This window comes from Brachionichthys hirsutus, chromosome 8 (assembly GCF_040956055.1).
Source record: "Brachionichthys hirsutus isolate HB-005 chromosome 8, CSIRO-AGI_Bhir_v1, whole genome shotgun sequence".
Lineage (NCBI taxonomy): Eukaryota > Metazoa > Chordata > Actinopteri > Lophiiformes > Brachionichthyidae > Brachionichthys > Brachionichthys hirsutus.
Window position 1 is genome coordinate 14,264,669 of NC_090904.1, and position 143,181 is coordinate 14,407,849.

The following is a 143,181-nucleotide window of genomic DNA, read 5'->3' on the forward strand; positions in this document are numbered from 1 at the left end:
TGTATTAAGCAATGATATGGCTTGACCGTGATGACCCCAGGATGTCAACCATCTCATTCTGATTGCAGCCAACTTCCCTTCCAACAAATGCCCCTGGCTCCAGGCCAGAGGCCCTCTATAGAATCAGGGTGTCTGACAGGCAATGCAGGGGACAGAGGGTGCTGCAGGGAGGGCGAGGTAAGGAGGAGAATATCTGCAACACTAATAGATCGTTATCTCTCCCCTCTTGCCATTGGCCTGGAAGAACACCAGGAGCAGCGTGTCTACCGAGATAAATAAAAGAAAGCCTCCAGATCGATCCTCCCCACCCCTCTGGTTTTCAAGGGGCCTTGCTGTGACCTTTCTACAAGATAAGGTGGTCACGAAGGTGACACACCTCCTCAGCTCATCTCTCAGAGGCAAACGGAGGGTGGATGGCGGCGAATCAGGACGGGGAGCGTTGTGTGGTGCGCAGCAACTGAGCAAACCGATCTGCATTTCATGGTGAAGGCACCCCAGGGCTGAATGGCGCTCCAAAGATTAGACCATCTACTGTGTGTCTGCAGATGTGGAAACACCCCCACACATCCTGACGACTCCCTGTTTGACCCATCGAACAAACATTACCGGACAATATAGACAAATAGGCAGAGGAACAGCTTTTACCTCAAGGATACGTTTTCCATCATGCGGCTACCAGACTGCAGTGAGGATCTCAGAGCATACATCATGACTGTTACACACACACACACATAATAAAGACGTGTGTGTGTGTCCTCCAGCACTATCCTCTTACCACAAAATGCACCTCCGGGGTTCCCCGGGAAGACTGACAAAGTCGCAACAGCGGTTTGATGAGATGACGACTGTCACTTTGACCTTTTCTAAAATGCATCGGGGGGGTCAAAAGACAGCACGCTCCACGCCAGCTCGATGCAGAGGTAAGCGATGCCAGATCCCAGGCGTCACTGTCTAATTTGTGTCAATTGACATCATGGGACCAATCTGAAGAGCGCCGATGCTGGGATCACCTCGCTGTTATTCCTCGGCTGAGAAAGGTTATGGAATCTATGGGAATTCAGATTCACTGCCTGTCATCGGCATCCCTCAAAACAAGTCGCTCCCTCCAATGGAGGAGTCAACGTTTGTTCTCAGAAGGAAGACGGTTTGCTGCTTAGTCCATTTTGCTAAATGTGCATCGTTACCTTCTAGAATTTCTTTTGACAGCTGTTCTCTGGATGGTTTTGAGTTTCAAGATGAACACAGGAAGATCCTTTGCTGCTCGAACAAAGAGTCATCAAAAAACACTTTGTTGAGTCTTTCCCATTCTGTCACTACGGAAAACATCAGCTTGATATACATACGTTCCACTACGTTAATGTGCCGTTGCATTTCAAGACAGTAACCTGACTTCAAGAAGCCGTTTGAACCCAAACATTGCGCTGTTTTACATTTGGGACCAAATGTATTTATATGAAAAGCATTAATGTCTTTTTTTTCCTTTTATCCAGTAAAGTGTTGTCAACCTTGATTTAATAGAGACAAAATGTCTTCTGCTGACAGCTTTGACACAAGTGAATAAAGACATAAGCAAGAGTCCTGATCAGGTGTTATCTTGGGTAAAGGCGCTGTATGATGTCAGGTTCATATAGAATGACCCCGATGTGAGAAGACACCTTTAATTCCCTCTGTGCCCCTGAGAAGGGCGAGCACCCCCCCCCCCCCCCCCGCATCTTATCTCTGCATCGTCTCTCTCTTCTCCCCGAGCAACGAGCCTTGATAACAGATTACCAGCTGGCCCTTCATCCAGTCAGCCAATGGCTGATCGCTGCTAACCGATTGAGGGAGAAAACAAGTTTGAGAGTGACTTGATCACAAAGTGATGACACAAGAGACACATTTCTTATTTTCATGCATAATGTACTGTGAATAATGTATGGTGTGTTCTTGTTTCCCCAGCGACGTCAAGTTGCCGGTGACTAGAGCTGAACACTTTAGTGTAATTGAAGAAGGCAATGTGCAGAAATCAAGACGGATCGGTGCTGTAAACGGGGGGGGGGCACCTCCCTGGAGCCTCAGTCTATTAACACTGTCACTCTGCTCATCAGCCCAGCACCTGCCTGCTCCCCCTCCTGGCTGCCTTTAATCATGCTGCCTAATAAATGCCATTATATTGCACAACTACTGTAATTCGCGCAGCAGCGCACCTGCCGTTTAAAGGCTGAATGCGACATGGAAAAACAACCACTGTAAAGCCACATGGAAAACTTGACGTTCCCTGACTCTGGACCTCTGGGATTCCTGGGGTAAAACGATGAGCCTCAGTCACGGGGGGGTATTTGGCTACCTCTACCTGTCTGAGAGAGAGGGACAGCAAGCCCATGTGGATATTTTAGACTGATTACATGCAATAAAGATGAATTGCTCCTCCTCTGACTTTATGACTTGGCGTCGGTGTGTTGTCAGAAGCAATATAACAGAGATGGTAAACAGAGACAGGTGCATTTGTTTACTGCTAATGGGAGCTAGTAAAGCAACAATGCTAATGTCCTCTTCAGCAGCAGACTCTTGGCATCTGCTTGGTGGGAAGTCATTATTGTCAATACACATTAGTAATCAAACAAAGCAGCCACGGCAGCTGATATATATTTTCCAAGAATTGCAAAGTTGAGTTGCATTTGCTAAAGTGTCATTAGTCTGCAAATGGCCGCATGATGTGAAGGGTTATAGAGTGAACTTTCATTAAGCTGGAATATTCACCTAGTTATGGAAATTATTTAGATGACAAAACAAAGCCAAATGGCATTACTCAAACTATTTCTTGTAAACATCCAGCAATAACTGACTGACTTCGTGGCTAATGGCGACCTGCCATACTCACCGTATTTGCGTATAGATTTACTGTGCAAGGAGAGTTGTTGTTAAATGTTTCAACGAAAACCTCCAGAGACCGTGGTTTGTTTGAGACGTGCCCGAGCACTCAAAATGAGCACGTTCTTGGAAGAGCACTGTGTTACCGGAGCTTAAAATGTACTTTGGTGGATACATTACACGAAAATCACGACTAACACAATAACCATCAAATTCAACGCTGACAGGGGACAGCAAATTGAAACGCTGACCATTATTCTGTCACATCAGTTCAATTCTTTTTTGGGGGGGACACAATTTGTATAAAATCTGACATTCTGAACTTTAATGTATACCATAGCGCAATTTGCAGAAATGCCAATCAACATTCAAGATTAATATACCGTGACAGCAAAAGTCACTTTGAATAGCCTACATTTGCATTTTACATCAAACAAAGACTGGCATTCCTCGTCTTTTGTCTCATATGTCTCATATACAAAAGATCTGTGTCAACGCGCTCCCAAGAAGACGTTTAACTTTACGGCAACCTCAGTAATGGCAAAAGTTTACAGTTATTTGTGTGCTGTCAGGAGGAATGAGTCGTCAGTAGCCGAGGTCGACAAGCCAACGGCCTGAACATGGGCCTGTGCTGCTTTGATGGATGTAGCGAAGAATACAGTGAAGTGATTGCAGAGAGAATACCCTCACCCCACCCCATTACAGCCCACAATTCTACTCTCCGCTACCCGGTGACGGTGAGTGCTTTAGAAGAAAACAAAGGCCCAACGTGATGTCGGAAGCGAGAAAGAAATCAGGAGACAAGAACAAAACAAGTGAAGGAGCAGCAAAAGAATGAAGCGAGATGATCTGCGCGTGAAGAGGGTTGGTCATGCGTCAACCCTCAAATGCTCCACAGGAGGGGGGGGGGGGGGGGGGGGGATTGTTGAGGGTCGGGGGACGAGTGGTGGTGGAGGAAAGAAATCAATATTTCTACGACTTGGCCACTCAAGCCGCTGCCAATGACAGCAAACATCATGAAAAGATATGAGAGCAGGGAAGGGGGAAGAAATGAAAAAGATAAGAGAACAGTAAAGTAAATGACATCTGAAGCTATTTCCTCCAGGGCCCTGCCAAGTGCCGAGCCTCCAGACTCACTGGAGTTATGGGCAGAGTTAAATTTCTATTAGCTCGGAGAGGAAATTTAAGTTCACTGTCTCTTGGGGAAGACTTGAGTAGAGACGCAAAGTACCCCCCCGTTGTCATGTGACAGATGACAACGGCGCAACCTTAAAACAAGTCACGAGGTTCACCACTAAATAGTCACTGTCAGAGAGAATGGTTTAAAGTAGGCGGAGATTTAAGAGCGCGGCGTCTTAATCTAAGGTGACACGTTTCTAGAGTGTGAGCGCAAGCTATTTGTGCGTAGGTCAATAAGAGATATCAGCTGGCCAGCGGAACGGTCAACCAGAAGACATAATGAGCTGTAGGTCTAAGACGCTTTGAAGCTAAATGTTTAAACAATCAGTCAAAGTTGCTCAATGGTTGCAATCAACGATTTGTCCTCTCTTTTGTCTTGATTATTTCTGATTCGCTCTGTAACTGTAATGCGATGGATTGACTGCTAGCATTGATGTTTTGCTCGTGCTCCCTTGCTGACAAAACAAATAAAGAGGAATAACATTGATGGTAAATGTAATTCCCGGTAAGATAGCGATAGCGATCGCGAATAGAATAATAGCAGTGATTATTCTGTGAATTTATAGAACTCGTGGTTTCACAGCTTAAAATGAGACATTATTTTTCAAAGCAACCCATCATGATTGACGTCCAGCAGCTGTTATCGTGAGGATTCTCTACAAACACCACAATATAGAGGTCAGGACTGATTCTGCATCCCTCCTTGGAGCATTGATCAAAGTGTCTTCTTTCCAAATCTGTGCAAAGCAATGAATTATAAAAAACAACAATCTGTCATAGACTTTAAAAATTCACAATCAACACCGCTACATCACTTTTCGTATAGTAAGCGAGTGAACAACCGCCAGGGAAAACTGATGATGGCATCCATCTCCTCCCCTGCTGTGCTGCGCAGAAAAAAGACAAACATCTTGACGAAAAGAAGCAGAAGGAGAGCTTTGCAGCCTGGTGATAATAACCAGGTGCAACTATTTTTTTTAAAGAATAAAAACACAATTTACTGTACTATTCACATAAATCATATTTAGGTTTATTCACCTGGGTATGCAGGAGTCTATGTATGTATGTACAGTAAAATAATGCGTGTTGAAAAATGTGCAAACATGTTTTATGCATGCAGAGATTTGTTACCGTACTGCATGCATTTATGTAGCTTTAGTCTCTGCTACTCCAGCTTTTGATTTATTTTACCTTTTAATATTTTGCATATTTAATTTCTACAATAAGACCGCTGCCGATGTGTTACCATTAGTGTGACAGCACTGCGTTCCCAGGAGCCCCAGTAAACAGAGGCTCAGTGGTTTTGTGTACCTCAGTGCTCAGTGCATGCCTACATCCTTGGTGTAGCAGCAAAGATGTTATTGCACAATTATTTTATTTCACTGATATTCATTAACCCTTAACACCATGTTTCAAAAGTCAGTATAGCATTTAGCATCCTGGAGAACACAGTTCTCTACAGTTCACTATGTTAATGTTATCAGTGATGTCAGCAGTGCACAGTTTATATATAAGGCTACACAACCTTGTGCGAGATCAATAAGTCAAAAGAGAAAATCTCATTTTTGATCACACACTTTAAATCCTACAGCTCCATGGCCACCTCCCCGGCATTGGGCCTCCCAATTCCCTGCTAAATAAAGCTAATGTCTCCTCACAAACGGTGTGCTACCAGTGCACACAGTCCTGTTGTTTTCCCTCTGCATTCTTTATAATGGAGGAGGATTCTGACTTTGATGGAGCAGGTGATTTTAGGCTGTGCCGCTCTGAGATGGAATATCTTCCTAAGGCCTACGGATAGCACGTTTTATGAGCTGCTCATTCCTGGAGCTGCATCAACCTGTCCAATGCTAGCGCTGCATCGGGGTCTTTAACTCCCCTCCTCTATTAGAATTCCCTCGATCTTAAAGACCTACTTGTGTGTTGTTTTTTTTCTCTCTCTCTGTTATTTTCATAGGAAGAAAAATACATTTATTAAACTGGGCACACAAGATGAATTGGAACGCATTGCTTGTAATTGTTTTCCATTTTGCGCTGAAAGAGGTGGCCACAGCAAATTAACTATATGGAGCAAATTAGTCACTTAACATCACAGAGACATGAAGTGCATACACACACTTGGTAGGACACACATGTTGATGTGACACACAGTACACGGGCACCAGCCCAACCCAAACCAACAAACAGGGGCTCAGTAGTTGGTTCTGGCATTTAGCATCACCTCCATCCCTTCTGTAACCGCTCAACCACCCGCTAACCATCATCAGAGTTCTACTCGCTGACCCCTGATCTCTCTGATCAGTAATGCATCATCCTTAGATCAACACAGCCATGATGAGATAAGGTGGTCGTGCGTGCGTGCGTGTGTGTGTGTGTGGAGAGGATAATTTGCTATATCACCAAAAGCTAAATTATTGCCAATCAGATTTTATTCACAGCTTAACTGCTAGACAAAATGCAGCTCGTGCTGCTTGCCATGGGTCAGGGCGCAGCATAATTTCATTTTAATAAGTCATTTTCCAGGGAGGGATGACACTACAATTATGCAAGTACACATGGTTGAGAGCGCACACACACACACACACATGAATACATGGTCTCACACTCACATGGTTTACCATCCTTTTGTGCAAACAATGCCGTGGCACCATGAAGTGAAAAAGAGTGAAGTGATCCTGAGAGTGACTTCAGCGTGTAAGAAGGGCAACACGTATGGAATGGATTGAAACGGTTACACAATCATGCCTCTGGTTTTATCTTATATCTTGACATATTTACACTTTGTTCCCCCTTTTTTTAATGATATTTAAACATAAATTGTTACTCGTAACTCAGTTTTCTACATTTTACATACAGCTTCTTATTATTGTAAGAATTTGTATATTTAACTAGAACTGAAATTTTTATGTAAAAAGACTTTTAAATGTTAATTTTCTCTAATCGTCCTCATTAGCAATACTGAAAAGCAAATGAGCAGCACACCGTGAAACCGCAGGTACTGTGAATACATAAATACATAATTATGTTGGCACAAAAACTCGTCATGATTGTCTTGGGGCAGTATATTTTTTTTAGCTATCGCTCTGCACCCATCTGCTCCATTAGAGTTCTCCACAAGGTGTGAGCTGAGGCAATCTGATTGGATTAATACATATCTGGGCAAATAAACAACCTGTGCCTCCTGGGGCATTCTGTGCAGCATTTTTAAAGAACTTCTTGAGAATCAAAGGCGCTAATATCAACAGCTGCCATGTGGAATAACATCAGGCACTTGTGAAAATGCAAGTCCAATATATATTAACATCAAGAAGTAACCGTGTCAGCGATGGGATGTACAGTCAACTCGAAATCCCACCGCTGCAAATAAAAAAACCCACTTCTAAATAGACCATAAAGTCTTGATAAAAATGTGCACTGGATTCAAAGGCTGTTGCCCCGGCTGCCTGTCATGTTCATAACTGTGTCTTTGAAGTCGGCTGTCAGCGGTCGATGCTGAACCATCTTCAGCGGTGCATCAGTGCTCTCCCCTCCTGTTCTTTTAAGTTCCCCTCCAGCGGCCAGTTTGTGAGGTGATGTTCATTCTGAATTTGCAGTTGCTGCTCTGGAGATAGGGCTGGTCAATCCTCCTCCGAGCAAGACACGTTTGCATAAAGTCTAGCCATCCTCAAAGAGATTGGATGTATGGAGGCTCGTTCGGTGCGGTGCAAAACACAGGGTTTCACAGAAATTTAATAAACTCTGTTTCTGGTTTCCATATTGAGAAAAAAATAAAATAAACGTTATTACTTTGCACGCACTGGGGAAAACTGAATTGTAATTCTCTCAATATAGACAGTCGATGTCAAATTTAAACTTTTGAACACTTCACTCCCAGTGAGTATTCCAAACTTTATGAGGAACTAAATGGGAGAAGTGGTTGACATCACAGCCGAACATTTTGCCCAGCACAAATACCACGAAGCCAAGGAGATCAAGTCCGTGACGACGTAGCGATAGCAGCGTAACTAAAGATAGCCTGCTAGAAGACAGTAATAGCCCTCAACTGATAGAGAGCCCGAGGATGAGAGGATCGGCCCAGAGCAGGAGAAACGTGACAAAATGGCTGACATTATCTTTTAATTAGATTCACAATGTTTACAGGCTTGTTTGCACTCTCGTTTACACATTACCTGTTATTGCTTTTCTTTATCTCACATAGAAGGAGATGAAGATGATGAAGGTGGCGGTACTGACGTAGAGACACAGGAGAGGCTAAACTCGTGCTGCATTTTCTCAAATGAAACATTAAAAAAAAGAAAGAATTTAAATAACATGCATCTGCTTTACATACAAACTAAGTAACTGAGTGATAACTTCTGCACAGATCGAGTCATTTTTAACAATCTAAATGTTCCGAAGGAGGAAATGCCAGAGACGGCAGAAGGCAGACCAATTGATCTTGCTGCGGCGCAGCGTATGTAGGAGGAAATGTATCGCAAATTCCCTCCTCCGGTTTGTTGAAATATTCTATAATGTAATGTAGGCACATATACATCATTTTAATGGTTGATGCAAATGTCCTCATTAAAGACGGAAGCACGAGTCCCTCTTACACAGAGTTTATCCATAATGAGCTTGTTCCCCTCACTGGCCCTGAAGCATTTACCATAATACGGTCTGAGGCCAACAAGCTCAGTTAGCCTCTGTCTCGGTGCCCTGTATACTATTATAAATGCTGCTGAGCTGTGCAGTTGTAGCTTCAGAGATAGCCTACGATGTGGCAATTAAAGGTGTGTATTTTATAAGATGCGTAAAGGGACAGTGGATTCATTATAAGGGGGAGAAAACCATTGTCGCCTTCACTGTTTTTTGCCTCATATTTTGAAGCTAAATAAAAGTCACAGCCATTACCACCACGGCACCTGTGTCGTAGCACTTAGAAAGCTAGCTAGCAAGAGAAAGTGAGGACTCGATAAAAAAAAGAGGGCAAAAAGCATTTTGTTTTAAACGCAATTACACACAAAAATAACAGACTTTTTCTGTCCCGTATGAATCTAATATGGATAATCTGCTGCGTATTGTTAGTGACGCTAGGCTCCAGTGAATTATTTTGTCGGCTGAGTGTTGCTGTTTCCTCATTGGCTGTTTTATTCTTACATTCAGGCGTGTAACCTGTTCCTGTGACGTGGTCTGTTGGAACAACCTAATTATGTCTGGTTGAGTCATATCAATCTTTGTATTCAGGTCCCCGCAGCAAAGATAGCACATTCATCACATTATTTTACATTACATTATTCATCCTGTTAGTTCTTTAAAATCTTAGCTCAGGCGAGTATTGCAAGATAATAGATCCCCATGTATCATAAAATAAAATGTGGCTTGTCACTTATTTTCACAATTCTAATACTTGGGATGTCTCGGTCAAATATACGTGTGTTTTGAATGTATCTACATGTACTATGGAAAATTTGCCTTCCCATTGTTGGAGATGCAGTTTTGCTTTTGTTGACAAAGACTGAATAGGTTTTGCAATTTTTTTGTCAAATGTGTGAATTTTTTTAATTCAGTAAATAATGCATTCATATTCATATGACCTAGTCTGTTAATGGCTTTTATTGCAGGCCAGTAAATTGGTAAGAATGCCTCCAAGGAATGTAAAAGTTGTGATGCCGTTTTTGTGCTTCAGTTGCAGAATTGTACTCACATGTTGGATCACTCTAGCACACAGAAAACACGAACAGAGGTTTTTCATTGTTTAAAAAAAAGAAAATAAAACATGATTCCTAATATAGGCAATTACTGCAGGTTCTTTATACATCTTTGAATCGTGTCCAGGCCACGTCCACATGTAGCCGGGTATATCTAAAAATGAAGATATTTGTCTACGGTTTGGCCTAACATCTACACGAAACTGCAAATTTCTGTCACTGAAAACGATGGTCTTTGATAACTCCATTCAGAAACTTCAGAAACTTCCAGGCGCTTTTTGCTTATTTGTTCACATTTTATTCCAAAGCTACGTTTAGGAGCAATTCTCCTCCTACGCATGCAAATCTAGAAGAGTTTTGACCTCCCAAAGTGTCGGCCAAGTTGGTCAACGGGGGCTTTGTTTATCGACAAAATCATTTAGCAATGGGGTCTTTTGAACATAACACCGTCATTAAGTGAGGACCAGCTGTATGCCTTTCCACAAGCCACAACGTGATTGGGGTGAATGCAACTCGACTAAAATACATTAGCCCGCACAATGACAACGTCTCCTTTGCAGTCCCAAAATCCCTTCGGTCTAATCACTCACTTTGTGGCATGAACTTGAGTCAGCCATTGGCCGATCTCAACGCTGTGCTTAAAACGCGCATCATACCTCCGTTCCTTTGCTAACGCTACACTTCTTTATATTAATTTAGTCTGTCTACACTGCTAAAGTACCGTGGCCACACTCATGATTCTTCATACCTGTCGAAGTATGAAGATGCATGCGATATTTGAAATAATGAGTTGTGGGTTAATGAAAATGACTCAGGGGACCCTGAGTGTGCAGGATGGAGGTTTGGTTTTTGATTGCATTTTATCACCACCTTAATAACTGTCAGATATGCTGAGACACAAGAATGTTCTTCTCTGCTCTTCAGTGACCCTTTCGATTTAGAGAATGTGAAGTCTTATTTTTCACTGCAAATGTCTTAGCGTCGGGAATGTTTGTTTTCCTCCCTACTTTGCCTGATAAACTGTATGCAAATTGAATTACATGTGATCACCATCCTTTCAGCCAAGCACACCAGCACCCTTGTGGAGGTCGGTTGGCAGGGATTTTTGCATGATTTATTTATTTTTATTTTTGACTTGTTTTGATCTGTCTGGGATTTTAAAGTCATTTTAAATAATGCATTTTTCTACATGTGGCAGAGGGATAAAATAGCTCCTAATGTGAGCTCCAACCAAATGCGAGGCTCTCCCCACCAGGGTCCAGGTAAGCCTCTTCTGAGCACGCCACAGTCACTGTGGAGGTAACTTTCATGCTCTGCTGGGCAAACATTTTCCAGGTCACATATTTCAATTACACTGAGAGACAGGTCTCATAGGCAACCAACCCCCAACAGCAAAGACCCAAACACACACACACACACACACACACACAGTTCCACACATGCACTCGCATAAACAGATTCACCTCCTCACCCTGCCCCTATCTCCATGCCATTCCCAGACACAACCACCCATATATTGTGCGGTTGTGCCCCCCCCCCCCCCCCCCCCCGAGCCTGCATCTCAAATACTCAAAACACACAAATGCAGCTCAGATCCTTTGAGAAAGGGCAACGTATGTTAATAAGGGAAGGCTGAAAAATCCTGCAAGGCAGGGTCTTTGTCCACAAAATGTCAGCGTACATTTAGTTATCCGCTTAATCCCAATCAATAAATTGCTAACCAAATTATTCTAAAGGCAAATTGACCATTAGCAACCAGACGCTGGGCCCGGTTTTCTCTGTTCAACTTGTGAAGGTTCCTCAAGTTCAGCACGAGGTGCCTATCGCCTTATCGGAAGACTTTGAAGTTTCTCCCTGTCTGCCGCCTCAGGCGAGCGGTGAGATATAAGGAGAGTCTGCCTCATTTGCCTAATGCTGCTTGTGTAGCTAATAGTCCAGAAAACACTGCTCTGTGGGGCCGCACACAAGCACTTTAAATGATTCATCTTTGGCTGTCGCCAAATGAGAGCAGCTTGCCACGCTCCGCCACTCTGTCACTCATGATCCAGCCAATCAGAAGATGTCAGGGTGGCAGGCAGAATTTAAATCGTGGGGAGCAGTCGTATCTGTTGAGGACCACAGTGCGCTGAGTATATATGCTCAGCTATTCCGCTGTGCTATTTTCAATGATAACACTGCTGGTAATCATTTCTTACTCTCATCATACCCTAGGAAAAGATGAATTGATCATACTGAAAGCTGTTGCTTTTTTTGAGATGCAAAAGCTTGATTTGGCCTGGCTTAGTTGTTCATGACATAAATCTTATTTATTGTCACTATAATTGTATTTGCGGCATGCATGAGACGAAGCATACGCCAGTTCCAAATTGAGAGAAAGATCGTGCTGCCATTTTTTGAAGGAAAATAAGCAACGTAAAATTGACCAAAATAAAAAATGAGACGTGTGGTTTGAGGCCAGCCACAGATCTGATGAGAATGTTTTACTGCGGGGCCGGGTCAGTGTGTCTACGTCTGGAGCAAACACTACCATAAAATACCTGTGTTGGAAGTGGCGTTTGGCTTAACAGCTTGTCCACCCACACAAAGGGTATTTTAAAGTTAATTATTTAAGTACATTGACCTGATTCGTTCAATTAATGAACCTTGTAAACAGCACAAAGTAACAATGGAAGCAGAGCTGAGCCTGACTGATCCGGCAGGAGTAAAATGTTGGGTAATAAACACAAACAACTATCAAAATAGAGGCAAACATTCCACTGGACCACAGGAACGTCACGCTGAAAACACTATGGGAACAGCAACACGACTTGCACTGACGATTTAAAAAAAAACAATGCAATGTTTCCAATATCATTTAAACTTTCCATCATTACTTCTTAAGCAAGGCAATTTCTCTTTAATATCAAGGAGAGTTCGATCTCATTCAATCACATTCACCTCATTCACAAACTTGACAAGTGAAGTTACTGAAGCAGCGGAAAATCACGAGATAACTTATCTCGTGATTTTCAAAGAAAGAACAGATCTGTAACCATCATTTTATCCTACTGAGACCCAATAAAGCACGATGACCAAGGAACAGCAAGGCAGTCCAAGGTCATATTTAACTCTGATCAATGATGCCTTTGTGCAATAAACTATTGTTATGCAGAAAATCACATACGTGATAAGTGATTGCTTTTTCAAGGATCTTAGAGAGGAAGGAAAGGTACGAGGAAGGGCAAACCCGCCCAGTTGGGGTGGAGTCTAACAAAGTTGATGAAGGTCAGCGGCAGAAAAGTAATCCTCCAGCTGTTTCCAAGGTTTTTAAAATAAATTTCTACCAGTGGAGGGCAAGAGCAGAATTTTGTCTCAAATAAGAAGAGTTTTATTATTTAAAAAGTTCATAAAGTCTTTCCTACTGCGGATTATGGGAACGCAAGGCTCCATAAAGCCATGAGTCTCTGTCAGCTGCATGGGACACAGTGCCTATTTTCATCTGTAAGCGTTGAATAAATGGATCCTCTGGCATTGCGGGGTGTTTTCGTACATGTTTTAGGGTTATCTCTCTGGTCGGGTAATATTATTTCCTTGTAATTTCTCATGGTGTTTTGATTAATATGTGGACTTGAGTTAATATCCTTTGATCAATGAGATGATAATCAGTTTGGGAGGGACCAAAATTAGTATAGTGTGATTTTTCTTTTGTCCCCCCCCCCCCCCAGTGGGGCATAGACGATTTAGAAATTACTTAATGAAGAAATATATAAGAAAATAAATATAAATAGCAACGAAAAGAGAGAAATAAGAGACAGGTGAACTCAGTGTAACAGGGCAAGAAGTCTGAGGGCTCAGATAAAAATTCAGAATAAAACAGGAGTGTAATAAACCTGAGCTTTAATAGAATCGGTGGTCCAGTTTTCCAGGTTGAATGTGAAGGAGTAAAAGTAAGACTTTCAAAAGTGTCTTGAAATAAAGCAGCTTAGAGTGTTGTGCGGCCTGTGTATTGTAAGCTTGCATGCATGAATATGTCTAATTGGCATCGCTTGATGCTCATCATAGAAATATATCTAACAAAATCCTATTGTGACAGAGATCTGGGGGGGGGGGCTGATAACACACGTGTTTGTACACCTCAAAAATGACGATTGCTGATCAATGATGTTATGTGAGACTTTGCAAGTCAGAGTCACGGTGCTCCTGGGGCCAGAGACCGTGGCATATGAAAAGCACACACACACACACACACACGCACAAAGTTAAGAAAGATAATTACAAACACCGTGGATAACAATCCATGCAAAACGTCTTTGCCCTCCTTCCTTCACTGCACTCTTGTGGCTAATCTTGTTCAGCGGCGCGATGATTATGATAAGTCTTGCTGTAAAATAGAAATGCAAATTCACAAGCATCTTCCTTGACAAACCTCTTGGCAAGAATGCGTCATAATGTTCTTTGATTGAAAGCGAGGAAGCGTTTAAAAGAAAATACATTAAATCACAGACAGACCATTTCCACTTCTGTCATCTGTCAGGCTTTGTCATACTGTCATCCATCTGTCTTTGTGCAGTATTATGCATGTGGACCCATAAACACCAGTGGCACCCTTGGGCACAACTGTCATACCTACTGAGCCTCCACTGAACACAACTGCTGCATCTTTTCCTAGCAGGAGCAAAACACGTTTTATTAGGCATTAGGTGCTGCTTTTTCTTTTCCAGCTGCATCCTGCTTGAACGTGTGTTGACAATCAGCTGCTCCTGGAAGGCAGGTTTGTCACATGACAGGTGTCACTGCACAGACAGCGTGGAGCATCAGCACCACACAAGAGTGTTAATTAGACACACCGACAATAGCATCAGGAGTGCTGCAGCTGACGAATGAAACTCCCACAGCGATTAGCACACCGCCAAAGCATTTTGGCCATGACAAGGTTTCTGTCCCGCTAAGTGACTGTCATGGGAAATGTTTGTGAGAGATTCTCTGACAGGGCAGGCTAAAACATACGATCATGAAATTCAAGCTGAACCGGAGGACAAGCGCTTGTGTCAATCAGAAAGGAATGGTTGTTTAAAGAGAAAGAGAATTGTTAACATAAAAAGCAAAAGCTTTGACAGTGAAAAATGATACGCCCGAGCAAGGCGATAATGTATAATAAATGCAGGCAAAGTTCCTGCAATAGACTTATTCCATCTTCATCACAAGGGAGGCAGAATACACCAGGGAGCAATCTGCAGAACTGCATGCCTATGTATTTTACAAAGAAGTAGGGAAGGCACAGCCTCTCTTGGATGGAAAACAGGACAAACTACAGTCTGTTCTAATAAAATAAACCCGAACCCAAACTCAATTTTTTTAGGAAACTATATCAAGTAGTTTATGTTTATATAATTCAAAAAAAGAAGACATCTCAGAAACCTTAATTAATCTTGTTGATTAATATAAACCTCTTCCTTATCGAAACCTCTTCCAAACCTCTTCCAAAATGTGTTGCGTCCATTGTTGCAGCGATCAAAAGAAATCTGGCCATTTTTATCCTGATCTGCGCTGTTCCCACAAAACACAGGATCAGTGTTCCAGGTGCAGCCGGCCTCAGACACAAATGGGCCCTGCACTTTAAAATGCCGGACTCCGTTTGGCGGTAAATGTGGTCTATTTGTCGCTGGCAGAAGGTTTGGAGAGTCAACAGCATGCTCCATGATGGCTTAATCACAGAACGCCATGTGTCATGCCACAGTACTCTGTGATGGGATGTGATCCATGGCTGCCTTGCTCTTTTTTTTTTGGTACACATTCTTTAACAATGCCTCCCGATTAGAAGCCAAAGCAGCCATTGAAAGAGCTCTAATCCATCAGTTAGCTCACCAGCAGGTCCAAATCCTTTAATGTTGCTGCCAAATATATGAAATATGTTGTCATACACGTGCTCATGTTGTATGCTTCTATCCAAGACGACAGGGGCCGTTTTGTTTTTGTTCTCCACTCCTGCTTCATATCAGAATAAAAGGTGCTGAAGACCGGTTTGCCATCTCTACCCAATATACGTTGCTTTTTCACATTTATCTTAGCCTTAAAACTGAATCAATCAAGTAACAGCCCACCCTGAATTTCTCACTCTGAACTTATCCTATAGTTTTATCGGATTGCACAACTCTGCCATGAGTTCCGACAGTTAGATGATCAATAGGAGAGATACAGATGAAGAACAAATGAGTCTGTCCTTACCTAAAATAACCTTAGATATTATTCGTTTATGTTCCATCTCTTTAAAACAACAGAGGTCCACACTGCTCTGGGGTCATACAAGCAGGCGCAAGGAGGATAGATTTGTCCTGACTCAAATCTGACTCATATAGCCAAACTCAGTGCAGACTAAGTTCAATACTGAAGGGTCAGTGCAAGTCTAGCTCTGCCTTTCACTCACGCCTAACTCGAGCTGAGAGTTCTACAGCATTATATATTTTTTGCAAAGCAATTTTAAAGACATTTCATTCCGAGAAAGTTATGGAAGGCTCCATGTTTGAATAGTGCATACTTTGCTCTCAGCATTGAAGTAAAATGCACATTCCACCTTGACTTCTAGGCTCAAACATAGCAATGCTGTGAACATACTTCTCCAGCTCCATGTGGAGAATCAGAGAGCTGATCATAGAGACCTGCTGGACCTGGAACTCAAACCACTAATCCTAAACCATGATATTTCATTGTCTTCTTACTCATTTTGTCTTATTTCTAATGTAACAGGAATTTATAGTAAATCAGCTTGTGAATAAAGTTTGTTTCATTTTGGATTTTCTCGTTGATTGATATAAATGGTCTAAAGCACCGGAAAGATGTTACTCTCAGCTGCTAAGACAGGCTCTTATCTGGATGGAGCACAAGGCTTCACAAATCCCAATGAATCAAATTAAGGATGCATTCCAAAGTTAATTTTTGCCCCGTGTGTCTTGCTTTGAAACCCCATTTGAAAGGAATCGCATTCTGAGCGGTGCTTCAGGAATGGTTTATCGCAGGACCACACAGAGAGACAAACAACCAATCACACTCACATTCCTGCCTTAAGTTGGAGTCACTAATTCGCCTTTATTAGTTATGCCTTTGGTGGTCATTTGATCCATTTAAAACAAAACATTAAAGTACATTCATCTCTTGTACTCTAAAAAAAACTAAAGTAGTATTACAGTATATGAATTATGGCTAAAGTGAAGAATATATAGAACAACCCAAACTGATAAGCTCTTCTTCCCTTTCTTGCAAATAACTTAAAGACACGGCTGCATGATGCCCTCTGGAAATGCACCAGGTGTCGCGTCGTACTCCCTGAAACTACAGATGAACTTTCCTCAGGTCGCTTACCGTCCTGAACGACCTCCGTACGGGGGTCTGCCTGCACTGACAGAAATACTCTTGTGAGAGGTCAAGTGGAAAGAGACAGGATACTAGGAGCAAGCGCAAATAAGAAGCAATGCTTCAGAAACCAACCCGGAATAATGCAGCCTCTGACTGCTATTGTTTGAAAGAGAAGTCAGAGAAAAATAAGACCAAAGCTAATTTTAATAGGTGGACTTGGTTTCACTAATTGGAATAGAAATGAAACATAAACTGTCAATAGTCTAAATTCTCCAGCGTCTCTAGATGCACATCTGATGGGTCATCTAGAAATGGTAGCTCTTTACAAACATATTCCCCAAAGATGATGTGCCCACCAAACATAGATGTTATTGCTTTGAAGCTGAAAGTCAGCAGCTCAACCTTAGAGTCATTGTTCAATACGAAATCCAGCATTGGAGTTATGCAAAAATAATAATGAGAAAAGCATGTCACTGAGCCGCAGACTGCAGCAGATGCTGCCATACTCATCCAAGAATGGGAAAGTACTGCACCGTCTACTGTTACGTGTATTGGAACAGCACAGGTCACATAAATAGAAGGAGCTTGAACAATTGCCTGCAAGTCAGAAGAATCATTTGAATTCAGAAGAGATAAATATGCCTCCAAAGTACTGAAAGAGTGGGTTGTGTTAACCCAAAGTCAAAAATGAAAAGAAGAAAGGGTAGCAGCGCTCATCATGAATTCCCATTCTGTCTATTTATTCAGCACACAGCCTCCATCAGAGCATCAAAGGTTTGTAAATGAGCAAATGCCAAAATTCACAAACGTATTCGCAGATAATGTTTGTGCTTGTGTGTTACGTGCTGTCCACAAACACAAATTGTGTGTGCAAAACTGGCATCTAAATAAATTCCTTATACTTTTTAGAAATATTATCAGATGTCTGCTTGTCATCCATCCATCCAATTTCTTGTAGATGAGAGGACCTCAGTCGTCCCGCGGACAGCCGCTTATCCGCTAGCAGGCCGCGCATGTTGCTGGATTAGCATGAACTTTCTGAAATTGAGTATGTTGTATTGATTGGACCTTTTTCCCAGCAGCCACTTTGACAGGATCGAGTGGGTTAAATGCAGGCGTTACAAGTGTCTGATCCATTCAGGTCTAACTGAGAACGGGTGGCTGCGATTGTGCCTGTTTCCTCACTGCAAAATTAATGAATTTATTTCACTAATTAAACTTGTGTTTACCTGTCAGTATAGTTGCTGCGAGAAAGGTCTGTACCCTCCTGTACAACAGCTTTGCTAACTTTAATTAATTTAATTTGAATATGTTTGCTGATAAGTGGGTTCAATGGGGTTCAATTTAAAATGTGGGATCTCTTTACCCAGAATGTCTGGTGCTGCAGAACAAAGGTGGACCAGCAATAGTCAGTAAGTCATGTAAGAATATCAGTAGAAAGCCAGGTCACTTGGGAGAGAACTTAAATGGCGTCATTCACCAGAGAACCGAATGGTAATGGTAAAGATGAGTCCTGTGAAAGCGGCAAATAAATCTAATTAGATGAGCTCCTGCAGGCTGAGGATTAGCCAGCTGCTGTTATGCAATCCATACTTGTCAGAAACAACCATCTGACTCCTGTTGCCAGGGATATTGAGATGTGCATTAGCAGATTATCATCATGAAGGATAGCAAGCTGTTCCTCCCAGCCTCCCCTTCAGTCACTTGTGCATTGAAAACTTCTGGGCCTACTTGACAAATCACTTCTAAAAATGTGTTGAGAACTCTCAAAAATAAAGTTCCGAAGGAGGGTTTACTTCACCGCCTCATCGGTGAAGGCTATGCTCTTTAGATTCTGTGTGCAATAGTGTGTTTGATAGACTCCATAAGAAGGCAACAGCTAACTTAACCTAATTCAAGGACAGCACTTAATACAACATACAGATTTACACTTTACGGTTTATTCGATTAAAGCTACAGTAATTCATATTTTATTTGTTTTCTATATAAATATTGTTATAAATGACCTTCCCCAGCCTCTTTTGGAGGCTTAATTTTGATTATTTGATCTTTCTGGCCAGCAGAGAGCAGGACACTCGTACTCTAACATTCTATCTAATAAATATATTCATTCATCATATTCACACAAAGCAAACCACCGGCCAGTGGACGCAGAAGAGCATTGAGCATTCAGCTGTCATTTGATGGGCAGCTACAACAAAGCGAGAAGTGAACTTGCTGCTTCTTAGTAGACAAGCATTCACTTTGGTTAGCATACTAGCTAATGAGTAGTAATGTGTTGACAGAAGGTATATTTACTTTTATAAGCTGCATCATCGCAGGCGGCATGGTGGCCCAGTGGTTAGCGCTTGTTGCCTCGCAGCAAGAAGGTCAAGCTTTCAAATCCAACTGTGAAAAGTTTGCATGTTCTCCCCGTGGGTTCGCTCCGGGTTCTCTGGCATGTTCCCCCATTTCTGAAATAAGCTAAAAGTTTTAAACATATCTCCCAAAACAAGGTCATTTTAAAAATACAGGTCTGGCATCTATCCTAAGCTGATATTCCTAACACGGTTTACCTTCTAGAATTTACTCACTATAAATTTTAAGATAGTGAATATTTATCTCTGAAGTATTGGAAAGTGTATCTTAAAAAGTTTTGACTAAGTTTTGTTTGGGAACATTCTTCAGGCTTGCACAATTATCGCCATAACTCTTCCTTCTTTTACAGTGTAATGCTTTAAGGTAATAAAGGATGGAGAGTCAATGGCAACATTTTCACAGTATTTTACTCAGGATAAAATTTCTGATGCTAAAATAGCACCTCAGGGATGCATATACAAATAGCCTGTGAGGAAAAGTTTTGGCTTTCTAGCTCCCCCTCATGTCCCCCTTTAGGTTCACTCTCTTTTACTCTTCCTCTCCTTTCCAACTCTTGCAGTCTCCTGTGTCTTCCGATACCCTTCTTTCTTCATCGCTGTACAACTCAGCATTCGTACACCCTGCTGATTCGTCCCTGTCATGCAGCATTGTTGGGCATCGCTCTGTAAACATTCAGAAAGTGGAAGCTTCCTGGTGGACACGGTGTAGGGCAGTCAAGCATAGCAAAGCAAGAGCAAAATATCCTTGCTCTGTGCTGTCTCTTCGCTGACATGTTCAAATCAATAATTCACACCCAGTGTGTGTGTGTACATCCATATGATGAGACCAGTATCGGCCCCAGTAATCCATATGTGTTACAGATTGACATGTTGGTTTATCAAGCAGATCCTTGGTCTGATATATTTTCAGAGGCAATTAAAGTCAGCAAGCAGGTACTAGATCTTAGCTAATAATGACTTACACACTCTATACAAGGTTAATTGACAGCAAAGACGAAAAACATACAAATCAGTTAGGCCATCACGAGATCTGTGAATAGGTTTCTGCAGGAATACAGTGGCGTTCGTGTGTGTATGTGAGTGTGTGTGTGTGTGAGAGACACATTAATATTCTCATGCATAAGCAGGTTTGCCACTGGCACAATTATCTTCGTACAAAAACAAAATGAACACCACAATCCGTTTCCAAAATGGCCTCGGCACGATGCAGCGGGTAATCATATAATTTGCAGATTTAATTGGAAAAATAAATCCCAACGCACACACAGGCAGCAGGCAGCTTTGATATACACCTTGCCGATTGATGCACGATGACACCCCGCAAATGTGGAGGGTCACTCGTGTCACTTTTAAATATCACGGCACTCTGGGAAGCCTGATTGGAGCACAAACAACACATTTAAATAGCTGTCTATGCACATTGCTGAGGGAAATTGCCTCTTCAATTGTCTCTTTCTGCTGCAGATTAGATTGTCTTTATTTTTCCTGTGGTAATTTTCTCCCTTTGATAGAGGATGGCACGACTCATGTTGTTGTTGGGTTGTTGTTTTTTTTGCATTAAATGTCACTAATACAGAAGGTGTGCTGTATTGCATCCTTTATTATAAGAGGTGTGTAATAGCACAACCATATCAATGTTATGTTTCACCTGGCAGTCGGGGCGCTTGCATGGAGGTCCACCTGAAAAGGCTGCAGGCTCTCTGTGCATCTCCATAGAGGACTGCAGCAAAGCATAATGCCTTATCAATAAACCACTGGACCGTTTGCTGTTTTCATAATGGAGTCGTGAAAGCACGTTCTGGCTCCTAATTACAGAGGCAAACAGAGCTTGGCAGCAATTCAGAGGAAAACATTGAAGAAGAAAAAAAGGGGGATGGGAGGCAGAGAGGAGGAGAGGAATGAGAAGAAAAGATCATAAAAGAAGAAAGTTTGCCAGTTTATTCCCAGCCCAAAGCTAACAATTGCCCCTTTCAAACAGGCATCACACAGAAGCGCTGAAACAAATTCTCTTCTCTGTGATCACTGAGATTATCTCGGACTGGACCAACTAACATGTCAGGATGCCGCCTCGGTGTGTGCCTGAACAGAACGGCCCGGCGTACCCGGTTGTTAAGCGGCGTGACGGCAGCCACCATAAAAGCTGACATATTTAAATCCCCCAGCGTTTGTCGCACACCCAAATGTTGCTACACCGTTGAGATCACAGACACCCTGTGAGGGGACGGCTGTGCAGGCAACACTTTAGAGGAGGACGCAGGCGGGTCTGTGTTTTTAACATTTAATGCTGACGATACAACAGTTACATTTGAAACATGATGATTTTTTATTTTTATTTTTTAAACAAGCAAACACTGGTTTGCATTTTTTAAAGCTGCTTTTAATAGATGTACTCGCAGGCATACTCAGATGTCCCTGCAACAGTCAGACATCAGGACGCCACGCTGCTGCTTTCACTAACAATGTGTTGTTTTGTCATTCAGCCTTCTTGTCTTATTTCCCACATTGTGTGCTTCAACAATACGCTGACACCGTTAGCCTTTACCTACATTGCCTGTGCCAACAGATAGCTCTTTGTAAATGTCACACGGAGGAGGAGGAACAAAGCGTCTTAGACTATGGGCTTAGTTACTTGAGCTGTTTTATTGGAAGCTGCAGGAATTTGGAGCTGCACAAAAAAAAAAAAAAAACAGTGATGCATCCAAAAGATACTGACCCTGAATGCAGAGTGTGACGGGTCGTCGCCCAGGGCCAGCGGTCAGCGCTAATGACTATCGATAACAACCTGAGCCTCTTTGACTTTCAGTCTAATTCACTCTTGGACATACAGCATCACTGTCTGAAGGCCGACGGCAACAAATAAAGTGGAAGAAACAGAGGCTTGATATTATTTGATATTACGGGATGAGTCTGGAAACAGTTTTCACTATGCGAAAATCATTTCGCACGGACGTTTGATAAGTAGATATTGTTTTTGTCCTTTTTATCCATTATAAATTCAATATCAGCCTCATTAAAAACCCCTGTATTCTGGTAAATATGGCCATTGTGTTAAGAGCATATTGACCCAAGAGGTTTTAATGACAGCGCTGTATTATGAAACAACCTTTGGTACACAAAGCTGTGACGCCTAATGGTGACAGAACTTCACCTGATTACAACTCAGGCACTGCTTCTGTTGTTAGAGTCTCTTTAAAGTCGACTTTTATTTGCATTACCACATGCTAACGCATAAATAAAGTAGGATGTGGCCCTTCAAAATAAAGTTGTGACTTTGACTGTACCTGTTGCCAGTGGCGTCGTTAGGCCTATTTTAGGGGGGCTTCAGCCCCCCTAAAATATTCTTAAGCCCCCCTAAATAATTTTGGGTTGTTTTATAAAAAATATTTTTTCTTTTTTTTTTTTTTGTTCAGTGACCAAAAAATGCCGACATATTCTATTAAAACCGCCAGAATATATGTTTAAAAACATGTAACCTGTCATTATTTACTTAAATCTGATCATTAATCTGTTTCCCCTCACTTCATGACGTAAGGTAGAGAACCCGTTCCACCTGTTCCTATAGAGAATGCCCACATCACTGAAACTCCAGTCCACGTTTTCCCCGTGACCGCTAATTGTCGGTCCCTGCAGCGTGTTTGACGCACACAGAGCAGAATAGAAGAGCTTTAGGAGAAGAACGTGAACGGATGGATGAAGAATGGATATAAGAAAGTTTTTAAAGAAAGTAAGTTTATCACTGCTGGTAGTAACATTTAGTTAGTGTGTGACACACTTAAGGGCAAACGCACAGATGCATTAGCCATGGAGCTGTATGGGAGAACCACAGCCCTGAGCCACGCCCACAGTCTCCCTGAATCAGAGACAGAGACCTGCAGAACCTGGAGGAACCTGCAGGTTCACGCACTGAATAGAACTCAGACACAGTGAAAAGAGAGTTACTTTTCCCTTGTGTGGATCGGATGATAGCTTGAGTTCAGATTCTGCAGTAGATGCAGAGCTACTAAAAGGCATCCAGCATGCAGGCCTGAATGTGAGAACCTCTTGAGTGGATCACAATTTAATGAACTCTCAAAACACTCCAGCCTGAAAACAGAGGAGGTTCTGGTGGCCAGAAAACAGAGGCTGGATGTTCTCCCAAAGAGATATTGTCTGTTCACAACCTCCTTGATTCAGGCATGTTTCCCTTTCTGAAGGTTCTACCCAAGTTGTCCTAACAGTGCCCGTAAGCAGCTGCTCATGTGAAAGGTCCTTTAGAGCACTGCGTAGGTTGCACTGCGTCGGTTGCACTGCGTCGGTTGCATTCCTGGCTGCGTCAAACAACGGGTCAGAAAATATCTCAGTCTTGCAGTCATTGAAAAAGACGAGCTTCAGAATCACAACAGAGTGATCGACTCTCAGAAACAGACGCGTTCTTTGATGCTTCCTTCCACCAAGTAACTTGTAATTGTAGCCATTTTGTTTCTTGTTAATGCTGTAAACATCCCGTTACTGTCTAAACCTGTTTGTTGTTGTACTGTATTGAAAAACAGACAGAAATAATAATAATGTATAATTTCTCAGTCCTTGTTAGCCGTTTGAGGTTTTGTGCTGGTACGCTACATTTGCTCACATCTTGTGCATCTCCTGGGGGCTAAGCCCCCCCTGTCCTTAAAACCTAGTGACGCCCCTGCCTGTTGCTAACTTAGACGATGGCTGCATATTTGATCAGTTCCTTCCTGTTTCAGTGTTTCCTATCAGTTTAGCAGAAGGGGTTGCTTCTGGGAAGTGGGCACCTCTACTCTTTTCCTGAGCCTGAAGGTTTCAGAGGTTTTTAGAAGTTGTTTACCGGGAGAGAGAGGGAAGGAGAGGGAAAAGGAGCAAGCCAAGGGGGGTGCACAGCAAGCTGGCGGTACCTTCGACAATTAGGCAGAGCGAGGAGATGGACCAACTGATTTACATGCTCACAGAAAGCAGTTCTCTTGACAAACATCTGAAGAACCTTTTTTCCAGACAGATGAGATCAGAGTTTTATCTCCTCCTCAGCATACAGAAGCCAGCTCTCTATGACGGTATAATTAAAGTCATCTTAGAGTTTTCCTCAGTCTTTGCTTGAATGACAATCCTCTGAAGTTCATCCCTTTGGCGAAACACTCAGAACACGGACATGTTAAAGTGACATCCTTTTATCGTAATGATCATAACCCGTAGCTAATGGAGCACCAAACGCCAGCTAAAGTGATTCAAAAAGGGCCCTGAATATTTTCAAACGTAATGATGGAGTTGCCAATGGTTACTGCCGAGGCAATTGTGACTTATTTTAAGTCCTAATTATGCTGCGGTCATCAAGATCATTATTTTTCAGTAGCTCAGAAGATAAAAACGGGACATAATGAGGCTCAAATGCGTATATGGCGCATGCATAGCTTCTTCATTTATTACACACTGAGATCATTTTGAAGTAAACCTGACATTTCCGCAGCAGAGAATTGTTTATTTTAAAACTCTGCATCTCATTTCTCTGCTTGGGATTTCACCGTGAAGATCTAAAGAAAAATATCCCACAAGTTCAAAGGAACTGTGACAAAAAAAATAAAAAATAAACACATTTTTGATTCAGCTTCCATTTCTGTATCTCCGTTGAAATTACAGCGATATGGATTTGGTCAAAGAGTGTGAATGGAGGAAATGAAAGGCATCTTAATGCCAGGGAAAAGATTTCTGCATGAAGAATTGCTTGATGACCTTTCTATTACTGTAAACAGCACCAGGCTGATGGAATTGTACCGCACATGATTATTGCAATTATTCAGAATTCCAAAATCTCATAGGTCGAGTAGCAATTTCTGACAATTTGGCAATACCATCCTTTTCAGGCAACGTGTTATTATTGCAGATGCAGTGTTGAAGAAACCAACAGCAGTGAGAGATGGACTCACTGCTGTGCTATTGGTTTTAGTCAATGGCTTAGCATTTAATCTGTTTGATCAAGGCGTTTTCATTCTTTCGCTCATGCATATATTACTAAACAAAAGGTGCATGTGTGTGTGTGTGTGTGTTTCTTCCAGGGCCGAGGCACCAGCGAGCCGATGGAGGATGACAGTTTCCCGTTTTTTAATTGCCATGGTTCTTGTTGCCAGGTTGCCTGAGGGGGGGAGAAACGCGTGTGCAGAGAGCGGAGACACAAATATTCTCTAATGAGTATTAATCTAATCACTGTCTGATATAAACAATGCCTATGTAATGATGTCAGACCCTCACCGCCACCCCTCCCTAACACTGACATTTAGGACAAGGGAATTTGCATTTCCTCAAAAAGTCCTGACAAACTAGAGGACATTCTTCCTGCCGGATCAGTGCTAATGATGGCAATGAAATGTCTTTCATTTAAAAAAAAAAACAATGTGTCTTAAAGGAGTGAGGTGTAACATTCATAATTACATAATAGATGATCTTCATGCTGACACTCGAAGCAAACAAAGCACGTGCGTCCTCTTCAGAAGGTATGCATGAATGTTGATGAAGTTACGGATAGAGCTCGAGGAAAATGTGTGAAAAGATGTTGCCGTTGAGGCGGTACGATTACTTCTCTGTTGTTGCTTTTGTTGTTACACACAGCAGCGACGACGCTCTGACACCAGTGGGAAATAGCTTCATGTGTGCACACCTTAAGAAGGAAAACAGTGAAAAGTGCACCCCCGTCTGTCTTGTTTACCTCAATAGATTGAGAGGGTTACCTCCAAGGGCAAGGGGACATGAATAATGCCTACCATCTGCACCTGTTTCCTCTGGATGCTGCGGCTTTAATTACCACAATTAGCATTTGGGAGATTGTTTGTAAGGATCGGTATCTACAGTGATGGAGCATACGTTCAGAGGGGATGCTAACTCATTGGGAAGCACAGACAAATTGTCTTCCACGATAACCTTCTGCAGCAGTTGTGACTCCAATCCTACTTAAAACGAGTCCTGTGCCTTGCGGAGTTGTGCAGATGGTGATAATGTGCCGGCACGTGATCAAAGAGGACTCTGTGCTGCCGCACCTTGGTACGTCATGCGGAAGATGTCAGCGCCATGAGAAAGTAAGGGCAAGGCTGTAATCTATAATCTGCAGAACAACAAAGCAGACGACACAAATGTGAACTATTGGAATCCTCAGGCTGTCCTCCTCACAGTGAGAGTTTATTAAGAGTCTGCAGGAGGAAATGTGGGCCTTCTTTTGTCGAGAGCGCCCATGCAAAGTATACTGCACCATGATTTTTGTGCCTGCTTTACCCAGCAATCTGTATTGTGTGGTTTGTCCCCTTCCATTTCCATAATGGCTTCCTGAGCTCCCTCATGGAAACATATGGAGACCCTTCTCACTGTATAGGATTTGTCCTGCACTAATGGAGCTGAGATTGGATTCTGGCACTTATGTGTGCCTAGATGATTCCTCCTTTTTAGTGCTGTTCTCCTCCTGCCTCATACATAATACATGGGGTTAAAGCAGTATTGCTTTGCAGGATATCTCATTTATTAACATGGAAGTCTCACGGGGATCAGAAAGCTCAGCATCAAAGTCTGCCTCAGCAATCCTCTCATCATCACCCAGAAGCACTTGGGATTTCCACCAACAGGTGTGACTAGAATTATAATCAGCGTTCAATCACGGTGTATATTTAGACACATTTAATTGGTTAAAAATTGCTCGCATGTTTAAGGTGAACGATACACGTATTTTCCTGATATGAACTTCTCATAACTTGTTGAAATCAGACTATTTTCTGTTTGGAGCAGCGGAAAATGTATGATCTAACTTTGACGCATCAAGGCACCAACAATTTACAACAATTGTTTTCTTTTATGCGGCAGGGCGGCCTCGTGTTTAGAGCTGTCGCCTCACAGCAAGACGGTACCAGGTTTGAATCCTATCTGTATGTTCGCCCTGTGTCGGGGTTCTCCGGTTTCCTCCCACCTCCAAAAACATGCATTTTAGGTGAATTGGTTACTCCAAATTGTCCGTAGTGTATGAGTGGTTGCACCTGATGTAAATACCCAGTAGTATTAAGAGTTCTTTAACGTATAATATTCTATTGTAGGACCACAGTATGGGTTTCTGGCACTAGACCAAGTGAATCGGTTAATTTTTCCTCCTCAGAGAGCCTTTAATGTCCAGTCAGTCCAATCGGAACTCAGAAAAGCCCAGAGCAATTGCCCTGCTATACATCTCTCTTTTACTCACTCACCGTCTCTCCCCAGGAGGGAGGCGCATCTCCATAAGTTATTTCATTATCTCACCAGCACTCCTTTCTCCCTCCGCTTTGTTTCTCCATCTCCCTGTGCTCGTAGCTTCCTTTGGGAGGTCACACAGAAGGATATGGGATTATCTACTAAATAGAGGGCATTCCATAAATTATTTTGCTTCTTAGTTTGATATAATAATACGAGCTGCTAAAATGGGTTTATTTCAGTCGCTGCTCTTTAATTTAGAACGTCGACATGGCGCTGCCTTATTATTTTATTCACTCCTACATTTAGTCCTTCATCACTACATTTGCTGGTGTGAAGTTAATTCAAGATTTGAACACCAGGCTGTGAAATAATCAGATGGTTACTAGGGTAAAATGGTCAATGACACAACTGGAGCTTTGCAAAAATATTCATTAAATCCTTGTAGGGCTCCAGATATTTAGCTATTGCGTTATTTCATAGCAAAATAATCCACAGGCCTCTTAAGTGAGAGATGGTTTAATGACATTTGAGTGTCATTAGGACGCAAACAGTTGAAATTGCTGGAAACTGTTGAGTGTGACAAGCTACACAGCATCATGGCTTGATTGTCTTATAATATAGCGTCGGCAGTTATGTTGTAATTAGCGGCGCTTTGTAATCTGAGCCGAACAGCATCTTTTTTTCAAACAGTTATCTTGCTACGGCTTCATATCGAGCCTTACGGTGGTAAAAAAAACGCTTCAGAGGTGCTGCAGAAATATTTCTCCAGCTTTTCTATGTTTGCCTGTGTTGCATTTAGATGCGTTTGTGGCTTTGATCAGCAAAGTTCAGTTATCAGTATGGAGTCCAGTGACCCAACGAGGCCCTCTGTGTCTGTGTGTGTGTGTGTGCATACAGCAATATTATTTTTGTGTGTCTTATCCTGCATGTCTCCATCCTCTCCTGGTCGGACTCTGTACTACTTAGATTTGAGCGTGGTGATCCAACTAAGACTCAGAGCAAATACACGGATTAGGCCGCAGCGGTGCCGATAACACTCTGATCAAAGTTGCCACGCTGCTCTGACAGCCACATGGAGGAAAATATGTGAAACACACACACACAGGCCAAGTCACACATTCTTTATCCTGCAGTAACAGATAGACCGCAGGAGATAGTTCTCCTTTATTTGCCTGTTTTCCTGTGGCCTTGCTGTCGATATCTCAGCAGAAAATTCTGTCTCATCAGTCGAGGCAGGGTCCATCCACAGGGCCGCAGAGACCAATAAGAAAATACTTTGCTTCGCTAATGGGGTACACTCACTCAGCCTCCCTACGTTTTCTGTCTCATGGTGTTTATTTACAGTCCCGCCATTATTCATTTCTGACCATCAGACATGCTAATGAAAAAAGAGGGCCAAATCTCAGCCAAAAGCTCCACATCGAATCAGTTTGTTTCCTCGCTGCACCTCCCACATTGTGTCTTTACTTATCTAACATCATAAAACCTTTTGTCATGCATACATGGGTACTCGTGTGGGCTTCCCTCAACATCCTCCCCAACCGTAATGCATGCATGTCTGTGGCAAACACTTCATCACAGATTAGTTAGCAATGCTCCAGAGGAAGGCCGCACGGCAGTTTGCACCGTCACCTCCCTGCATAAAGGCTGCAGAGCTTGGGTGTGTTGCACCTTCGTTACAGCTCGCCTTCCATATGTACTCCACAGACGCATAGTGGGGGGTCATTGTTGTTTCACCTCTGTGTAAATGCACATGCTAATGAGGCAGTGGGGATAGCATGGGGTGTGAAGGTTTAAATAGCAGCTAGTAGCAGTTAGCAGGTAGATTTTAAGATGGGGAGACGGCGTGAGATTCAAGGGATTCTAACCCTCTGAACAGAAGACGCAGTGCAACAGAGAAAGAAAACGACAGCAAGTCTGTCCTTATGTGGCTGCGAGGGAATTGACTACCCCCCTGGACAGGTCGACCAGGATGTACCCCGCCTCTAAGCAAATGTCAGCTGTAATAGGCTCCAGCCCCCGCACAACCCTAAGGAAAAATATTTATGGATGGATGGATGTTAAAATGAAACATCTACCAATCCATAAAGCATCTGCTTTTAAAGCGATTAGCAGGTCCATTTAAAAGGAGTATTTATACCCTACTAAAGCAAACCTTGTACGCAAAGCAACATGGAGGAGAACGAGCCCAACCCATTTGGTGCTTCTCTCCGATTCGACTTTAAACACAAAGGGCAATCAAGGCAAAGACAGTTGTGCAGCTTCGATGTAGCTTCATTGTAATTAGCTTTCAGCAATGTCACACTGGAAAGACCACAAAGCAACAGGGAAAGTGACTAATGTCAGAAATAGATTATATGTAAGGATTTGACATCTTGATGGGAGTCATTCATCCATTTGATGGCGGCAGACTGAAAGGGCACTCATCAGCACCCGGTCCTTATGATTTTCTATTGCTCATAATTGCTAAAAGGTTTTGTGTTCTTCACCCACAGAGGGGCAGGAGCGCGACGACGCAGTGGCAGTCGACCCTGGAGAGCTGTTTTCATCCCTGGACATGAACGTCGCCACCATTCTGACACTGATCATTTACTAATAAGCACATTAAGGCAATTCCAATGGGTTTAACATTTTGAAACTTGTTTCGCTTTTCAGTAGCATCTCAGCGGTACAACATTCCATTATTCCTGCTTGTTGAATTGAAAGCAGGAAGACACAAACTGCAGGATTTGTCTGCCGGCTCAGGAATGGCTGCAAACTTCAACGGTTTGCAATTGAGAATGAAACGTTTGTATTTATTGGGCTCCCCAAATGCAAAACATAAAAAGTTCATTCAGAATGCTGCTGAATGTAATGTCTAATCGAGTCATCAGTTCCACTCATAAACAAACAAATATTCACAATCAGGCTTACTTTGCATGTTTTGAAGAGGAAGCTGGAGAACCTGAAGGAAACCCACACAGACACGGAGAGGAGGTAAAACCCAGAACCTTCTAGCTCTGCAGTAACAATCCAAACCACAACTGTGCTACCTAAGAAATATCGTTTTATTTTGTCTATTTAAAGTAATAAAAGGTCTAACTTCAGTGTGACTTGAGTCCAAGTCTGGCAGTTCCTCCTTCCCTTCCCTTAAGGACTGGCAGAGGACGCTCACTAAATGACTCTGATATATTAGAGTAAATCTTTGGCATGATAAATGGCAGCGGGAACAGAGAAAATCTGCTTTTTGAAACCTCATCAACTCGTTCGATGATGTCTAACGTAACTGGAAAATTCCCCTTCAGCTCGTATTTGTACATGAACGATAATCAAAGTGATGACTTGCGGTATTTCTGAAATTTAAATTCCACTTTAGCTCCCAGCTCTCCACCTCCCAATTGTACTCCATATTTAAATTCATTACGGTTACATTCACTCTGCTGCCACGGAGCGATACAGTAGCAATCACCATAGTAACCCCTGACGGCGCCTCAGTCCAGCAGCAGAGCCGATGAGTTAAAGGGCTGAAGGGCTCTCCCTCCATCAGCAGCAGCTCATTACTTATCCATGACGGACTGTTAACCACACTGAAATGGAATCAGACCTATTTACAAGAATGGTTTTAATTAGATCTGTGTGTGTGTGTGCATGCATGTGTGTATGGACGCGTGTGTGCTTGGAGCATGTGTGCACTTGTCTTTGGATGGCAGCAAGTCTGAATCCTGAAAATCCCACCTGAATCGTGATCGTGTGCCTGGTGTGCTTATCACCTAAGACTAATTGATTAATGTGTTTCACCACCGATGTCATCTAGAAAACAAATGGCCTTGCCCATACACACACACACGCGCGTGCACACACACCGCTGAACTTTATGTAATTAACGTCTGAATGGTCCATGTTTTTCAGATGCGCCAGTGCTGATGTGGAAAATAAGAAGGGATTAATGCAACCCTCTGTTAATTCAAAGCAGGAGGCTGACCTGATAAAGACAGTGAATCCTGTGTAGTTAATAAGGTAATTAATACTTAAGTCTTCTCAACACTGTGCTCTTCTCCATGGTAGCATGACGCCACACCTTGTGGCCATGAAGGGTGTCCAGGGATTTTCCTGCAAAGCTCCTCTTAACAGCCAATTTAAAATCCCATCAACACTCTTTATTTTTGCTGTTTGGCATGACAAGGTGATGCTTGTTGACAGCGAGCGTGTCTGAAAAATTAACCTGGAAACCACATTAAACAACATCAATACCGTATATCGTACTTCGCAGGCTGATGTCCAGTCAGTCTCATTTTTGAGTAACTCGGTACATGAAGAAAAGGAAGCTAAAAGTCTCGCTTTTGGACGAGAAATAATCAGAGGGATAGATGACAAAGGAAATGGGGAGTGGAGACGAGGGAGACGGAAAAAAGAGGAAGGGTAGGCTGACAGGAGAAAAAGAGAGAGCAGGGTGTGATTTCCTGTGCGACAGAGCCCCACAGCAGACGTGGGAGGAATAGCAGGTTGTGGAAACAGATTTAAAGGCATTGACAAATGTCTTTTCCTTTTTGATTATTTGATTCACTGTTGCTCGGAATAGTTTTGTTTTATTTAGGTCATTCATTTAAAGGAGGAAAATAGTCCACCAGGTGAATGATTTTCTAGTAATGAAAGCATCTCAATGATCGTGTCCCGGGCTAACACGCCCTGCTGGGATTGTTCTGGCATTCTGTAACTAAATGGTGTTAAAAATGAGCAAATCTCTCATCAATGTGCGTAAAGCCACTGGGAGGGCAAAAACATTACTTCACTCGTGTCTTCTGAAAGAACTGGAGGAGGGTGCTGGGCAGTAAAAACGAAGCCTTTAGTAACGCTGTTTGATTTAAACTGCTGGGAGCTTCAGTTTAGACCAAACTGAGAGCTCGTGCTCATATATTAAACATATACAGTTTCCAGATTGACTATTTAAAAGTAGTCATGAATATTGCATTGTATATTGTTCTTTTGTGTCTAATCCCTACAGGTAGATGGTTAAATATTCATCTCAAGATAGCAACTGAATTATGTCAAACTCTGCAAAAACTGCTTGTTAATTGTACGTATGGAGACAAGAAAGTAACATTCGAAGACTGGCGTGTGTCTGAACCCTTCCTGTTTCGTATCAGTCAAAGGCTGTTTTGGTCAGAAACTGTTATGCAGCTGCGATGCTTAGCCTGATCCCAAATAAGTTGTCTGAAGAACAGCACAGGGAGGAGTGCGCCAATTCCAAGCTGAAGAAATGCGTGTTGGATGGTGGAATGATCAACTTGACAGATCCAGATAGCCTTACTACAGGCAAATATCAGGGAGCTGACTTTAAACATTTAAAAACCCATTTGTAACTTCAGTGCCATTGTGTAACCCTCATGCAGGATTCAGTTGAGAAGTATTTACACAAGAGTAAGTACAAGAATAACGTACAGTACATATATTTTTGAAATCATCGTTTTTGTATACCGATATATTTATTGGCAAATTGATATGTAAGCATTGACTTATTATAAATATGGGATTGATTGTCCGCTATTTTCATCACTCTTCTATCGAGGGAGATTTTAATACACTTAATTTTATAGTTTTATAAACACACTTTCTTTGTGTCTTTAGAACAAGAGCATTTTCAACCTTTAAATATGACCCGTCCGAGGCGATTCTCAGTTCTCAATAGCGTGTGCCCCCTCTAAATGTGATGACTGCACACAACGATGGGATACAATAGTAAGTGGCATAGCCAGGTCCAAATAATCAGCTGAATGAATGCATCTTTCAGAAACCATTATCCGAGTGTGGCAATGCATACAACAAACACACCCTGCAATAAACAAAGGCATCCGGAGAAGGAGAAAAAAAAAGTTCCTTTCACTGAGCTGGCATGATAAGAGCGTTTGTATTTCCACTCCCTTTATCACTTCCTATCCCAGACAATGGATTGAATTTCAAAAGCCAATAAACAAGGGAGATGTCCATTCTGCATGGCAGTTATCACAAGCCAGCGTCCCACTCTCACTCGCTCGCCCTCCCTTCCTTCCTTCTTCTCCTTCCCCTTTTTTTTCCTGAAATGAGTAGGAAAAGAGAAATGAAAATTAAAAGTGGGGAGGGAGAGTTGAGAGAGAAGAAAGGGAGGCGAGGAGATGAGACGCCTTCATGCTCCGGCTGTCCTTTCATTGGAGTGATAAAGGAAAGCATCAAGGCCAGAAGTGGATGTGGGGGTTAGGGTTAGGGGGGGGGTCTTCTTCCTGTTAACTGAATGAGGCTTTTTGAGGGTGATAGTGAGGAGCTGCTCCCCTGAGAGATGTTTGGAGGAACTGGGAGTGGTGAGCCAACATAATAAATATTCTTATCTGTTATTGTCATTGTAATGGGACAGGGCAGGGGGGGGGGGGGGGTGTGACAGTGGATAGCTCCGTCTGTGCCAAGGGACCTGACTGTGTTGACATGCAGAGGAGAGAAAATCAAAGGAGAGATGGAAAGTGAGAGAGGAAGGAGAGAGTGACAGAGAGTTTGAGCCAGGGGGAGTTCGCATGTAATTATTGATGGGTCGCCGTGGTGGGAAAGAGGATATAAACAAGAAGAGATGACAATGAGGCTTTTCTCCTGAAGCCTATTGCTTTACTGTATCGCTCGGCGCCAGGTGTTGTCAACAGGAGGAAGTGTGGTTAAATTTGCAGGCATATCATAAATTACAAATTATGGGAACATCAGTTTTTCAACTCTCTGAAGGCCCAACTGCCCGGGCCACACCAGAAAACCAGAAAAGTAGCACTCAGTCCACTGCTATGATCAATGCAGGAACTTTGTGGGCTCTCCATTACAATGTCTTCCATCCAGGGGTAATAAAAAAAGGCTGATAAAATAAGTACAAGGCTAAAGGATATGAGCACAGACAATAAAATGGAATAAATAAAATATGCCATAAAAATAAAGCATGCATTTTGCTCAGAAGACAGAAGAAGAGATTTTAAAGGCTTTTGTCACAAACAGCGGGAAGTCGTCTGCTGAGACCAGACTTTAATACCGATCCACTCATTTTTTCATCAAACCATGCAAGTTTAAATTAACTCTGAACACCTCCGGAGGTTTATTCCTCAGAGCGATCGGGAGGCAGCAGGTGAGTCGGGGGGGGGGCTTATGCACAGAGCTCCCATTAATCTGCAGACCTTGACTAATGCTGCCTGTTTCTCCTCTCTGACGTAGAGCCCGATGACGATCCCCTAATGGAGCGTCATCCCGCGTGCATCTCATCCCCTTTATATATTATCATCCAATATATTGATTCATTATCCATACACCCCCCGCTCTGAGACTCCCCTCGCCCTCCCACTGTTAAACGGTCTGCTGTGGACAGTGAATGTGAGTTATCACGGCAGGAATCCACCTATAGGCTCAACAGACTCTGGTCTGCAATGCCCAGTGGACAATTACAGTGTCCAGTGTTCAACAATGTATTTTCAGCTAAATGGACCTGCAGTAACAGATCACTTTTGCCCTGGGACTAATATATATATATATACATTCTCCTAACAAGTTCTTGATGTATGTGATGTATATTCCATTTAAAGCAGGCCCTAACTCTCTTCTTTATAGACAAAGCACCACATTGGGCCTTTAAAACATGAAATTGCCTGTGTTCTGCAGGCCTCTCAGTCCAATATACCGGCATGTCAAAGCTCCTCTCAGGGACTGCCTTGCTATTGTTGGATTGAGGTGGGGTGGGGGGGTCATCGTGCAAAGAAGCTGGTGTGTTAGTGTGTGTTTGCCTGAGCAGGATAAGCGTCTGAGAAACGCAGCACGGTTGTTTTACACTAGTTGTATTCAGATGTGCTTTCGCATCTACATGTCGCGTAAGTTTGTTTTTTACGGAAATCCACCTTTATAATTGATTTTGTGGTTAAGCCACACAATAAACACAAGTGTGTGCACAAACGCATAAGCAAACAGGAACATATTGCATTTTCCATCTTATTGTAATTTCCTTGTATGGTTGGCAAGCAGGCTTGCCAGGCTTCATACTCAGTCTGATCAATTATTTAAGATACCTTGAGCTCTCTGCGTTTCCCCAGGATTTATTAGGTCCAGCTGGTGGAAGTTTGGCACAACGAAAAAGATGATCTCCGGAGAGAGAGAGAGACAAATGCCAGCGTCTCGTCAGCTGTGCAGCGTTTAATGCAAAGCGTGGGACGTTTGATATCAGAACTTTTCTTTTTGGCCATGCTGCGATGAATCTTCTCAGAGATGCTGATTGGGCTGAAGTTTGTCCCGTTTACTTCTCCACCTGTGCTGTTTTGTACTTATTGAATTAGATATGGGAAAAAAAAGATATTGTGTTGTTCTGTCTGCTTGATGGCAGTGTGTGTGTGTGTGTGCACATCTCGCAGTATTTTGTATTTATGTGTGTGTTCATGTTTTCTCCCACACAGTGGCAGCCTGCAGCTGTAATAAATGGGGCCGGGGGATAGCCGAGTGGATGGGAGGTGGCAGATCATAAATAATCATTTATCCCATCGTTGCTCGCCGCTTCGCCGCCTGACAGACCTCTGGGCGCAGGCACAGCTGCAGAGGCCACAACACGCGTGCCGCCTTCATGCTCTGGGGCAGATTGTCTCCGAGCCACGTCTATCTTGCTGATTCGCCACGGAAATAAGCAAAAGGGCGAACCAAACAGGTGTGCAGCCGGAGTCTTCATCTGGGGATAAAGGAGGAGACGCTCTGCTAGGAAAAGTCGTACAAACAACCAATCTGAGAAGAGAGGCTGCCATGAACACAGAGATAAAGGTGCAAAGTAATGAAAAGGTAAAAAAGGTAAATGAAAATCAGAAGCTGGCCTGTATAGTTATGTGGGTTATTTATCTCAAAATCAAGAGCCATTGTAGCCATTACGTTTTAATGTGTACTTCCAATTGGAGCCTGAAATTAAACAGTGCTGGAGGAAATCAGCAGCACCTAATGGCAGAGCGCTGGGGGGGGGGGGGGTTCACTCATAAACACAGGTCTGCGGTTCCTTCAGAGGAGGAATATCGACTTGTGAGTGGCAAAAATTCCTTCTGAATGCAGCGGTGATAAACTAAAGATCTACGATGCACTTAAGACCATTGTCAAAAAGCTTAGTGCTATTAGTCAAGCAACATGAAGCATTCACAATCATTCACAGTAATGCAGCATACTGAAGTGCAGTGGCTTGTGTATCATAGCAGCATGATGCTAATGAAAAGAGATGCTAGAAAGAGATTTTGTATTCTCGGCATCCACAAGTCTCTGTGCTCAAAACTTGGAATGACATTTACGTATGATGTCAGGAGACACGGAACGGAAACGGATCATTTTATAAAAGTACATTATTCAGGGGGGGAACTGTGAGGAAATGCCATTTAAAGCCAAAGGTAAGAAGGGTTGATCTATTTCTTTGTTTAGCCTCTTCCCGTCTTCGTCTGTCAATCCGTCTGACCACACGCAGGCATACGTGAGCTCTAACTCACGCTAACGACCAAGCCAGCGCTCAGCGTTCAGCGGGAAACATTCATCAACGCTCCAACGCCATGGCCTTCTCAAGCCCGACAGAGTAAATCAGGAAGAAGTTGGACAGAGAGAAGAGAGGACATCGCTTTGGTTTAATTTATCGCCTCCGCTTTCATGTCGCCACACGCCTGACTAAGTGTCAAAGTGGCGTTTATGATGTATGAAATTAAATTATGGAGGACACCACCACACACAAGGCACAACACACCTGTGATGTGTTCTCGCCTCAGAGGCTTTACTCCAAAGACCCCTCATTTCCCCAGGTATAATAAGTCTCTCTCCATTTATCTCTGTTCGCCTATTCCTCCATTTTCTGCAGAACACAATGAGGAAATCACGTCAAACAGATTCCTTTCATTTGGCACGAGTCAAAATTACTTTTTTTTTTACATAAGGTGAATCAACAGAAGCTTGGCCAGCATCACGACTTGAGAGAAATTCAAGCTAATGCATTGAAATGATGCACGAGTCGTCCTTCTGTTCAACAGCTGTCCAAGAAGGACTCTGAAGTCAAATCCATACTTTCATTTCCTACCGATTCTGATTTTCTTTAGTTTTCTTTTTTTCCCCCAACAGACTTGATCAGTCAAAAAATGGAAAAAAGAAGCAACAAAGAAAAGATTCAAGAAATATAATGTAAGACAATTTAAAACTCTCTTCCCTCCTTCAAGGGGGTTCAGAGCAGAGGGCCAGCCACAGCTAAGCTGCAGCACAGCAGATAAATACCCGGTGGGATCACTCTTGTTATTCTACAACAACAGAGGAATCACATTAATGTGGAAGCTCTGCTGCATTGATGTCATTTTTCTTCTATCTGCCACTGAAGCATAAAAAATGCTCCAGTATCCATCTCCATAATAACAAAAAACCTGCCACCGTCTTTGGTCTGTCAGCATTAAGCACTTGGACGCAGTCATAATTATGACTCCGCAAGTTTCAAGTTTACGAGGAGCCCAACCTGCCTTTCAGAAGCTGACAGTGACAGACTGCCCCTGCCTGGCATAAATTGTGAAAGTGTCGTGCTGATAAATTAACACATGCTGGCTTCAATTGCTGGTTGGAAATAAGCAAATTAAAATTACTTAAAAAAAATTATTAAAGTTAATTGCAGGGTAAATGTGGCCAAATTCAAGATTTTCCTCGACCGCAAAATATCACCAAACGAGAAAAGTAGTTGTAAATAAAAATAATGGGCCTATATTTATTTTTATTCAGATTTTTAGATTCCCATTTAAACACCCAGTACTTTGTACCCTAAAAAAAGTTTTTGAAAAAAGTGTAACTACTTCAGACAGTTTAAAGCAGCATTTTAGATTTTATGCAGTACTTAACTGTGGCGGAGGCGTTAATCTTTCACTAAAATTCATCCAGGCCCTTCCAATCTGAATAATGAGCCTCCTTCCAATCCCCCACCTGCTAATGCTTCCCCCACGCTTGAACTCATCCTGCCTCCCCTTAACATCTTTAATTTTGTGTGTGCTTCTTGTCACGGGCATCAGCCACCTTTTCCACAGGGCAGCAAATCTGCTGAGTAACTTCAGCACCTCCTCTTTCTTCCTCCTTAACACACACACACACACACACTCCTGCTGGGCACCTGCAGAAAGTGATGGGAGGAAGACGGGAGGAGAAGGGGAAATGGGGGGGGGGGGGATGCTGCTGCTGACATTACGTAGCTCACAGGACTTGCCCCTAAATGAACTAATCTTTCATCCTACCTCCACCCACTCACCCCCCTACCCCCTCCTCCTCCCGTTAATGACTGGCACTTTCCTCATACAGAGCACAGGCCCCTCTGAAAAGCCTGGCGAGTGACAGAACACCATTCATCTCCTCACGGTGGAGGACGGGTGCTGGGGGGGCGGGGGGGGGGGGGGGGTAGAACTGGCAGACGGACAGGCAGACAGATGCGGGGGAAGAGAAAGACGGTAGGTTGCAGGCAGGGCTAGATTAAGGAACACTTCTAACGGTGGAAGTAGGTAAGAGATAAAAGTCGCGGCGAGCGGCTGGCTACCACAGATGGGACCGGCACACGCTCATCTTCCTTTTCTGGTGTGCCAAACAGCTCTAAAGCCAGACGAAGCATCATGTAAACCAATAATCAGCATGTTTTGATATTGATTTTTCGTTTTGAGTTAAAACAATGGACATGCAGCCTTCACAGCAAATGAAAGCTTTTACAATCTCTGTTCTAAATGCCAGTAAGGACTTCCCTCAGGGAGATCCTCCGAGGAAGTGCCGTTCACGCTTACAGAACAAATGGCAGCTTGTCTGCAGTAAATATAATGGTGCTGTCAGGTGAAAAAGTTTCCTCCACAATGTCAGCTTCTCATCGGCAGAGACAATCAGCCATTATTTCAGGCTGGCATCCCTGTATTCTGGAGTTAAAGGAAACAACTGAACATTTCAAAATGTGGAAGTGTTTATTTCACAGGGAAGCAGGGATAAAAACACATTTAGAATATCCAGTGATCAGAAAATATAGAAATAAAGGACCGTGAACCACGGATGATGGATTACAAAACCGCTCAGAGGAGGACAATCTTGCCAGAAATTAAGCAATCACCTCCAATCATCTTCTGTCAGTTGAAGCCAGAGTGATTTTAATAACTTCATTAGATCTGCTGCGTCGTGGTCCTGCGCCTCCATAGAACAGTCAAGCTGCAGTTCACATCCATAATTGTGCATGTACTCAGATTATAGAAGTAGAAAAGACTCGAATGGATGCTAGTCTCGGTGAAATGGAAGTTTACTAATCTGATATATTAGTATCATAACTTTCACATTCAACTAGCAGGGTATGTTTTAAATCAGGAATATAATTGTGTTAATCCTGCTTATTGTATCATAATAATTTATTTATAAGAAAATAACTCTTGTGGGAAAAAGAGCCATATTTCCCATCTGGTTGATTGATATAGCTAGAAATACATTTTGTAAACTCACACAGTAACACTAATTTTTGACCTTTGACTCTTTAATCTATGAATCCCTTAGTTCAAGAGGACGTACTGTAGGTGTCAGGTGTAAAAACATTCCCTAAAGGTGTTCCTGAGATATGAAATAGGCAGGAAGTCACAATGACCCTTGACCTCTGATCACCAAAATCAAATCTTCTTATAGTTCAACAGATTTGCGCTAGATTTGAAGAAAACGTTCCCGAGATGCTATCAAAACATCCAGTCCAGTCGTCTGTTGAATGTGAGAATTGCATGTCAAATTCTGACCCTTCACAGCCTACTTTTGTCTCATCACGTCACTGAATGTCACGTCTGTAGCCACAGAGGCACAAACCTCAGTTGCTCATCAACATTTCACCCGACAGTACAGTAAAGCCTTTAAGTATCAAAGACCTGCCCCCCTCCCCCCCCCCCCCCCCCCCCCCAGGCTTCAAAGATGACAGATCAAAGTTCGAGGCCTCTCACAGCAGCTGTGGTCCGATTGAGTTCACGCAACTTTCATTGAAATGTAAAAAGAAGTGAAAACTTGTTGACAGAAGTATAATCCGCTAGTCCATCCATTAAAGTCCATTTTAGGTGACCAAACACTGGCTCTGTTTCATTAGTGTGATGAGAGACGACGGCGAAGCCATAAAGTTTGATGATGATCCAGATCACCATGTGGACGGTGTAAATCCAATTACGAGGGAGAATGAGCTGCTTGGCGGAGGTCAGCGCTGTCCGAGTGCTTTTCTAGTTGTAATTATTCTTTCAAGGCACTTTCCACATTTTTGTGCACGTGTGGTTTACATTAATAGACCAACAGGTGTGGTCAGTACTGCATGTCTGATTAAACCCAATGAAATTAAACTGTAGAATGTTGTTTCTCACACAACCTTCCTTTAATAAGAATAAGACTCTCAGACTATTGTCCGACTCGTAGGTTGCGATCTCTTCCAGTGTAAAGTGAAAATACAAGAGATATTTTTGACAGACATTATAGAGCTGTTTCACACAACAAATCACTGTCTTTTATTCTTCCTTATATACTTTATTTGAGTCCCAGTACATTTTTCAGTAACATTATTTCCTTCAGTCTCTCTGCTTTAGAGAGAAATTCAACTATATGTGCAATGGAATTTTCGAGACACTATAAAATGTTAATTAAAACATTCGAAACCGTACTCGTGCACAAGTTCATACACTAATTACATATTTCAATTCAACAGAGCATTAAATATTATTCACCGTGCAAGTATACATTCAGTAACAGAATATTTTGCAGGGAATAAAATCTAGCAAATTACTGGAGCGTCATTATTCAGATGGTTATTTGTTAGGAATGCGAGCAGTTAGTCCTGCATAAGTCTGCATCTCAAATATCAAATAATCACAATGGCTTGGAAGATGTCTGCGTTTGACTTGACAATTATCCCCAGTTCTTGATGAAGTGCACTGAGCAGATCAAATACACCCTCTCATTATATATAATTGAATAAACTATAAATATGCATAAGCCAGTGATGAGCGTCTCAATCTCATGCTCACTTTACAGGGTTGACCTTTTGCCCTTTCTCAAACTCCGGAACAGTGACAGGTGTTTTCCAAAATAGAACTGTAATTAAAAAGAATTCAAGTAATGCATTGGAGAAAAACACGCCCCACTGTTCAGCACAAATCAAATTGTGCCGCCTGTTTCCTCTGCTATCACGTTTCCTGTTGGGGGGATGACAGATCGCTGAGCCTCAACAATGCTATTAGGATGGGATGCACGTGACTCAGATTCCAGGTTAAGCTTCGCAAGTAAACAACATTACTGTGATACCGGAGAGCCTGATTAATTCAGATAACACAATTAGGATTATAAAACAGGCAATGCTATACTCCGCCTCAGAGAACTTGTGACATCTTAAGTGATGTGATCATGTGATGATGTGTGTGGGAAATAAATTAGACACAGTTGTCTGAGAGATGCTGCCTTTTTATTTAAGTTATGGGAGTTAAAAATTAATTTTAGATCACTGCCTTTTTTTTCCCACACTGAAGCTTGATCACAGCGGCAGATGGAAATGAAGCGGGTTAACAAAGAGCGGGTTAACACAACAAGGAAACAAGGATACCGCTTGAACTGCAATATTACACAAAAGGCCTTTAAAGTAAATAGAAACAGGAAGACAATGAAAAACGTCAATCGGGACAATCGTTAAAACCTAAAAGTAATGCACAGGTTCTTGTGTCCATGTGTGAACGCATAGGTTATGTCATTCCATACATTAATGCGCGTGAATACGCCAGCGTTCCTCTACGTGTGCACGTGCACGTATTATGAAGAACAGTTTTGTTTTTCCTTTTCTTTTCTTTTTTTGCCTGCAGAGTGTGGCAGATGGAGTCTGGCTCAAAGTGTCACGGCTATAAAGTAACACCTGGTGGAGGTGGGCTGTTCACTGCTACATCTGTGGCCATCAGGACTGAGCGCGGCTAGGCGTGTGCGTGTGTGTGTCCTGCAGCCGACAGTGTGCTGGCAGACTAAGTCCAGTCCTGGTGACGGTGCCAGCGTGGATTCTTTGTGAGACGTGCCAAAAAAGCCCGAAAACACATCAGCTTGAAGATGCAAAAAAATAAAAAGTTTCCGGCTGTGTGAAAATATTGGAAATATATTTCAGAGATCTAACTCTATTTAAAATGTTTTTATTTCCAAGTTATTTGCCTTCTTTAAGCATTTTTCAGAAGGCAAGGAATCTCATCATTCATGTGACGAGAGATGTGACAAAGCTAAAATGATCTGCTATTGCTGTGAATTCTTCTTTTTTTTTCAAATTAAACATTTTATTTCTGCTTCGTCATCCACTTGTCTGCTTCATTTATTTTTCATGTCATCTTTGGGTAAAACAGAATAAAGTGTCCCTGGAGAGTAAATCTGTGCTCTTGGTTTACAAACCTGTGCTCGGAAGCAAATGTATTGCTTTTAGTGCTTTCATTTGAGCAATCTATCAATCAGGGACATCACCAAAGCGGTGAGACAGGAAGAGGAGAGATCCGTGGTCGTGGTATATCAATGCAAAGATACAGATTTTACATGTGAGCCTGGTTGGATACTTTACCTTAGAGTGATTCTCTGTTTAATTAGAGATATGGTGAATCTTCACCATCAAACCCCCTCTCTCGGTCCTCCTCTCTGGACTACATAAGACTGCCATGGCCAGCCAATCAGAGGAAGAGCAAAATGGTGTAGACTTGGAAATCCTTTGAAAACAAATGGAACGGATCGCATAGCCAACTCAAAGTCTCCGATCACTGCTTTGACATTTAAGTGTTGGATTGTCCCCGAACACAAAGGTGCTCCCAAGGTCGAGAGTATTTGGAGTATTTGATGTCCAACGCCTTTCAGACTTGTATTAGAGTTTAAAGGAATCAAAAGCAAGTAAAAAATGTAATATGCATCCTGCTTTAGTAAAATATACTACCAAATGCTGTTTCAGCATGTAGTTGAAACAAAGAACTTTATTAACACAAAGGCGTTGGGAGTTGCAATAGTTCCAGGAAGCAGCAGCAGGACTCTGAAGCATGAACAAGTCTGAGTCCAGTCAGTTTGGTGTGCACGGTTGAACCACAACTAACCGGCTCAACATAAAACTACATTATAGTAGGGATCTTGGTTCAGACTTCTGGGAGTGAAAATGGCAACTGTGTCATGAATGACATGTTTTTTGAACGCCTTTGTGACGGAGAGGAGACAACGACCGAGAGTACAACAATGGTCAAACTTGTTGAGTTAAGTTTCTGTGACTCTAGCCGAACAGTCCCAGCTCCAGTCTTTGCCTGCTTCACAGCTAGCCATTCAAAGCCTTTGCTGTCACGGCAACACACAACCCAGCCGGTTTGAAGTCATTATACCGGCTATTAACTCATGATCGGCTTCATTAGGCATGCAAATTGGGGAGGGACATAGACTTTAAAAACTTTACTGTCCCACACACACTCCTCCCTTCTTGTCTTTGTCTTTTTTGCTGCCACACTCTCACCTGTGTTCAATTAGGCCTGCATTGAATGCTCTCCTGCGAGAAGAATGTGTGTTGTGTCTCCAACTTGAGATTCTAATTGGCCGAGTATCAAAAAACTGCAAGCTCAGAGGGAGGAGCTAAATGTCCTCTAAATAAAAACTTCATGTACTCCACTTTCTGCCACCATCGGCTGCATCACCAGTTGACAGCATAAATAAATGCCTCTTAATGCTTCTAATTTTACACAGTTCTGCTGGGCTTGACCCGGTGATTTCAAAGGTTCCTCAGTTTATTAAATTGTATATTAATGAGGTGGAAAAATTTGAATATATATAGGTGCTGTTAATTTTCAGATTCATAATGAATCTATTAACCCAAAATGTGACAATGAATCTTCCACAGCATATTAAATCCAATCAGGTAAATCTGAAAACTGGCATAGAGATCCACGATAATGGCTCCGGCTTGTCATAACTTTAAACTGGAAGAAGTTTCTCCTTTCACACCGCGGCGACCTCCATCCCTCTTTAGTAGCCCTCTCTTTGTCCCTGCTGTCTGAAGCCACCAACATCAGAGGTAAGGCCAACATGGGTCACAGCCAATCCTTTGCTCTGGCGGAGCATAAATGTATTGCCAGCGGGCTGAATTACCAAGGGATAACATGGCGTGTTGCACCGTGCCGCCGTGCATGACACAACAGCTTCAAACAGGTCGAAAATATATTCAGAGGAGAAGAAGAATATCAGCACACGAAAAGCACCCTTCAGCGGCGTGTTCCTCTTCTAGAGCAGGTTTAAGTCCTCAGATGGCAAGAACTTTTGATCGTGATGCTTGATAATTCACTCCGCAATGTGGGCTGAGCAATTCGGAAGGCTATTAGAAGGTTAGATAATTGCACAAAAGGGGTCATGTACTTGAAATCTCTGAATGTTAATGTCCCGGTACATCGATACTGTGATCATATCAAAAGCCAATGAATCTATTCACATTTGTCATCTGAGCAGAAGCATTAAGAGCCATTACCGCTCAGCTCTGGTGAAGCAAAGCTGGGATTCTGTAGTAAGCAGTGCCTTCCACTGACCGGTAATAGAACTGCACCAAGATCCAGGGCTGAAGAGGCAGAACTGCTCCTGAACCCGGTGACGCCTGCGGGTTCATTTCAGGGGTTTGTGTTAAATCTTCTGCCGTTTGAGCTGTAAATCAATTCAATCACAAAATCATAACTCCAAACAAGAAAAAAACATTCCAATCAGAAGATATCGCTAAATCACGCCACAGAAACAAAATCAACTACTTCATTGTTTTATAGATTAGACTTGCTTTTCACAAACGCGTGCATGTTTTTTTTTTTTTTTTTCAAACCTTTCCATCGGTCACGCAGTGATGAAGTATGTCGCGGAGAAAATCTCGCCAGTACTAAATGGTGCCGTGACGTGGACAGCCCAAAGGGCAAGGGCCAGCTGGGGGACAGGTGGCAAGCTAATCATGTGGAAAATGAGAGCTTGGACGGCGAGAGTAGGCGTGGGGATGTGGACTGATGAGGGGTGTCCACCTTGTGTTCCCAGGTCCTGGCCTGACTGGGAACAAGACCAGAGCTGCAATCGTCCATTCCCTCTGCCAGCTCATCGCCTTTCCAGCCAACATCCCCACAACTTTATCTTCCATCCCGACTTCCTCACAACAGCAAGAGGATAACTTTATTATTTTTATACTTTCATTGTAGAAAGCCCGCACAGTGCGACAGACTGATCTGCATTGATGCTTAAACTTTTGGGTTAGAGCTATGTCAACGCCTAATCAAGGGGTCTTGTGCAGCCAGTGATGACAAAGGGCGACTAGCAGCCTCTGTAGAATATAGTAATAGTCAACTAAAGTTTGCTACATTAGCCTCCAGTAGATACTAAATGAAGGGAAGCTGCAGCAGGAGAAGCCCCGAGTGTAAACTATATATTTGGTAGCATTGTGTTTCCTCTTTGGAGCAGTTACACTAACGCCTTAGAACTATAAAATACGGCAGCACTGTCAGAGCTTGAACTCATGCGGTGCTCTGCAATGTTTTATCGATGAAAGTGGCTTCATATCATGGTTACGTAATGAGATATTATTGAACATATACATTTGTTTTGACTCCGTAGACTCTCTGTAAAGCCGAACAGCATGGTTCCGGTCATTGTTTCAGGGATCCACTGGAACAATAAAGCTCCATCATCTGTGCGTCGTCGCTCGTGGGCAACGCCACAAACTGGCTTTCATCATGTAAAAAGATCGTCCGTCGGTTTCACCAGGAGAGATGCTGTCACTGCTAAATAAAGACCACAAGGCAGGAGCTTTCAGGCCCTGGTTCAAGCATGGATGAAATGTGTGTGGGAGGGGGGGGGGGGGGGGAGAACCTGCAAGGTAGCAGCTTTCACCAAACACATCAACCCAGTTAAATGATGACATCAATCTTACAAGGGGGGGGGGGCATGTCAAATAACAAGCAGGCATTTTGAGGCCGCATTGTCTCCCTGCAGCCTTGAAATTGAGCGTCTGTACCTGCAGCATGCCTTCTGTTTGTTTCCCCGCATTCACTGGATAAATTAGGTGTAACTCAAACGTTGCACTGCCAAGCAGAAACAAACAATGACTCCAACACATCTTGCATGACTGCCATGTGAAAAGCAATTATCCTCCGACTCCGGTGACTTTCCCGTGGCATCGCAGTGAGAATGAAGGAAGGCAGAGATTTTTAGCCTCTGGGATCGCCTCGGAAGAGAGGCCCGGCCCGGAGCACTCCGGCTTCTTCCTCCTTGTGTTTCTGTGGTTGTAGATAAGTAGACTGAATGCTCAATATCCAAATACATTCAAACCTTTTCGTATACACCTGAAGCACGGCATCATGAGAAGGCTAATAAAATTAATAATCTAATACTATTCTTTGACCAGGTAATTTATACGTTATTAACTAAAGGAAACATAGAGGATTTAATATGGAATCAATAAAGTCTGTTTTCAATGTGGACGACAGAGCAAGATGATTCTTGCTAACTAAATGACGACTTGCAGGATCAGTATGCATTCGTCAATAAACGCGATGACGGTTTCAGTGATGACGGCAGAAGTTGCTCAAAAGTTCAAAGTGCCTTTCATTCCATGCAAACAAGCTAAAACTACCTATGCGTCCTCGAAGCCCACTAGTGCAAAATGTATTGATGAATGTGAGAGGTCTCTCAAGCAGCGACAGAGAGCCACAGAGTTTCAGAAATAAAAGTTAGAAAGCCTGCATAGAGCAGAGGGCCACAGCAACATCTGTCTCCTGGGCTACCCCTTCTTTGAGGAAATAAGAAGAGCTGCAGGGCAAGAAAAATGGGTCAATATCACAGTGTTTTTTTCAGGAGGGAATATTGCTGAATGTGTGTTTGAATAATATCCTGAGGGGAATTATTGATCAACACTACTGCATGAACGAGAAAGGTCTCTCAATGGCTTCAAATTGTTCCTAAATTGCTGTCAAATGAACGCCACTCACATTAGCTTAGCTGCATTTGCAGGGGTGGAAAGACTGCCTCGGGTGAAATCAAGCACATTTGCAAATCATTTTGCGAGCGCGTTTGTTTTAATGGCCATTGGACTATCTGTGCTCGGATATTAAAGCAAAATGGTTTTCTCTGATTCTGCCTGCCTTCTTGCATTTATTAAATAGCCCCTATAAACACAAGCTGGGAGATAGCGTAATCATACACGCAGAATTTAGCTACATATGAAAATGAAATCATTCATCAGTGACAAAATATTCCCTGGTTACTATCATTTGGTTTGTTTTGTTTTTTATCAACATGATACATTTCGTCCCCATAGAAACGATTGGTGACATTTGTCACTCAATTCAGACGTACATTTAGTGTTACAGACGAAAATGAAATCATGTAGAAATCCAGCCTCTTATCCTTGGCCTCGTTATTATTATGCATTATTTCATCATGCGACGCTAAAAGTGGAGCCGCGACCCACTGATCCGTGGTTTGAGGACACGTGCACTGCTCGCTTTTAGAAACAGCTTTAACCTTTAGTTAAAACTGAAAGATTTGAAAAGAAAATATCTCAATCTTAGCAGATGCAACAAGCTTAATATGGACTTTGGCAGAGTGAGAGAGACGGGGGGGGGGGGATCAAGAAAAAGAAAGGGGAGATCTATTAAACCTGGCATTAAAGGAATCTTTTCCCCTCTCCCCATCCATATGTTGCTACGGTGATGTTCCATGACATCCATCCTGACTTAGACACCTGGCAGCCAGAGTTCCAAGCACCATTCCCCCCGTACATCCATCTGGACCGCTGCTACCGATGGCAGCTGGGAGACATGACAGAAAGAAGTAAAAGTGAAGGCTGTCAAATATGGAAAGATAATAAATACAAAAAGTAGTAAGTGCTGGATGGGTATTTCCCTTCGAGGCTCCAACAACATTGTTCCAGCCATCATATCATGAGCTATGTGGTTGTTATGGAGCATTTAATGTGTTCTTTTGGAAAGTCTCTCTAATGGCGTATTCATTCATCCCATATAATAGAGTGTTTGGCTGCGCCCGACGCAGCTCTCTGTCTGTTAAAGATAGATCAGCAGGTAAGACAAGGAGAGAAATACCAGCGCAAACAGAGGAAGAGAGAGAAAAGCGGTTTTCTCCCCGTCTCCCCATTCATTTGAGGGGAACTAGGAAATGCCAGCGGGATTAAATGCGTTACCCCCACACCTTTTATTCTCCCCCATCTTATTCTTTCTGTCTGCAAATTCAAATTAAAGGATGGGGTGGAGGGGAGTTGGGTGGGGCGAGGAGGAGGGCGGAAAAAGAGAAGAAATGTGTTAATTGCTTGCCAATCGATAATTCTATAATTACTTTGTGACAAATGGCTGGCTTGCGGTGCTAAGGTAGGTACAGAGGAGGGGGAGGGGGAGGAGGAGGAGGAGGAGGAGGGTGGTCAGTGGGTGGGGATGTTATAAGGGATTGGCCATGATCAGGAACGGAAATATTTGCTTTTGTGCCTACAAGCCTGGCTGCCCCAGGGATTTGTGTCAGGGAATTTATGTCTGGTTTAAAGGTGAAGCCGAGGGGGGGGGGGTTACACATAATGGCAATAATACACAAAGAAGTTTTTGCCTCAGCATACTTTATTTCTCCCCCAGCTAAAGCTCGGCTGTCAGATTATCATTTAAATTGTCAGGGAAAAGTGGGCCGTGAAAGGAAACCCGAAGCGGGCGGTTCAGAATTTGGCTCTAAGACTTTGAGTCGACGACTGCCTGTCACAGTTCACCATCTTCCAATCGCAGATTCATTATGCCAGGCAAGCGTGAAGTGATGGGAGCCTCTCCGCGCCATGGGGGGGGGGCTTTAGGCAGACAGCAGGTGGCCTATCAGGAGAGCTGCACAGGTCAGGGCACCATGACACCGGGCGCCCTCTAGCGGCTGCAGCAGGGCTGGGGAGGGTCACAGGGGCCAACAGGAGATTGATGGCCCACCTTCGCTCAAGTCAAATCACCTGTCAGCACGCCACTGGCACTGAATCGGTTTTGTTCTAAGCCACCATTAACCTTGGGCCAGTTGGATTCATTCTTCCTCTCCATGGACCAGGCCTCCGCAACCTCTGTCTACTACGGCTGCCAAAACGAGTTTACTGGGCTCAACTTTTATCGTGTTTAACAAGACCCACTTTCAAACAACAGAAAAGAATTTGCCGTCTATATCGAGAGACAATTAGACGCCAAACATCTTCACGTGACATCCATTTCAGCTTTATTGATCCAAAGTGGTTCGGAATTTTAAAAAAAAAAGAAATCAATTCTGAAAACACATCTGAAAGGCTTTTACAGTCCAATCTGTGCACACTTTGGGATGAGCTTACTGCGCCGTCATTGTTCATGCAGCGTTTAATATTGTTTGCATGATCCATCTACATGTACTGTATATGACGCACGGTTACGAGCAGATGGTTCATCATTTTGCAGGCCTATAAAAGGGCAATTGGGCTGCCAGTGGCCGCTGTAATATTGATTGATGGTGGGCAGGTGGGGGCCACAGTGCTGCCCTCAGACAGATTCTGTTTATTCATACAGTCTGCCGTCTGCCCACCTTAACCACCACAGGGCTGCGTTCATGGAATTTACAGTTGTCATGGGAGAAAAGCTATGCTAATGATGCCGCGTAGCCCTGAGGTGAGACAAAAGCATTTTCAATCCCAACTTCCTGCACTCGGGTCACTCATATCAGACGGGATCTCGTGCACGTTCGCCGCCAACACACCCCGTACAGCAGGTCGGCTCTCCACTGCACCGATCCATTAGTTTCCACTCTGTTCCCTGGGCGACACATAACTTGGATCCAATAATGAGATGCAGTAATGATGGTCTTTGCATATTTGGTCTTGATTTTCAATTATATGTCGCTGATATTGTTGCCCCGGATGCTGCGTGTTGTTGTATTAAATTGACGGGGTTTTATTTGAACATGCAATGGAGGCATTGTTTTGGCTTATTCCAATAATAAATGCTGGCGAGCAACGCATCAGCGTTTGCATCGTCGACAAGGCGCTGCGATAATCTTTCTGTCTTAGTTTGGCCAGATTCTGAATTCATAGTCACATTTTAATAGCAAATCAAAAGCATGTGAAGATAAATCTGTATTTCATTGCTGTAGAGATGAGCAGATGGGAGGAGGGATGGTCCTCTCCACGCCATTAAGGACGCTGAACAGAGGAGTCCTTGCTCCATTCGCTTTCCTCGGCTTCAGCGTCAGTGGTCGGATGTGGGCTGCCTCGCGGGGCATGTCTTCTTCTCCTACTGCGCCCCCAGTAGCTCAGGGATCAGACTGTATCCCTGACAGGAATGTGTGCCACTGGATGTTGGCGTGTCCGCTGAACGGGGCTGCGAGCCTCAGATCAGCGGCATTGGCTGGCTTGTGGGTTGCTCTTTATGGCTGTGTCACTGAGTGCTTGGCTCTCCGCTGTGCACACGGCAGCCCTCCAGATAGATGCTGGGACATCGGAGGCCACGGGGCTGAAAATCCCATCAAGCAGCAGTTCCAGCCGCTTGCACTGGGAAGATGAAGCACACCGGCTCGCCAGGGGACGCGGGCCAAACCCTCCTGCACTTACATCACCCCCTCCCCAACCCCAATCCCTCCATGCCCCCCTTTCCCTTCCTCCCTTCATCTCTCTCTTGCCCCTTTTTCTTCCTTTTACAAGGGAAGCCTATGAGCCCAACCAGCCAGAATATGGAGTGTGGCCTTCGGGGTCTGTGGCCTTCGCTTGTTAAATAAAGGAGCTGACTGGTTGATTGATAGACCCTCAGCAGTCCCTGTACCTCACATGTTTCCCGGTTCGCAGCCTCATATGCGAATCCTTTGTTGGCCTGGCCTGCGCTCGCGTTTGTTAAATGCAGTGTTTGATGGATGGCACCAATTTTCCTCCAAATCCCAGATGAGCCACCTAAGCACCTTTCCTCTGCCCCTGGTTGCTCCCCAGGTAAACCCCCCTGAGTATGAAGGGACAGAAATGTTCTAAAATGGTATCAATCAAACAGCATTGTGCATGGCCGCAATGCCACGCTCCGATTATGCATCTGATCCCGAGCACCTGACTTTTCATTAAACCCCTCGCCCGCACCATCCTTCAGAGGAAGGTCTGTCTGCCGTCCTCGCATCAGTTCGTACTTTTCTTTTTAGGCCCGCCTGCTGTGTTCTGACCTGATCTGCGTGCATTGATTCAAGAGAGCTTCACTGTCATTTTTGGTGCCAATAAAATGCCACCAAGTCCAAGAGGACAACTAACAGTGGTGAATCTAATGATTTTAATTCACCATCTGTTGTTCAAATAGTGAAAGATCAAACTCAAACTCTTTAAATCTCAAGTAGTTATTTTGTCAGCCAGAATTGTTGAGTTCATTAAAAAAAAAAAAAAAGAAGCAGCAAATGTTCCTCTTCGGTCACTAAAATCAACCCGTGGTCCAAACATCAATGTAATAATTGATCTGTTGTATTCTTTCATGTAATTTTTCAACATGATAGTAACTGCACTTTACTACAAGTCACTGCGTCACGCTCGTTCCTAAAACTAACAAACGGTGGCACCGGCGGCTCATCCGGACCTCACGATGCCAAAGGCCCGCTGTGAAACCCACAAAGCGTTCCGAGCGCAAGCCTGATGCGGCGCATCCAACCGACAGGTGGAAAAGATAAACAGATGCGCAGCCAGTCTCTGGGGTGTTCGCTTCATTTGTTAGCGAGCGAGGACAGACATCTTCCTGTCAGACGAGCCGTGGACGCAGCAGATGCGAGGTCATTCTAGTTACGCAGTGAAAGTCTTGGGTTAAGGAAGACTCTCGTTTCACAGAGGCGACAGCCCCGGTGTTCTACCTCCCCTGGGGGGGGGGGGTTCTACTATAAATGCTCTTCCCACACAAAAAGGAAACGTTTTAATAAAGCAGAAGCCACCAGTATTCGCCTCTTTGCTCGTTTCCTTCTAGACTTTTTAGGATGAGAATTTCAGCATCAGAGAGATTTATTTTAGCCGAGTCCGGTTTTAAAAAGTGTAATATATTTTTTCTTTTCCCCATTTATTGTCTTATTGCATTTTATGATTTAAGTCTGAATGAGTCACAACATAAATGAGCACAATGCAAGGACACATATTTGTAATAAAAGCAACAGAATTCGCTGCAACTCTGCTGAGAATTCTTTTTTTTACATTCATTTTGACAATGGTCCTTATTTTCTGGGTACTGTCAGCTGGGGGCATTAGCCATGGTTCTCATTAGGATCATAAAGAATCAGCAGTGCTTTAACGGTGATTGTTCCGAGCGCCACCTCTCTCGCGGTGCAATATATTTGCCTTACTTCAGTGGACAGACAGCAGACAGGCTCATCGAAGGAGGATATGGAAAGGTACTTGAGACACGCTGGCTCCTAACCAGAACAACTGGCATCTCTCCTCTGCAGATGGACACACAGGTGGGCTCGCAGGTGGTGAAGAAAGCAGGGGGGGAGGGGGGAGCGCTCTGCCAATTTTTGTCTCCTGCATGGTTTGTGCACATACAGTAACATCTGGACCAGGGACAGCGGACATGTCAGAGAGAAGATGCATCGGTGAAGCTACACTGCGCCCTTCTGGACGTCTGCAACATCGCACGGTCCAAACAACCGTCACAGACGTGTTGAGCAAAATGCAGCCCTCTGACAAAGAACCTGTAAAGGCTCCAGGGATTCTGTGATACTTCAGTTCATTTGTGTCTAAATTTTCAATATTGTCAATTCTAGAATAATAATACTGAAGAATTGCTGTATTGTTTTAGCACAGATCTTATCCTGCCCCCCCCCCCACCACCACCACCATTTCCCTAAAACCTTCTGCTTATTTCTTGCTCTGAAACGAAAACGAGCAAACCGTATGACTGCAGAAAGCAAACTGAAAAATACCATCGATCCGTGCAACACACAGACGGCTAATCAATGAATGCATGTCCTCCCCACACAAGCTGTGAATCGAGATCAATTTTGAAGAAAGATAAGGCGCCGGCAAATAAAGTGAAGTAGTTCTGAGGCACGTCTCACTGTTGGTGAAGTAGAATAAATTACCCAAGCAAATTAAACACCAACTGTAGCTGCCGTTATCCAGCCAGGCTGTTGGAACTTGCAGAATAAATCAGAGCAGCAGTAGCATTGCTCCTGCTGATCTTTTTTTTCTGGTCATGCACTTCTGTAGCAGTTGCTCTTTAGCCTCACATCATGAAACGCCAGATTATCTATTGATCTGAACAAGCCTCCAGATAACCTGCGCCATCGTTTCATCAGCTTGTCCCTACTGCCCTATGATGCGCCAGGGGGGCAGAAAGTTGGAGAAGTCCTTCAAGGACGCCACTTCCATAGGAATTCAAACGTAGATTATATTTTATGTAATGAAGACTTCATCAGGGATTAGGTGTTAAAACTGTTCACTTGGTCATTTTTAGTGCCCTCCGTGGCATTGACATCCTTTAATCCGTTTTATCTCTCAGAGCATTCTTAGAGGTTTTGCAATCAGTCGAATCAAATTGTTTGATTTTAATATCTTGAGGTTTTTATTTCACAAAAGCACAAGGGCAACGGAAATGCTCACAAACATCAACTGTTCTAAAAAACAAATACATGAAATGTGCAGTTTTGCTGAAATTAACAATGTCTGTAATCTACATGCAAATGTTGGTGAAATAAGTCAAGTCAAACAGCGCAGTCATGGCTGAGAGAGCCAAAAGCAAAGAGACGTTCAGTCCACAATGCAGGATCTGAGCGTGGTCGTAAAGCGAGGCAGCCCGACACAGAAATAGCCTCGAGGGCTCGCTTGGCCCAAATGCTGAGTGAGAAGAGCTAAAAATAGGGATGAATCTATGTCAAAAGGCAACAGAGGCTAAAGCGCACAGTCTAAAAAAAAACGAACTGGGTAGCGGATCAAAGGTCGACAGCAACAAATTAATACACAACTAAATCGACAAATGAGAACATAGCACAGTGAGAATTAGCTTCCTGTCCTGACATGCATGTGAAAATAAGTGGCATTTCTAGAATAATCCAATGTTAAAAAGACATCAGCTGTTCCATAATGAAGTTTGATCAGCTAGCTATGTAACCGCACACAATGCAGAATTAATTTAAAGACATAATTTACAGGATTTGTTTATTTCTATTTGTAAAGAAAGATTTTTTAGGTTATCTGACTAAACAACCATCTCTCCGGAAATGTCCACAAATAACAACAAATTAAAAAAAATAATAATAATAATAAAACCCACAGTAAGCAATGATTGGGAGGGATGAGTTGTAAATTGCACTGATGCATAGCAATATATATTGTAATACAATGTCGATGCTAAATGTAAAAATGTAGCTATAATAAATATATAGCATAAGAGCAGTCATTAAAATATGGCACTTGCTGTCACAAAATGTTTACATGGACAAAACAAGGTAGGCAGAAACACATCATCGTTTCATTATATCTTAACCCGCTGCTAAATTCAATTCACTTACAAACTCTCATACTGTGTACAAATGAAATATGACATTAGTGTCTCGTTTTACATCAAAAAATCTCCCAAAACAGAAGCTAATGTTACAGTTCATTCGCATTTGGCGGTCAGCAACGCACAATAAAAGACAAATAAAAATTATGGGACGCTTCAAAAATATATTATTGTCATTAAAAGCCATTACCTGAGAAATAGCATAAATTATTTAGTGACTGATCATAAAAGCCAACTTCCTCTGGAATACGCAAATAACTTCAAGCATTCATCCAGATGAGCAAAGCATCAAACCTGACTTCCCAATAACAATCTCATGAAAGAAAAGGTGCAGTCGGTCACAAAGTCTCAAACTGAGATATTGCTTTTGGACATTGAAGGCTATTTAGCCGCTTAAATAATCTATTGCCCTTCAATTGTCCTCTAAGACACATGGAGTGTGTCTTAAATCTAACTTCAAAATGCTGCAACACTTAATAACGTAATAACATCATGGCATAAACTGGTGATTATGCCTCACTAAATTCACAGCTTGCATATTCCCTTTTTGTCCAATCTTTAAAGCTCAACTATGGAACTTTCAAAATTTGTGTTGATTAAATGTGAATCCGCACGGACTAAACACTCTGTCGGATTTACCGCAGCAAGTGTTAACTACTTTTATGTTAACTCCAAACAGGTTTTTATACAAGTAATGCTGCATGTTGATTTTATGACTCAACTCTTCCTGTCTCACCATCATATTATATTGTTATTGTTACGGTTGTAGTTGCTGATCAGAAAAAGCTCCATAGTCACTCTTTAAATGATTGCATTAGCCATCTTCCCATTGCAAAAGTTTTGTTTTTTTTAAAACACATTAAATATTCAGATGACAATATTGCTGAGTTTTTTAAAATGATTAAAAAGTCTACATACATTATAGCAGAAATGTTTCCCCACACACCTTTTTCCTCCCATGTCCCTTTAGCCTGCAATGGCTTATCAAGTTTTTTCAAATTTAGCATTCAATCCTTGCTACACCCAAACAAAGTAAGCAATTTCATCCAAATCCACAGGATAGTCTGTGAGGTGAAGTGGCTCCTTGATATCAAACCTCTCGCCTTTGTAGCTTTTCCAACGGCCAGCGGGGAGGTAGATATCACGCTCCTGCTTTCTGGGCTCCAACACCGGGGCTACCATGAGGTCATCCCCAATCAGGAACTGAGAGTCGATTTTATAGGCCGTCTCATCACCCGTGGCAATCCACCACAGGGGCCGTATGATTGGATCCCCGGTGTTCAGCACCTCACTAGCCAGCTCCAGCACCCGTGGCGCCACAATACTCTCATGGAGCGCTGTGTACTTCCGAGCAATTTCGACTACCTCATTGTCGTACTGCCAAGGCGGGATAGAAAACTGCATAGAAGGCATGAAGGCTGAGAGTTCCAGCCAGCGGATATAGAGTTCTCGATCAGGTAATGCGCTATTCCCATCTGTGCGATTCAGATAGCCATTCCCTCCAATCATGTCTGGCAGAATGAACTGATAGCCGAGGATGCTGATTGTGAGCACCGTGGGGATGAGAGACTTCAGACCCATCTCATAGCCCCAGACTGAGTCTCTGTCAATTGGTCTGAAGAAGCAGGATATGTTCTGAGACTGATAGCCGCTGCGCAGCTCAGCTCTATCATTATAAGGAATGGCCATTTCCGTATAACGTCTTGTAAAAAAACTTGGGTCCTTGATGGGAGTTCTGGTACTAAATTTCCAAGGTAAATAATTTGTCTCCCCTGCATCAAATTTGAAAGATGTCACTCCATATCTGGAGCGTAGTGAACGTAGCTGGGAGGAAAACCAATCACGGGCATCTTGATTTGTGAAGTCCAAAATACCACTTATGCCGTTCCACCAGCGCACCAAGGCGGGCAACTGTCCCGTTGGCTCCCGGACAAACAGCCCCCTCTTGACACAAGTATGAAAGTTTGCCGAATCATAGTTAACAAATGGATGAATCCAGAGCGACACCAGGAAACCCTCTGATTTGAGCTTTTGGAACATGGCGGAGGCATTGGGGAACTTTTTCTGGTCAAACTCAAATTCTCCATAGCGACTGGTGTAGCGATCATCTACTTCCAGATGGCTACAGTTGAAGTTATACCTGCGGATGTTGGCAGCATACGCTAAAACTTTCTCTTGGTCGATGTCAGTCTTATGCAGCGCCCAAGTCGACCATATAGGATGGCGAAACATGACTTTGGCAGGTACTTTGTTGGGTTTGTTGAAGTATCTGCGGACCATGTACTTGTGTATGGACGTTACATCCAAGCCCACGCACACCCTGTAGCTGAGCTCCGCGCACGGTGCCTCCCCTGGGTTTGGCTTGAAAGGACTGTCACTGTATCGAGCCTGAAAAGACATGGTCTTCTCCGTGTCATTCCAGCCCAGGTGGAAGGGTACAGAATTGTTGATCTTGATTGCGGTGGCATTGGACGAGAGCCAATAACTCTCCAGGATGCCACCAAACTCATTACGGTGGGCGTAGATGTCACTGGTGACAAAGGGTTTCGGAGCCTGCTGGCCAGAGATAGAAATCGGCCAATGCTGAATTGCTGACACTGCACCACCATACCAGTGTGCAAACGTGTAAGTCATGGCATGCTCGACGGGAATGTCAGGAACCAGTTCCTCCCAGCGGACACGGTAGCATTGTACCGTGTCTTTAGGGCGTACCGTTTCAATGAAAAAGTTCAGCTTTCTATCCGTAGTGGATCCGCAGCTCAGAAGTTCCCCTTCTTTGGAGCACGAATCCAAATCCAGTGTGCCCGACCTGCCAAGATTCAGATAGGATTATCCCGCTGATCTTTCGCGCTCCTAACACATCACATTTCCGTTGCGACCAGTACAAAAGAGACACGGAAGGCATGCAAGTCAACGCAACTGAAAATGACCAACCTGAAATCCATCCTGAAAACAATAGCTCCTCCCTGGTTGCGGATGATGTAGCCATCTTTATTCAGATCCAGCAGCTGAGTCTTAAGCAGCTCCGCCTTGCGTAGGGAGGCTATGTAATAACACCACGCCGTCACCGCGGCGATCACCAGCACCAGGCCAATTACTCCGGCGCCAACCAGGGGTCGGGTGTCCCTGCTGCGTTTCTGCTTGGGGAGAGCGTCTGTAATTGTGCCTCCTGCTCCTCCTGGAACAACTTGGTACATGACTTATTGCTGTTTAACGGCCAAAGGTGAGAGCTGCTGTTCTAATGATCATGGAAATGTTTTCACCGTTGCCCCGTTATAATGTCTTTTTGTCTTGCCTGTCAGGAGAGAGAAAGCAGATTGAGGGTTGTTGATTGTACCCATTAATTCAGCTAGCACAGGAAAAATATATATAGAATAAAACATTTTTAAAAAGGTGTAATTTATCAACATGTATCACAATTTATTTAAACGGCCTAAGAGCAATTGTTCTCTCCATCTAATAATATGAAGACATCAAGGGGATGACTGGTGGGATGAAGAGATTTAGACAGCCGCTTGATTGGTTGGCACAATATTTAGTGTCACATTGTGTCCATGTCAGGTTGCAACTATTTTTTTATTTTTTTTACTTATTGATACAAGAAAGACGATTCTGTCATTGGGCGGTCCAGCCAGACATCGGGGGGAGGGGGAGGGGGGGTTATTTATTATTTTCATTGCTATTCTACAGGTTGTGAGTACTTAGATATGGAAAAACGTATCACAAAAAGACAGTGTCTCGATGCTAGATATATATATATATATATAATACTTCATCATATTAAGAATGCTATTTAGGAAAAATATGTTTGGACCAAAACGATCGGCACAAAAATGATGATGACCGTTATGCTTAGTGGAGAAACACGGACTTCTGAATGGCTTAACTGTCAGAGGCAGCGAGGACAACAGTCCCATACAGATCAACAAAAGAGATCACACATTCTATTCCATTCTAGACGTTAAACCGTTTCTCAGTCCATCTTGTTTTCTTTTCAGTTTGAAACTCCGCGATTCATTTCTTGCATTGTCTGACATGAGCTGCACCGCCGCGCAGCGCTATGTAATAGCACTTAGAGGCGCTATGCTGTCAGAATGCGAATTTAAAAGACGTGGTTGAGGTTTAGCTAAACACATCTACTGCCAATTACCTACAAGAGGATAAAGTGGATGTTCCCAGCAGCAATTCCAACATGCAAGTTTGACTGAAAGAAGACTCATTTGTATGGGAGAATGCAGAGGAGCAGAAATGGTGATTTTGGCCTTGAGCTCTGCCAATGCTGGGAAGGAGAGGAGAGAATACTAAGCATTTTTGCTCCATCAAGCCAAAACCAGGAGTAATCGGGTTCAGCCTGGCCAGAAATCAGACATTTTGACAGCACGGGTGACACATCCAACAGAAAAATAACTACACTTGCCCATTTCTGTTGCATTTAGTCCCAACTGTCGTCCTCAGTGTGGATAAGGCAAAAGCTTTAGTGGATAATTAAATGGTTGGTGCCAGTTAGTGTATTTTGTGAATCAGAATAGATCGGATTAAAGTGCACAGCAAACTGAGGAGAGTTCAATCTACTGCAGCTTCCCCCGGATGCTTGCCGGACCTAACTGCGATTGACCCCTGCGGTCCGCCGTGGCAACAATGGTCGATAATAAAAAATGTCTCCTATTAATTAGCAATCTAATTGACTAATTCTGTGTTCAACCACCCTTAGTATAGATTTCCCCCAACAACAGGAGCGATAACATAAGCCCATCATTAATTAACAGAGAACTCACCGTTAGTTCCTTGGAGATCGACTCAGGCTGCCGGGCTCAGGGAAGGAGAATGACCCTGAAAGGCAGAGAGATGGATTGTCTATCAGGCTTATTCTGGAGAAAGGTTTATTTTTCCTAAATAGGAATAAAAAATAAAACACCTGATGTAAGAACTTAACCCGTAACATATATAGGTTCAATGTGATGAGTATTTGCAGATTAATTCATTGACGAAGCAAGAAGACATCCCAGATTAAAAAAAAAAAATCTAAATTGGCTTTGTTTTTCTGCGCGATCTAAAGAAGCTGTCAACGGATGTTCAAGTCAATCAGGCACATGCAGCTCGTGATGTTCTACAACTGGATCAGATCATAATCAGGATCTGGGAGATTAACATATATTTGAGGGTGAAGAATTAAAATTGTTTCCAACTAATAACAGACTGATCAGTTCAACTCTAATCTAATATTATCAAGCACTTGTCATCGTTCCTCAGTGAAATGGAAGAAAACGTTCTGATCCGGATCAGATCTCTGTTGTAAACAAGGAAAGTTGTGTGTGCTGCTTCAGCTGATTCACTATCTGACGTGAAGGGAAAAACGTGCGTGTGTGTGTGTGTGCGTGTGTGTGTGTGTGTAGGTGTGTGTGTGTTCACATGGTAATACTTAATACATAAAAACACAACTGAACTCATCTAAAGCGGTGAAAGTTATTTTTCCTACGAGTACATTTTCCCTATAATTAAATATAAACATGATAATTGCACAGAAAAGACTCCGTTAAAATAAATGCATCTTTACAATTCCCCCCGTTACTGTTACACGTTGAACAAACATCACAGAGGAAGCTTCCTCAGTCTCTGAACCGATAACAATAAACTGGTTCTGGTTCTGGTTCTGGTTCTGGTTCTAAACGCAAACAGAATAAACTGGTGAGTCGGCGGGTCGCGCAGGAAAGTTGGTCTGGTGAACAGAACACGGAATTTGCGCATTTCAATCGCGTTCGCGTCCCGTCGCGGCCCGTTGCGGGTTTTCAGCGGATCATTAAAACGAGTTTTTTTTTTCTTACCAAGTCGGGATCCGAACGCAACTTGTTTGCAGTTCACAGAAAACACGCACGAAGCACGTCGATTCGCGTCAGCCTCGTTTGAAGCAAGGGAAATGTAGTCCGCTATTCTTCTTCTTCGTCCTCTTATTTTTGGTGTTCGTGAGTTTGTCGACATCCAGCTTTTAGTAGCATTACCGCTACCTCGTGGCGCGGATGGAGTCTCAACTTTATTTCGTGACATCTTACGTTGACTTGATTTTATTTATTAACGTACACGTAGACACGTTTAAGCTCCACCGACATTTAAGGTACAGTCTGAGATGAGATTAACGTGATGTAAATATATATATATATATATATATTAGGAAAGTGTTTTTCTGTAATAAATTTAAATGAATGAATGAATGAATATATTTTATTAGATAGAATGTTAGAGTACAAGTACAGTCACACAGTAGCATGTATTACAGTACAAATAAAGTCAAACATCCTGTCTAAGAGGAGCATTTCAAAAAAGCCCTTGCGGTCCTGTTTCCGTTGAAAGTCCTTCGTACATAAATCATATCGCAGTGATAAGTTTCTATTGTTTACTTGGTCGTATGTTTGAGAAAATCACCCTTTTTGAAAACTTGACATGACAAGCTGATGCGTAAGGAGAAGAAAATGTCCCAAGATGTCCCAAAAAAATCAATTTACATAGAAGATATATCATGAAGAGGACCTGAGCTCTGCTGGTGAACACTATTCTCTCTGCTATCACAATAATCATAGCCATTCTGTGAAGCCCCTGGCTGTTGTTTGAAGCGCTATTTCTGTTTTACTACCACAAAAATGCAATAAAGAATTCTGATATCGTGTAATGGAAATTACCTCACTAATAGCAAGATGTAATTTTAATGTCATGGATACTTTGGTTTGATCCGTACAAGCTTTCCCCCCATGGGAAGATCTCTGCTGCTCGTTTTGGATTGTAAAAGTCTCCACGCTGTAAGTGGGCAGATAATAGTGGCGAGAGTGCAGCCGGTGGCCACACCACTCATTGTTACACCTTTTCTCGCCGGGCTAATGAGCAGAGAATTAAACAAATGTCAAGTTAATGGTCCTTCATTTTGCAGGTCCCCAGTCCCCAGTGCTGCGAAGGTCCTAGCGAAGACACTCAGACACAAACTCTGGGTGTATGATGTAGTCTCCAGCTTGGTAGGGCTTCACCACATGGAAACAGCTGTAGCATCCGCTGTTGAGAGAGCATCAGAGCTCAAGTGAGGCCTCTGTGGTTATAAAAACGATGACACATAAAGGCATCTCCTCATCAAAACAGCGTTATTACTAAATAGAGATCCAAGCCTACCTGCCGTCTAAGATGCCCTTCGCAGCAGATCGGTATCGTGTCCTCGGAGAGTGATGTCCTCTTGACCGAAGCTGAGCCACTGCATGCTGCCTATCAGGCAAACGCCTAGTTAGCTTTTTTTTTTAGTCCTTGTAGATCAACATGATTATTGCTAATTAATGTTAATAGACTCCCCTACAAGGCAACAGGAAGAAGTCACACAGGCCGTTCTCTTACCTGAACTGCTGCGCTTTGAGTGGATGAACATTCGTCTGACGATCCATTCTAAAGCAAAGAAAATCAATGAGAGTCGAGGTTTTAACCTTCACCTTTGCCTCACAGAGTGAACTGATGAGCCACTACCTCGCTGGGTTCTTTGCAGCGGTGTCGAGATGGAATCCTGGGCCTGCAGGACAATCGGTCAGCTGTGGCTTTCGGAGTCTGTCAGCAGAGGGCAGAGCCGGTCCCCTGGATGGGCTGACGGGGGGCGTGTGGATCGCTCTGCTGCCAGCGCAGCTCGCAGCAGGACTGCGGAATGATACGTGTTTGACGGGGGGGAAGAGAGGACGGCCCTTGTCCACAAGGGGCGAGGGGTGTGCCAGTGTGCAAGGCGGAGTGTGGCTGGAGTGGAGACTCCGGGGAAACAGAAAATCCTGGATATGTAGGTGGGAAAAAAACAGAACGTGAGGAAATGAATCTTCTTTTGATCCACCAGAGCGAACGGTTCTACGGATGCTGCATCTCACATCCAGGCAGCCTTGCGTTTTATTTCTATCCTTTCATTTCCGTTTTGTGTTGTTCCAGCAAGATGCATTATTTGGATTTTTACAACACAGCTTCCCTTTTTCTAAAGCGTGAATTGAAACCTGAAAAAGTGGGGCTGTAAATTTAGTTTACAGCAATATCAGGTTGTTGTTGTTGTTGTTGTTTTTATGCTTTGGGCTAGATTGGCTGCTATGTGGTCATAAAGGAAGTCCTGAATAATAGATGGGATGCAGCTTTCCCCAAAGCACAGGGAAAGACAGTGAGACACCTCAGTCTGGGGAGATGAAGAGCAATAAAGAGAGCACCAGTAATAAAGAACGCAATTATTCTGCTTTGACCTTAAATACACCGCCAAGCATTTGATGAAACGGATCATTTGGGTCCCTTCATTTGCATTCTGCATTTATAGTCATTTCATTTTAAGCCCGTGCTCCTTACCTGCCGAGGCTGGGGGTTGTTCTTGCGGTTGGCCGAGGTGGGTCGGAGATGTTCCCGCGCCGCCCCGCCCGGAGAGGTGAAATGCTCTTTGTAGATTGTGACGTACAGCTGGGGAGCCATCTTCACCGCTGCTTCATTCTTCCTGTCTGGTTCAAACTCACAACTCAACTGTCCCCTCCCCTTTCACCCTCGTAGCTCCTCCTTTCATCTCGTACTTTTGCATCTGTTTTACTTCCGCCTCTTCTCTGCTTCTTATCCTGCTGTCTGTGTTTAACGCATCACAGCAGAACATTTGTCTTGTGCATGCATCATGAATGTCCCATCCTGCTTCTACGGGCCTCCTTTGACAAATGTAAAAGCGTTGCATGAAGTTGTTTCTGTTGTGATGAGTCTGCCGTGTGCAAAGAAGAAACAGGTGACCTTTGCCGAACCCTGACGACGCTTTGTTACCACCTGAGAACTCGGCTGCTAATCCCCAGACCCCCCCCCCCCGGAGAGACACGTACCTGGGGTCGCGTTCCATGACCAGCGCTGAGCTCCAACACTAACTGTTCCAATCTCAATTTCAAACCCAATCCGCCTAATCAGTCTCTGCAGAACTGGAGTAACCCAGAACAAAGGCGAGATTTCTAAGAATCTCTCATCACCACCGCCCCCCGTGTCACCTCTACTCGCTGTCAGCATGTCACATGGGCATCAATAATTCACCCGGCGCTGTAGGGTGCCGTTGTGTCTCTCCTGCTGTTTCCCAGCTATCTGTGACAGCCACTGGCTGATGGTCTCGCCGCGGTGGAAGGGCAACGCCTGGCAGCCGCGTCGAGCCGTGTCAAATATGTGTCAACGGATGCAGAGCGGAAGACACGAGGAATCACAGAGCTGACGGAGTGTCGTCTGTGTTCCCGTCTCCAGCACATTGTGACAAAAGGCCAAGGAACTTGTGTTATTGCCGGCGTTTGTCTGTCTGTCTGTCTGTCTGTCTGTTAGCGACATAACTCAAAAGGTCACGCACGGATCTTGATGACATTTTCAGGAATTGTTACCAGGAAATAAAGTACATTTTGGTCGAGATCCTGGATTCTGGATCACTTTGAATCACTTTGAATTGCAGTAAATGGAGCTTCAGAATTTGTTCCTCAATATCTTGGTTGATTATTGATAGATGTTTATGGAATTTGCCACAGTCATGTAGGGTAGGGGCCTCTATCTCACCACTGAATTTCATCCGGATTGGATCCAGATTGCAGATTTCGGAAGAAAAAAAAGGGGTACACTTGCATTTTGGCCTACTGTGCATTTAATATTAGAGATAGAGATTTCTATCTGAGTACTTTTCTAGTTTATTTTGTTCACTTCAGATCAACAAATTCCAACTCTTACATCACAATAGAATGTAAAGGTAGAAAAGAAAACCAATTTTGCAGCAAACTTTAAAGCCCGCATTGTTGTGCTTACGACCAGTCTTCTGTTGCTTTCACATTCTGCACAGGCCTGGAAGCAGAAGTCCAGCTTGTGCAACGCAGACCTCAAAGTCCTCTCCTTTTCACACTTGTTTACCGGTGCTTGGTTTTCACAGCTGACTTGAGCTTGGTGAAAACAAAACCAAAGTTCTGTGAGATGGAACAGACACACACACTGTCAGAGAGCTGCCTGCTGTCTGTCACGTATAGAACTTGCAATCTGCTACGCTGCTTGAAAATAAGTTGTGCAAAATTGTAATATGAAAGGAGAGGTTAACGCACCTGAATGGCGTAGTAAACAATCCCCAAATAAGCAGCAATGCAGCCGCCGAGGAAGAGATCGAAGGCTGCAGGCTTCACTCTGGAAGAAGAAAAATGAGTCAGCCTAATGGAAACTACCACGAGCACAAAATGTGAACACAGACATTTACCTGTACATCACTACTGGTTGGTTCATTTGATCAAAAAAGGTAATATCAGGGTCCCTGTATAAAGAAACATAATGAATCCAGCGTGATATTGTTCATTTCCTGAGCACTGCATGTGTTTTTACCACACACCTCTTGTCCTGCCTGAAGCTGTGCACGTGAACCTGCTGCAGGTAATGTCTGAACTCCTGCTCTAGTGAGTTAACCAGCAGGATGTGACCCGGCTCCTTGTCCATCAGCTGGGCGGCTCGCGGGACAGACGTCAGGAAGGACATCAGGCTGGACATGCGGCCGTCCTGAAAGTCCTGTGTCAACAATATAGATGAAAAATGCAGTAAATAAAATCGACTTACATCACCCTGTAAATAAAATAAAATGGCTTCGACCAGTTAAAGCCCATTGCACTCAACTCTGCGCAATTTATTCAAGTCAGTTACTTTCAAATGTCCCCCGGTTGAGGTTATTGCGGTTTTGACACAAATATCCCGCAGTTACAACAAATGAACGCCAGATGTCAGTATTCTTCTTTACATGCTGGCCCAGGGAAGCAGAAACTCACCATGTGGCCTTTGAATATCTGCACATCTTTTGGAGAACCCTTGTTGGAGACATGAAGAAAAATGTGATGAAATAAATCAAACAGAATAAAAGCTACTTTTTTTATTGCTCGCATTCTATTTTTTGTTCTTTCGGTCACCTTGTCAGAGATGTTGTACATCAGACGTGCCAGCGCTTCCGCTACGATGACGCCGTTGCGTTTCATTTTCCTGAGGTCCACTTGGGACCTGTGAAAAGACACGAAGGCTCTCCTGACCATCTCTTCATAGCACGCCACAGCGAATGAAGCCCAAAATGTCATCGTGAGAGCGAAGCTCGACAGAGTTAGAAGCAGAGATTGGCGTTTACATGGTGTCCAGAATGGAGCCTCGCTGTTCAGATCTGGGGTTTTCCAGGTGAGACAAAGTGAAGCTGGGTATCCTACGCAGGCTGTACCGCTCATGTTCCCACGACACTGTGGACTCCACAAGATTTATCTTCTTATGGACCAGCCCCACCTTCACCCAGGGGAACCTCGAGGAAACCACCTGAAGAAGCGATCAAAGCTGTTCATTCCACTGTTCATTTGAGGCCTCGTAGTAAAGCCTGTTACCTCTTCCAGCTGCTGGTAGAACGACTGTATGGGAGTGTCGGGTTTAGGAGGGCGGGACACGTGCATGTACAGTTCATCGCTGTTGGCCAGGGTGTCCAGGCACAGAACAAACGCCACGTTGTCGTGGAGCAGGCTGGACTCTGGCGAGGAAGGTTTCACATGAAACGCGTCAAACCGGGCTGCTCGGGGGGGCACCACGTCACACAGCATGAAAAAAACCCTTGAGAAAAACTCACCGGCATGCTCGAGGTTCGCCTCGATCCACCTCTTGGTGCCGAGGAAATTGTATTTTCCTCCCCCGGTTAAGGAGAACATTAAATTATATCTGGAAGACATGTCAAGAGTGTGAACCATAAATAGGATGTTTCAGACTCAACTTGGAATTCCTTTTGTTTTCTTCACCCACAACAAAATAGTGCTTGTAGTATTATTATCATTGTGTCACGCCGAGTGTGAATCGTGACTCACGGCGGTCTGGTGCCGTGGCTCCTGAGAAGCTTCTGGAAAAGACGAGCCAGTTCCAGCAGGATGGTGACGCCGCTGCCGTTAGAGTCTGCTCCATACGACAGCCACTGTGCCCCCCCCCCCCCCCCCCCCCACACACACACACACACACGCACAGAGCGTTAGATTGTTATTCAAGGGCATACATGTTAATAAAGACATGAGGTTCCACGCGGCTCACCGGGGCCAGACCGTAGGAATCATAGTGGGCGGCGATGACGATTGTCGGCGCGTCTTCCTCTGCTCCAAGAAGCATTCCCTGAAAAACATCCCCCAGAAAAGGATCACCGTAAAATCAAACAAATTGAGTCTCATTGAATTCTGAGCAACACAAGTCAAATATGTTTTGCCCCATCTGCTCGCCATAGCAACGCTCACCTCCAGTGTGACCATGGCGTTGTCGGTGATGGCCTTAATGGGAACGTTGTTGCTCACTAGAATCTGGAAGGCTGTCGCCGTGACCATACTTCGAAGGACTGGCGAGGAAGACAACATCCGCTCTAAGTGTCGACGTGCTGCTTTACTGTAAAATATAAATGCTCATCTATAGTTCCTCCAGATCCGCTCACCTCTGATGAATATAGACGAGGTCCGGGTGGCGGCGGCTTGCTTGACCTCCTCATACATGCAAAGCAGCTGCTCATCCTCGGGGGCCACGTAGACGGGCATCAGGGTCTCCTTCTGCAGGGCTTCCCGCTCACCCACCATGAAGGACTGAGAGGAAAAGAGAGGCCATTTCACAGGTCAGTCACATTTTTTTGGGGGGGTCATAATGCACATTACTCAATACCCTGGAGGAGGGGAGATTTTATATTCATGAACGGCACTCATGATGCTGTCGGAAATGGCTTTTCCTTGTTGCCTTGCAGCATGCCCTGGAGCACAAAGGGCCTTCTGGAGAACTTCCTACCTGCACGGCGCCATGGGGAAAGCTGGAGATATTCTTGGGAAGCAGGATCAGTATGGCAGCAGCGTTTTGCCTCTGAGCCTCCAGGTATTTTTCTGCAGTGAAGTCCGGCAGCTTCATGATGACACAACGGCGGGTCAGAACCGGCTCGTCTGCCGAGCGGGCTTCCGCCACCACTATGGCTCCACGGCAACCTCACCAAACAGACATGGACGAGAGAAACGTAAATATTTCTAATCAGCTGTCTCCCTTTTCTTTCATTACAACACCGGAACTATATTTATGTGTAATGTTGACCCCATAGAATTTGACTGGCGTGACATTTTTGAAAGATTTGAACCTCTAAAGTTAAATATAGTTGATAATAGTGGAAGGTCCAATAATTCCCTACTATAAGGTCAGTAAAACAGAAGAATGAGCTAGAAATATTCCATTAGAAAGGCTTTATTCAAAATCAAAATTAAAATGCATTGATAGAGAAAGCCGTATCAGCAAACGATACCTTGAGTTTCAGAATAAAAGTGTTTGTGCGTGGCAGAAAAACACAACTTTGATGTGTAATTACATTGTATATATGATATTAATACATTTCAATGAATATATTTCTGTGTCAGACTTTCCTCAAGTCTTTTACGGGCTAAATATTGGAAATGTTCTTCACAAAGAAGCTGGAATACCGCCGACATCTAAACCTACTAATGCTGATTATCTCCACATTCTCTTTAAGCCTACCATTTTTCCGCTGTGCCAGGTTGTACTGCTGCATCCTGTAGGCCGTGAACTCATAGGAGGACACGGCAGGAAGAGCAGAGCCGTGCAGAGTCCGGATGCAGCAGATCAGCACCAGAGCAGAGAAGCTCACGTCTCTGTGGAACATGATGTCACGTCCTGTCGAGGTGATCTCAGCCTACAACGCAAGATGATGCTACAGTGGGCTTCTTAGACCCATCATGGCGGCGTCATAAGGAAGTCCCAATCGTCCCCGGGCCGTCCATCTCGTGTCCTACTAGAGTACCGTAACCTACCTGGGTCTCCACAAGGATGCTCTGAAGGGTCACGCTAATATTTTTGTGCTCCCTCGCCTGAGTCCCCGTCTCATGAGCTCCTCTCGGTACGTCCTCCTCAAATCCAACGCTGCTTGCATTGCGAACACATCCAGTATTAGCTCCGGGGACTGGAGGCGTCTTCTGTAGGTAAGCCACCGATCGCCATCTGCTCCCGACGGATCAACTCAAGGCTAATCAGAGACACCCAACCCCCCACACCCCTCTCCTCTTCAATCCCTCCATCTCTATCATATCACCGCTGCAAGGGAGGGAGGTGAAGGTTTAAATACGGGAGGATTCTTGCCCCATCTCTGTCAGGGATGGATGGGAGCACTTCTAAACATCTCCTCTGGCAATTCTATCATCCGAAATGTCAAGCAAAAGAAAAAAACATCAACTGGCACTCGAAACTTCACATGTCCAATATTTATTTTTGATTTGTTGCACTACACACTGAACTTTTAACACTGATGAAAATAAATGAAACCAGTTCACGAGCACCATAAGAGGCCACTGGCAGGCAGAGGGCGTCTGTCCGCACGGGGCTTATGTCCCATTCTTGAAACTTAAATTAAAAAACACACAAGGTGAAATAAATAGCTTTTGTCTCCCTGGTGAGACGACATTGAAAAGGAGTAGTGACACTGGACAGAAGACGACCTCCGCATGAATCTGTTAGGACATCGTTTATCATAGGGAGCAAAAGAAACCAATCAGTGCTAGGATTTTCCCTCTATGGATATCTGGATAGGGTTTGTTGTTTTCATTTTCTTTATGGATTTGAATAAAAATGCAAAAGCACAGAGGTTTGAAGGAACTAATTCAACCAGCAGAGAACGATTTATCAAGGATTAATGCACAGATGAACTACGCAGGTGATGAAGACTAACATCCACATCCTGGCCTTAAGTCCTCACAATATTCTGAATGTCACGAAGTGCACGCAAACTTGGGACTTTATATTACTGATTATCTTCCAGTTATTTTTCAGGCATCACACAGCTCAAAAAAGTGCATTATACTCGTCATCATCATGTTGATCGGTTTGTCAAAGCTGCTATTGGTGTCAGCCCAGCCTGATCTTCCACAGTCATGTAAATTCACATACAAGGGACTTTAAAGATCTACATGACCGGAGCTGATGTAAACATGACAAATAATCATAAACGCATTCAGAACCTCCCTCTGCAAATCATCCTATGACGTAAAGCGAAGACAAGACGCAGCCGTATCCGCTGCTACATGTTCAGTTCCCGTTTCTCATGTAGTTGTGTGTTAGGGTCGATGCACAAATTACATTTTAGAGAAGGACGCTTGGGTTGCAAACTAAAAAATGATGTATAATATTTTTAATAATCACATTTCACTTCCATTCAGGCAATATGGAACTTTATCTACACTGGCATCACCAAAACTAATTGTTCTAAGCCTCTGCACATCATCTAATTTCTTCTTTCGTGGTCACGCTCACCGGTGAGGGCCGCCGCCTACGTATCCGCCCACAGCAGGGCTAGCAAGGACAAACACAAAGGAAGTGCACGCTAACTCGCGAGCCATTCCTCCATCTACTGGAGTCACAGCAGGTGAACCTAAATATTACTAAGTCATGTCTTAAAGCACGTGCCACATTACAAGCGTCATCGGCACAAGGATGCGTTCAGGGGCGACTGGAAACGGATCTGCACAGGTCGATTATTAGAACACGGTGTTAACAGGCAACATGCAAAACTGCTTTCAGCTTCTATTAACTGAAAAATGCAACCAAGCACTACAACGTCTGTGTAAAATACAAATAAATCTGTAATTGATCGTAGTGTAAAAATGAGTGTTTTATCAGCAGCTCGGTGGTTCAGCACATCCTGTAAAATATTTAGACACAAGTCTTCTTCGCCTTTGACACGTATACACAGGAAGAGCATGAAGAAACAATGGCCAATGCAAAACGTCCACCGAGCCTCCGTAGCGTTAGAATGCACCGCCACCAATGTGCGGCGTCCCCTTTTCACCATTCCAGGTGCATTGGTGGAACAGTTCCTGTCATTTCATTTCCTCTCCGTTCTTCCACAGCGTCTCACAGTCGTTCGTGGGTTTGTAAACTAAAATATTCACAAGCGCGTGACAGAAGCCAACAAACGAGAAGCTAAAGTAACGGGCTTTCCTTGGAGGTAATGTTTCTGCCTTCAGTCCAGGTCTGCGCCGAACCAACTCAAACATCCTGCCACGGGAGGAACTTGCACGGATACAGTCGTTTCTCCGGACTTGACTTCTCTCCATGACTAATTTTTTAATTACAATAAACCCTCTTTTTCCCTTTGTGCCGTTGCCAGCCAACAGCGTTTCCACTTCACTACCACCCTGGTCAGTTCTTGGCCTTAGTGCAGATTGCAGGGGGGAGATGTTCTTTGAATGGGTGGGGGCTACTGGATTTGGCAAGCTGTAGAGGGAGCAGCCTGGCAGCACATGCAGGTGGGGTTGACTGCTTTCGGGGGGATCAGATCCAGGTCCTCGTCGTCCGGGATCTCGTCGAGCCGGTACCCATCTTTCAGGAGCTGGATGTTCAGGTCTTGATTGATTTGCTGCAGAAGCAAAAGTGTGGCAGAGGGGGTGGAGCATCAGCAGGGCTGTGGGATGATCTTCCCAATCAGGCAAGGAATAACCTTCTTAAACTTGTGATTATGCTGGTTTTTGACGTATCATAATGCATTTTCAGGAACATGGCGATCAGAAACGCATTACACGGCAGGTACGTGATGGAAATGGGGTGAGGCGACAATCTGGAGGAGGATTATAGATCATCTTTAAAGGAGACTGTGACTTCTCCAGGATGCACCTTGGTTCAATGGGCGGACATATACCTGGTGGCGGGTGGTGTGACAATGGAACTGGGTGATCGGGTGGGGTTGTCTGTGGATTCGTCGTATGATGCTGTTAAACAGAATAATGTGTGTATAGATACCTGGTCCCTCAGACATCTCACCTCGGCTGAGGAGTATCCTGATGAGGAATATCTGGACATGTCGAAGTCGTCATCGCTGGAAGACACAAGATATCAGCAATTGGACAGAGTTTGGAAACAGAAAAGGGGTGGAAGTCACAGAAACGGAACGTTTAAAAATGCTTACAAGCTGAGACTATGCTTGTTTTTCAACACTTTACTAGCTTTAATATTGTCCAAATCCTGCGTGCACGACTGTGAAATGAACAAGGGGGTGCCATGTGCGATTGTTTGCCTCGCGCACTAAAGAAAGGGGGCTCATCTGTGTCAAATAAAGACCTGCTGGTGCAGTAAGCGAGCGCTCCCTCCGAGCTGCTCCCCCCGAGCTGCTCCCCCCGTCCAAATCCTCACCCACGAGCCTCTAATCCTTTGCCCCGGGAGAGGCTCTGCTCCTTTTAAGGATCCCTTCTGTCGAGAACTCTCTCGACTTGTCGTATGGATTAACGCACCCTCACAGTGAGAGCAGCAAAACTATGTTGGTCGATTCCCCCTTTTTCTGTTTTCACCAGTTTTCTCATCTTTCTGCACCAGAGCTCGATGCCAAGGAACCAAACGTCTGACGCACCTGTCGGTGTCCAGCGCCACCAAAGGCTTCTCGTCCGGGCTCTGGTCTAAGGAGGAGTAGCCTTTGTTCGGCACCACCAGCCTGGAGAGGAGGAGACGGAAAGCAAACAGAAATCAACACAACATGCTCATAATATTGTCGCCCTCTGACTACAATGCCCACCCGAAAAACCTCCAAAGGTTTCCAGGCAGGTAAAAGAGACAGTCTGCACAAAGCATGATGATTGGCAGAGCACGGCGCTCTCTCTGCAGGGCACCAAGAAGCAAATTGGTCTAATCTGTATCCTTCAGACTACAGGCGTTCGCAGATTATCTTTCCCCTTCAGAGACTCGGAGGCCAGACCAGTCGGCATTTCTTGTGTTTCCACTAATCCACTGGGGAGTGGGATTAGACAGATGAGCCAGTCGTCAATACAGCAAGCTGGGGAAGGTTTATACTCAGCACTTTGATTCTTTTATCACCATTCTCATAAAAAAAAAAACATCAAACTCCCCTTGTCTTGTGGATTAAGCTAAAATTCGGAAGTCTGGTGATGTCCCCAACAGCCCCCCCCCCCCCCAACAGGCTACATTCAGTAGCAGCAAAAGCCGCCTGCTGGAGACGATTACTGAGCGGAACATTAGCGGTTGGACCGGTGTCAGCGTCTCAGGGTGACTGAAAGGCGGCCCTACCTTGTCCTGGCATTTTTCTTGGGTTGCTGATTGACGGGACTTCCCACGGTGCCGTTCTTCACGGAGCCCTTCCTGGCGAGGTCTCTCTGTTTCTCTGGAAAACCACAGGAGGCGATGTCACCCACAAACGCATCGATGCACGATCACCAAAAGGAGATTTATGTCTTTTTAAATTCTTGGAAACGCATTTGTGGATGGAATTGTGAGGAATAATCTTTTAGATATTAACCAGTGGGTTTGTGGAAATGCTATTTGGCTATTCAACAAGCATGTTATAACCGAATAAACAAAGCCTAGAAATGTACTGACAGTCCAGATAAGCATCCATGCTGGATGATCAAATCTGGAAATGGTGCTCGAGAGCATCCTACAGCGTTGGATGTCATTTGGACCTATCATGGCGGCGTTTAGTAGACGTTGATCTGCAGTGAACGGGCTGTGGTACCTATTTGGACTTGGAGCGGTGAGGGCTTGTAGTTCATGGCCACAGTCTCCCCTTTGCTGTCTGGGTCCGCCTCTGAGGTGGAGGAAGCTGCCGGGTCCTAAGGAGCACACACAGCACAGAGGGACAGACTGGTCGTTCCAATCAACTCTCTGCCATTGGGCAGCTGAAAATGAAGAGAGTCCTTTGGGCACAATCGAGTCAGCACCAACAGCTCCCCTCCGAGTCATCGCCAGGCTAACGCAGGCCGGACAATAAGCTCTTTCTCAGTCTTCTTGTGTCCAACGCCCTGGTGAGACTTCCCAAACCTGTGCGCTACTATAGCGGTTTGATTTGCGGCATCAATAGGCTCGAGTGTTCCGCCTGCGTCGCCAGCTCCGGCTCTTTTTTTTTATGTCAGCGGCGACGTCATGGGGAGGGGGCTGCAGGGGAACAGAGGGGTTTGCTGTTGGGAGCACAGCTTCTCCAGATTGAGAGGGGGCCGCTGGCCCCATGCTCGGCCCGCTCGGCTGACAGAGATCCGCATTATGTCGAAGCCACAGGCCTCTCCTTGTTGCACTACCGAGGGAATCTACAGGTCGCATGGACGGAAGCTATCAGGCAATGGATTCATAATAACTGCGTTCAAGCAAGAGAACCGGCTGCTATATTTAACATGATCCTTCAAGACGTCAAATAACTGCAGCTGAAACAGAAACTCTTAGAAACCTGAGAGATACGTGGAAAAACTACATTCAATATGGTCGAATTTAATCAATCTTCAAGGGGTTAAATCTCCAAATGGCACATGACAAACCTCACCATGACAAAAAACTGTGAGGAAGATTAAAAGGAGACTACCAAACTGATCGGGCCGGAATTATTTTCATCCCAAACCTTTGAACGGATTTGAATGAAATACTACAATAATTAAGGATAATTCCATGAAAGCAAAACGGCTTCACAGGCCCAGATAAAAAAATAAAAAGAAAAATGCATGAGTTTTGAACGGTGACACAGAGAATCCCCTCTTTAAAAAGAAAAAAAAAACACAATATAGCAAACCTACAAAGCACAGACGTGTATTTCTCAACAAACATCAGAGATAAAAACAGCCTGATGGGATTCTTTTGACTGGACCGTGGTCCCATAGGGATGAATCCGCCTTTGATGGACACATGATTCTCTCACCCACATCTGCCGATGACACGTTGTTTACTTAACTGGAATAATCAATGAGAACGACAACGGTGAATACATAGCGCACACTATTAGACACAATGGCAGCACAGTGGATGGATGAGGCACAAACATGAGCTCTCTGTGTTCTGCGAGGGGAACGTCCCCGGGCTCTCCCACTGGATATGTACGTCTTTATTCTCGTTTCTTCACACATTCCTCTCACCGTGGAAAAACAATGCGACGAGATTCGCTCACACTGACTGTCAAATAAGTGCCTTAGAAAATTTCTCAGGAGAACCGGCGGCAGATCATGAAAAGGATTCTGCGTCTGTGACAGAACCGACTGCCAAGTTTTAAATACAAGACGGAAGAAAACGGAAATATGAGCAGAACAGGTAGAAAGCACGCAGCAGTTCAATCAAACTGTATCCAAAATCAAAGTCACAGCCCTGCCTAAAAACACCTTTTCTCACAGTATTTTAAAAAGTGGGCCATTTTTTAGGAGAGCTCCATTTTTGGATCGGCCTTATTTAACATTATGTGGAGCGTTATATTGGAGCATTGACCTCTGCCAGGAGGATTCCATCATAATGACACCCTGATTGCCTCGGTTTAAAAATGTCGTTTGAAAAAGCTTTTACTATTTGTATTATAAGCCAATCAGAGGGTAGCTATGGCTATGGCATCACCATAGTAGCTCATGATCACCATAGCAGGATTTTTTAAAAGAAAGGCAAATTTAATCACCCTCGTATTTCTTCTTCCTCCCCCTCCTCCTCCTCCTCCTCCACACACACTAAATGACCCGTGAGTTTCATCAGCTACAGCACCTGATGATGAAGAGCCTCAAGGCTGCTGACACGGCACAGTCACCAAGCGATTGGTAGGATTATACATCATGGCCGCCCACGAGCCAATAAAAATAAATAGCGATACATCAGCTGACCCTTAACGCAGTTACAAGATATCCTCACGACAATGGATGGTCTGCAGTCTGAGATTTAGCCTGAGAGAATACTTCACTAAGTCTACAATGTCACTTAAAGATTAATTAAAAATCATTTACAAGACTGCATGCACAACCTTAAGGTGAAAGCTTACTGACAAACTCCTCCATAAAAAGCTGCTTCAGTCGTGTGAATTTTGAGTTCAAGCTGCAGCCAGAAGGCAGGTACACAGTTTCAGGTGAGCTTGATGCAATAATTACAAAGATATCGTGAGTTAAGGCAGTTAGTTACAAAAGATATGACGTCATTTTTATACACTTTGTTCATCTACGTTATTTTAATTAGAATTCCATATGAAAAAATAAGAGAGTGATAACGATGAAAACGGATCACTGGGACGACTCTGCATGGCTTTTGTTTGTTCTACCAGAAGAAATATGTTTATTACATGATCTCTACTGAGCTTATCCCTCAAAGCAGCGCTGGGGAATCACAGAAGGAACAGCTGAGCTTTGAAGTCTGCTGGTGTTTTAAGAAATGACGTTTGTGACGGCATTATTTGAATTCTGGAGAATAAATCCAGAATTATCTCTAATAATGATGAGATGTATGTAATAGAAGTTAATGAATCCATTTATTACTACGGTGCCGGTTTTGGACAACAATCCACATCTCATTTGGGCTCAGGCATTCAGACCCCCAAATAACACGTCATCAAATGACGACACGTAAATAACACGTCATCAAATGACGACACGTAAAATCCGTCTACAGAAATGACGTGAGCTAGCGCATTCTGACGTCGTTCTTTTAACTAAATCACGATTTGAGTAAAGTGCGCAGCTGCATTTAAAAAGGCGCTCTGAATCTGACGTTTAACAGCGATGTGTCTTAACGAATGAAATGATGATGACACAACTAGCGTTAGCTGCTATCCCTTCTGCAGACGATCGATCTAAACCCAATCTCAAAGCCCTAGTTTGTGCCGCGGCAGTAGATTGATAGATAGATCAGTTAGCTCTCACACGCACACATTCAGAGGAACGCGCTTTCGTCTGCACGCGTCGGGTGTTTCTGTCTTTCCTCTCTTACCAGAGGTTGGGTCTCTCCGTTGACGGGAGGCACTTGGAACCGGTCGGTTTCTTCCATCATTTCGGCAAAGCGTTTCAGAAGCGGTCGAGAAAACAGAAGGTTGCGACTAACCCTCCCGGTCTATGATCGGCGGTCGGGATCCTTCGTTCTTAGCATGATAACGGTTCGTTTTCCTCCATCCTGACAGAGGTGACTCGACAGCAACAGAGCAGTCATTCCCTACTTCCGGGTCTATACACGTGACAAGCCTGACCAATCACAGACAAGGATATATGGAAATGCGTAGTAAAGAGGTTTCAAGCTTTGACTGTGGATTTAAATATCTTGTAAAGTATACGTATGTGTAAATGCTAAATCTCAATATTTGATACTACAGTATATATTAAATATATTTATTTTATTTCATATTTTACTCATTCGAAAGCATTGCAGGTCCAGCTTTGTAGAGATATAGTTATACATTTGTATGCGTATTTATATGTGTATAAATTATTCGTAAAGGATTATGAAACTAAAAGGGTCGGTGTTTGAGAACTGTCTTGACTTATTCATCTACAGCAGTAGTCACGTTGTCTTGGTAACCGACATACAAAAGCAAGCAGCAGTGGGAGAGTGTAGTATGGCTGTATAATTCTAGTGAAGTCATCTAGCCGAATGTTTTGCCGCAATGCCTAACAATAACGTCGGAGTGCCTTCGAGAAGGGTAAATGCCAACTTTGTTCATCCAGTTTTTTAACAAAGTTTTTTTTATGACGTCACAGTAGTATAGTAAAAGTCTGATCTGCAGTTACCAGACATTCAACTACTCTCACTTGTTTTCACACAGAGCTCAGTTTTTCAGAGAGTACCTGGAGCAAAGTCAACCAAAGCTTTAAGTAAGAAAAGGGTAAGTGTATAAAAATAGCACATTTTGATTTCCACGTTCAGTCGGATAATCTATGAAGGAAATCTACTTTTGACAGCAGTATGTATTTTTGTCTGTAACCTTTCAGGATGAGGACGATGAGGATGTGGACACATGGGACGAATGGACTCATGGGAGACTTGTTAAGCCTTCAGACCAGCTGGAGCTCACTGAGGCTGTAAGAACCCGAGAAAGAGAGCCTCGCTCATGCGTTACGTTTTATTGTTGTGTTTGGATCATGTGTTCCATCAAATGCTGTGTCCTGCCAATAATATCATATCATTAGGAGCTCAAAGAGGAAATCACCAGGATCTTGACCACAAACAACCCGCATGCCCCACAAAATATTTTTCGCTACAACTTCAAGGTGAGAAAGTTAGACTATTTCTCTTCTCTTCTGAGCACAACAGAACAAACCCAACAGATTTCTCTGCTGGCCGTTCTTCGTATCGCTCTTTCTCGCGTCACCTAGGAACGTTCTTACAAGTCTGCCAGCGCTGTGGATCAGATGGCTGTTCTCTTCGTGTTGGAGGGCAGCCTCGTGCATCAAGACTCTGAAGAGGCTCGCAGACTGAGAGCCAAGGAGGGGCTCTCTGAGGGTACTTGTTCAAACATGCTGCAAAAAATATCTTGTGGACATAAATGTTGAAGGCTAATAAGTTATTCCAGAACAACTGCTCTCATGGTGTGAGAACAGTATATGCAGTACTCTTCTTTTCTCTGCTGTAGGACAACATGTGTGTTAAAATAAATAAAGCAGTTCATTTTGTGAACAGTCAAATTATGGCCTGATGTTTCTAATGTCCAGAGACGGTAACCGTTGGCAATGGGGCGGAACAGGACGAAGGGAAAACGGAAACACCGGTAAAAATCTCTTTTGCTGATCTGTTGTTATAGCCTGAGCTAATACTATTAATAATGTCGAATAGGAAACTGGTAATCAAATGTTCATCGCAAGGTCAATAAGTCAAGAGCTGCGACTTGAAATACGAAGTTTACCTCCCGTTCATTTTCCACAGGCAACACCGATAGAAGATGGAGGGGAGGCGGAGGAAGCTGGAGAGGACGACCGATCAGACAGTGTTGCTTCTAAAGCTGACAAAAGGGAGACCAAAATTACAAATCAGTTCAACTTCAGCGAGAGAGCTTCCCAGACCCTCAATAACCCTCTCTGGGTATGAAGAACGATAACTAGTTCCCTTCTAGAGCAGAATCTATACTGTGTAAAATGGAAAAGTAATATTTAAGGGTATCAAATAATAGATTGATGATATTGATGTCTTTTTGATCAAAAGCCTGATGCCACAAGAGTTTCTGAAGAGCCGTTTTCATTCTCCTGTAGGAAAGAAGCTGCCAGACGGAACCTCCTCCCCGCAGTAGCTTCTCTGCTACCGCTAATCAGGTATTGGATTATCTCATTTCTTTAAATGAGCTGTTACGGCCAGACTTTTTCCACCACACACTCGAGCATTGGTGAATATTTGTACCATAATGAGCTCATTTGAATGACTCCTTGACAGTGGGAGATCTATGATGCGTATGTGGAGGAGCTGCAGAAACAAGAGAAGAATAAAGACAGGCAGAAAGCCATGCCATCAAAGAAGGATAATGACACGAGCAAGAGGAAGACGATGCTGATGGAGACGCAGGTGAATTCCATGCCGGTGCATTCCTGTCTGAATGCATTCCTATGATAAGTGCACTGCCATACAGCACGTCAAGCAAGTCTGGCTGGTTTCATATCTTTTGAAGCTAATATTGTAATAACACAGAACTCATTATTAATGCTAATGTGTCATAGTTGTGTTCTTAGTTTGATCAATAATATGCTTTTATTTTAGATTGATGACATCACCAAAGTAGGCAAGGCATCCAAGATCTTTGAACGGATGGTCAATCAGAATACATTTGATGACATAGCACAAGGTATGTTATGTGAGAACTGTATGGCGCAGTGAAATATTAATAAATTGTCTGACTTGATATATATCCTAGTTATTCCCCCCCCCTCTTTTTTTCATGGCCTTTCAGATTTCAAATATTTTGAGGATGCCTCTGATGAGTTCAGGGACCAGGAGGGAACTCTCCTACCTTTGTGGAAGTTCCAATATGACAAAGCCAAAAGGCTGTCTGTCACTGCCCTCTGCTGGTTGGTTTGATGCTGACACCCATGTAGATTATTGTTCATTATTCTGAGAGGCGCGATGGAGCTGAACTCACTATCTTGTGATTTAAACGCAATTACATTTTCTTTTTACAGTTTGACAGGTTGTTCATGTGTGCCAGGACCAATAAGGTTTTTTTTTAGAAACAAAAAAAAAAGTCATTTATATACATCACATTTAGCATTCCAGCTACTCGTACAGTAAATCCTATCCAATTTTCAAAAAGCTAGTGTGACTGATGCACGTGTCCTCGACAGGAACAAGAAATACCAGGACCTTTTTGCTGTGGGAATGGGATCATGTAAGCAAAGATCAGTATAAGAATAATAAAAAAGAGAGGCCATATATGAGGATTCTAGTTACATTTCTGATTGGACCTAAATCACATTTATTCGCACGTTTACGTCCATTCTTCTCTGTTTCTCTCCACCAGATGACTTCAGTAAACAGGGGCGTGGTATGCTTGTCTTCTACTCATTGAAGAACTCTGCATTTCCAGAGTACATCTATAACACCAGTTCTGGCGTCCTGTGCCTGGACATCCACGAGGAGCATTCCCACCTGGTTGCAGTCGGCTTCTATGACGGCTGCGTGGCTGTCTTCAACTTGAAGGAGAAGGGAATGGAGCCGGTCTATAAGAGTACAGCTAAGACTGGCAAACACACCGACCCTGTCTGGCAGGTGAGAGGAGACAGAGTTAGGAGAAGGGGACTAATGTCTGCTCGACTGCTACGTCATGCTGAGTTATAATACTCCTTTAAACTAACCGAGAATTAAACGTGCTGGAGAAGAAAGCAAATGTCACAGAAATGCATTTTTTTTTTATTCAGGTGCTCTGGCAGAAGGACGACATGGACAATAACCACAATTTTTACTCTGTGTCATCCGATGGCCGAGTCGTTTCCTGGACACTCGTTAAGGTTAGTGAAGAAATTATACTTGTTTACACATATTCTTTGTGCTGCTCGTGCACTCATTTAGTAAGTGTCTCAACAAATAATATCCCACTGCAGTGCTACAGTTTCCAAGATGCTAACTGCTTCCTTTTTTAAGCATTGGATAAGTGTGTCTGCATGTTTGCTGACATTGGCAGTTTGTTTTATATAACTGAGCTTTATATATAACCCTCATGTGTTAGTTAGCCATGACATCCTCGCGTCCTGTTTGCATGTTTGCAGAACGAGCTGCTCTTCACAGACATCATCAGACTGTCACTGAATGGTGCATTCGCTGAGTGGCCGGAGGGGGCAGACGCGCCAGGTGTCGGTAAAGTCTTCATTCATCTTCATCTCATCTTCTGTAGAAGAATGCATGCACTGCATTTAATTTTTACATTCAGAGTACACTCCAACGCCTCGGTAACATCAAGTCTCCGTTTATAACAGTGGTTGTGGGTTTTATATGTTTGATCCCTCTTGTTCACAGCCTGTGGAACGGCATTTGACTTCCACAGACAAATCGACTACCTCTTTGTAGTTGGCACAGAGGAGGGGAAAATATACAAGGTACGTATCGAGGCTTTTATCTGGGTGTACACTGTAGTGTGGATCGCTTACTCGATCAAATATTTTAATCTATCAGAGAGACAGGTGTGTCCTGCGTCCATAAAGCACAGTATGAAGCCACATGCATCCTGTTTTCATGTTGAACTACGGTAATCTGAATAGTTTCCATTAGGTAAACACATAGTATGTATCACTTACTTCTTCTCATTCCCTCTATCTGTATCATCACAGTATGTTACTATTTGGTGGAATTAATCAGCTGTGATACTGTTTAAAAGTTGATGCATTATTTTAATCAGAGGTGCATACAGTTCTGTCAATTATCATGACATCATTATCCCGCCCTTAAATAAGAAGGCTGCATTTTCGAATAACTAAATAAAAATGTAATTATAGTCATTATGGTAACAAAAGGTCATGTGAAAATACAAATATATCATGAATTATTAAGTATCTGATTAGAGGTTTAGTCAAACAGACCATATCAGCTGTGTGTAACTGTATCTGAAAATGAGGGTCTTCCTGAACAGGAAAAGTACTTCCTACTTCTTCCAAATTAGTGCCACTAAGAACAGCATGAATGTAAAAGAAAACTCTGTTTGATGTGGCAAAGTTTAAAGACAAGCTATTTGGAAGTAATTAAAAATGATGATGCAATTCACTGTAATGCTTTTTTTGTGCAATACACACAGCGTCTATTCTGTGTCAAAACATCACAAAGCATCATGGCCCAAAAGAAACCTGTAGTTGATTTAAAATTATTTGTTTATTTTGTTTACTTATTTGTTTTTCATTCTGCAAACTGCATCCCCAATCTGTGATAACTCAAAGTAATTCTATGTTTCGGACCCACAAGGGGGAGAACTAGTGAAATTCAGGCTTTTAAATATTAATAGTTTCCGCTGCAAGCCACGATAAAAAGGGGGAAAAAACAAAACAAATGAGCAATTCAAATCAGTAAAACAGTATCCACACTAAATTACAGGCAGCACAAGTTAGGGCAGGGTAAATCCCAAACTCTAAAGATAACATACCAAAACAATAAGCAGAATTAAATCCCAGTAAACCCAGGCATCGTCTGAAACAGCTAAGCAAACAGGAAATAACGAACCACAGAACCACATCATGACCAGTCTGCCAGAGGCCACCCACAAAGTCTCCCATTGCTTTCTACAATGCTTGCAGCTTGGATACATGCAATGCACTCACAAATCAAGCTGCACTCCTGATATAGACAGACACACACTCAGAACGTGTGATGAAACCTGTTCTGTCACTTCAAGGTTCAGTAGCACAGGAATCCCCTGGAGAGGATAGATTAAGAATCTTTCAACCTATAGCTGCAGGTCTACAATCAAACTGGTGCAACGGCTGTCCTCAGCAGCCCTGCTGTTCAATCCGGGGTCGACCAGTTCATTTATCCCTGCAATATTCCTCTGATGTAGTGATCGTGCTTCTGTGAGCCTTATTGCAGATAAACCGCACACATTTATAGGTTATTTGATCACTAATGCACAGAGGATTATATCATTCGCCATCTCCAACCTCTCTCCAGCCGATGTTTTTAGTACAGAACATTTTAGCTGTCGGTGAAAATGGTCAATCTTAACTTTGCTTTTATTCCACAGTGCTCCAAGACGTACTCAAGCCAGTTCCTGGAGACATACGATGCTCATAGCATGGCAGTGGACGCTGTCAAGTGGAACCACTTCCACCCAAAGGTTTTCATTTCCTGCAGTTCAGACTGGACTGTAAAGATCTGGGAGCATACCCTCAAGTAAGACAAGCAGATGCTTAGAGTTCCGGTAGATATACAAATCGCCAGTGTATATAGGATCACAAAAATTGTATTGATTGGCTTACTAGCTGACAGAAGTGTGTCTGAGGAGGAGCTGAAATATTCTTTGTGAATTCTCCCTGTGAAGTTCTGGGTGAAAAGAAGGAGGTCATTAATTTAATTCCTTTACAGAGAACCTTTAGCCTTGCTCAAGTCAAATTATTTTTCTAACTTAAAGACGATGGAAGACAAATGTGTGTTTTGTTACAGAGAGCAACTGCAATTTCATACCGAATGTATTATATTAGCCGCGTCAGTAACGCTAAAGTTGGTGTTCGGTCTTCATCACCTTCTAATACTTATCATAGACTCAGCATACCGGTAATTCTTCTTGCTTATTTGACTCGCCCCCAGCATCTCCCACTTCTTGTCAGCAAAGGCAGCTTGATTGAATAATGATAGTTATTATCCACCCATCAAGAGAGATAGTTTGTGGAGGGGGCGGGGGGGGGGGGGGGCGGCAATGTTCACCATATTGTCCATAAGTTTGTCAAAGTTCTACACAGAAAGTATATTCTGGAAAACTTATTTGATGACATCAGTCAATCCTGAGTGAGCTGAATGAATGAATATATTTGAATGAATATATTTATTAGATAGAATGTTAGAGTACAAGTACAGTCACACAGTAGCATGTATTACAGTACAAATAAAGTCAAACATCCTGTCTAAGAGGAGCATTTCAAAAAAGCCCTTGCGGTCTTGTTTCCGTTGAAAGTCCTTCGTACATAAATCATCCACAATTAACAATACAAATTTAACAATACAAATACAAATAAAACCAATATTCAATAACTCAATTGATGCAACATAACATTAGAAAAATAAAAATAAAATGATTTTACACCGCCGATGCAAACTAACAATTAATCTAAAATAAATTACACCACTGATGCAAAATGACAATGAAAAGCTGAGGGGGGGGTTATCAATATTAAAACTTGTGTTAAGTCCATGAATCGGTCAATTACCTTGATAAATATACACCTTGGTAATAAAGTTGAGCATGACCCTCATTGCTCTGACTCTGATTTGCAGTACATTCAGTCACCTGGGGAGCAACCTGCACAAAATTGTACCTTAAAAATTTAAAGCCATGCTAACATCATGGTACGAATACAGGAATTAACAACCCAAATGTAAAGCCATGCTAACATCATGGTACGAATACAGGAATTAACAACCTGAAGATGGAGCGCAAACAATGAATACATCAAGGAGGGAATACCAACAAGGAAGAGGTGAAACTAATTGCGTAAATCACAAGGGCTGGGGAAATAACAGCAGGATGTATAAAAGCAAGAAACCTCAAAATAAAATGTCACACCGCTGACCTGAAGGCAGAAACCACGATGGTTACGTGTGGTTGACTGTGCATTCTGGTTTGATGATGATGATGATGATGGTCTGACCTGTTTTTCCAGCACACCAGTCTTCAGCTTTGACCTGAATGCTGCTGTCGGGGATGTTGCCTGGTCTCCATACTCCTCCACCGTATTTGCTGCGGTCACAATAGATGGAAAGGTAAGTATCCATCCAAGCTTAAATGTTGTTGCTCACATCATGCCTTACGAGTTAAGCACTTGGTATTTAAAATGATCATTCATTCCGCCTCCCTTATCAACAGTATTTTTAAATGATAAAGAAAGTGCAAAAGATTCAGTGCGCATTGGTTCCAGACAAAACCGGATTCATTGGCTGCTGTCAGTATAGCTCCACATATTTTCTTAATATGGCAGCAGGCTGTCCCCATCTGTTTGTCTTCGCAGCACTCTGCGCCACCCTGTAAAAGTCCAGCGTGTTGTGTCTGACACATTTCCAGCCCAACGTGCCCAGTAGAGTCAACTGACCATGGCAAATACTAAATGAGAGCCAAGCAATTTGAGAACACTTCATGTGACCCATTGTGAATGTGTCCAGAGACAGGATCCAGTCACCAAAGACACAATACAAACCGTAGTGTACACACAATTCCACAAATAATTTCACTACTGAACATATAAGTCCTGAAAATACAGAAGGGAAGAAATATCACAGTACCGGTATGTTAAATTGCATATATGCTTAAAACCCAGAATGACAGCAGTGGCCTCGCTAATAATAACCGTCCTCTGCATAAACCAATGCAGCCGAATAGCTTTACAGACAGTAAATAGTGCGTCGGCCATTTGTGTTGCTCTTATAATTTATTCTCACAAACTAGATCAAAAGCAGCATCTATTATAAACTCATTACTATCTCATCCGTTGGTATATTCTGTATTTCCCGAGTAGAATCTCCCCTCTGTCGAAGTAGCAGGAAGGACAAGGACATAGAATTGAGCGGAGTGAATCAGACTATCGTTGAAGAGCAAAGAAGAAGAATCAACTGGACTTGTTCAAACTTTCACATTCACCGATGCGACCACAGCTCATGATTTCATTCTGAAACATTCCCCCCCCCCCCCCCCCCCAGCATGTGTCTTATGAAGCTTGAGTGACTCAGCATAGGTTGTGCGTGTATTTACTATTGAGGACAATTTGGCCTGTTTCTGCATCACACTGCAAAATGTCAGGGACACAATGGTGAGTGTGTGTGCGTGTGTGTGCGTGGGTTCGTAAGGATAATGACTTGCCTGGCTCACTGAGGTGTAAGAATGACACTTGATTGTGCTACTGCAAACACATCTCTCGTCGCTCTCTCTGTCCTCGCGTCTCCATCTGAGCCAATTGTTGAGAAAATGAAGTGTAAGGATGAAATAATGGCATCGCCCTCCGTGATTAGACTCTACATCCATATTTGCTCTCGGTGTATCGCTAGCGTACCTACATCAGCTCATGTTAGATTATTAGATGCCAAACCAAGGCCCCAATAGTGAAGCTAATTTAGTACAGTGTACTATAATGCATAAAAACTGTCTGTCAAATAGACAATCACTTCAGCACAGTGAAATGTCTCTATTCTGACCTTCTGGCATGAATCTCAAGTATAGTCGGACTGTTGTATAATCAGGCGTGACTAATTCTGCATTAGTGCTCATACGTCCAAAGGAAAAACACGGGGGACAATGGCTGCGGCGATGGAGGTTGCGTAAAGTCGTAACCTGGTGGAATAGGATGATTTAGTACAAGAGAGCGCCGGCGCACACAGACGACGTTAACCCGAGCACGGTTGTCTTTCTGTGACAACGTGTGTTTCGAAGTGATTGCCTGAATGCGTTTTGAATGCATGCTGAAAGAAAAATAACTGTCATCTTGCTCATTTTGTACGACGATGCTCGTGATTTTGCCTCCAGTAAAACGCACACGTGCTCACGCATATTAAGAATGGGACCGAAGCGTTATTATTCCTTGAATTACTTGGAGCATCCTTCCCTACGCCAGATGGCCAGGCTTGCATCCCCGTGGAGGCTTGTGCTCCGCTGTTCTTCCACTGAAATGAAAGACAACATATGAAAAAGATGAAAAGCAGCCCGTAACAACAGATTTATTTATTTGTTCAGGGTCACCGTTTTGTTTGTATGTTTTTTGGGGGGGGTTCGAACCATCAGTCTCTATAAGTGCTGATTCCAGATAAGCAGCACATTAATTCATTTAATCCCTCGTTTTTTTCCAGGTTCATGTTTTTGACCTCAACATTAACAAGTATGAGGCCATCTGCCAACAGACTGTGGTGGCCAAAAAGAAGACCAAGCTGACTCACATTGAATTTAATCCAGTCTCTCCCATCATCATAGTGGGGGATGACCGAGGTTATGTCACCAGCCTCAAACTCTCCCCTAATCTTCGCAAGCAGCCCAAGGTAAAAGTCTGACACTTAAATCGTGTCCGAAACTTGTGTCCAAAGCTACAGCCACGTTGAGCTGCAGGAAAGATAAGTTCACCTTTCTAAATGCAGGGGTTTTTATTTGTTTTATTCTCCTACTCCTTTGTTTTTCTGATCGTGCAAACAAATGGAGTTAATCCACATAATCTGAGCACAGTCTGGATCCATATCCTCCAGTTTGCATTATGTTCACTGCCTTTCATTCCACATAAATGAAAGCTGTCCAGACAATTCTTTCTCCACAGAGTCCTGAACTTTATCCATTTTCAGCATATATACTGAATATCGGAATCATCCGAGGTCACCGTCTTCACCGCCTCCTTCACAGCTCATTATCAGCATTACTAACCGCCTCTCTCTTCATCATTTAGGTCAGATAATAATCGCAATAGAAAAGATAACCAGAAGGTGGAGCTGAACATAAATTAGCATATAAATAATATGAAATTGATGAGAAGTGAGCGATGATCTCCGGGTGGTCCAGTATCTTTTTTCGCATAATCACAACCCCCCCTCCAGGCCGTAAGGGCGCACATGATTCGCTGTCTTCCTGTCAAATTGATGATAAATGCGAATACAGGACGTGAAGAAACTCACTTAGTTTGTACGTACATCATGTATTCAAAGCCTGTTGCATTCCAGTTATGAATCCAACATGCTTGTGAAGTTGTGATTCGCCAACGGCTCCGTCGCCGCTCATGACAACGGTTACTGAACTGTGGAGGAATCACAGTTATCCGACTAAGAGGAAAGGGGAATCTGAATGGCACAGTGAGACGCAACGACAACAACAAAAGCCTCTGCTAAAATGATTAATAACATGTCAGATAAAAGTGTCTCACCGGTCCATTGAAACCAGGACAACCGCCACAAACAACAAACGCTAGAGTTGCATGTGTCTTATTGAGCGTGTGTCATGTTTCAGTTGCCTCATTGTTCGTTGCCACAATCAAAAGGAGGCAACGCCAGTATAAAAGCAGCTTTACATAATGTCTTAGTATTGTTTATTTATATTCACACTTTCAGCACAGTATGTTGATGTTGCGTGCCTGAAAAGCAGAATACAGAGAATCATGTCCCTGACAGGAAGCACAGGTGGAGGAGCTTCCTGTTTGTTTGCATTAGATTTATACGACACAAGTTTGTTATTTTTACTGCTGCTGCAAGGAAGCCAGCAAGAGAATTGTACACCTAAGCATAAATAAGAACGCAGGGATTTTTGTTCATTTGTATGATTGTGATTTATTTCTGAAGTTGTATTAATTTCAATACTGGCCCAGTCAGCGCTTCCCTTTAGTGCTTTATTGAGCCATCCATCATGGCGGCGGTATTATGTTGCGTTGAGATTGGGCCCTCATTCGATTAGAGGAATGCGGCCATTTGTCTGGCTCACCCACCTTGCAGTATCTGTTTCATACTTCAAAAAACAGCCTCACCAAAATATACAAATACGTTTTCCAAGGTTGACGGGAAGAGGTGGTGAGATACTTTATAACCATACCGGTTATAAAATACTACGTTACTGTATGCATGTGTGTTTATACATATCAATAACATTATTGGTGACTCTCAGGTGTCGACTGCGTCCTTGTTTGGCCAGTGTGCTGAACGTGGGAACATTGCAGTCAAATATATTCACATAAATATTTGTTAAATAGTCACGCAGAGTTGGGATGATTTGTTCAGCCGGAGAATCTCCGGTCTAATAGCACAAACATCTGCCTGATAAATTGAACTTTAAGACGGCATCAGGCTTCTTTATTTATTAGAAATGCTTTTTAAGTAGCTGTTATATACGTACAAGAGTATTTAATGTGACAACAAAACTAAGAACACGACAACATACTCTTTAGAAGATGTCTCGCAATTTAAATGGACTCTTTCACAGCGTTGCCCCTCGGCAACGGCTCCGTGTCTTCAAAGCGCTTTTCACAGTATGTTGGAAAGACATTGCTGTTTAGAGGAGTAATACAAGCCGAGCAGCCATTTCACGTGTCGTCTGATTGTGTCGCGTCCCCCTCCTCCAGCCTGCCCGCTGGGCTTACCGACTCCCCCAGCGTCATTCTGAGCCCTCTCCCTCCTCCTGCATGTTTGTACGTAGGCAAAGAAGGGTCAGGAGCTGCCTAAGGGTCCGGAAGTGGAAGTGTCCAAGATGGAGAAGCTCCTCAGTCTGTCGAGGGAACCGGAGCAAAGCGTGGTTTAATGTCCGTTTCCTGTCCACTCGACTCAACCGCATGGTACAATTCTTACTTCCACTCTTATCAACATAGTCGAGAGCAAAAAACTGCATGTCTTTATTAAAGGTGTTTTCTTCTGACCTCTCTTAATGTTTTTAATCAGTTATTGACATTCAATTCATTATACATGTATTTATACTGCAGTATTTGATGCATATTAAACAGTCAACGTTCTGTTGACACAGTTGACCTCTTCTCCAGGGATTTATTGAACCCACTCCATATGTGTGCTTTGTACAAGTTGTTTAAACAGAAACGTGAAGGGGGGAGACTTCCTGCAAGTGAACGAGCAGATAAATTAGCGTAATAGACTGAGCATTTACGGACGTGTCCAGCCGACTGATCTTGGCTCGCTCAGCCCGTCCTGGGCAGTCGTCCACGGATGAGCCAGGAGCCTTTTAATGTCCAGTGTACGGGGAGAGTCATGGTTCTGTCTGTCTGTTTATTCGTTGTCTTAATGATCCCGTCCTTCAGTGAAGTATCGTCCAGTCCGATGCTCGTCTGGAATCGGTTGCTCTTCTCCGACTCGCTCTTCCGTTCTTCTTGCAGCACTCTCTCCTTCGAGTGTGATTTGTCGTCTTCTTCTTCTTCTTGAATCGCCTCATTTTTGCAGACAATGTGTAACTAAAGAGCGCGGCCATTTGGGAGGTACAGAGAGTACCGCTACAGCCCCTCATTCCGGGGGTCAAGGGGAGCATGCTGCAGGCTCGGTCAAAGAAATGCCCGTTTGTACTGCTTTTTCTCAGTTTCCCCCCAAATCAGCTCAGCGCTTGTGGTATTTTGTGGCACTGCACATTGCTGTCTGTCATAATGCATTTCTGTTACTGCTCAGTATTACTCTGATAGCAAAAAGCCTGGAAGGTATTGTAAGATCAAGACTCTTTTACCTCTGCAGGAAACACGATGCTGGTTAAGGGCTTAAATATCGAACCTTTATGTTTCTGGAACCTGTTGAATTCCACATGAGAAAATTCCTCTGTAGGTGAGCATGCCCTGATCTGGCCCAGAGGGAAGGGGGGGAGGGGGTCATCATGCACGACCACAAGCCAATGCCAGTGTGCAGGTTTTATTGCAGAGGAGACAAATCCCAGCTAAGCCTCTCTTGTCCTTACGCAACACCCCCGGCAAAGCGCTAGGCCTCGCAGCTCGCCCGTATTTATGAGTGACAATGACACTGACACGTTCCTCACAGGCTGAAGTCCCTATTCTTGGAAATAGGCTAGTTTTCTCTTTTTTCCTCAGGAGTATGGAATCGACGTATATATTTAGAAACATCCAGCAACAGTCCAGCTGCTCTCTGTGCACTGAACACGCCATCCTCCCTGCGTCTGTTGGACCTAAATCCATTTATGTGGTCCTGGTATCTGCAGCCATCCTGCAAGGATGATGTCAACGGGTGATTAAAATTCAAAATCGGAAGCCGACTCTAAAAACATATCGGACGAGCCTGATTATTGCTTGCAGTCAGTTCCCTCTCGCAGTGAGGCCATCAGCCATTGCTACATCTAAAGTCAGGAGGTCAGCAGGTACTTGTGTTCGTTCATCTGCTGGGTTTCTCCTTCTCTCTGAACCAACACAGGCAGCTTCTCTGGGCTGGAGGGGACCCTGCAGGCCTGGTAGATGATTAAACAGAGAAGAAAGAGGAGGACTGCAACGAATGTGTTGCAGCCGATGGCCACCAACGCGGCCGTGGACAGTCCCGTCATGCTCGGTTCAGAGTCCATAGTGAAGACTGGATCGCTGTGTTGATCAATTTAAAGAGCAGAAGTTACGTTGGTTCCATGGAGTCCTCGCTTCCTTGTTGGGGGACGTGTGAGAACGAATTCCAGCCACTTGATTTAAGACTTAATGATCCGGATACGTAGGATGATGACTTGTCATCGCCACAGGTGAATTTAACAAGTCCCGTTCATTTTGATCAGCGATAAAGAAATGTATGGCGTGATTGGAAAAACAAGGCTGTTTACTTGGCAGTCGACCGGTGCCTCTCGTTACTGAGATGAACGTCTACTCCATTAAGCTTTTTCTTTTGGCTTCTTCAGCATCAGCCTTGCAATATTTCCTGGAAAAGTTGGTTCCACTGTAGCGTGCATAACTCCCAGCGTCTGCAAGAAAGGGACAAATAGAACAAAGAAGTGAACACAAGCAGAGAATGATTGATGATCTGATTTGATTCTAATTTGTTTTGAAGTTCTTACCAGGAAAGCACTAAAGCGGGTAATTATTAGCGAACTCCGTGGCTATTTTGTGTCACATTCCCACTTTAGAATCTTTCTTCCACATCCTTAATTGAATTATGTTGAGTCGAGTTATTACGACTGAGCGAATTAAGCGTCAATCCAGATATGAGCTGCGTGTTACGAGCACTGAATCCACTGTTGTTATTTTATACATCTACCATTTGGCTGCTGTTAGTATTTCCGCACATTGAAATGTTGGTTTTCCTCTTTAAAGACGCTCCTCTTGATTCGCCTCTCTATTACCACAACTGTCAGACAGCACTGCTTTTTAACTGATCATATCAGCCTGTCTGTTTCCATCCCAAAGCCAATTCCTGAAACACCCACTGATCGTGTGTGATAATGGATTCCTCTTAATCCCCTCTCGGTTTTTCCTGGCCCGGTCCAAGGCTTCAGATACACACCGAGAGTGCGACTGTGCATTGCATTGTGGTATTTGATTCACTAAAGCTTCACTTCTGTGTCGGATCAGATGCTCCAATGCTTTCGTTTCACATACTTTATCCAATCATCTTCCACACGTGTACGATGACCACACACACCGTACACACCTTTTCTTTGTATTCCTTCAAATTGACCTCAATCCCCCCCCCCCCCATTATCTATAAGCTTACACTGGAGTGGCTGCTGTTGATGTGAGTGGTTATAAGCAGCGGTGCACATAACTGGTACGCAGGCACGCATGACAGTTTGCTTGGAAACACCACAGTCACATCTGGAAACCTACTGTTGTGCAAGATGTCGAGAAAACAACAGCCATCGAGCAGCAACAAAGAAACGGCAACCAGCGTCTGGCCCTGAGGACAGGGAAGCAGACGGTACTTGAGACCTTGCTGCAGCTGGGGTGAGTACCAAACACCGTCTCCTGTCACGCACGTGAGCAATTCTCTGACAAAGTTACGTGCACCCCTGGTTGTAAATGAGGCTACAGCGGGTGAATATTGTTTCACGGGAGCGTGCTATTTAAGTCTCGTCATTTTGAAGACACGAAAACATTCAAGCATTGGAACAGTACCGATTACGCTTCAGTGTTTTGGTACAGTTAGAATCCAGAGATAGGTTTTTATCGTGTATAAAGTGTCGCTCATTCTCACGCTATTGTCCCACACAAAGGCAAAAACATCCTGTAACTATCACAAGTCCCCCCCCCCCCCCGGAAGGCTTTACTGAAAGAAATAAAAAAAAAAACTCCAACATCTGCATGCAAGGGACGACACCACGGCGCCTGTTATCAATCAGTCTGATCGTGCTCATGCAATCCTGCCTCAAGTCAGACCCTTAAAACTGCGAGAGGAAACCGAACTGCCCCCAGAATATGACATGTGGGCTTCACAAAGTCACAGAACGTTTGATCGAGCTTTTGCTGCAGCCGTGCACCCTCAGGTGGAGTGTGGGCTTTGCCTTTTCTCTCCCAGGAATATTAAGGAGGGCTATAATTCATCACCAAAAATTCCAAACTTCTCCCGAGAGTCGGGGGGGTTGCAGCAATTACAACCAGAGATTTCATTTTTGTGTCACCGTGGAAGAGCCTCAGCTTGTCTCCAGTCCTGTGTTCAAACATCAAACACATTTAGAGTGCTGACACGTGCAAGGGGAAAGTCTCAGTGGTCCGCTTACCCACCGTTTGGATCAGGCTTCCTCCCTCCGCCGTCTCGTGGATAACAGTTTCCTCTTCGGCTGTCTAACACGCTCTTCTCCTCTTCCTCATCTGTGTCTCTGTCTGCCTCTCTCCCAATCCTTTTCCATCTGCTCCGCTGCACCCCGCACACATGATTGTGAAAGAGCTCTCCAATAGCTGATACACAACGTGTGTGTGAGAGAGAGAGAGGGGGGGGGAGAGAGAGAGAGAGAGAGAGAGAGAGAGACAGAGAGACAGAGAGAGGAGGGCTTGTGTTAGTGGATGTCAACAGTGATATCAAGCATAGGGGAGAAGGGAGTGGGGTTGGGTATAATTACACAGGGCTGCTGCTGCAGACAAGAGGGGTGTGTGTGTGTGTGTGTGTGTGTGTGTGTGTAGCAAGGCTGCCTGTCGGACATAAACAATGATATCCTGCTTGCACTGCAGAGGAAAACCAAAAAGATGATTTCAACTGTTCGGTAGTCGAGGGCGTCATGTTGAGCGCTAAAGAGAGGAACACAAATTAAGGCTCACGCGAGGGACTTGGAAGCTGCACCCCCGGGACAAAGCGAGCTGGTATAAGCTCCTGTCCCAGCCTCATTGTTGCTGCTGCTTGGCCCTCCCATCCCGATGCTGCTCCAGTTTCTCCCGTTCTGTTGACGATGCACAATCTGGTTTTTGTTAGTGCTCCATGAAGGGATAGTCCCAAAACCCCGTTTGGGAGGACTTTCATAGATGGTTGTGGACTGACATCATCGCAAGTCTATAAATAACGGCGACAACAATGTTTGAACTTTAGCTCCTCCAGTGCACGCTCTCTACGTAAGGCCTGTGTCAAATCTATTTATCGGTGAGCTTCAAATTGTCTTATTAAATCATGATATTAAAACTGTTCTATGAACTGCTAGCAATTCGAATTCGGCACGTGAGGATGGATGGCTGCTGTGCGAGAGGGAGAAATGTTTGAATCTCATTAAAGGATTCAGTTCATGGATGAATTCTGGTGTGGCGCAGTCGTTTCTCAGAAGAGATCAGGACCGGTGTCATTTCAGCTGCGGGTGGAGACTAAACAAGAATCTAATTTCAATGTTTACTGTGGCTGACTTTGGTAAATTTAGACAACCTGGTTGCATAAAGTCCGGCAGACAGAGAGAAGACAAAATGTTCTGATGTAAGCAGCAAATTGAAAAATACATTAACTGACATTTATTTTCCAAAAGAACGAGGCTTATTGGAGCAATCAGACGACTCTAATACGTTTACCCACTGTCGGGTCAGAGGTTGTACAAATGCAAACTTCTCAAACGCAAAGTGAGGGAGCTGAAGAGCCTGTTGTTTGTGTTTGTTTGTGTTTGTTTGTGTTTGTTTGTCATTTCCAGTCAACCTGCTGTAACTCTGATGTTTTCTGTAGGAACAAATGTTTTGCTTAATTAATTAGAATTAATTACTTGATTAATTACTCCTTTCTTAAACTGACCACTCTGAAAACCAAGGCTATCCAATGGAAAACAAGGAACAGCCCCCTCTACAGGCCGGATATATTATTACTGGTATACACGGTCTGGCAGATACAGGCTCCAAACAGAATGCAGCAAAGACAGAAGTACTGTTTACGATGAAAATCTCAAAGCATTAATTATATTATTATTATTAGGTATTACATGTCAGCAAACAAAAATGCAACTTGTGCTAGACCTAAAATGGGCAGAAGTCTTCCAGAAGTCAACCTGGCTTCACTTTTATCTGCTATCTGGTGACGGAAATCTAAAGTCACCTGTGGAATGAAGATTAAGATAATAGAGAAACTGACTGCTGCACAGATCCCAGGCCCAATTCTCCGACCGTCTAACGATAGATAAAAGCTCAACCATAACATAGCTATATATATTTTTTTTAATGTGTTTTGTCTGTAAATTCAAACACTGAGTCGAGTATTATGATTTTCATTTCCTGAAGGATCTCTTCAGACTTTAGATTTCTCACATGTCTTCTTAGATTAATGCAACCTAAACAGCAACGCCCTCCGTTTATTTCCCTCCATCTCCATTTCTCCTCTGCTTCCCACAGACGAGCCTGATGCTATTCGCTCTGCAGTGCTGCTAATCTTCCCTCGCACACCACTGTGAGGCAGATATCAACGACTGCTGGGAAGGGCTCCGCCGGCTGAAACACACACGCACATGTCAGGATGATAAGCAAAACCGTTCCAAGTGGAACTGGAAAAGCTGCATGAGGTGTAAAAACCTCTTTCTGGATTTCAATAAAGAGTTTACACTGATTGATTGTGCAATGACAACATCCTCCGATGATGAATTGCCCACACTTTATTGTGTTTTTTTGATTTTTTTCCCACCATTGTGTGTCCAGAAGACTTTTCAAACGCCATCATGTCATTTCCAATAGTTTATATCTAGAAATAGTGCATCATACTATTTCTATGATAAATGCAGAACACAGTGAATTTACAGCATAAAATATTCCTCAGTTAATCTCTCTGTCAGTTGGAATCTTTCCAAGTAATAAATGCCTCTGCCCAGGACGTTATGAGTTCTGTGTTTGTTTTTGTCTGTTATCTATGTTAGCAGGATGTCGCTAACACTTTTGGACAGAGTTCACGAACCTCGATCAGAGGATTGATCATCTGGCAGAAAGGCATCATTGTACGTGGAAGCGGGTCTGGATAAGGACGGCCGTTCGACTCAATCTTATCTCGGATTTTCAAAAAGAATAACTGAATTTGTATTTTTTATTTTAAGAATGACTTTGCCTCTGTAGTTTCCCATGTCTCGCTGTAATGATTATAGCTGCTTTAAACTGCATGGATGCTGTCACAACAACTGATCACACAATTAGAATTTTAATAGATCTTCGTCCATGTATCTTCTCCTGGGTCGTCCTCTAGTCCTGTCCTTTGCATCGTCCTCCTCAGCATCCTTCTACCGATATAGTCCCCGTCTCTCCTCTGGACATGTCCAAACCATCAAAGTTTGGTCTCTCTGACCTTGTCTCCAAAAACCTCTAACCTTCACTGTCCCTCTTATTGTCTCATTTCTAATCCTGTCCAACCTGGTCACTCCCAAGGAGAACCTCAGCATCTTCATCTCCTCCACTTCTAGCTCCGCCTCCTGCTTTTTCCTCAGAGCCACTGTCTCTAAGCCGTTCCCTAAATTTCAATAGATCATCCCAAAGCAAGTGTCAGTCCGTTCTGGCAGTCTTCTGCTTTTAGGGATTTCAGACACCTGAACAAATACTTCCATGCCTGCTCTGCGACATTCCCACGGTTCTCCTCGTTCATTTTTTCTTTTCAATCCAGAACACACTTCTGTTCCCTGGGAGGGATGTGCCAGGAGATATGTGGGCACGGAGGCTCTATCTGAAGCTAATGGAAGCCGTCGCTTTCAGGGGCTTATTTAAGGGCACTTCATGTGAGTCATGAAGCCGTGAGTGCTCTCCAAACGTGGCTTCTACAGTGCAGCTCGTAGCACAGCAGCACAGCTCCAGGTGAGCGATGCTGGAAAACAGTTTGTTTCATTATTCAAAAGATGCCGTTCACCAGAATCTCTTTACGTAGCATCTAAAAGCGCATTAAAAGGATAGTTCCTATTTTTATTTTACTCTTAAACACAAAGAAGCTTCCTTAGACGATGAAACGTTATGTTTCCTGTCATAAAGTCTACCTTGATCCCCCCGATAATCTCACTAAGTGCTTTCAACTCGCCTAATCCCTGCACTCATTCCATTTTTCATCTCGTCTCTGGAGTTTTGCTTTGGAGTGACTTCAAAGCGGCAGCACTGCAAGCACAACAGAAGTCTCTTTTAGCTAATGGGAGATAATAGAGCAAGGTTACAAAAGAATAAGCAAACTGTCAAGGATTATTTGTCATCTGCTGGAGAATGAATGCTGAAATGTGGCAATAAGCTTGTTAACACGAGGAGCACTGCTGTGAACAGAAGGACATTGTTTATGTAGAAATGATCCATAAAGCTCATCCCGTGAATACGCGTGAAGGAACGTGGATCAGGATCAGAATCGTCACTTTGCTGTGGATGCGTTCGGTTCAGCTCGGCCACACGGCGTGCACAGCGGATTACAGAATCCTATTTTTAGTCACGGTATTATGACATATCAAACTACGACCTGCTCGAGCATTCCCAAGCAGAGCAGATTGTAGTTCAAAGTACTGGGAGGCTTCCAAGCGGACTAGTGAGGGAGGGGGGTTTATGCCTCAACTCAATGTCTTTGATGTGATGACCAAAAGGACCCAATGGGATGTAGAGCAGGGTCAATGTATTTTTTTGTACCCAAAGTGTATAGAAATATATTCCAATTTGAGAGAAGAGAGAAAAAAATGGACCCATGAGTTCTGTTGATGCAGGAATTCTTGGACACAAGCTCAATGTTCAGCAGTAAATAATCCCTCAGTCTTTTTAAGGTAGATAATATTTCCTGTTTTCATTAGAGGCGCTTCAAACACCAGAGAATGTTTAGCGTTGCAGATGTGAAACAACACAAATATAACAATATTATAATCCAGATTCAGGCCATCGGAGTGCTAGCAGGAATTACAGCGGCATTCCTGTCAACACAATTAGTAATCATTCTTGATTAGGTGTGTATTCTTAAAAAGGTCATTGTCATTAGTGCTAAAAGAATACTGTTAAAATAAATCCTCCCCGAACAGAAACACGCTGCAAATCATGGATTCCCAGCATGCAGGGGAAAAAATGCATAAAAGGAAAACTTCCTTTAATCACTGAATGTATAAAAGCTTCAGTCAGTTTGATCTGCAGTAAGCATGAGTCAGGGCTCTGTGACGCACAGTCTGAACCGACCACCTGAGCCTGTTCAAACATCATCATCATCATCATCATCCAGTTTCCTGTTCGTCTTACTTCCCTTCTCTCCAGGTTCACAGCACTAAAACCTTCCTGTCTCAGAACCTTTAGTGACAAAACCACCTGAATCACATTCTAAAAGGCCCACTTGACTTCACACAGAATCATCGGATCGCTCTTCTTGCCGATTTTATATACAATGGTGCTTTCGCCTGTGAATGGGAAACGGATGATTAGATCCCGAGGCAGATCTGAACCAAAGAGGACATCCAGGAACTACTTTGGCTCCTTTGATAGAGTTATGCATTTAATATTTTTCATTTATTTCCTATTAATTTGATATTGAAGGTTTTTGGGTTCCATAGCTGCACGGGGAGAACATGCAAACTCCTCACAGAAAGGTCTCAAAATGGATTTAAACCTGCGACATTCTTACTGTGAGGCAACAGCACTACCCACTGCGCCACTGCCATTCAATGACATGGGTGTTGCCCGCCCATGTCATTGAATCTTTTGCTAAACCTCAAAAAGCTTTTCTTTATTGCATTTTTCTAATTGCTTTGTTTAGTTTATAGATAAATGTCACTGGGAAAAATGTAATGGGCTCACTGATGAAAGTGTTTTCAAAAAAGCAGTCACGATTCAATGTTTCAGAATAATTTATTAGGATTTTAAAATTGAAATTATCAGAAAAATAAAACAAGAAGAAAAGGTGGGGGGGGGGGGGGGGGGGAGGCGATGCTGTAAAGCTTTTGGCGGGGGACAGCCCAAATCATCACGCGAGCTCGCTGGCTCCATCCAAAGCATCGGCACTTTTCTTTAGATCAACACAACAAAACATCATTTAAGTCAACAAACAAGGGGAACAAGATCTCAAAACAGAAAAATAGAATTTCATTTTTTTCTGAAAATAAGTCTTAATGCCGCAGAATTATGCACACATTGTCTGCTATAACCAATAATAGTACTATTTTCATTTGTAAAGGTAAAAAATAACTTATTGCTTTATTGTAGATTAAAAAGTTACAGTGTTGGTGTCCAGCAGTAGTTTTTATGTCGTGTCCCAGGCGGTCTGACCGAGGACCTGCCGGCTGGATCAGGAAGATCTGCTGTGCTGAACATCAAACAGGCTGCAGAAGAAGGCTGAACAAACGGGCTTCTTGTTTTTGCAAACTCTGAATTTGTTCCTTTTCTCTCTTTTTTTTTTGCTTTTCCTGTCAGCCAGCATCGTCTGAACCGAGGCCCCGGATCAGATCCGACTGGGAGCGAAACCCTGTTCCATTTCTGATTCCCTGCCCAAACCCCTCTGTTCACCACTACACAAGCAGCGAATGTACATTAACAATATGTCACTTCCAGAGGAGCACAAGTTCATTCAAACTAAATATGAAAAGTGAGGAAGGCGGGGCGAGAGGAGCAGATGGGCCAAAATAGAACAGGGCTTTTTTTTTCAGTACCTAAAGATGGCAAAAGAAACGCTCCTTCATTGCCAAAAGTAGTTCCGTATTACGCCTTGATGTATGCGCACACTCATTCACACACACTCAGATCAAATCACATGCAGCTCCAATAGTACGAAGAGGACAGAACATGATTGTGACGTTTTCTACAACTGCTTCTCAGTGAATGTCCTTCATTTTGTTTTCGAGGCGGAGAACACCGCTTAAATTTTTTTTTTTTTTTTTTAAACAAACACAAGAAAACAAAAACATTAAGAAGTGAATCGCGCAAAAAATATATAGGTATATAATATTTTCAAAAAGAGGAAGTCAAGGCGACCCCCGACCCGATGCTCCCCGGACTTCCGCAGGGAGTTCTGATTCTTCCAAAGGCCATCAATCTAAAGTTTCCTGACATTTATCTCATCCGGGTGTTAAAATGATCGGATTTGAGAAGCAAACCAAAGGAAGTGATGACAGAACTGCAGTTTAACAGAACAAAGATCCCAGAAAAAACTCCTGGAAGTCGTTTCCTCAACATCTGTAGACGACATCAAAGCAGCCATCTTTCACACACACCACATGCTTACTGGTAAAAGTCGTGAGATGACCTAACTTGACATGTAGATGTTGTCAATCCCTTCCAAACCAACCAATGGCATGCAGCCAGTTCAGTAAACCCGCCCCGCCCCGCCCACTAACTCCACCCCCTCACCCTGTCATTTATGTACAATATTATACAGGAAGACATAAAAACATTGCTTTAAAACCAATTACAGAATAAAATACCTTACAGATTAGCATTATGTCAATATTAATAACAATATTACAAAGACTTTGTTTTTAAAGACTACCAAAATATACATTTTAGGTTTTTTTACCATGTTTTTGCGATGCTCAAGTTAAAAAAGGGCTGCTTGATTTGTTCTTCCTTTGTTAAAAATGTTTTTTGGACAAAGAGCCATCTCACGCAGCTTCGTCTGTCCCTGTTCACATCAGTAACAGCTTTGAAGGAGTCCATGATGAAATGACATATCACTTTAAAGTAAAATACGAATTAAAAAATCAAAAAAGTCCTCCTTGTCGTCATCAAAGAAGACAAATGTTTCCGCAGAGATTTTTTCCTTTTCTCGGCTTCAAACGAAAATAATGAGTAACGGAGGCAGGGACCTAGTTATTAGACTACATGAAGAAACGGGGACCTTATGTTGAAGTGAGTTAGTACAATAAAAAGATATTCAGTCAGTCGGTGGAGCCACAGGGAGCCAGGGGGAGCCTGTTTCAGCCTGTGGCCCGGCCAATCAAGTTGTGCCATCAGTGGGCAAGCAGCTTTCTGATTGGCTTATCAGCAGAGGAGAATCGCTCCCATCATTAGTGACCTGAGACGTCTCAGTGGTAGCCATTCGTGAACGCAGTAGCAATCAGGGGACCCTGAAGAAGCACAGAGAGGGGAAGATAAGATCTACTAGCTTTTTGAATAACATTTGTATCCACACACTCACCTATAGCTCTGTGTGTGTGTGTGTGTGTGTGTGTGTGTGTGTGTGCAGGACGAGGTGGTGTGACATACCCCAAGACCATGACCAAACCCTGTGCTGGGAACAGGGCTAGCGGCGCTAATGTAGCTGCTGACTCCTGAGTCCTGATTGGCTGCAGCATACAAGTCAGCCATTGGTCCAGGGCTGCTCGTTCCCAGGAAACCAGCTGTGCGTGAAGGGGTGGCGCCTGAGACAGACGAGGGAAGTCAGACTCTTAACTGTCCCAGAAAGACGTGCACACATTAAAAAAGAAAAAACCTCACCTCTAACTACCGCTGCTGCTGCTGCCATTGGTCCATATGCAGTGAGGGGAATGGCTGAGGGTTAAAAATGCAACAAGTAATTACACTTATTGCCGCATCAGGTCGACAATATGTTTTGGTTTTGTTTTTTGCCCTCTTTCCATGGTTTTAATTTGACTCTCTGCTGCATGATAGCTTTTATTTTTCTCTTGGTGAGGAGCCACTGACCTGCAAGCTCAGCGGGGTGGGATGATGTCAGGAGGGGAGTCCTCTCTAAATGGAATTCTAGAAACAGAGAAGGTCAAAACGAAGTGCTTTAAACCACCAGCCAAACTACAACGCTACACACACACTGAGACCCTGAGACATTTAGCTGTACGCTAGCATGGACTCAGAAAGTTTAAGACCTACTGTGAGGACAGGCAGGAAGGTCACAGCAAAAGGAAAGAGGATTACGTAAGCAGATCAAATAAACACAGACGAATATAGGGGGGGAAATAGGCACAAGCCAATAGACAAAGAAGGCCGTTTAGGGGGTTAAGAAATACGACTTAAATCTACAGGCAGCCATCCTTTATTAATTAAAACCACGTTAATTGTGTGTGTGTGTGTGTGCGCGCATGAATAATAGAATTCATCAACCCGTTCTTTGAACTCTTCTCATGGCCTTTTACATTTAAATCAAAGACGTCGTTCTCTCCGGAGCTTGATGTGTTTTGACTGACCTGGGAACTGATAAGTATAACCAGGAGCGATTCCAGAGTAGCTCCGGCTGGTGTAGGTGGTCGTCTGGAAGCCTGGGTAGCCTGATGGGAGCGGAGAACAAGCATCGGTTCAGTGGCTGAATGAAGACGTGCAGAAAACACCATGGAGGGCAAATCGTTTGGTGCTCAAGACTCGAGCGCTACTCTTTTAGCAAATACTAACAGTGATAGCCGTAGAATAGCTCAAATGTCTTCTATCAACTACGTTACTCTGTTCCAGTGCAGCAAGTATACGAAGTACACAGTCTATATTGATCAGGTACTATTGAAGTGCCTGCATTTTAAATAATATTATAATAAAATGGTTTTATTTAATTTCAGGGTCACACGAATTATGAATGAAAAAGCTCCAATGAGGAATCATGGCGCTGCAGTGCCGTCACTATCGCAAACGTCCAGTAGGGGGAGCCAAAGAGCCATAAGCACACAGATCTTTAAGTTTGTTTCCTCACTGGGGACTTTTTAAAGACACTTTCCTCCCCGCTGTTGAGGCCTCGAACCATCCATACCGTGGAGTTAAGAGTTTCTCATTCATCGTCAACATGGGCTGGGTTTAGTTTAGTTTTATAACATGGTAATAAAGCGTAAACACACCTCATTTAAATGTGACACTGGTGACAGGTATTAAGGTGTATTTATATAGTTACAAATAGAATAGCACCTGCTGAATGGATAAATATAGGATTTGGAATCTACTAGATCAATTAAAACCACAACATCCGCTGCTTGTGAAGTAAACAAGGAGCGCCCCCTGTAATTAGTAGATTTACTGCGTATAAATGGCTGTTTCTGCTGTATTTCAGACACTGAATTTACTTGGGCAATGTATGATTTCGGATCTTACCCAGCATGCCTATTCCCAGCATGAAGGCATCCATCCCGTAGGGCATTACCCTGGAGCGACCTCTGGCCGAGCCTGTTGGCGTCATCACCTCCTTGGGTTGTGCTTTCTTACACTCAACCTAAGCAAAGCAAAGCAGTGTTCATTAATTCAGAGTAAATACTGAGATTAAGACACACACACACACACACACACACACCCTGGGAGAGACGCTAGCGCATGCACGACTCAGAAAGCTCAACGTGAAAGCTCTCGCAGTCCGTCTCCATGCATACCATTTTGTTGTTGATCTCATGGAAGTGGATCTCGCACACTTTTTCCACCACGTCTTCATTCTCGAAGGTAACGAAGCCAAAGCCTGGAGGACACACACACACACACACACACACACTGATTGCTTGTTGTGCTAAATCCCGTGGTCTGAGCACACCGTCTCATTACATATATATGCATAAAAAAAGTTGTAACATAGAATATTTTTTATTGTAGTAAATATATTTAATCATTCCTGAATGAATGACGGTGACACGACCACGCCAGTTCTCCAGGGAGGACATGTTCACAGATAAATAGATGTCTTTCCCAAGATGTCCTCGCCTAGCATGTGGACGCTGCGCGGAGGACAAGCGCGTACGTACCTCTGTGTCTGTTGGTTGTTTTGTCAAACATAAGCATGGCGTCGTCGACCTATGAGGACAAAGCAAAGAATGGATGAGCGTCGGTGTATTAACACACACACACACACACACACACACACACACACACAGCATGGGGCGCCATTGTCCCTCCTTAGCACCGGAGCTAGATTGTAAAACAGATGGAGGTGGTGGAGAGGAGAGAGGGAGGGTGACAGGTGGAGAAAGGAAAAATAAAGAATGAGAGGGGGGAGAAAAAGGAAGAGCGATGGAGAGACGAGGGAGGGAGGGAGACGCTGCATTAAAATAAAATCATCTCCATCAAGGTGAAAAAGGAGTGAGCGCTTCCCATTCAGGAGGTGAACCCCCCCCATTCTTTGCTGTCTCACAAACTGCTCTCGCTCCCTTCTTCTCTTCTTTCTTTTATCCTTGCTGCCTTTTTCCCTCCCCACAAAGTTTACTATTCCCATGGAGACCCTGTGAAGAATTTCAATTAGAAAGAAGAAAAAACAAACTTACCCCCCCCCCACACACACACTCAACTAATTATAACGAATAGCGTAGAGAGACAGGAGGAAAGGAGTGAGAGTAGAAATATAGAAGAGAAAGAAACAGACAAATAGAGAAATTAGGTTTTGATGGAGATTAAAATCTGTGAAGCATTTGGAACAAAGTGAATGGGGGCCTTTGTCTCCCTTTATTCTTCTTTTCCCTCCACTTTCCTCCTCAAGCTCACCCCACTGCCCTATTCATATTCCTCCTCCTCCTCCTCCTCCCCCTTCCCCCGCTCCCTCCCTCCATTCCTCGCTCGTCCTTCACTGGCAGGAAAGTTAGAGCTCTCGTGGCACGAGGAGAGAGAGTAGAGTTCATTTCCAGGACTGGATTTGGAGAATATCGTGATTCACAAAAATCTGCGCCGCCGCCACCGCCGCCTTGCCGCATCCCGTGAACACATATGGAGTACGACTACACGGCTATTTCCATTAGCCAGCACGCAATGAAATGCAAACCAGTGTAACATGAGTGGCGGCGGCCTCTGGGCGACTGGGCCGTACGATTTCTAACCCTTACATCAGATGGCAGGCAGATCCAGGCCCGCCGGTCGGATTGAGATTACATGTGTGTGAATCAGAGGGAGACCATCAGACTGTTCTTGTCCAAATGATGGAAATGAGAAAAGCGCATCCCTGACGCTTCCATCTCTCATCCTAGTCAGCACCTTGAGCACAGCCGGGGCAACTGCTCCTCTTTCTGTCCTTCATTCAGGTTTTACCCCCCCTTTCCCCCTCCCCCCCCCCCCTTTCCCCCTCCCAACCTTCCGGTTGCCCGAATTCAATGACGCAGCAGAGAGCCGGGGAACAGGACAGTAAGTCGACAGCTGCAAGCCAACATGCTATCATGAGTAGCGTTACATGCACAGCTAGCCCTCCCGTTAGCATTAGTAGCATCTAATCTGGACCAGCTGACCGGAGGTTAGCGTTACCCGCCTTCAACGCATTTGAGCCGTGCTGCTCCGAAGCCACATTTGAAACCAGGAAATACTGTCTCCGTTATGTGTGTGTGTGTGTGTGTGTGTGTGTGTGTGTGTGACCTTGCTGTGGTCACACAACAGCCCCTCGCCGAAGCCAATAAGAAGACGATCTCTGACGTCGGTTTCCCTGGGTGCTGTAAGGCAATCTGATTGGATGGCGGCGGGGGGTCTGGGATTGGCTTAATGCCGGCTCACCCACTAAGCAGCCAACATGTATGCAGAGACGAAATAAAAGTTAAGGGCGTACTTATGTGCCATCCTCAGGCGGAGGGGAACGTGGGTCGCCCGCGATCACGGCCAGCTTTCAGAACATCCCGTTTTCAGTGAAGCGCACGGCTATTATTTGAAGAACAAGCCTTTACTGAGAAGTCCATTTCACGATTATGAAAGGTAGCGTTCACATCCCCCCCCCCCCCCCTTTCTGTTTCACATCTCCCTCTTTCATTCTCGCTCCCTCTCGCTCTCTCCAGCCATCTCTCTCTAAACAGGCCAGCAGACAAAGTGTGCAGTCAAGCCTCCTAATCGCCGGCTCACATGGGTGAGTGGAGTCCCAACTTTTCCTGTCTGCCCTGTCCATGCTGCATATTTCTCCTTATCCACTCGCACCGCCTTTTGCTTGCTGCTCTGGCTTCCTCTGAGTCTCCTCTCATGCGATTGACTAATCAGAAGAGTTAAAAAAAACAAAAAACACACACGGTTCTGCACGTGAGGCACTTTCAGAAACGGAGAGCAAAAAAGAGACGAGAGGACAATGAAAGAAATTAGGGGTTTCCCGCAGATTTAGCATAATTGACTGTGCGACAATAAAACGCGGTAACGTTCGTTATCAAATTAGCTGCAAGACATTTTTCTGCTCCACACGGCCTCCGCCTTCAGCCTCAGCCAAAAAGAAGGGATGTGTTCCTGCCTCTTCTCCAGATTCAGAGTGGAATTGCTTCACCTCAGGCTTGGGACTCTTTTCCCTTACAAACATTACTGCTGTGTCCTGATTGGCTGAGGAACATTTAGCAATAGGAGGCCGGTTCGGTTCCGTTCTGAAACCACATGTTAAAATACACCTGTAGCACCGGGAGTGTCAGATGTACTGATTTGGGTGAGGTGGGCGATTCTGTTGCATTTGATCTGAATCACCAGTTTATTGAAGTTAATGTAAGTGCGCTTTCTGAACTAGAATCCCCCCCCCCCCACACACACAAAAAAATAAAATAAAATACTGGCACAGATCAAAGACATGCAAAAGGTTAATTGTGTATTTTGTGTGTTCCTCGGTGAGGCAGTGCCTCGGCAAGAAAATAAACAGGACATTAAGTCCTCCTCCATCCTAACCTGCACCTTGCAAACAAGGCTCAGATAATAAACAAGAAATACCTCCTGCTCAGCAGGAATGCGCTGTGGGATTGGGGCTATCCTCGATACAGCTTTGGTCTCACGTGTCCAAACAGTCCAAATATTCCCTCGTCCCGCGGAGGGACTGTTGTCTTAAGGACGAGCGTCTGCGATCCACAGAGAGTACCGATTCGACTCGGAGCTGCCATTTTAGAAAGAGCAGCCGGGAAGCGTGACAGATGTCAAACCGTGCACCTTGCAATTAGCGCGAGGGGTAAACATGGGACGATAATCCGAGACGCAGAATTACAGGAAGTTGAATTCGAACGAGCGGCTGAAATATGGTCGACTCAGAGGCCGACGGAGAGGAAACAGAGCTAGACACGAGGCACGAGGATTTGTGCTGTTAATTTCTTCCAGCTCATTAGTCATACCTCCTGAAGCCATGTTTCAGGCTCTTTCCTGCTACACCCTTATTGTTTCCGACAACTGGATCACCGGTCTAGAATCTTGGAGCTGGTAAAAAAAAAATGAAAAAAAAAAATAAAACGTGTCTAAGCTTGCCTCACTGTCACACAAACCTTCCTCTGTCCATTCATGCAAATTTACACTTCTTACACTTTTTTTAAAAGGAAACAACAACCCAAAAACCCAAACTGGATTACAGCAGGACAATGGGGGGAAAGCAGGTCACCACGGCAACAAGCAGAGAGGGACTGGGGCAGGGTGTGTGTGTGTGTGTGTGTGTGGGATGGAGGGAGATGTGTCAGAGGTACTGATTTTGGGGGAGGTGGAAGTGTGGGGGGGGGGGCTGTTATAGGAGCAGCTGTTGCATTTGATTCGTTAATAGAGGAGCCTGAACTCCCTCAGCTAAAAAGTAACCCGACATTTCATGCATGATGAATGCTCTGATGCATTTACAGCCCATCAGGTTGTTGTTTCTCCTTCTTCAATCATTTCTCATCCTCACTATCTCAGCATTCCTCCCTTTCTCTGCCCTTCGACCCCTCTGAGCTCCCCTCCTGCTCACTCCATGGGGGGCTTCTTCTTCGCTTACAGTCCCCCCACCATCCTGCCTCTTGTCTTGCCCTCCTCTCACTGCTGTGTTTTTTCTTCTTCTTCCTTCTCCCCGGCCACTCATCTGTCTCCACAGCATGTGTTTGCCTTTCACCAAATTTCATTCAAAGGAGCCGAGCAGGACAATTGTAGAAGCCAAAAACACGAGGATGAGATGGGAAATGAGAAAAACACTTTTAACAAAAGTGATAAAATAACACAATAACTATTACTGGGTCCACAGAGCAGGCCAAAAACCACCACACAGCATTTTTCTTTGTTTTCATTCTTACTAGAGCTCTTTGTCTCCTCTGTTCCTAATTTTCCACTTAGAATTTGGGCTTCCAAAATGTCTCACTTTTTTTTAAAGACATTTGACTCAAATAAAAAAAGCGATTTCCAAAAGAGAAGAAAAGCTAAAGCTTAAAGATGAATAAAAACATCCAAAAGATCCGCTGCTGGGTTGGGTAAGTAGGAGCATATCCAGTAAAAATATATATATATATATCTTAAAATCGGTATAAACATTGAATTAGCTATAAGAGTTAAACACTACAGGTCATCACGAGGAGTGACAGCTAGTTAGCGAGCTAACTGAGATTTTTTACATCATGGCAGCTGAAAACTAGCCTTCTGGCTAATTCTGGCTTCTTTAACCATGTGTAATTATGTGTTTATGAAATTGCATTGTCCCCTTTGAAATAAACTAATCTTAATCTTAATGAACAGTGAAACCGTTCATGTTCACTTAACCATCCATAAATGGCTGATTGAAATAGACTGCTAAAATTAATTAATACCATAGTGAACAATTTGGTGAATGTTTTAAATAGCCAATTGTAATGGTCACAAACAAAACAAAATGATTAGCTTAAAGTAGTAATTATTTGTTCAAATAACTAAGAGAAAGTTGAAATGCTTTACTTATAATGAACCCACAGATAATGAGGCTAAATTAGTTTAAAGTGAAATGGGTGAAAAAGCAAATAGAAGCTAAAAATCAATGTGTGATATATAACTGAAATTAATAGATCTTGAAAACAAGGTTCATTAATGAACTATTTGTTAAATTGAGATTAAAATTAATAGTTAAATACGGTAGCTGAAAATCAACCGAAAGCTCAGGAGACTGAATTAGCTTGAAGCTCAAAAAGATTAGCTCAAACTAATAGAAAAACATTATAAACAGATACAGAAAATTTAAATACGAATGAAAATGTATAAAGTGTTTAGGTACTGGTACATGAATGTAGCAGGATGCTAACAGCAGCCTTAAATGCTACAGTAAATAGTCCACACCCACGCATCATCAAATAGACCTGATGAAGTAAATAAACAACTTTAAATATATAGTGTCCAGGAAGTCACTAACACACAAACACACACGGCATCTCAATGACCCACAAGCTTTAGCCGACCCGCCGACCCGGGACACGAGAATGAGATTCAACAATCAACCACGTCTCTGACTTTCAACACAAACTAATTACAAATATAATGACATTAAACAACATCCAATTCAACTCAATTTGAACACGTTTATAAACCGATGTTGGGCCTTTTGGCTGAGGGGGTTACAGAAATTAATCAGGCCAGATTCCCCGCCTGGAACGGAAGGCTGGGAAGCGTTGCACGAGCGAAACTGGGTTTATCACAGATACACGCCAGGTCTGTGCATCGTTTACCTTTCCAAACTGGTCGAAGTAATGCTTCACATCTTCAATGGTGGTATTGACTGACAGTCCTCCCACAAAGATCTTCTTTGTCCGAGTCACCAGCTAGCAACACAGAAGAAGAAGAAGAAGAAGAGGGCATCGATTACCCCTAATCAGATTAGGCAGGAAGATGCTGGTGGCATGGACGCTTGTGTTTGTTGGTGTTTATCTAATCACAGATGTTTGTGAACTGAAAGCTCTTCGGCTCCTATTCGGATCACAGTCCGTTTCATTCAGGGCTCAGTTTGTTCATGTGTGTTTGTGTGTAAGATGTTAGCTGCTGATGGTTGGGGGGTTGGGTGGGGGTCATGGAGGTCACAGTGTCAGGACAGACAAGTGGATTGCCGCTCCTGAACTAAATCTAATCCCGGCCAATCAGAACCGAGGGATGAGTGGTGATGGATGACAACAACATTACGCCTCCTTACTTGTTAACCCTTTCAAGACACACGTACCTTTGGCTGCGCCCGGCGAGGAAACGCCACCTTTGGGTCAATCTGTGGGGGAGAAAGAGAGAGACGAATGGCGATGAGTTTAAAGACGGTAGAATTATAGGAAAAACTTTACAGCCATTAGTTGAAATGTCTATATTATTTCAAGACACCTCATCGTGGGTGTGATTGCAGGCTTGACCAACTGAGACAGCAGCTACGGTAATATTTACTATATTTAAAGAATGCCGTCAAAGAAATGCTATTTTTTTTTAAACGTTTGATTTGCCTCTGGAGATGCACAAACAAGCCCACTGCTGCACTATAAAAATGAGAACTGTACTTTTTTAGGCATCATTACAAACTTCACTTGGTGTAGTACAATGACGTACAGATATACAGTACATCATTGTACTACACTCATAGGTGAATATATATTCCTTTAGTTTGCAGCGTCGGTTATAAATATAGAGCAGATGGGGAAAAAAAGTCAGCATATTTGAAATATGAGGTAATCTTGCAATCACTCTTGCAATCAGTTCCTGTTTATGAGACATCCCTATAAAAACATGAAGGAGTGATTTATTACAATTTGTAAATCATGTTGTTGAGCTCTTAAAGGTTTCAGAGGTGCTGAACAAATATTATGGATGAATAAAAACGGGGTTCAATATATATTGCTGTCTTCTGACACTGGGAGGTCGACCTCTTACTCAGAGGACGCTCGATTTAAATGCACGCCTCCAGTTTATGTTTCTTTATGGCAATGACACCAGATCTGTCCCTGCTAGGGATACGTCGTGTACTTGTGCAAACTGAACGTTCACGCTTTGCCGTGATGAATTATCACAGTGTTAACTAGCTAGAATTAGTTACAACAACAGAGCCGCTAAGTCTGAACCCATCTGAAGGCCTGCAAATCCAAAAATAGAATGCATGCTAATCTGCAAGTATGTATAGTCGACCCTTGTTTATGCAAGCCCCCAAAAAATCCAACACACCAACCAAACAAACAGGCTTACAGAACAAAATGCGCAGTGAGACGTGAATATGTACATTTACAAACTGACACCACTAAATGCATCTCGGCCACAAAACTAGGCAGGACAGCGCAGTCTGGAATCCAAAATGAGCATTTAATATTCTGAATACATTTCTGGTGGATATGTATGCTTCAAATCTCACATATTCAGACAACTTCCATTTCGGATTAGCTCGATTTGACTACATCCATATTTCTCCCGAGTGGAGAAGTCTCAGCAGTGGTGAAGGTTATAGATAAAATTAAACATAAATGAGTTTTGAATGAGCTGTCCTTTAATAATGCTAAATATGCAAAGCCTATCGCGGCATTTTTGTAATTTGTGAGGAATCTGGTGCGATTCTCACTCAAACCAGCTCGAGAGAAGATTTTAGGTCACAGGACCTTGTAGTGTATTATAGTCTTAAAGTTCCATCTTTGTTCTAATAATTGGATGTGTGAAGCAAAAACCCCTTGTGTCTCACACGGCCGCTATCGGCGATATTGAATTGATATTGGCAACTAGAAAGGGCCTTTCAAATGGCCAGAAATAAGCACTTATTATGTGAATAATGCACACAATGCGAGAGAGGGTGTTCATTCAATATTCGAGCAATCCTTTCATCTCTTTCCTGTGATAATGACCTGCTTCTGATGACAAATCTACAGACAAAAATATCCCACAAGGACCCTTAAGAACCTCGTATTTAACGCTGCTTCGAGAGCACAGCACCGAGTAACTAAGATTGCAGCTGCAGCGTCCTTGGAAGGGATTGCAGAAGGACTTTGCACCTTGAAGTGGGACACAAATATTAGGAGAGTCATATCATCTCCAGCTGGTCTGGGCACGAAGACAAAGGTGACAAGGACACTCGAAGGCACCGGTGACTATCTGCAAAAGCAGAGCACCAGCACACGGCGCTCACAATGACGGCGTAGCGTGTCCTAAAGGATTTTTGCTAACCTGGAGGTGATGGATTTACTCCAGTAGACTTCCAACACCCAGCATTGTTTTTTTAACAAAAGAAAAATACTATAAATTGCATGCATATTCTCTCTTTCCTGTATCATACAGATGGAGCTGTCCTACAACTCCTCCTGTTATTTGGTCGGTTGCCAATGGAAGAAAATCAAGCAGCTCGCATTAAGCCAGGAGACGCTGCAACGACCTCTAAAGCATAACACAATGTCAAATTGACTCTCCTCTGTTTTATTGTGAATAGTTTTTAGAACAACAGACACTTACTGTGTCCTGGTGTAAAGTGTCGTGGACATTGCGTGTGTCCGGTGTTTGCTGCCATCTAAACATGCTGAGAGCTAAACAACCTCGCGTCTTCAAGTTGTCTGACTGGCCTTTTGCTGTTTTAGCAGGACTAGAGGTGAGGCGCTGCCCCGGGGCGAGTCTCTGGCACAGACACGAGCTGACAATGACAGCGCCCGCAAACCAGCTCGCACCCGACGCAAGGCTGCACTCAAGCACAATGTTAAGGAGCAATTCACAACAAAATATTGCGTTTTATATTATGATTATTTTTTGGGGTTCATCCAGGAATTTCAGTAGCTATCTGACAAATCAAAATGTGACATCGTATCAATGCTAATCCTGTTATTACACTGTAATAGCAGACGGATCTCATGGTTTTAATTAGAAATGTTGAACCAAAAAATAGCATTTTTTTTAAAAATCTATTTATCATCTACCTGTCTACCTATATATCACCTGTCTATGTCATCAGTAATTTGTCGGTGAGTCTAAGAGCTGGTAAATCGAGCCGGCGAGTGACAGTGTGACCTTTAAAGTTGGTTTGCAGGCCACCAATAAACAGAGAAGTAGAATATGAAAAAACAAGAAGATAAAGAAGAGGAAACTGATCAAATTCAACGCTCAACGCCTGGGTAGAACCACACAGTGGAGCCTAGAGAACCATGTCGACACCACGGGGTGGGGGGGTGAATTTTAACACCATAAACCTTATTAGAGATGGATCCATAATGTGCTTCCTGCACATTATTAATATACACATAAGCATTTCACAACTTTACGAATGTTTCAGGGACCCTTTAAAAGCAGGCTAAAATGCACAAGGTTACCAACGAGACTAGGTTAGGCCTAATGCAAGATCTGTAGTAGTGCTGCTACAAGCTACATTCATGCCATGCTGTTAAAAAAATAATCATCATTCCACCGCTGCAAAAGAACAGAACACATCTAACAAAATGTCTATGTCTGGCTATACTCGAGAGAAGATGGTAATCAATGAAAGCTAAGACTGATAGTCTTAGCCAGATCATTGTTTGCAACACTCAGAAATAATTCTTCAGCAGTTTGACGTCTGCGTATCGGATCGAATCGGCAGCCACAGCGGTGAAAATGTTAATTCTTTAGAACAAAGTTAAAAAAAAGGTTTCAAGGAAGAACAGTTATAACTGAGTGTTCATGAAATGGTCTGACTAACATCCTGCTTCAAGACAGCCGACCTCGGGTCAGCCTAGCTAGCACAGTTACGACGCGATGGAGGTGGTTCTAGCCGAAGACTAGACTAATCTACTACCGATAGTCACCTCATGTGGCCCAGCGCGTCCACCAGTGTTACAAACTGGAAAACAAAAATAAAAAAAAAGTCAAATCAATAAACTGATGGAGACAGCAAGCATGAAAATAAGGAACCAAAAAGACATGGCATTCATTTGGGAAACGGAGCCCATGAGAAAGTGGGCCTGCCCGGCATCGTGGTGCGGCGGGGCCGTCCCAGCAGGCAGCCCCTGTGATTCCATTAACAGGACAAAGAGCACAAAACAGATGGGCCTGTAGAGGAACCAGGGCTCCTGTGCAACCCCCCCACAGGCACACACACATGCACTGTCCTCACACAGCACAGCAGCACACGTACGCAAAGTGACACACACACACACACAGTAAACATATGAAAAGTACCAAACTACTGACAACAAGTGTTTTCATCATGCGTGTAGACAATCGAGCTCCGGCGTGTTGGCTAATCTGCCACGGGCTATTGGCAAACACCCCCCCACACATCGACATGCTATCAGACTTCGTCAATACGCATTAAAATCAATATAAGATCAACCAAACACTAAAACCGCACAACAGAAGTTAACGTGTCGACACATCAACACAAAGTAAAGACTGTTCAGGTTTGAGACGGCGTCAGTCCGACCAGCTGGACAATGGTAGAGTAATTAGTTTATGAAGCTCACTAATGAGCCCCCCCCCTCATACACACACACAAACCCTTCTAGGGTGCCTCGCCGGGACTGGTGCATGATGGTGGTGCTGGTGAAGGGGCTGCATTTGCAGCAGAGCACCCTGGAGCCACCGTAATTGCAGGTCTGGCCCTTATCCCCAGATCCGAGATGGCGGATGGACCCTGGAAGCCCAACCCAGTTTCGTCCCTTCAATCCGATTAGTTGGTTTTCAGATCTATACTAATTACCTCTCTCTCTCTTTCTCTCTCTGTCCTCCACCTTCACCCTCCCCTCCCTCCCTCCTCCTCCTCCTCCTCTCCGGTTTTGTCCACATCAGCATTAACAGATAATCCCCAGCCAGGAACAAGCAGCTAGCGCTAGCATCTCTGCTCCCTGTTGAACAGGTGGTAAAGACCAGTAGCAGGCTGAGGTGCCGCCGGCCCACGGGGGGGGGGGGCTGGTTGTGTTGTCGAGGCGTAGCCACAGACTGAAGCAGCTACATTTGCCCCGTGCACAGACCACGGCTGTGGCTTCACTCGTCTTCCTGTTAGTTGCCACCGGCTGTGCCTCGTTTCCAAAGGGGCATTCCTGCTGAAGCCATGGAAAGAAAATCCAAACGTCTTCATGTGACCTTCATGCCATTCCTGCTTTTAAAAAGATGCTTGTCTTTGGAGTAATGTTAGTTGACTGTGGTCGTTTTTGGAGTTATTTTGGGTGCTGGTCCCATGAAGCAATAACACAGGTATTATCAGGACATCAGGGGAGACTAAGGTTTTGTTCCGTCTTCTACAAGGGGACCGTAAAAAAAAATAGTTCCATGCATAAAAGAAAAAAAATCAATTTGTAGATTTAAAAAAATAATAATTATGATGGAGTGTACTACGGTTTGCCAAAAATTGTAGAAAGGTCAAAACATCTAAAGACACAACTGTCCATCATATGCAATACAAATAAGCTCGGGGGAAATTGGTGTAGTTTGCAAGATATGATCTGGACAGAAGGACAAAAGTGTGACGGCTACGCACAATTATGCATCACTTATTCACCGCAGATATCAAACATGAAAATCGAGTTCCAGTGAAGAAGGACCTCTAGAAGAAAATAAATTCCAGTTGTGCCTTTCTTCCTTGTCCAAGGACACACAACAGCACATCAGCGGCCTAAGGCCACATCCCACTAGGAAATGTAACCTTCAACACAAACCAGAATCTCAACGGGCCGTACAAAAAATCTCTTTTAGTTTCACCGAGAACTAGAATGTCCAACTAATTTGGCCGGCGGCTTTTGTCTTCAAGGACTAACCCCAGATGAAACAGGACTGTAAATGTTTAATACCACGTGTGACCGGCGGTGTGGACCTTTGGACCGCCGGTGGACGAAGCTTCTCAGCCTCGGTGTCCTTCTGTTCTAAACCAAAGATTCAAAGCACTAAAAATGGAGACGGAAATCTGAGCATCGAAGATTCTCCTGAATTCCAGGCAGGAATTCCCGTCTCGCAACCCGTTGCCAATAAAACATTCGGTCTCCCCTTCTGTCTGGTGAGAGCGGGAGGGGAGATGCGTCCAGGTGTGAGACAAATACAGGAAGAACTCATTCAAACGGGACCGGTCGTAGCGTGCTTCAACAAAAAACTACTTTCGAAGCTTCATCCAGAACTATTCGCACCAAAAAATGGCGACCATGCGGGCTAATAAATTGGTTTAAATTAGCCGTGTGCTCCGGTTTTCACACTTTGCACGAGAGACATTTTCTGTTTCTGTCTGTGATGACTTGCTGTCCCCAACAGGCCTGCAAAATTTGCAAAGACAAAAAGCTGTGCTGAAATTTTCAAAATGGGATGAGAAAATGGCAACCGTGACCCTGTTTGAAGTGCCCCCCCCACACACACACACACACACCAACCTGAGCAACCAAATCTGCATCTGAGTGGGACTTTATTGTTTAGCCTGGTGCTGGATTTGGGTTTATAATAGGGTGACGCCTAACCCCACCAGAGAGGCCTGCCACGAGGAGCCCCCCCCCCCCCCCCAATCCAAACACACACACACACACACAGGTTCTTAAAGAATCAGGCTGCACCTCGACAGCCGCGACGCCGGACGGCTGCGTGCAAATCAAAATAAATAAATACATTCCTGGAAAACACGCAGACATGACATAACACCAACGTGTGTGTGTGTGTGTGAGTCTGTGTGTGTGTGTGTGTGAGTCTGTGTGTGTGTGTGTGTGAGTGTGTGTGTGAGCGTGTGTGTGAGCGTGTGTGTCAGCGCTCGGCTCACCCACCAGTCTTAAGTTCATGCAAAATAGCTCAGAAGTTGTTATGGGGACACAAATCCCATCAGGCCGTGCAGTCAAAGCGCCGTCTCCTGTGGCCGGCATCGCCCCTGGCAACAGGTCCAACCCACAACCAACGCCACACCTTTCTCAGCCCCGGGGCGCCGCTGCCTCCGTGTTCCGCAGATGTTCACTCTCAAATGGTCCTAGTGTGTGTGTGTGTGTGTGTGTGTGTTAGAATATGAAGAGGACCCCCCCCCCCCACACACACACACACACACACACAGGTAATCTCCATAACCGAGACGGCAACATTCACACCTTCATAGATATTTAAATGTGAGTCAGCGGCTTTGAATCAGACGTGCACACCTTCCCTCTGGACCCTCCCGCTGGACACAAACACAACCCCCCCCCCCCCCCCCTCCCCTCCATTTGGTGATTTATTTGTCCCATTTACCCACATCCACCGGGCAAGGGGGGGGGGGGGGGGGGGGGGGATCACACACACAGTAGCTGCTCAAACAAACATCATCATCCATACCAATAATTAAAGCACCCATTTGAAGCCCCCCGCCCCCCCCCCTAACACGGGAACCATTGCTTCCTTCCTTCTGTCAAACTTTTCCTTGTGAACTCTCTGCATAAGCCCTTTGAGGCTTTTGCAGGGGCTCCGACCCCATTCAGGTCCCCAGGTAACCGTGGCAACGAAGACCAAGAAAGAACGCTTTCATGTTAGCTGGGATTTGTAGGGGGAAATGAGCGGAGCAGGGGGGGGGGGGGGGGGGCTGCAAAATGCCCTCCCCAACTTTACAAGCCACACGGTGGAAAGCAAAATGTACTGAGGTGTGTGTGTCTGGGGGGGGGGCTGAAGAGTCACCCCAGACAACCCGAGACAGACTCCGACTCACCGTTTTAGAATCCAACTCGTGTCTGTTTTGGGCCAGAACCGTCTCCCACGCCGGGCTGATCGGCGAACGTCACGAAGCCGAAGCCTCTGAGCGGAGGAATAGAAAATAAAAAGCATCAAAAGCATGCAAACAGGTCTGGGGGGGGGGCATGGGGGGGGCGTCCGGTGATAGGACGGCAGCGCGCACGCCTCCTTCTTACCTCGACCGCTTGGTAACGGGATCGCGCATCACCATGCACTCCTTCACCTCCCCAAATTTACAGAAGTACTCCTTCAAGCCCTCTGAGGAGACAGCAAGGATCAATCGTCCATAGATCACAGGGGGGGGGGCACGTTAGGCCCCGCAGAGCACAACGGGGGGGGGGGGGGCACCGCGACAGGAATCAACTGTATTCACGCACGTTCACGGCTCGTCGGAGAAATGAATGAATGAATTCACCGGAGCGCGCTCACGAGCACCGGGTCCGAGCCGAACTTTCGCGTTAACGCGCAATCATCGATCACTTTTACTACACGGGACGGCGCGTTCTGTGTTTGTTGACGGTGCGACGCGCGCGCGCGCGCTCCGTTAAGGGTTAGAGACAAAGTCGTTGCACGAACGTGCGCGCATTTTTCCGGTGATAATCTCCCCGGTAAGTCTGGATCCAAAGAGCGGATTCCTTTCGGTTTAACTTCGGGGGGGGGGGGGGGGGGTATTATGGGAATATTCCGCCTGGGGGGGGCAGCAGCGTGCGGGACGGCGTGCGGGACGGCGCGCGGGACGGCGTGCGCGACGCTCACCTTGCGTCGTCTGCCAGCTCAGACCTCCGACGAACATTTTGCTGAATGAGAGAAACACAAGAGGTGAATCACACGGAGCACAGAAACACGCGAAGCTGCGTGGAAATGGTGTCGCGGCGTGGATAAAGTCAGGAGGGAGCATCGGCCATGTTGAGGAGTCACCAGCCGGGCCGTCATAATCCGCGAGAGGAGCAGAGAGAGGAGGAGGAGGAGGAGGAGGAGGAGGAGGAGGAATGATGGATAAGTTCTGTCCTTCTGGACAAAAAATGGAGATAAATAAACAAACAGGGGGGGGGGGGGCAGCGGCGCGTCTCCTCCACTGAGTGGATCCATCCCACACGCACACACACACACACGCACGCACGCACGCGCGCGCGCGCGCGGCGTGCTCGTCTTTTGTCTCGACGCGGCTCCTCTCCCGCACGGAACTCCACTAAAGTCCAAGGTGAACTCCCGAACGCGTGCGCGCCGCGGCGGTTACCAGGGGTCGTGGGGGGAGTTGTCCGCGCCGGAGGACGCGCTGCTCGGGCTCCCTTCCGTCTCCATTCTGCTCGAATCCCGCACTGCGAGGCGAGGAGAGGCGGCGAAGCTCCGCTGCTGCTGGGGGGGGGGGCGGGGGGGGGGGGGGCAAGGAAACACACACGCTCAGAGATGCATGCTTACGCTTCACGGGAAGCTCCGCCCCCACCTCGTTTTTTCCCGAACCTCACCCGAGCGTCGGACCGCCCCCTCCTCCTCCTCCTCCCCTCCTCCTCCTCCTCCCCCTCCTCCTCCTCCCCGCTCCACGCTGCCCGTGGCGCTCTTTCTCAGTGGTTCCCCGCCATTAAAGGGTTTTAATGCTTCTATTTTATTTGATATCATGATAAAGGAGATAAAAACCCTTTAAAATAAAACCAGGAACACTTTGAACTCCGTATTGATAACGTTCTTATCGGGTTCTCTCAACAGGACAGACCTCGGCGTGTTTATTTGTTTGTCTATAAGATTTATAAAGAAAATAATAATAAAAGGCTTCTTTAATGTGCTTTTCTTAACGATTCTTAATCTCCCAAAATAAAGAAAAACAATAACAGCAATAAGCTGAAATGAAGGACATGGATCAGGGTCATTGGCTCGTGTCCCGGTGAGAGATTAAAAAAATACAAATAAAATTAGGATGCTGTTTGTTAACTTGACACGAGGCAGCGTGAAACCAGATGTTGTGCACGCCGCGCACGCCACAAGCACGAGCATGTCTTCTATCAGAGCGCCGCATGCTGGTGGGAATTGGGCCCCGCGTGAGAATGCGTGAGAATGCGTGAGAAAGCGTGAGAAAGCGTGAGAATGCGTGAGAATGCGTGAGAATGCGTGACAATGCGTGACAATGCGTGACAATGCGTGAGAATGCGTGAGAATGCGTGAGAATGCGTGAGAATGCGTGAGAAAGCGTGAGAATGCGTGAGAATGCGTGAGAATGCGTGACAATGCGTGACAATGCGTGAGAATGCGTGAGAATGCGTGAGAATGCGTGAGAAAGCAATGGCGCAGCAATGTCAAGTGGCCGTGCGCGTCGTCTGCAGCTCTGAGTGTTTTCTGACCTCACTTAACGTTACTTTCAAACTTTTGATGAATGAGTCCCGACGCTTCTGACTGGATCCGCCAGGTCACGGGATTCGGCCTCATGGTGACCGTAGGACCGAATCCATCCTGCAAACATCTTCTTCTTTCTTCCCCTGAAATGTTCCTCTTCTGCTGAACCATTCGGCGTTTTTGGTTCGATCTTTCACGTCTCATCTCCACATTAAACTTCTGAGCAGTGATGACACTCAAATGGAGACGCCGGTTTCCACGCACCCTGACGACGGAGGATCCGAGCAGAATTCATGCAGTTCACGTTGCACAGCGTTCTGAGGGACGCTTCTAGCCCGCGGGCCAGACTTCAAGAACCCGACTCAGATCCCACATATGAATATGATGATGCTGCTTCATTCATGATGTCATGTGATGTGACCTTGAAGCAAAGTGAAGGATGCTGCTGTAGTGCGGTGTGGAGGAGAGACGTGAACTCATGATTCAGCCGTCGCCTGCAGATTAACCCAGCCCTCTTCTTCATCATCAGCTCCTGAACTCATCATCATCATCAGAACCCTTTTCTGACTGGTCCCGCACTCCACCGTGAGATTATCCCTGATCTGTCACATCCAAGGCCCGGTTCTTACCCAATCCCAGCCCCCCCAACATGACAGACCCTCAGCACCAGCTAAGTAGAGGATCCGCAGCGAGCCAGCCTCCCTCTCGCCCCCGGGGGCATGTCTGGTTTGGTCACACACCTGGCCTGCCATGACGAAAGCGAAACCAACGCTCGCACCGTGAAATGCTCTCGCTCCACAGCATCAGAGCGTGACCTTGATACGCAAGGAAAGCAACGCCTCACAGCAAACACACAATGCGTTTCAAGAACGACGGCGTCCTGGCTGTTGGGAGGTGAAGGGTAACGGGAGCAAACCGGAATGTAACGTTTTCTGATCTCAGGCATTCTGGATCCAGCGACACGGAACACGGGTCACTCTAGGGTTAATTAAATTACGATGATGAGAGGAAGATTAGTTTTGAACCAAAAATAATTCTAATTCCATTTTCACCTGACTGGAACTGTTTTGGTAATGATGAGCGAACATTCCCAGCACTGCACGATGACCTCTGCATATGCTGGTTCTGTGATGAGCTGCAGGGCGTGTGTGTGCGTGTGTGTGTGCGTGTGTGTGTGTGTGGCAGCAGGAGAGGCAGATCAGGGGGAGGGACTGTGACTGTGGCCTGGTGGACCATAGCGAGAGAACAGTATGTAGGACAGGGCCTTTTGCTAGCTAACCTATCCTGGCTATGGTTGGGCGTGCTGGATTTCTGCATGCATGATCAATGAATAAAAAAAGAGGGGAGAAAAGCAGCGGCGTGGGGGGGAAGGGTGGAACAAGTTAGAGCCATCTGAGGAGATACGGACACTTTAATTACCTCCAACAAGGAGTTTATGTTTTTGATGGCGTTTGTCTGTCTGTTTGTTTCTTTGTTTGTTTGTTTGTTTGGTTGATGGATCTTGATAAAAAAATTAATCTGAAGATGGGTCTTGATCTAACTTAGATGCCATTAAATTTTAAGAATTCCGGGTATCCATCTGGATACAAAAAATAACGAATATTTGGATTTTCCCATGTACTTGTAATGGAGGCTTTTTCCAAAAATCATATCTTGTAAATTATGCATTCAATTCACTCACCAAAGATCACAGTCATAAAGGGGTCCGATATGAACTATCATGCGGAACGTCTTCTGGATCTGATCCAGAATGAGGTCAGGAAAAAAATATTTCATTTTAACATTGAAAACTCCATTTATGGATTCAAAATCAGTTAAAAATACACATTGACTCCGATTCACTTTGACTATTCATGATTGGTCTATAAAGATACAAAGAACCATTTAGAACATTTTGATGATGATCCGGATCCCCATCTGGAACCAGGAATTTTTAAATATATGACCAGATTTTTATTGTTATTTCTGCCTTGGTGGAGTTTTGCAGTGATTTTCTGGTTTACTTGTGCTTTCGTGCTAAAGTAAATACATTTTCGTCAGTGATTCCTATTTTACAATAATCAAAGTGAGCGCAGAGGGGCGTGGCCTTTGGACAGCGTTGACTCTCACTGCACTTTTTATCTGGGCCTTTTCTCCGTCCCGCCTCGGTTCTTCTGTCTCGTTGTCACGCCGCCACCTGAAAACACTGACAGTTTTTCCAATCCAAGCCGACACTGCTTTTGTGTCTTTGACCACAGCTGACCCAGAGCGGGAACCCATTGTCTGCCAGTGACCTTTGACCTGTCAGGGCCTGGGACCAGCTCCCACAACCCTCGAGGCAGTTTGAAAGGGAGTCCAAAGAAAGGAGAAAGAAAGGCAACTTTTGACCATCTGCAAAGCCAGTAGTTGTGCCAGCCATGTGCCTCAGATGTGCCGGCAGCGTCTGGAACTATATTTGCATGCGATGCAAAGTGTAAACCAGCAACGAGCAGCACCAGGAAACCTCAGAGAGTGAAATGGAGGGAAAAAAACGACATTATAATAACAATGAGCAGGATAGTAATGGAATGTTTTACACAATAAGAGTCTGACAAAACAAGCCACAAGGCTTTTAAGGTGCAAGCCAAGCAGACTATTTTAAGGTGCTTCATCTGCTGCGGGTGTTTTATCCACCTGGCAGGTGGTGAGCCAAAGAAATCATTACATGAGAGAGGAGAAGGGAGGAAACAAGCACACCTGTGGTTTGGGCCAAGAGCCCCACCTCCGTTCTCCGATCACAATCCCTCCGTTCCCCGGGGGAAGGTGTGGCAAAGGGAGAGAGATAAAGGGAGGAGAGAAAGGGAGAGGAAGGAAGCGATTGTGGGGGGAGATTTACAGGCCTCTCCCACAGTTGACTGAAGGTTGATTTAACCTTTTATTAATCGTGCGCATGCAAAAACAAACCGGGGCCGATGGAGGATGAAGGCTCAGACAGGCTTCCGAGTGCAGCTGTGTACTTCCTGCTTGCACAAACAGACCACAGCCTATTTACCCTGATGACACGGGACTATTTCTGTCTGCTGGCTGTCTGGGGTGGAAGCAGCAGCAGCAGGAGGAGCAGCAGGAGCAGCAGCAGGAGCAGCAATGGAGGAGATCTCAATTGTAATACGGCACAGAGGGTTGGGCTAACTAATGCAGGGCAACACACGCACAGAAGCGCACAAAGGCGCTCGGTTACAAATCAGCAGAGCCCCGTCACCTGACGACAGATCGTCAATACTGCACTTGACACCATGGAAATTGGTACCAGAACCGCACTGAGTTAAAGGGCTGTCGATCTATCAGTGCAGCACCACATTATTAACTCCAGGATAACTAATGATCTATTATCTGCTGTCACCACAACAAAGCTTCTCATGGGATTACGTTAAATTACAGCGTGGACTTAAGACAAGATGAGATCATCTAAATCTGAAGCGTTCATTTTCCCTGTTTGGCCGCGATTTCAAAGGCTCCGATGATAAATGAGAATCCACATCGACACTTATTCATGTTTAAATGCATCCTCTACGTTCGCAGCCTCACATCTCCCCTGACCTCTTTTCAGGGATGGGATGATGTCACTAAGCGCTTGCTGGAAATGACATCATGACATATGCGGATAGAGTCATGCTGGCCATCTTTGTGACCGTTGCCGTGTCAACCCAGAGGGGAGGTCTCTTTGTAGGGTGAGGCGCCGCCGGTATTGTTATGTTAACAGGTGATGTATTTCACGCCAGGGCTTCGGAAGCGGGGCATAAAGAAGAGAAGGAAAGGAGGAGGGAAAAAGTAGAGGACAAGGAAGCAGAGAGAGAAAGGATGGGGAGAGAGAGGTCTGCCTGTAGCAAGAAATACATAAAACCTCTCTCCAAAGTTTCTTTGACACAAATACACACTCTCTATTTTACACACACACACACACACACACACACGTGAACAAGCTCTGTGTCTCTTTTAATCCTTTTTCCACTCCCCCCCCCCCCCCCCCCCCCTCCATTTCTTTTCACAGGACCTATCAACGCCATTCCTAGCTGCTATTTATAGGAGACCACTACCCCCCCCCCCCCTTGCCGGAGTGTAGATGTCTGTGTGTGTGTGTGTGTGCGCGTGTGAGTGTGTGTTTCAGGGAACCTCAATAAACCAGAGCATCTCACTCTCAGTATCAATATGGATTCACCAAACAGGATATCTGGGAAGACGGGTTCTAAAAACAGCTGTTTGTGTGAGCATGTGGCGGGATGAGGGTCAGTGAGGCTGGTTTATCCCACCTGTCCAGTTGTTTCCGGCGCGTGTGCGCTGTCGCACTACTGAAATATGTCCCACAAAGCCCCCTGGAACACAGAGATCATCCCTCGGAAGTGTGTGTGTGTGTGTGTGTGTGTGTAATAGTCTGCTTGAAAACATTCAAACTGGGAACGGCTGCTGTACTTGCATGCAGGAGTGTGCAGGGCAGGCCCTCGGGGCTGATGGGACGTTGAGTCCATTGATTTATGAAGCCTGCTTTACGCACCAATCAGCAGCTTCACGCCAGCGCTTTCCATGCATTATAAAGGGATGGTTCACTTTGAGGAGCAGTACTCCACTCAGGGCGGGCTTTCCTGCAGACGGACCTTTGATGAGGACCAAACACGTTAGCGCCATTTAGCTTTGTCGCTAAATGCATTAAGTATTACGTAGTAAAGGGAAATACACAAATCGTGTTCGAGTTCGCCGGCTAATCTCACTAAACTTATCTTTGGCGTTTCTTTGTTTATGAAAGTGATTGTTAGCATTAAAGCAGCAGTAATCCATATCTCTATACAAACAGTGGAGCAATTATTATTTAAAATGTAAAAAGGGTAACTTATAAAAACGCACGATCGGCATCCCCTGCGGTTCTCTTCGAGTCCAGTCGGTGCTTCAACATAGTCCAGCTCACGTATTCGTTTTATAACGCCCTTCTTCACTGAACTGTTTGAGTCTCTGCGCTCTTATTACGTTGTTTTTGGTGGCAGCAGGTGACTTTTTTTTTTAAAAGCCAAAACCTACAATAAACCTTCTGTGCCCGACCTGGAGGCACCAAGAGGCTGAATAATCAGTCCTCAACCAGCTGATATAAGTGGGGCAATAAGCAGCAAAACGGTTAATGAATGCTTGTGTTGTTCTAAGACACTCCTTACTAACATGCCGTTAATGTTTACATTTAATGTGCACTAAAAAATGATGATGATTTGTATTTGTTAGACTTAGCATTTCCTGCTTGCATGAAGTCACCACAACAAAAACAGATTCCCACCAAGAGAGGCTCTGAGCAGGGTGCGTGACTCCACCGAGTGATCCCTCAGGGTCGCCGTAATGTTTAAAACGTTGTTGTTGTTTTTAATCCATCATGGATCCACTCCTTTGTATGGAGTGACTTAGAAATTCAGGGGTTCCTTTTTGGGAAAATATTCACTCTTACACCAACCGTCCTGGCAATCCATCAATCATTTAATTAAGCAGAACTGACACAAAGGTGAACACAGCCCCATCTTGTAATGTCCAAATCAGTGGGAAAATAAATCCTGAATCCTTCCCTTCATGTGGATCCACTCCAAAATCGTATGGTTTCTTCCTCTTCCTTGCTGCGTGATCGACCTTTCTACTGAGTGTAATCCGACTGCCAGACTAACAACGCAGGTTAGAACAGTATTCTGTGAATGATAATATCATTCATCCACAAATACAGAAACACGGTACTTTTCAAAACATAATCATGACCTGGGAAGACAACTGTACAGTTTGCATCATGATGGCCCCCCTGAAGCGTCATTTCTGTTGAGGATATTTCATTTCATTTTAAACTCTTGATATCATTATGCATTATTATTATTAATAGGTTATATTGATATTGTGCAATCCCTATCAACACCACATCTTTAAATTAATTAGATCTAAATGTTTTTATCCAATTTAGAATAGATGAAGAGAAATCTGAAAAAGCTAGAGACCAAAGGAGGTCGTCGGCGAGGACACAAAAACTGAAGCAGGAGTTAAAAAAAAAAAAAGAAACGGTCCAACACACACGGAAAAGTAAAATAAATTAATGAGGGTAAACGGGGAAAGGCCAATAACACAAAAAGAGAGCACAACATGCATCCATATATAATTGAGCATATGTTTGTGTGTCTGTGTGTGCAGCTGTTTAGGCACAGCGACGGGAGGAGAGAGCAGAGGGGGTCCATTATTTGTCTTTGTGTGGCTCAGATTGTCCTCTTCTCTGGGAAAGTGGAAACTCAACACTCCTTTCCAGAGGTCTGGTTACCAGGTGAGAGAGGAGGAAAGAAAAGGGAAAAACAGAGCAGGAGAGCGAGGGAGGGAGAGCTACATAGGTGTGGAGGGGAAAACAGAAAAGGAGAGGCGAGGGAGGGAGAAAAGGCCACAAGGAGTTGGAAAGTGGGAGAGGCTGAGAGTGAACAAGAGATGAACACAGAGATAGGAAGAAGCAGCCGGAAAGGGAACAAACAGAGATCTGGATTGTGTTTAGCTCAAGACTCAATAAACGGATGATCAAGGAACAGCAATTCGGAACCAATTAAAGAATATATCAAGCTTTTTAGTGGTGACGCGGAATTATCTTGTGCAGTAAAATCAAAGCCGTAAAAAATATAGATAGATCAGGTCATGACCTCGTGTGCTGTTTCAAATATCAGAACGTCAACATGTTCACGGACAATAATAAAACCACAGCTGTGATCTTTTCCACAAACATGATCTTTTGCAGCCCAGCTGTGAGTTGTCTCCCCCCAGTGGCCATCTGTGGAACTGTTCATCTTGACCACCAAGATCAGCTCAACTCACTTCAGCTTCTGACATCCACGTAGATTAAAACACAGCACACATCTTGTATCTGAAAAAGTAGATTTATTTTTAAATCACGCTTTACAAACTATATATATATATATATATATTACAAACACCACCTTTAAATCCTAAGAGGAAGTACACCAGCTCGAAGAAAGACCACTCAGTTTCCTGACATTTTCCAGCTTCATATTTTCAGACATGGGGAACAAAAATAGGTAACAGGTAACTAAAGCTAAATGTACTCTTCTTCTTCAAAATGAATTACAAATTACTTTTTATAACCCCCCCACCATTTTTTAAATAAATACATAGAAATATATCAATAAGCTCAAACACATTGGATTAGCATCATGCAGCCCTGATGTTGTTGTGTCTGTCTGCAGGAGGAGGAAGAGGAGGAGGAGGAGGAGGAGGAGATGAGCTCTCAGGAGTGACCATGTGTGTTTGACAGGAGTCTTTTTGTGGATGATTTGTTTTTTCTCTAACGATATTGTCTCGAGTGGATTCTCGAGGCAGCCGCTGTGAGAGCAGCTGCTTCTGACTCACACTGCGTAACGGACGTGTGTGTCACATTTGGGATTGAGTGTGTATACGTCTGGGGGGGCGGCGGGGGCTATTATTTAGAAAAGACTCATCATCTTTTTAAAAAAAACTGTTCGATCTGTCCATAAGTGAAAACAAATCAAACCATTTTGGAAAGGAAGCTTCACCATTCAGATCAGATGCTGATCAGGAAATGCTCAGCCGTGTGCATGGAACTGTGAGGAAACGTGCATGCATGTGGTTTTCTTTATGCCTCTTTACATCACTGTCCTCCATTGTAGGCATAGTCCGCTTTGTTGTGCATCACCAGTCTGTTCTCCACGAAGTAGAAGCTGTCCGACCGGGTCTCATAAGGACACGCCACCATCTGATGGACTGAAAGACACACGCATCACCCATCCAAACACCAACAAAGCAGCTTTATTGTTGACAAATGCTTCTGGAGCGCCGTCGCCTAAAGGGAGGTTGTTGTTTTTCTAAATCGGGCTTTCATTGCTAACATGCTCCTCCAGTCCAGCATGTAATCAATAAGAACTGTGACATGACATGAAGTCATTATAATTCATATGGAATCCTTCTCTCCGCGTGCGACTCGTAGCAGGAGGCGGGACTCACCCGTGCTGTCAGACAGCCGGGGGAACTCGTAGATGTGCTCGCAGCTGTTCTGGCTGTTCGGAATACAGAACCCGAAGTCAAAGTCGAAGCTCTTCAGCAGGTGATCGCGGAAGTAGTGCCTCTCGATCATCCGGAAGTTGTTCAGGGGCCGGTTTCCGACGGAGAATTCAACCCTGGTTGGATGACATGCAGAGAAAGGAGACTGGGATGCTGCAGCAGAAGCCCCCCCCCTCGTTTGAGAGCAACATAACTTAAAAGGTTATGGACGGATCTTGATGAAATGTTCAGGAAATGTTGGGACTGTTTTTTTTTTTTTATGGGGTTACACTTGCATTGCTGCGTGTTAACAAGTGTCGTCTTATAGCTGAGTCAATTCCACATCGGAGCAGATCAACGGATTTGTTCTATCTTTAATACCTGAGGAAACAGATCTGGATGAAATGTTTTTGTGAACTTTCAATAAACTCTCTCTGATTACCTCCACAAAGGAGGTTCTGTTTTTGCTGGCCTTTACCAAGACACTGGATTTAGATCCAGAAGAATCCGCCATTACTGAAATTCTGCTTTTTGTAAATAACTTCTGCCATCAAAATAAAGATAAAATAAACGGAGGGCCATTACTTTTGGTGTGAATCACAATATAGAGAGACGGAGGTTCTTGGCGGAGGTCTGCGCTCTCCGAGTGATTTTCTTGTCTAATGATGTTGCTGCAGAAGGAATTCTCGCCCCATCAGTGTCTCTTTGGAGACAATGTCAGGTGTGTTGATTGTGTGTGTGTGTGTGTGTGTGTGTGTGTGTGCGTGTGTGTGTGTGTGTGTGTGAGTCACCCACGTCGCTCCCACAGTGCTCAGTCTCAGGAAGGCCGGGGTGAACTGGTAGCGCACGAATCGCCCCGCATTGGCGTCCGCATCCCGGTTCTCCTCGTCGTCCTCTGAGATCCACAACGTAGGACAGACATTTGAAATGAACGACACTGACGACTGTCTTTGGACAACACAACCAGATCTAACTGCTTTGATTTGAAGCTGACGGCAACACGTGCAGTACCTGCATGCGGGGGTTTGGCGATCTCAAACAGGACAGTGCTGGTCTCCAGGTCTCTGACCTTAAAGCGCACAAAGTCCACGTTGTAAATGTTGTCCTCGGGTTTACAGAGGTATCCTGCAACAAAATACAAGCAGGAGCGTAACAGCGTTGTTTTAAAGTCACAAAAAAGATGAAATGTTCCGTACAGGTCCACATATGGAGCAACCAGAATATGCGTTCCTCTTTAAAAGGAATGTTTAATGTTCAATATTTAATAATATAACATGTCTCTCACCCACTCTCTACAGTTTTACTTTATTTCCAATAAAACACATACACCCCAGTATATTGGGGTATATTTTGGATATTTTTAACATGAAAAAAAAATATTTCCCATATTTATTTCCAATAAAGTAAACTTTATGAAAACACTGATGACAGTCTAACTTGTCTTATTGTTACTATAACTGAATTAAAACTACTCGTTTTAGTTAACCATATCATTTCCGGACGCCGTCTCGTCAATGTCGCAGGAGCCGCTTAGAAACAGGAACAGGAAATGACGTCAGACAAGTTCGTCGGGTCTTGTGTTTCCCTCAGACAATTAAAACAACCGTAAAAAATAAAACCGTATTTGTCTCCATTTTCAGCCGTTAAACCGGGTGCGTGTTGTATTTTATGTCGGTAAGTAAAAGAGAGAACGGCGGAAACCTCGCGTCGCCGCGCTCAGTCCCAGCACGTCTTCCGGCGTGATGTGTCCACTCCGTGCGCGCAGGTCTTCCTCCGTGACGGGCCTGCTCGCCAGCGGGCTCCTCCGGGACTTGAGCCTCTTCAGAGCGGCGTCACCGGGCCTGCGGCCACGCGTCGGTGCCGCGGTGCTGCGGTGCCCGCCGCCGCCGGAGACGCCGTCAGCAGCAGGCGCGTCTCTGCGGGCTTCGGTTCCTCTCATCGCGCGGACTCTCCTCGGTCTCCCGGTGTTTTAGATCCTGGCTCTCGTTCTCTGATTAATGCTCGAAGAAGAAGAAAATGGCGTCGGAGATGTCGAACGTCGAGAGAAGTGTCGGTGAACGGGCCAAGCTCTTATTTTTGGAGACACGCGTTGTACAGTTGCCATGACAACTTGCCCTGTGAGTCATCAGAGGAGGATATGAGGTGGTTTCTTAGAAATGTCCAGCAGGGGGCGATGGCGACATTCATTTCAAGGCTTCGTGAATTCTAAAAAAAAAATATTAAAGAAAAAAATAAAAACTCTAAAATTAAATTACATCTTGATTATTTTGAAAGTGAACCCATTTCATATTTTACGTAAAAAGTATTATCAAAATGATTATCGAAGTAGATCTAACTTGTGTCGGGAGCGTTTTGCTCTCCATCACAGGCGACGCAAATGAGCGCTTTAGATGCGCATGTATTATGCAAATTATTGTTCTGTGACTTCTGATTGGCTGCGCTGCTGATAAATCACCGGATTACCCGGAGCTCCGCGGATCCATTCTCTTCTCACTGTAAAGGTGGCTTTCACCGCGATAAGAACCTGTTTATCCAGCCAATTGACCCAAAGACACCATCCAAAGTGCAATAAGTTAATAGCACGTTTCCGGTTTGAGCTGACAAAATAAAAGAGCCCTCCGTCGACCAAATGGTTATGATGTTAAATAATGGGGACTCGAATTCAGCCTCTTTATTAAATGCATTTATGAAATTTCCTTGGTGTTACAGAAAGGTCAAGGGTCATTGACCGTGCAACACTCTTTATCAATTCGCGTTCTCCGCAAAAAGTGTGTGTTCCTTGTGAATCTCCGGAGATTCCGTGAAAGCTTGTTCTCAATTCTCGCCAGGTGCTTGAACAAGTAGAAAAAACGAGAAAAACAAACGTTAACATCTCGTTTTCATGCATCCGTCAAACTTCCGTTTGCAAGGCACGCGCTAAGTGCCAAGCAGGAAGCACGTCAAAATAAAAGCGGCAATACAAAAAGATAATGCAGGAAGTTAAACTTAAAACACCTACACCCCAGTATATTGGGGTATATTTTGGATATTTTTAACATAAAAAAAATATATTTCCCATATCGTCAATCATCATAGCATGACAGAGTGGCAAATAAATCTGAACAAATGATTTCAAGAATACTTTCATAAAATAGTATACCTGTAGTTTTACCTGGAGCAAAACATACGCTAGTTGTTGATAAAGTTGATAAAAAATTCACAATACCATAGAGCGGTGTCTGAACATAGACTACTACTACTCACTCGTCATCATGTCTAAGAGAATCTATCCATCAAGCGCCGACAAACGGAAGAAGAAAAGAAACAACAGTCTCAAGGTAAATATAGATAATATGATTCTAAGCCCATTCGCATCGAAGCACGTTTTAAATTTATCACACTTTTATTGTGAAATAAATACACCCAGTTTCCGGTGTCGCTGCGCCTCTGCGTGAGCTTGACCCCCCGCCGAGCTGCGTGGCTCAACCTGAGGCGGGCGGAGGGAGTGTCTGCTGGGCGTGGGAGCTTCTGATGTCTCGTTAGTGGGAATTTACTCAAAACAGTCGAAGCGGGCGAGGCGAGCGGAAACCACAGAAACACCTTTATCCCTCTACTTCCGGCTTCTTTGATCTTAACCTGCATGTCTGCGTGAAGACGGAAGGTAATAAGCTTTATATTCTTTGGAAGAAGCGCCCAAACCTCGCGCGCCGTACTCGCTCCCAGGTTTGTAACGAGAGTATTCGGGGTAACGTCGGGTGAGAACGCGAGTATTTTCGGTCCCTCCATTCATTTATCTCGGGCTGTCGGTTCGGCGACCGGGAGTTCGGTGCCGACCTGTTTATTAGTAACTTATTAACAGCCTGTAACGAAGCATACGGATCGATGACGCCTTCACGTCCCCGTTACAAGTCTTTGGTTTATGACGCGAGGCCCTCAGAGGACCAGAGTCTCCTCCCGAACCAAGAAGTAAAAAAAGAAACAAGAAAAGGAAACAAACGTGAAAGACAAACATTAAAATTAAAATGATTTCACCGAGTCCTGCAGGAGAAAACATGCCAGATTACCCCCCCCCCCCAGGGTACCTTAACATGCACACCTGTGCTCTCTGAAGCTATGACGTCATGACTTGACAGAGGTTCGTGTTCTCTGTGATCGGTGCACGTCTGGCCTCTGATGTCAGACTGACACACTGACGAAGCATTTGATCAAACTGGGTGGAGTTACCGGTTTGAGCAAAAGTCCGACAGGCCCGACTGCATGCCTTTGAGCAACGCGTGGAAATCTCACCGCCGTTTCTCTCTGTGCGCTAGCCTTTGGTTTCGGGTCGCCTCTGTGACGGCGGCGCTTGTATCTGCAGTGGTTCTGATTCAAACGTAAGCCGGGCTGATTCTGTGTTCCCTTGCAGGCTGTTTTGCTCTGTAAGTCGGGGCTGATTCTGTGTGTTCCCTTGCAGGCTGTTTTGCTCTGTAAGTCGGGGCTGATTCTGTGTGTTCCCTTGCAGGCTGTTTTGCTCTGTAAGTCGGGGCTGATTCTGTGTGTTCCCTTGCAGGCTGTTTTGCTCTGTAAGTCGGGGCTGATTCTGTGTGTTCCCTTGCAGGCTGTTTTGCTCTGTAAGTCGGGCTGATTCTGTGTGTTCCCTTGCAGGCTGTTTTGCTCTGTAAGCCGGGGCTGATTCTGTGTTCCCTTGCAGGCTGTTTTGCTCTGTAAGCCGGGGCTGATTCTGTGTTCCCTTGCAGGCTGTTTTGCTCTGTAAGCCGGGGCTGATTCTGTGTTCCCTTGCAGGCTGTTTTGCCCTGTAAGCCGGGGCTGATTATGTGTGTTCCCTTGCAGGCTGTTTTGCTCTGTAAGCCGGGGCTGATTCTGTGTTCCCTTGCAGGCTGTTTTGCTCTGTAAGTCGGGGCTGATTCTGTGTTCCCTTGCAGGCTGTTTTGCTCTGTAAGCCGGGGCTGATTCTGTGTTCCCTTGCAGGCTGTTTTGCTCTGTAAGCCGGGGCTGATTCTGTGTTCCCTTGCAGGCTGTTTTGCCCTGTAAGCCGGGGCTGATTATGTGTTCCCTTGCAGGCTGTTTTGCCCTGTAAGCCGGGGCTGATTCTGTGTTCCCTTGCAGGCTGTTTTGCCCTGTAAGCCGGGGCTGATTCTGTGTTCCCTTGCAGGCTGTTTTGCCCTGTAAGCCGGGGCTGATTCTGTGTTCCCTTGCAGGCTGTTTTGCTCTGTAAGCCGGGGCTGATTCTGTGTGTTCCCTTGCAGGCTGTTTTGCTCTGTAAGCCGGGGCTGATTCTGTGTGTTCCCTTGCAGGCTGTTTTGCTCTGTAAGCCGGGGCTGATTCTGTGTTCCCTTGCAGGCTGTTTTGCTCTGATTCTGCTGAATGGTAACTCTTCCTCCGTGTCCGTTTCAGCCACTCTGTCATGGAGAGCCCGGTTCAAGTCGCCCAAACCGCCGGCAGGCCCGACCCCAGGCCTCCTCTCGGACCCAAGCCCCTGCTGGCTCCCAAGCCCTTCTCCCTGCAGAAGAACGGCAGCATTCACTCCATCCGCGCACCAAAGACGACAACAACACGCCAGAGCGGACCATCAGGGGCCACGGGGGCCCCCGGGACCTCGGCCCAGAAGCCCTCCATCGCTGTTTCTAAACCCAAGTCTCATGCCGTGCTCAAGAGAGACCAACCCAAAGAAGCCAAAGTGATTGGGCATGCCCCAAGCGCGGAAAGATCAGAGCCGGTCCCGCCGACCGGTTTACCCAAAGACACACCCAAGTCCGGACATATCGTTAGAGACAATGTGGCCGAGACAAAACGCGAGACACCCACAGGTCCCGGTCCCGGTCCCGACTCGGACAGAAAAAAGAAGGAGTTTGAAAGTCAGACTTCAGTCTCCCGAAGCCACGAAGAATCAAATAATGGCATTTCATCTACACCCAAGTCAGAATATCGCTGGGGGGGCAGCACCAGGAAGCGGCTGTCCATGGAGCTCACGTCAAAGTTTGAGTCCGATGGCCCCCCCCTGCAGTTCCAGCCCAGTTTTACAAAGACTCCGAGCAGCAGCAAAGACGGCACGAAAACGCCAAAGTCCTCAAACGCAGAGCAGAAGCAGACGGCGTCCGGTCCAACCCCCAGAGCGAGCGATGAGGGGGGGCCGACCGAGGATTACGGTGGCGGAGGAAGCATTAAAAACCGAATCAGTCTTTTGTTTGACTCGCCGCCGAGGCCAGAAGTCCCAACAAAGAAGGAGGAGCCACAAATCATAGCGGGTACGAGAGGCGTAAAGGCCCGCATCAAAAGCTGGGCCACGGAGACGAGCGCCGAGGACCCCGAAACCGACAGGAGGCCTCAGGTTGTGCCACGGACTCCCCCTGAGAGGTGAGTGAGCCTGCGGTCGGTGGGGGCCTTCGTGTCTGCTGACGTGTCGAGACGCGAGTGAAAGGAGAAGATCGTTCCATCACAAGCTCAATTTTTACTTTTCATTTCAGATGAATCCCCCCCCCCCCCCCCCCCAAACCTTTTTCTTGTCCTCACTCGTTTGTTCTGCTTTGTTTGTTTGGTTTCCTGGGAGAGAGCAACGTTTCTCCCGTCTTCCACCAGCCCCCCCCCCCCCCCCAGCTCTGTGTAAAATAATCATGGAGAGATAAGCGAGCGTTAAGAACATTTAAAGTGCCTCTGGCAAAGTTGGCTTTTCCTTCTTCCCCCCCCCCCCCCCGACAGGCTGGTCTTTGTGCGGATGCTGGGGGGGGGGGTAATAAGCAGATATACGTTTAATCAAGCAATGGCGTGTCGGTGAGCGTGCGCACCGCGTCTTCATCTGTTCACGTCGCCTGCAGCACTGAAGACAGGAAATGCATTTTGCGCCGTTGACGTGAGATTCCGCTCCTGGAAGGAAACCTTCCGGCACGTCGCTCCTCATGAAACCACGACTTGATACTTTTGCATTAAGATGTTCTTTTTTTTTTTGCATAAAATGAACAGATACAAAATATGAGTCTCACACACAGTATGATTACAGCTTTGATCTTTTCCACAGCTTTGGGGCAGGGGCGCCGCCAGCAGCAAAGGAAGAACTGAAAACGCCACCTGTCGAACCTCCTGCCACCGAGACGCCCCCCTCTCAGGTCTCGCCTCCTGAGCAGCCCAAGGAAGCCCCGATGAAAACGTCTGAAAGTCCTCTCGTCGTCGACGAGTCGGCCGGAAGTCATAGAGGAGCATCGGGAGAGCGTCAGCAAAGCGAAGCATCGGCGGATGAGGGGAAACTGCGCAGACGCAGCCCGTCTGCAGGCCGCACTGCTCCCGATGAGGCCGGGTCGGACGCTCGGCAGTTTCCCAAGAAGGACCTCGTCAAGCGGCGTTCTGTTCGCTTTGGTTTTGTGGACAGAGACGATGGCAGGCCTCCGCTGGTCTTGGGCTCAGACTCTGACTCCAGTGAAGGAGAAGATGACAAAAAAGACGGTTCCCAGAATGCAACTGTGGAGCCCGTCTCTATTTCATCGCATGAGCAAGAGGAGGAGGCGGAGCGATCGAGACATTTGGAGTTTGAAAAGCGGCGGAGAGCAGAGGACGCTGAAGAGGCAAGACTTCGGCATGAAGAGGAGCGGAAGGAAAAAGAAGAAGAAAGGGAGAATGAAAAGGGAAGGCAGGGGGAAGATGGGGAAAGGGAAAAGGAGAGGCTGAGGAAGGAGTGGGAGAGAGAGAGGTTGAAAGAAGAGGAGATGCAACGGGAAAGGCTGAGAGAAGAAGAGATGGAAAGGGAAAGACAGATAGAGGTCATGCTGCAGAAACAGAGAGAGCAGGAAAGAGAGAGAGCAAGACAGAAAGAGGAGAGACTTAAACAAGAGCAAGAGGAGAGGGAACGGGAACGGCTGAGAGAAGAGAGGGAACAAGAGAGGCTGAGAGAAGAGAGGGAGAGAGAAAGACAGAAACAGGAGAGACTTAAACAAGAGCAAGAGGAAAGGGAACGGGAACGGCTGAGAGAAGAGAGGGAGAGAGAAAGACAGAAAGAGGAGAGACTTAAACAAGAGCAAGAGGAGAGGGAACGGGAACGGCTGAGAGAAGAGAGGGAACGGGAACGGCTGAGAGAAGAGGGGGAACGGCTGAGAGAAGAGAGGGAACAAGAGAGGCTGAGAGAAGAGAGGGAACAAGAAAGGCTGAGAGAAGAGGGGGAACGGCTGAGAGAAGAGAGGGAGAGAGAAAGACAGAAACAGGAGAGACTTAAACAAGAGCAAGAAGAAAGGGAACGGGAACGGCTGAGAGAAGAGAGGGAACAAGAAAGGCTGAGAGAAGAGAGGGAACGGGAACGGCTGAGAGAAGAGAGGGAACAAGAAAGGCTGAGAGAAGAGAGGAAACGGGAACGGCTGAGAGAAGAGAGGGAACAAGAGAGGCTGAGAGAAGAGAGGGAGAGAGAAAGACAGAAACAGGAGAGACTTAAACAAGAGCAAGAGGAGAGGGAACGGGAACGGCTGAGAGAAGAGAGGGAACAAGAGAGGCTGAGAGAAGAGAGGGAACAAGAGAGGCTGAGAGAAGAGAGGGAACAAGAAAGGCTGAGAGAAGAGGGGGAACGGCTGAGAGAAGAGAGGGAGAGAGAAAGACAGAAACAGGAGAGACTTAAACAAGAGCAAGAAGAAAGGGAACGGGAACGGCTGAGAGAAGAAGAGATGGAAAGGGAAAGACAGGTAGAACTCATTCTGCAGAAACAAAGAGAGGAGGAAAGAGAGAGAGCAAAACAGAAAGAGGAGAGACTTAAACAAGAGCAAGAAGAGAGGACAGAGAATAAACAAAGAGAGAGTCAGAGGCTGAGAGAGGAAGAAACGAGTGAGGTCGAACTAGAGGAAGAGTGGGTGAGAAAGAAAGGGACATTGGGAGAAGAAGAAGAACGGGAAAGAGAGAAAGAGTTGGAATTAATGTGGCAGAGAAAGGTGGAGGAGGGCAGGGAGCGTGCACGGCAGAAAGAGGAGCGCATGAGAAGAGAGGAGGTGGAGGAGGGCAGGGAGCGTGCACGGCAGAAAGAGGAGCGCATGAGAAGAGAGGAGGTGGAGGAAGAAAAATGGAAGAGACAAACGGGGAACGGCAGGATGGAAGTGGAGGAAGAGGGAGGAAGGGGAGGGATGGCGAACCAGAAAGGAGGGAGCGCAGCGGGCGAGGGAGGACTGGGTCTCATCGGCTTCGATGCTGAGCACGGGCCCCCACCGCTCCGCCCCCCCCCCCGGGCCACAGAGAGTCCGATGGAAGTTCCTTTCGAGGACTTCTCCGTCAAGCAGCCGCTGATCGGCGTGGATTTCGATGATTTCTCTGTCAAGCGTACGCGGTGGGGCTCGCGAGCCAAAGCGCGGACCGGAGAGACCCTTTGGGACGAGGACCGGGGGGCAGACGCGCCGGGGCCCCCCCTCCACATCGCCCCCCCCGACGCGCCGCGAGAGCAGGTGGAGAAAGCAAAGAGTCCCCGGGCTGAGGAAGGAAAGGTAGAGGAGGAACGGCTCGTCTGCTTTGAGGAAGAGGAAGAGGAGACGGAGGGAAAGGTAGTGGAGGAACGGCTCGTCTGCTTCGAGGAAGAGGAAGAGGAGACGGAGAGAAAGGTAGCGGAGGAACGGCTCGTCTCCTTCGAGGAAGAGGAAGAGGAAGAGGAGACGGAGAGAAAGGTAGAGGAGGAACGGCTCGTCTGCTTGGAGGAAGAGGAAGAGGAAAAGCATGCGGCGAGAGAGGAAGAGGAGGAGTCGACGGGAGAGCGAGTCGAGGCGGCTGACGAGGAGGAGGTAACTGCGCCTGCGTTTGTACTCGTGCTCGATCCCTCGGAACCGACGGGTGAAGAGTTCGTACCCTTCAGTCGGTTTGCTCTTATTTCTGGGTGCGTTTCTTTCTTTCTTTCTTTCTTTCTTTCTTTGTTTTGCATCTTCAGTTTGTGTGTCTGGGGCGGCTCGGTGGCGCAGTGGTAAGCACTGTTGCCTCGCAGCGAGATGGTCGCAGGTTCGTCTCCGGCTTGTGGCCTTTCTGTGAGGAGTTTGCATGTTCTCCCCGTGTCTGCGTGGGTTCTCTCCGGGTTCTCCGGCTTCCTCCCACCACCAAAGACATGCAGCCTAGGCTGATTGGTGACACTAAATTGCCCGTAGGTGTGAGTGTGTGTGTGGCTGGTTGTCTGTCTCTGTGTTGCCCTGCAATGAACTGGCGGCTTGTCCAGGGTGTCCCCCGCCTCTCGCCCATTGACTGCTGGGATTGGCTCCAGCTTGGCCCGCGACCCGATAGCGGAATAAGCAGTTAGAAAATGAAAAATGAAAAAAAAAAAAAAGTTTGTGTGTCTGTCGGCGTCGACGCCGGTATGCAGGCGTGTGGTTATGACAGTGAGTGACCTGAAAGGTCGTGAGGCTTTCACTTCCTGTGCGTCTGGTCCACAGATGTCTTTTTCCTGCTGCTTTCACTTTGTTTTCGTCATTGTTCGAGTTGGAGGTCGTTTGAAACGAGGATTGCTGCGCGCGGGTGACGTGGATGCGTTGCGTCCGGCTGCGTTTGTTGCTACTCGGCTGAGTCGGCTGCAAGCGCTGCCGTTCACTGAACTAATGAAAGCAACATTGAACGGCCCACACGTTCAGCACGAAGCATGAGAAACGCTCACTTTGAAGGGATTGTCAAAGATGTGATTCAGAGACTGTGGCTCGGTGGATTGGGAGACTCGCACGGGATGTTTCCATGAACACGGTTCCCGTTTGGTCCGAGCCAATCCGGCTGTTTGAAGTCCTGAGAGGAGGGGCCACCGGTCTTTGGTAGAGCGCCTGCTTTGGACACGGTGCACACACCACTGTACTTTTCCGTGTCAACAAGGCACCCAAGGTTTAGTGCGGCCTGATGTGCTTTGAGGGGGGGGGTCACTTCGCAATCAGTCTCTACCTGCCCGCCACCCGAAGCTGAAGGTTGCACTTAGTTACTCAGCGATGCACGTTGTGTCCACGTTGATACGAGCGACACACGCACGGCTCACACACACGGCTCACACGCACGGCTCACACACACGGCTCACACACACGGCTCACACACACGGCTCACGCACACGGCTCACGCACGGCTCACACGCACAGCTCACACGCACGGCTCACGCGCACGGCTCACGCACACGGCTCACGCACACGGCTCACGCACACGGCTCACGCACACGGCTCACGCACACGGCACACACACACGGCTCACACACACGGCTCACGCACACGGCTCACGCACACGGCTCACGCACACGGCTCACGCACACGGCTCACGCACACGGCTCACACACACGGCACACGCACACGGCTCACACACACGGCTCACACACACTGCTCACACACACGGCTCACACACACGGCTCACGCACACGGCTCACGCGCACGGCTCACGCGCACGGCTCACGCGCACGGCTCACACGCACGGCTCACACGCACGGCTCACACACACGGCTCACACACACGGCTGGAGGCTGTTACTGCCTTGTGTTTCTGTTGGAGCCCTTTTCCTGTCTTTATATATTTTTTATTTTTCCTTTTAAATAAGTGCATTTCAACAAAAAACAAGTCAATTCACTTGACATAAGATTTTCAGGTGATCCCCTCAAAAACAATTTGGAATATTTAAAAAGTATGAAATATACAGTATATATTGCCTGGAAAAATAAGCTTATTGACCATTTTGGTTGAAGGAGTGCGGAGTGATGCTTTTCATTCCTCCTTGTAATTCAGGAATGGATTTTCTCTCACTCATCTGTGAATTGTTCATGTAAACCTTTTAAAATGAGGCCAATCTGAATTCCAGAAAACTCCTGCGTGCAGTTCAAGCGTCGGTTAATGACCGTTCCAAAATGAACATCCGGCGACAGGAGAGGAAAAACTCCATTCTGATCATGTGATGCAGAGAAATGCGAGTTTCCGTCGAGCGCGGTTCGAGGCGGATGGAGGAGCGACTGGGATGCTGACGCGGTGGAAGGTCTGACGGTACGAGTTGAGACGCATCCGGCTCCACCTGTTTGAACACGCAAACAGCTGAACGCTGTGTTCCTTTGTCATAGTGTGCCTGTGTGTGCTGCGTGCACGCTGCAGCTGTAAGGAGGCTTCATGCTGTACAACACCGTCGGCGCTGAAGCGTTGCCGTGGAGAGGGTTCCCGCTGTAGTCTCGCACGCTGGGCATCTTCCTCCCAGCCCGGCCCCTGAGGATGTTTTGAACGTGTTAGGCGCGTCCTTTTAACTACTTTGGTTTCACCACCGAGAGGCGCTGCTGCTCTGTCAAAGCGCTCCAAGGCGCCAAGTTTGACCTGAAGTACGGCAGCTTCCACTGCTGTGATCACATAATGTGATGTGATTTTGTTTGATTTTTAAAATCAGTCAGGACGAGACGAGATGGGGGAGGGTCCAACAATATACTTCCAGGAAGTCTGTGTATGTTAAACCACAGAAATGTGGCGAGTTTGAAAGCCAGATCAGACGCAAAAGGCCGCCCCATTTCAATCCAGGTTTCTGCAGGGACCCTGATGGGTGCACAACCAGCTGTGTGAACTGTGCAGGACCGGGGAGGGAAGCTGTCGGCCGCCCAGCAACGAGTAGCCGGCTGGGGGAGCAGTCTTCGACGCTCCCTGCAAGGAGCTCTGGGTCTGGTGTGGGGAGCCTCGGAGGAGAAACGGGAAGAGGACATCGAGGAGGAGGAGCAATGCGGAGATGTGGAAGGGAGGTTTCCGAGGGACTCGTCGCCGCTTCGTAACCTTCCCAGGCGTAGCAGGAAGTGCTTGAGTCGCTCCTCACTCAGGAGTCGGCCGCCGCTGCAGAGAAACGAGGAATCCTGCTTTGTAAGAGTTAAGAGTAGCTCAGTAGAGGTCAAAGGGTCTTCACATAACGTCCTGAGAAATATGCACGTGAGCCAGACTCAAAAACGTCCGCTCGTTCAGTCAAAGCAGTGAAACAGATTTGTCCTTGTGATTGTAGGAAAGCCACCAGAAGGCCATTCATTCACGCTAGAATGTCAACACAAGGTGCAAATAAAGCTGTGCTTCCTCACCAATAGGTGGGCTTCTGAAGAAGATGAGGATCAGAGGGCAGGAGTGTTTACTGAAGCGTTTTTATGTATCCAAGTGATCATATTAGATAAAATATCTCAAAGGAATGTTTGTGACGGAGTGCGCCGTCACTCCGTCGGTGTGCGTGTGTGCGTGTGTGCGTGCGCATTCACATGCTCATGGTGTTTACTGAGGACAGCCCAGTCTCTGTGACCAGCTCATTAGAAGATGCATGCTTGGCTGGCCCTCTCTCTCTCTCTCTCTCTCTCTCTCTCTCTCTCTCTGTAGAAGCTGATCTCGGCTCAGCATTTGGTCCGTTTTCTCCGTGCATCAGCTCCACAATCTGCAGTTGAAATGTGCTGATTTACCAGTCAACACATTGATATGTAAATGAACGTCTCTCTTTGTTCATTATTGTGTTTAAATGAATGTGCTTCATTCCGTGTCTCAGGTCAAGGTGAACACTTACTACACCAATGAAGATGACAAAGACACTGACGCTTTGATAGACAATGAGCCGGACCTGTGGAACAATGTCGTTGAACAGACATCTGACACCGAGAGGTAGGAAGGAGGGCTGCACTCTGATCTAACTGAGCCGATTCTACCGGTGGGTAGTTTCAGCAGGTACGAAATGACAGAGTTTGAAAAGGTAAATGTGTAAATAACCAAATAAATGATGTATTAACAGGCCAAACACAGCGGGCGCTACAGGCTGACGCGTTTCTTCATGCCTCTTAATTTCCTTCTATCTCGTCGGATGGAGACAAACAGGACCAAACTGGTTTTAGTGTCATTCTTTGTCTTGAATTGAAGGTGTGGCTTCAGAGCACGTATGCATGCAAGAGTTCAGAACTGCCAATCTGGGAACACGTATGAAAGTGTTTTGCATTCATACAGCCCTGTAAAGAAAAGCGTTTGAGTCACTTCAGTCTGGCAGTGTGAACGTAGGCTCAAAAAGCACCTGAAGGTCCAGTTTGGAAGGTCTGGTTAATCACTGGTTTCTGATTATATACCATTAATAACTCATTGTGTCTATGAAACACAATCAATGTTCTTAATGTGTGTCTTGTGATGGCATAATTTGGTGTAGCTGCACCAGCATACTGTAGTGTTTCCCAGATTTGAGCTCCATGCGCCCCCTTGTGGTTAACAGAAACTCTGTGGATCTGGGCTTTGTGAAACTGGACTATAAGAATACCTGAGATCAGTCTCAGCTTCATTACAGCCGCCAAGGAAGTTCTGTTTTTGCTGGCCTTCACCAAGACCCTTTCGAATTAGTAGTGGGCAAACTGATTTGTTGTATCTTCAAAGGTCCGTCATCACTGAAAGTGTGCTTTTTGTGAATAACGTATAATGATATCAATGTGAATCCAACTGCTAAAGGTATGTTTTCATTGTTAAGGAATCTAAAAAATAAAGATAAAATAAATGTTGGACAATTTAATAAGTTTTCTTTTTGGCAGTTCCAAGCCCATCCCTGACGTTCCTGAAGTCTCCTCTGAAGATCCTGACACGACTGATTTTCCCAGGGTCATAGAGCTGCCGCCATTCCCGGAGGTTATTATTTTAGTCCTTCCCTCTTTGATTAACGGTTGCAGTCGACGTCTGTATTATTGCCTACAAACTCTGATTTAATGTTTCCATTACATACCTAGAAGTGAAAATATGCACCGCTGAGTACCTTGTCGGCATGTTTCCGGTGTGACGGCCTGTTCAGCTGTTCTCCGTCTGCGTGTCTGTGCACAGAGCTCCACTCCCCTCCTCGACACCAGCGCACAGAGAGCCAAGGCAGATCTGGGCAAGAGTCGAACTCGGACCCGTCCGTCACGTTCCCTCCGAGCAGGTTTGTCACAGAGGAAAAGCCAAAAGTGGAGGAGCTGTGACTCCACAGGTTAGGGCTGCATTCACACGTCACCATCAAACACATCTGTACATGTGGAAAGTACTCGAGAATGGATTGCTGCATATTCTGACTGATCTGCTTTAATCATTTGCAGAAGGAACTTCTAAGCAGACTGAGTCAGACTCTGAGGAGCAGCCTAAACAGAAGATGGCCCCTTCCTCCTCTCAAAAAGTCCCCGTGTTCCCCGGGTTGAGCCCTGCAGCCTTACTTGTGAGTGTCGTTTTTATAACGTATAATATAACGATGCCAATTTGTGACATTTGAATCAGGTAAAGTGCGCTTAAATTGTTTCCCAAGGCTCAGATAAAAAAGAAAACAAGTCTTGGAGGACAAGAGGAGACAGAGGAAGATGAGGGAAGAGAAGAGAAAGAAAGTCAGATTGAGGAAGAAACGCCATCACCTATGCAAGCGCCCCGCTCCGCCCGCACTGCTGCACATCTCGCTGGAGCAGCGCGAGTCCTTCCACCTTTAACCGGCGCAGACGACGGGTAAACGTAACAGCATGGTGGCACGCTTTAAATGAGATTATGAGAAAGTTGTTAAACATTTGGTGTGTGTGTGTGTGTGTGTGTGTGTGTGTGCGTGTGCGTGTGCATGTGTGTCATTCAGTGCTGCCTCCTGTCCTTCATGGCTGAAAGAACTGAAGTCTAAGAAACGCATGAATCAACATGATGATGAGGTCTAGCAAGCTACAGGCGAGTGATATACTCCAGTACTACTACTTATTTAATGATCAGTAATTACTATTATGCAGTGTTATTTGAGAGGAGTCATTTGTTTTTGGGTGATTACGCAATAGTTTATAGTTTTGTAGTAACAGAAAACCAATGTTTTGAACTTGTGATATATTTTTTGGGGTTCTCCTGGTCAAAACGGTGCAGCGAGTGCTAAAGTGGACTTTATATATACTTTATATTCGTTTTACCACCGAGTCAGAAGGACTTTGGTGGAATGAGATGTGAGGCCCAGTTGGTCCATGCTGAAAATGACTTCAGTCATGCTCGTGGAGAGTAAAGATAAACCCATCTTTATTTTCATGATCAATGTCAAATTCACTGATTTCTCCTTTAGTCTGTTATTTGGTGACGTTTAATTGTTTGTTTGTTTGTTTTTGTTT

The 143,181-nt window shown here is 44.8% G+C and overlaps 7 protein-coding genes across 7 annotated transcripts in view; 2 read left to right on the top strand and 5 right to left on the bottom strand.

Moving 5' to 3' along the window:
* Positions 1-56,079: 56,079 nt before the first annotated feature.
* Positions 56,080-58,259, bottom strand: myorg (myogenesis regulating glycosidase). Its single transcript, XM_068742631.1, has 2 exons — positions 57,997-58,259; positions 56,080-57,871 (listed from the first exon to the last, which is right to left on the bottom strand). Exons 1-2 carry the CDS (start codon positions 58,257-58,259, stop codon positions 56,080-56,082), a joined length of 2,055 nt encoding a protein of 684 aa, XP_068598732.1.
* A 6,464-nt stretch (positions 58,260-64,723) lies between these two features.
* Positions 64,724-68,716, bottom strand: zgc:109965 (Nicalin-1-like). Its single transcript, XM_068742674.1, has 15 exons — positions 68,572-68,716; positions 67,843-68,033; positions 67,502-67,646; positions 67,311-67,408; positions 67,114-67,191; positions 66,897-67,000; positions 66,665-66,753; positions 66,429-66,568; positions 66,185-66,363; positions 65,976-66,063; positions 65,838-65,876; positions 65,411-65,583; positions 65,282-65,335; positions 65,133-65,211; positions 64,724-65,000 (listed from the first exon to the last, which is right to left on the bottom strand). The coding sequence occupies exons 1-15, from the start codon at positions 68,714-68,716 to the stop codon at positions 64,944-64,946; spliced, it is 1,659 nt and encodes a 552-aa protein (XP_068598775.1). The 3' UTR covers positions 64,724-64,943.
* A 580-nt stretch (positions 68,717-69,296) lies between these two features.
* Positions 69,297-76,942, bottom strand: fam219aa (family with sequence similarity 219 member Aa). Its single transcript, XM_068742382.1, has 6 exons — positions 76,759-76,942; positions 73,562-73,658; positions 73,117-73,210; positions 72,446-72,526; positions 71,863-71,917; positions 69,297-71,461 (listed from the first exon to the last, which is right to left on the bottom strand). The coding sequence occupies exons 1-6, from the start codon at positions 76,816-76,818 to the stop codon at positions 71,303-71,305; spliced, it is 546 nt and encodes a 181-aa protein (XP_068598483.1). The 5' UTR covers positions 76,819-76,942; the 3' UTR covers positions 69,297-71,302.
* A 483-nt stretch (positions 76,943-77,425) lies between these two features.
* On the top strand, positions 77,426-89,814 carry dnai1.2 (dynein, axonemal, intermediate chain 1, paralog 2). The gene is made up of 20 exons (XM_068742612.1): positions 77,426-77,461; positions 77,585-77,644; positions 77,751-77,840; positions 77,949-78,029; positions 78,135-78,261; positions 78,471-78,526; positions 78,682-78,837; positions 79,005-79,064; positions 79,183-79,311; positions 79,504-79,588; positions 79,694-79,811; positions 80,085-80,128; positions 80,261-80,508; positions 80,658-80,747; positions 81,006-81,093; positions 81,253-81,332; positions 82,961-83,109; positions 84,594-84,693; positions 86,764-86,949; positions 89,075-89,814. Exons 1-20 carry the CDS (start codon positions 77,426-77,428, stop codon positions 89,174-89,176), a joined length of 2,085 nt encoding a protein of 694 aa, XP_068598713.1. The 3' UTR covers positions 89,177-89,814.
* Positions 89,815-100,732: 10,918 nt separating this feature from the next.
* On the bottom strand, positions 100,733-118,160 carry LOC137898221 (RNA-binding protein Musashi homolog 1-like). Its single transcript, XM_068742231.1, is given in 14 exon segments — positions 100,733-100,774; positions 100,914-101,085; positions 101,087-101,198; positions 101,849-101,929; positions 102,732-102,849; positions 103,004-103,086; positions 103,367-103,415; positions 108,962-109,054; positions 109,447-109,488; positions 116,836-116,880; positions 116,882-116,921; positions 117,035-117,116; positions 117,615-117,655; positions 118,096-118,160. Coding segments are annotated over 14 exon segments (1,065 nt in total).
* Positions 118,161-126,054: 7,894 nt separating this feature from the next.
* LOC137898438 (protein unc-119 homolog B-like) lies at positions 126,055-129,151 on the bottom strand. Its single transcript, XM_068742474.1, has 5 exons — positions 128,901-129,151; positions 128,211-128,324; positions 127,995-128,094; positions 127,164-127,336; positions 126,055-126,923 (listed from the first exon to the last, which is right to left on the bottom strand). Exons 1-5 carry the CDS (start codon positions 129,136-129,138, stop codon positions 126,811-126,813), a joined length of 738 nt encoding a protein of 245 aa, XP_068598575.1. The 5' UTR covers positions 129,139-129,151; the 3' UTR covers positions 126,055-126,810.
* A 1,299-nt stretch (positions 129,152-130,450) lies between these two features.
* The window catches only part of LOC137898164 (trichohyalin-like), a 13,507-nt gene continuing 776 nt past the window's right edge, over positions 130,451-143,181 (top strand). The window contains exons 1-19 of the mRNA XM_068742162.1: positions 130,451-130,516; positions 131,584-131,596; positions 131,680-131,692; positions 131,776-131,788; positions 131,869-131,881; positions 131,961-131,973; positions 132,055-132,067; positions 132,147-132,205; positions 132,285-132,297; positions 132,377-132,389; positions 132,473-132,485; positions 132,573-133,532; positions 134,191-136,909; positions 140,610-140,722; positions 141,625-141,718; positions 141,908-142,052; positions 142,159-142,274; positions 142,362-142,552; positions 142,674-142,759. Coding sequence (XP_068598263.1) covers positions 130,451-130,516; positions 131,584-131,596; positions 131,680-131,692; positions 131,776-131,788; positions 131,869-131,881; positions 131,961-131,973; positions 132,055-132,067; positions 132,147-132,205; positions 132,285-132,297; positions 132,377-132,389; positions 132,473-132,485; positions 132,573-133,532; positions 134,191-136,909; positions 140,610-140,722; positions 141,625-141,718; positions 141,908-142,052; positions 142,159-142,274; positions 142,362-142,552; positions 142,674-142,749 — 4,656 coding nt within the window. The 3' untranslated portion in view covers positions 142,750-142,759. The remainder of the gene's footprint in view (positions 130,517-131,583; positions 131,597-131,679; positions 131,693-131,775; positions 131,789-131,868; positions 131,882-131,960; positions 131,974-132,054; positions 132,068-132,146; positions 132,206-132,284; positions 132,298-132,376; positions 132,390-132,472; positions 132,486-132,572; positions 133,533-134,190; positions 136,910-140,609; positions 140,723-141,624; positions 141,719-141,907; positions 142,053-142,158; positions 142,275-142,361; positions 142,553-142,673; positions 142,760-143,181) is intronic.

Coding starts and splice junctions, on each gene's coding strand:
- LOC137898438 (XM_068742474.1), bottom strand. CDS start 129,138: ATGAGAGGAACCGAAGCCCGCAGAGACGCGCCTGCTGCTGACGGCGTC. Junction 127,337..127,994: donor CTGAGCACTGTGGGAGCGAC/GTGGGTGACTCA, acceptor TCATCCAACCAG/GGTTGAATTCTCCGTCGGAA. Junction 126,924..127,163: donor CCGGCTGTCTGACAGCACGG/GTGAGTCCCGCC, acceptor TGTGTCTTTCAG/TCCATCAGATGGTGGCGTGT.
- myorg (XM_068742631.1), bottom strand. CDS start 58,259: ATGTACCAAGTTGTTCCAGGAGGAGCAGGAGGCACAATTACAGACGCT. Junction 57,872..57,996: donor GTTTTCAGGATGGATTTCAG/GTTGGTCATTTT, acceptor GAATCTTGGCAG/GTCGGGCACACTGGATTTGG.
- zgc:109965 (XM_068742674.1), bottom strand. CDS start 68,716: ATGTTCCACAGAGACGTGAGCTTCTCTGCTCTGGTGCTGATCTGCTGC. Junction 67,409..67,501: donor CTCGTCTATATTCATCAGAG/GTGAGCGGATCT, acceptor CTTCCTCGCCAG/TCCTTCGAAGTATGGTCACG. Junction 65,584..65,837: donor AGATATTCAAAGGCCACATG/GTGAGTTTCTGC, acceptor TTGTTGACACAG/GACTTTCAGGACGGCCGCAT.
- fam219aa (XM_068742382.1), bottom strand. CDS start 76,818: ATGATGGAAGAAACCGACCGGTTCCAAGTGCCTCCCGTCAACGGAGAG. Junction 73,211..73,561: donor ACCGCTCCAAGTCCAAATAG/GTACCACAGCCC, acceptor GTGGTTTTCCAG/AGAAACAGAGAGACCTCGCC. Junction 71,918..72,445: donor GTGGCGCTGGACACCGACAG/GTGCGTCAGACG, acceptor TGTGTCTTCCAG/CGATGACGACTTCGACATGT.
- dnai1.2 (XM_068742612.1), top strand. CDS start 77,426: ATGCCTAACAATAACGTCGGAGTGCCTTCGAGAAGG. Junction 78,262..78,470: donor CAAGGAGGGGCTCTCTGAGG/GTACTTGTTCAA, acceptor TCTAATGTCCAG/AGACGGTAACCGTTGGCAAT. Junction 79,812..80,084: donor TCTGTCACTGCCCTCTGCTG/GTTGGTTTGATG, acceptor TGTCCTCGACAG/GAACAAGAAATACCAGGACC.